Genomic DNA, 136,397 nt, shown 5'->3' with positions numbered 1-136,397 from the left:
TGTTTATTTAAATATATAACTTATACAGGAGGTGCTAATATTCTGGTGAATAGGTTTTAGAGCGTCCCAGGGGAATCTAAAGATAAAAATAAAAAAAGGAGGCAGGCATATGATCCTCCCATGAGGGTTGGCCAGCTGACCTGTGGCTCTTCTGTATTTATGACCTCCTGGGGAGTTGAGTGGTGGGTGGGTGGCTGGTGGCAGAATTGAATGGACCATAAGAGCCCATTCTACTAAGGTGACACATAGGCTTTCCTAACCTGGAAAGGATTTTCACTGATTCATTTAAATTGCTAGCAAGAACCAAGACAGAATTATGAAATTGAAAATTTCTTCCTTGGTCTTTACTATCTCCGTCCTACTTTTCCTTTTCCCTCTTATTCCAAATAAATCTCTAATGAGGGGAAGATATATTTTTGTACTGGGGGAACCTTCTGTCACCAGGCTACCTACATCTTCCACATAGCTATCCAAGTTACTGACAGTGTTACTCTGTTCAGTAAATTCCAGACTCCTGGTTGCCTTTAGACTTGAATATAAACTCTTCTCTATTGGGCATTAAAAGCTATTCACAACCTTGCCCCAACATACCTTTCCAACCTTATTACCCTATACTCCCCTTCATGCCTACTGTATCTTATACATGGCCATCTATGTCTGTCTCTGTGTCCCCCTTGGCTAGAACGCACTCCTTCCTTCTCTCTGCCTCTTAGAAATCCTAATTTCCTTTAAGAGTTAGTTCAGATGCCACCTTCCACATGAAAACTTTCTTGATGCTTTCTACCCCAGCTCCTGGTTTCTTAATAAAATCAATTGCTTTGTATATACCTGGATGTACGTGTTGTTTTCTCCAAAATAAATTGTAAGCTCTTTGAGAGCAAGGACTGTGAATTTTTGTTTTTGTAATCTAGGACCAGGGTTCTTAACCTGGAGTCTGTAAACTTGGTTTTTTTTGTGTGTGTTCTTATAATTGTATTTTAATATAATTTGTTTCTTTTCTAATGTATTTTGTGCATTTAAAAAATTGTGTCCGTGACACAAAAAGTTTAAGAATCCCTAGCCTAAAACATAATTGCTTAATAAATGGTTGTTGATTGAGTCCTCTTTTCTTCCAGTGTTGCAAGGAATTAAATATTGGAATTTGCATTGTTTAATATTTGCAGTCACCTCTACCCACTTTTGCCAGTATGCTTAGCATCTTTTATTGACTTAAATTTAAGATTCATAATTCATACTGGTAATTGGTTCCCACATTGAGGTGCATAGTATTTGCAGCATCATGGGTCTGTGGGCTTACTTGGGGAGCATCCTCAGTTCTGGGATCCCCAATTTGATCAGTCAGGAACCCAAAGAATCCTGGTAAGATTTCCCTAGAATGGGTTTCTTCCTGGGCCTATTCCATTCCAAGTTATTAACCTCATAGGCTGTAGAACCACCCTAGATCTGAAGAGCATATTGGTTTCCAAATTAAACTCAACAACTACAGTACCTATTGAGTATATAGGCTAAGCTCTGTAAGATGGGCTGTTATTGGCTGACAGTTTTAGAAATCTCATTATGCTAGCTTGGGCAGCTAGGTGACACAGTGGATAGAGTACCTGGCCTGGCATCAAGATTTCATCTTCCTGAGTTCAGATGTGGTCTTAGATACTTAGTTTTGTGACCCTGGGCAAGTCACTTAACCCCATTTGCTTCAGTTTTCTCATCTGTAAAATGAGCTGGAGAAACCACTCCCATATCTTTGCCAGGAAAACCCCAAATGGGGTCACGAAGAGTCGGACATGACTGCAAAATAACTGAACAACATATATTAAGTAAAACAGCTACTTTTATTGACAACATACTCTATTAAAGCTGTTGTTCATATGACCTGGCACCATTTATGAGCATTCCAGAGTTCTGTGACCCGCTGCAGCCATGCATGCAGAATTGTGCTGTACTAGTGTTTGTGAGAAGAGAATCATCTGTTGGGTTTCCTAGGATGTGGTTATTCCCAAGATGATCTTTAGGATTCCACTTGAAATTAACCATGTCCCTATAGACACAGGACAGTCAGGCTTGTGTTGGGTACTTTATGTGATTGTATTCTCCCTCCATAAGAAACCTAATGGTTCATTCAGTGCCCTGGTCTTATGCTTTTAACACTGGCAGCAAAGGTGAGCCCTGTAGTTTCTTTTCAAAATCTGTTGCTCAGAAATGCTCCCAGAACATCTCTGACTTCCCATTAATAATCTGTGATTGTATTCCACAAATTTATTGCAACTCCTTGAAACTATTTGCATTTCTTACTCGCCCAACTAATTTGGGGCAATGAATACCATGTCTATTTAAAACTCAACAAACATCACTAAATAGCCTATTCCCTTGCTAGGTGCTGGGGATATAGAGGGAAAATGGCCCCTGCCCTCGAGAAGGTCACATTCTGCTAGGAGATGGGACATGTAAATACATAAGTTTGAGATGACTTGAGGCATCAGCAGGTACTAATGAATAGCGAGACTGGGAAAGGATTCTGTCCCAGCGGCTCCCCAAGCTGAGTTTTGAAGAAAAGGATTTTAAGAGGTGGAGAAGAGCTAACGCATTCCAGACACGTGAGACAGCTTGGACAAAGGCACATAGGTAAGAAATGAAATTCTGCATTCATGAAATAAAATAGGGGCAACTAGGTGGCCCAGTGGCTATAGCACCACCCTGGAGTGAGGAAGACGAGTTCAAATGGGGCCTTAGACACTCACTACCTGTGTGACCCTGGGCAAGTCACTTAACCTTGATTGCCCCACCCAAAAAAAAAGAAACAAAGTAGGCTAGGTTGGCTGAAGTGAACAGTGCATGAGGCCAAGAAAGGAAGTCTAGTGGCAGCTAGGTGGTATTCTGGAGTCAGGAGGACCTGAGTTCAAATGAGGCCTCAGACATAACACTCACTAGCTGGGTGACTGGGCAAACACTTAACCCCAGTTGCCTTACCAAAAAAAAAAAAAAAAAAAGAAAGAAAGAAAGAAAGGCCGATATCAGATTGCAGAGGACTGTATTTTATCCTAGAGGTAATAGGGATCCATCGAAGACTCGCATAGGGGAGTGACGGATTGCTTTGGGAAGATTATTTTGGCAGCTGTGTAAATAATAGATGATGAGAAAGGAGAGGGCAAAAGCAGACTAATTAAGAGATTGCTGGAATACTCCAGTTAAGCCATGAGAACCCAAATTGGGTTGGTAGCTCAGTGAGTAGAAAGAAAGGGCTGAATGGGAGAGGTGTTTTTAACTTTCTCTGTAAAGTGAAATGTCCGTGTCTCTCTCTCCCCCCCCACCCTAACACACACACCTTAAACACTTAACCTTCTTCAGGTTTTAGGATTCCATACTTTCCTGCCAGCCTAAATAAAGAGATGCACCTTTATTAGGTATATTATAGCCTCAGCAAAGTGCCCAAGAAGTGCCCACTGCAACCCTCTTAATATGCCTCAAATCTTTATTTGTCAAAATGTCTGCATCATTAGTGACTTTGCTAACATTGCTTTACCAAGATGCTTAAGTCCTGGGCCCATTACCTCTTATTCCCAATGCAAATAACTTTAGTCTATCTTTCAGCTACCGCGTGCAATGTGATGGTATTTTCTTTGAATTCCCTTTAAATCATTCTAGGATTTGTCATCCAGCTTTGCTCAAATAGCTTCAGATAGGCCCATGATGAGCACATATGGGTAGGGAGAGAGGGGAAGGGAAGGAGAGGGGAGCAAGCATTTATTAAGCGCCTCCTCTATGCCAGGCATCATGCTAAGCACTTTACAAATATCTCTTCTGAGGGAATTTTTTTTTCTTGTCCTAGGCATAAGATCACAGGGGTAAGAACTAGTTCCTTTCTAGATCTATCATTCCCTCAGGTAGTTCTTTTACAGGAATAATAAAGGAAAAATGTTGCTAATTCTTAGAATTTAGCACTTTGCTAGCTGAAACAAGATAAATGGGAATCATGCTTGAAGTGGGATAGAAGGACTTTCTTATTTCTTTAGGAAAGCCTGACTTTGCCACTACATTTTTCACAATTCCCTAGCCTTACTTTGTGCTTGTAGATAAATTCTCCTACTTCCTCTTTTCTCATACTTAAAGCATTGAACAAGAAGGACATTCTTCCTCTTAGGGGGAACTTGATCTTGAAGGAAAGGTAGGCTATCAATAAATGGTAGGATAGGAGAAGACAGCTAAATGGGAGACAACAATCAGAGTGAAGGTGTGGAAGGTGGCTGGGACACACCAGGTTGTTGAGGCTAAGGAGGTGGAAGTGGTGGCCCACTTGCTTTACTGAAATATTCAGAGAACTAGGAGTTCAACCATGATCTGAGGCCCTCAAGTCACATTACTTTGAACTGTCAAAACATGTGCTTTCTAACTACAAATTTTAATTTTGGTTATTATTTCCTGGTGAGGACTACAGCAAATGACAGTGGATTCCTTGACTTCTATCCATAATTCATTTGAAACAAGTGGCATTTAGCTAAACTAATTCCTTCCTGGATGACAAATTATGTTTCTGTATAAGGACAAAAATGGTTTGTTAACATTCACAGGATTTTCCATTTACTAGCTGTGTGACCCTGGGCAAGTCACTTAACCCCAATTGCCTCACCAAAAAGCAAAACCAAACAAAAACAAACAAAAAAGAATCATAGGATTCAGGATGGGGAAGGAAGGAGGGAGGGAAAGAGTCTGGAAAATAAATTTATAAATAAACATAAGTAAAAGGCAGTTTGGGGGGGGAAAGAATGTCAGGATTTTTAGAGTAGAAAAGGACCTTTGAGATCTTCTAGCTTAATATCTTCATTTTACAGGTTAAGAAATAGGCAAAAAAAACCCCCAAACAAACAAACCCACAAACCCTACATATCAAGATTTTTCTTTAAAAGGACAAAATAATACATTTTCTCCCTGCTTCTATAAAAGGCTATGACAGCCTAATATTGTTGAGACATTTCAGTTGTGTCCAACTCTTTGTGACCCTATTTGGGGTTTTCTTGGCAAAGATAATGGAGTGGTTTACCATCTTCTCCAGCACATTTTGCAGATGAGGAAACTGAGGCAGACAGGGGTAAGGGACTTGCCCAGGTTCACACAGCTAGTATGTGTCTGAGGTCAGATTTGAACTCAGGAAGATAAGTCTTCCTGATTCCAAGCACAGTCCTTTATCCACTGTGATACCTAGCTACCCAACTGATAATGAGGTATCCTCTTTATTTAAGGAATTATGATGGGGGTGGGTGTGTGGAGAGGCATATAATAAGAAAGGAAATCAGGGGTCTCAGATATATCTCCAAGCTTATCCAACGTTAAAAATACCTTCCTCTGAATAAAGCTGGCTGAGATACCCTGCTGCTCAGATATCAGCATTCTAATTATATACTCGGCAGACGTGGCAGGTACGGAGATTGAATTTGCTTACATACAAGTAAAAGGGGAAATGGCAGGGGATTAAATGCCCCAGCTATACAAATCTTCCTTCTCTTCCCCACCTACTAGGAACTTCAGCCTTGCCAGGCCCAGGTAGAGCCAGATAACGTTTAGTTTAGCATTACCAGAATGGAGATTGTCAGTATCTCATTTGTGTTATCCATTCTGTGTTGAATACAAACCCTCCCCAAACTGGACCAAGATGGATCCCTGCCTCCCTCACCCGAGGTCACTCTTTTTGGTTTACCAGTATCAGCGACAGCTGTACAAGCCTGACAGACACCAGCAGATCATTGCTTGGGTTCAGATTACAAGGTGCTGGAAATGACTTACATGGGTAGAGATGTTTGCCAAAGGATACACAGGATCCAGTGGAAATCAGTAGCCCATCCCTATCCGTCCTGCAGTGGGCAGCCCCATTCAGCACAGCTGGCTAGCAGGTTTTGCTTAAAGCTCCATTAGCTAGAGATGTTGCATGCAGTATGTTGCCCTGATGCTGAACCAGCCCCCAGCCCTCAGCCCCCATCAAAAGAGATATTCTGCTCCTCCCTTCCCCCAAGGAGAGCTAAAGAGAAAAATACAGGCATTGTCCTCATCATAGTATCTCCTGGGATGGTCTTGTGCAAGACAAGAGGGTTCCTAAGAGGGAAGAAGAGAAAGTTAGAGGAGGGACAAGAAATTGGGAACTGCAAGAGGGGATGAGTGACAGCATGGTAAAACAGAAAGAACACTGGCTTTGTAGACTACAGGAAGGGTCTGCTGGAGCCACGGAACAATTGAGCCTGCAGACCACACTGAAGATTCTGGATTTAAGCATTCCAAGCCAATCCAAGGACAACTAATCTCCAATCCATAACAGCATTTTTTATATTATCTCCTATCTTACCCCAAACAATCCTGCCCTGGGTGTCCTTCCTTCAGTCTCACATATCAAGGCAAATATGCCAGCTAATAGGATATTGTCCCAATGTTTGCAGATTCCCTCCCCTACATCCTTAGAAATTGGTGCCTGTTTTCTCCACATTTCTGGAGGTAACCAGGAACCTTCTTAACTCTCATGGAACTGCGGGGGGACATCCAAGAGAACCAAGACATCAGACTACCCCTACTCACTTTTCCACCAACATTCCTGGTGATGGGGAGAAGGGGAAGGGGAAGGGGAAGGGGAAGGGGAAGGAAATAAGCATTTATATGGCCCTCACTATGTGACGGACACTGTGCTAAGCACTTTACAAATATTATCTCGTTTGATGGAGAAAGATTATTGCCCCACTCATGTGGGCGGGATGTTGATTCTAGAACTCTTCTAGTTTTAAGAAAATAGTGGAAATGTAATGTTGCAAAATGTTTTTGTTTTTGTTTTTTAAATTTGCAAAACCATAGACATAAAGTGCCACTGTGCTAGCAGGGGAGCTTCTGGATTGGCCTGTGGTCTTTTAACTTGGCATAAATATTTCATTAAATGAGTCCCTTCCCCCAAATTATCTCAAAAGCCATTCAGCATGAGACTCTATTTACTATGGTCAAGAATTGCTGGGTTTTTCCTTTTCCCTCTCATATAGTATTTACCTGCTCTAGTACATTTTCACTGGCTGGCACTCCATATAGTAGGTGTCTTAGGTACAAAAACATAGTTTCTGTTCTAAAAGTACTTGAATTTACTTGGGGAGACAACATGTGATCACAAAATCATCGATATAGAGTTAGAAGGGACCTCAAAGGCCTGGTCACTGTCATTTTACAGACAAAACTGAGAGTTGGAGAGATTTAAGTCATTTGCCCAAGGTCACAGATATAAATAAGCATCCAAGGCAGGATCTGAACTCAGGTATTCTGACTACAAAGCCAGGGATGTCTTTCCACTGAACCATCTTGCAGTTCTCAATCTCTCAATGTGATCCTATGAGTAAAAAAAAAAAAGATATTCCTTCACATTTCTTTAGGATGTTCATGTTTACAATGCACTCTGCAAAGTAGCACCTAAGCGCCAAATGTAAACCTAAGAGAACCTGAGAATGTTAATAAGTAAATCACAGATCAATAATAAACATTTATTAAACTCCTGTCATGTGACAGGCACTCTGCTAAATGCTGGGGATACAAAAAGAGGCAAAAGATAGTCCCTGCCAATAAGGAGCTTACAGTCTAATAGGGGAGAGAACATGCAAACAAATCTATGCAAAGCAAACTGTATACAGGATAAATAGGAAAAAATTGACCAAGGGAAGGCAATGGAATTAAGAGGGGTTGAGGAAGGCTAACTTAGGTCATCAGGTCCTAGAGAATGGGATTCTTTGCTCTCTGGTGCTTTTTACCTCATCTCATATGTTGTAAATATTCTGTCAATGGCAAGTAATATATTTTACTTACTTGACTTCACCATATTAATTCGTTAACAGATGTAAGCATTGTCCTGCTCTTTAATTTCCCCATCTGCTCTAAATTTATTCACAGATGGTTATGGGGGTGGGGGACTAGAGATTTCTGACTGGCTCATATCTGGATTTTTTTTAAAGAACTGTAATCCTCTGGAACGAAGAGAAGTTGGTTGCTGGAGGCCATTTTTAGGTGCGTTTTGAAGCAATGCATAACATGTATTATTGTTGCCATGTCCACCTACCTTAAAATGTTGATACAATCACGTATAGCAAAAAACCGCAAATTTGGTTCTTTGTTCTTGGGCATGGCATTATTAACTTCTGTTAGCCAATATGTTAAACCACCTATTTGAGATATAAAATTTATAGGTTCAAATCTGGAAGGATGACAGGGATCATCGGATCATAGCTGGAGGAGACTTCAGGGGTCACCACTTTTAGTTATTACCATTTTGTTACATGGTTTAGAAATCACTGAGTAACTCAGATGATGATGATGATAGCTAGTAATTCTGTTAAGCTTTAAGGCTTGTAAAATGTTTTACAAAATCTCATTTGGGGGCATCTAGGTGGCACAGTGGATAGACACTGGCCCGGAAGTCAGGAGGACCCAAGTTCAAATTTGGCCTCAGCTACTTACTAGCTGATTCACCTACTGGGCAAGTCACTTAACCTCAGGTGACTTGGGTGGATTCAAACCTAGGTCCCTCCAGACTCCGGATCCAGAACTCTCTTCATTGTATCACCTCGCTGCCTCTATGGTTATATAACATTTATGAAGCACTTTACAAAAATTATCTTTTTTTTCTCTTTGTTTTTGCTTTTTGGTGAGGCAATCATGATTAATGAATGCCCAGGGTCACACAGCCAGTAAGTCAAAAATTATCTTAATGGACTCACAACACTATACAGTAGGTGCTGTTATTACAGATGAGATAACTGGGAATCAGAGAAGTTATGAACTTGCTCATGGTCACACAGCTAGCAAGTATCTGAGATGGAATTCAAATCCAGTCTCTTGTGACTCCCAAGTTTAGTGTTCTATTGACTAATACACTTCCTGTCAATGCCTTGGTAATGAAAGTTATCAGATCATGGGAGCACAAGAAGTAAATACTAAGAGGTATAAAGTCTATGAAGAAGAAACAAAGGAGTATGGTTCCACTCAAAGTCCCGGAACAAACCTTCCAGGATGTGAACATCTCTAATTAGTGTTGTGACTACTCAGGCTCTAGTTTACTTATTGCTGTACATAGATTATGAAGTTGATTGCTGAGACCCCCCCCAAAAAAAAAAACTGTCTGAATTACATAAACTGGCTCTCTGACAAACCACTTCAGTATCTTTGCCAAGAAAACCCCCCAAAATGTCACAAAGTCAGATATAACTGAACCACAAGCTATTATGGAGGTAAGTAAGATTTTCTTTTTTTCATAAGGCTTTCAATGGATAATTGTGAATTGTGAATTTTAGAGAGGAAAGGATGGAAAGGTACCATCTGAGGGTAGCGAGAGAGGTATATTGGAAAGGGACTTTGGGACTGGCCTTGCTCATTAGTACCTGAATGACAGTAAGTCATCTGTAAAATGAAAGAGATGATCTAGGCCAGCGGTTCTCAAACTTTTTTCGGTCTCAGGATCCCTTTACACTCTTAAAAATAATTGAGGACCCCCCCAATAGGTTTCATTCATGTGGGTTATAGCTATCAATATTTATCATATTAGAAATGAAAATTGTCTCATTATTATTATGAAGATAGTTGACCTCTTGACCTCGTGGACACCATGAAAGAGTCTCTAGGAGTCCTCAGACCACTCTTTGAAAATCACTGATCCAGGTGATCTCTAAGGTCCCTTTCAGCTCTAAATTATTATATATTGTATATAATATACTGGGTATATTATATACAATATATATTAGCTCTTAATCCACACCTACTATTAGTAATCTAGTACAACCTCCTTTTACAGATGAAAAAAAAAAGAGGCACAAAAAAGTGGTTCACTGGTTAGAGCACTGGGCCTGGAGTTAAGAAGACCTGAGTTCAAATACAGTTCCAGACACTAGCTGGGTGACCCTGGGAAAGTCACTTAACCTCTGTCAACTGTAAAATTGGGATAATAATAGCACCTACCTCTTAGGGTTGTTGTGAGGACAAAATGAGATATTTGTAAAGTGGCACATAGTAGGTGTTTAATAAATGCTTATTTCCTTCTTTAATATATGCTTATTAACTGATGCTATAATCTTTCATTATTTTCATGCTTATCTACAAGGTAGACAGAATCATAATCATAGAATATAACTGATGGAAAGAACCAGGAATCACATATATGTCTCTATAGATGTCATAATCAAAGAATATCATTGATGGAAGGAACTTTAGGAACTATGAAGAAAGAAGGGGGAAGGTAGGGAAAGAGTCCAACTTCCTTCTTTAACAGACAAGGCAACTGAAGCCCAGAGAGAGAAAATCACTTGTCAGTGGCAACAAAATAAAGGCGTGGCAAAGTTGGGATTCAAACTTGGATTCTTTCGATTCAAATAATCCATTTACAAAAGCAATAAATAAAAACTTACACAAATCTGCATCAAACCTTCCCTCGTTGTCTTCATTATATAGGAATCAGGTAATCTTACTATCATATTCTTTGCAGATTCTCAAATTCTCTTTTCTTTTATCCTGTTTGTCTTTCAGAATTGGATTACTCTCTCTCTCCCCCCCCCAACTCCTAAATTTACCCTGCCCCTACTCCTTTCCCAGTCTTTCTTTATAGACCATGACCATGGCAGTAGTAAGCACTAATGACCTGTACAAACTGGTCCATGGGGCAAGTTCAAGCTCAGTGTTTTACCAAAGCCATGTCGAGTACAGGCTTAAAGGAAAACAAGGTCCTGTCTTATGTTTCTAGAGAACAGAGCCAAAAGGCCACAGTATTCATAAGATTATGGATCTAGAACTGGAAAAAATGATCTTAGAGACCATCTAGTCAAACCTCCTTGTTTTACAAATGAAGAATGTGAGGTGCAGAGAGATTATGTGACTCCCCCCAAAGTTCCACAGCCGGGATTCAGACTTAGGTTATCTGACTCCACGTCCGGTCCCCTTTCCACTGCACTATGCTGCCTTTTATTTTTTTATTTTCAAAACTTTTTTCCCCCAATTACATGTAAAAACAATTTTTGACCTTCATTTTTTATAATTTTGAGTTCCAAATTCTCTCCTATCTCTACCCCCTCATTGAGAAGGCAAGCAATTTGATAAAGGTTACATATGTGCCATTACGCAAAACATATTTCCATATTATTCATGTTGTGAAAGAAAATACTAACAAAAACCAAACAAGAAAAATAAAGTTTAAAAAAACCCCAGTATGCTTTGATCTGCATTCAGACTTCATCAGTTTATTCTCTGGAGGCAGACAGCATTTTTCATGATAGGTCCATCAGAATTGTCTTGGTATGATGCCTTTAAAAGGCTGACTTGTGCTATGAGGAACAAGTGTCCTTATTGGACTTGGTCCCTAGTTCTCTTAGAGGGCTAAGAGTTACTGAGCTATGTTGAGTAGCATTAAGAGATAAATTGGAAACATTTTAAGTGGAAAAAGAAACTAACTAGATGATCTTTTTTTAAGGTGTCCTCTGGTCTAACACCTTCATGTTACATGTGAGGAAACCGAAACCCAAAGGGTTAGCTAGCTTTTCAAGGTCACACAGGTGGTAAATGACAGTCTGGATTTGAACCGAGGGCCCAAGATGCCTACCTCATTACTCACTTCCTAGCACCACACTGATGTCCATAGAAAGAACATATGAATTACTATCATGCTGTTTATGATGAAGTGCTCCAATGTGTGGGACAGATTTTTTAAGCATTGTAGAAGTACAGCAAAGGGGGAGATCACTGAGTACTGGAGTAATTAGAGTTCCATAGAAACCTTGGAGAAGAGGTGTGTTACCTAGGATAATGCTACATTTGGAGGATGTACTGGTTGGCTTGGGTTCAAATCCTACTTCTAATACTTACTACTTATGACCATGGATAACTCACTTAGCCTTTCTGAATCTGTTTCCTCATCTCTAAAATGGAATTAATAGTAAGAAATACCTGCCTAGGGGAAGCTAAGTGGCACAATAGATAGATATGAGACCTGGAGTTAGGAAGACCCGAGTTCAAATCCAGCCTCAGACACTTATGTGTGACCTTAGGCAAGTCACTTAACCCTGTACACTTCAGTTTCCTCATCCGTAAAATGAGCTGGAGAAGGAAATGGCAAACCACTCCAGTATCTCTGCAAGAAAGCCCCAAATGAGGTCACAAAGAGTTGGACACGACTGAAATGACTGAACAGCAACAAATACCTGCCCGTCGTTGTGATGATCAAAAGAGATAAGATAGATCAGGGATTCTTAACTTTTCTGAGTGTATCATGGAAACCAGCAGCAGCTTGGAGTTTTCAATGCATAAAGTAAAACACTGTAGGATTATGAAGGAAATCAATTATATTGAAGTAGTTATCAAAATGCAAGAAAAAAAAAGTTCACAGACCCTCAGGTTAAGAACCCATGATTGTAAATAAAGTACTTCCCAAATTTTACAGCATTATATAAATGTGAGCTATTACTATGAGAAAGGTAATAATAATAACTCACTTTATGTTAAGGTTTGCAAAGTACATTCCTCACAATGACCCTCTGAGGGAGCAGGCTTTCAGCTCGACTTTGTGGGATGGTTAAGATTGGGAAACATGAAAGAAGAAGAGTTGGGAATTCCAGTATTAAGAGGATAAACCCGATGATAGTCTCCTACCTGAGGACCTACCTGACAGTCCTAAAAGAGTTAGTTAGGGTCTTCTCCTTCCACTGAAAACTTCAGTGCCAGTTTTTTCAAGGTGGCATTGAAGATTACTAAGTTTTGTAGGCTGAACTGACATTCAATGTCAAGACTTTAATAAAACATTTAAATTTTTTTAAAAAGAAAAGGAAAGGTCACATGATAAGCTCCCCTTCACCCCACCATCACCTGGGCACCACTGCTACCTGACTCCAACAGCAGGCTCTTTTCCAGACTGAGCATGGCCTTAATGGTCTGAAAGCAGGATTGGGAGTCAAGACCCACATTTTTAACTAAGGTCCCCTGTGGCAACTTTTGAATGGAGGGTTTTCATATGAACTTTTGAACTCCTTGGGCTCCACTGAGGTAAAAAGAAATTGCTAGTCATAACTGTGCCCATGATGTCTGCCACAATACACACCTGGAGATGAAAAATCTGGGACTTGTATCCAGCCAGGACATCTTCCTTGAGCAAGATTTGTATGATTTTCAAGCCAGATCCTAGTTAGCAAGAGAACCAGGCTCCAGAGAAGCCACAGCAACTAGCAGGCTCAGGAAGCAGTGACACAGTGGGTGGTTATGTGACATTCCTTTCCTTTGCATTTTAAAATGCATGTATTTGGGTGCCAAGTTAACTGGAGGAGGAAGAAGCTCAGTTTTACCAGGGAAATGGGGAAAGAGGGTCTTGAAGGCCTTAAGCACTGAGTGATTTTCTTCTACTGGGCTCTTCTCTTAGCCTGTGGATTCTCTTCTTTGTTGTTAGAAGAGATGACTATGCTGTGGTAGAATCAGGGTTCTGACTAATTTCACAAGGGCTCAGGAAGTCTGACAGGAATGAAGGAAGTGCTAGGACAGCAGGCTCTCTACCCCTGCCACAGTGAAAAGGCAGCAGCTGGATAAAGCTTGTCAGAAATGTCAGGCAAAGGAAAGTGAATGGGGAAAGGGAAAAGGGAAGGAGAGAAATTCCCAATCAACAGTGGGGGGAAAGAGAGGGAAAGGTGGAGAAATCAAGGGGTAAGTTTTTCTCATGGCAACTAAAAAAAATCATTTTGTGAGTGCAGTAGGGAGGGAAATCCAAAAGGAAAGCAGATACTTTTTGGGGAGCGGGGGTTTTTTTGTATTGTGTACTTTTTTTTTCTTCTCCAAAGTATTTAGAAAATACTATTCTTCAAACATTGCCTTCATATGAAGGAGTATAATATTGTGTGTCTATAAAATCCTGGTGTCATAGTTTTTCCAACTTCAAGCCAATTTAATTATTTAAAAGGCCATGCTTGATTGACCCAGAAACTTTCTAGATAGTAACTGTAATTTTTTTTGTCTAAGTACAGCCTTAAAGATCATCAGTCTTTTGAAAAAAAAAAACCAAACAGAATTTAGTGCTGTAAAGTTTTTTCTCTCTCAAAACTGAATGCTAAAAAAAAAAATCCCAACCACAAATATTCTTTAGGAAATATTTTTGTCACTGGGATGATGAAATAACACATGCCAGTCCTGGCTTTTTGTTTTGTTTTGTTTTTTAATAAAATCATGTTCTCTAGCAGCTGCAATGTTTTTTTTTATGCCTATGACAGTGAGATTATCAAAAAGCGTACTTGTTCAGTGGAAAGGTGTGTAGGTTAGGCTGCTTTGGGACTTGCTTCTAGAAAAGAGAAGGGCAAAATTATCCTCCCCATCTCTCATTTCTTTGTATTCTGAAGAAAATTTAGTTTATTGAAAATCATTTGTTAACCACTCCACTGGAATGCAGTTTTGCACTTTTTGTGAGATTATCCATGCTTCCTAAGTCACTCAGAGATTGTGGGTTTCTGAATTTTGGTATGAACTCCTCTCATCTTTCCGGGATGAAATCAAATAAGACACTCAGTTTACTTTCTTCCTACTTCATTGGCTTGCTGTGAGAAAAGCATTTTGTAAATTTTAAAGTGCTATTATAAATATGAGCTTTAATTTTCATGATTTCTTACATAAGTGTCTATAAATTAAATTCAACAATATTTCTTGTAGGTCTGCCATATGCAAGGCATTGTTGGGGAAGACAATGATCTACAAGCCTAGTCCTTTTCCTTAGGGAGGGACTGATCTAGAGGTCTCTTAAGAAACTGGGTCATATCCATTATTTACCCAGGATTTGAGTTTGTTTCATTCTCAGGTTTCCCAGGGGCATCCTCAAACCTGGTTCTACTGAACTGGTCGAAACCTGGGTTGAGGATCAAATGAGACAATATATGTAAAATATCTTGCAAACCTTTAAATGCTACCTATAAATGCTACCTATTATTATTATTATTATTTCAGGGCTGTGCCAACCTAAAATGGACCATTTGAGAATTATCTCTGCCTCAATCAGGACTTTGGGTCCCAAGGCCTAGGTCAGAACTGATCTAGTCTTCTCAGGAGTAGCTGGGGTACCATTTAAACTACTCATTTCTCTCTTATTTTGAATATTTAACCAGAAAGAAGAGAAGACTTCAGTACACTAAATGTGAAATTAATCAGCGGTTGAAACATTTGTGTTTTTAAGAATACTTATCCCAGTCTCTCTGGCATTATGTATGTACCTCACCCCAAGTTTGACAACAATCTTTTTAAAAAAGTTTTATTGCTGCCTTTTGTTTATAGCACAGTAATGTTCCTCTTATCCTGTTAAATCGTGATAGTCTTCCTTGAAACAAATAAACAGAAAGTAAGCAAAGAGAAGGAAATAGGACTGGATCATACAATGTATATTACATTTCACATCCTTACTGTAGATCCCACCTCCCTACTTGGTACTATCTTAGTATCTCTTTTTTATTTCATTACTCTTGATATTTTAACAAGTTACCAATATTGAATAAATGAGAGGCAGTATGGTGCAGTAGAGGGAACCTTGAACTGAGAGACTTGGGGATCTGGATTTTAGTCCTCATCCTGCTTTTGGTTGTATGACCTTTAATTAATATTAGTTAAACTTGTAAAAAGATATGAAATTAGATTATCACTAAGGTCAATTTATATCCAACTCTAAAACTCTATTATCCTGCAATTATTTAAGTCGGCCTCAGACACTAGTTGTGTAACTCTGGGCAAGTCATTTAATCTTTGCCTCAGTTTCCTCAAATGTAAAATGGGGATAATAATTGCACCTACCTCCCAGGGTTGTTTGGAAGATCAAATAAGATATATGTAAAAGCACTTAGCACAATGGCTGGCACATAGTAAGCACTACATGAATGCTTCCTTTCCTTTCCCCTTCCCTATTTATAAAATGCTTCATAGTGATTTTGCTATTCACCTTGGATTTTGAGGTAAACTGGTATTGTTATCCCTATTTTAGGGGAAGTAACCTCAAATAATAAGAGCAATTCACACTGGCATAGCTCTTCACAGTTTATCAGATGTTTTCCCATGTAGTCTCTCATTTTTATTACCATGGCAAACCTATGAGGCTGAAAGAGCAGGTATGGTGATTATCCCCATTTTACATGTGGGGAAACTAAGGCTCAGAAAAATTAAGTAACTTGGCCAAGGACTCACTGTTAATAAGTGGCTGAGACAAGGCTTAAATACAGGTGTTCTGCCTCCACCTCCATTGCACATACCACTCTACTCCAAAGCCTCTCTAAATCTCAGAATTTGAATGACGTTAAGAATTAGGAAGTCCAATATGAGAGAGTGAACCAACCTCATCTGGTGATCCCCTCTGCCCTAAATCACCTGCTATGCTAGTGGGGCTGATTTATTCCCTTCCTAATCCCCATCATTTTTCCTAGGGACCAGGGATCACACTATAGCTGTTCTAATTCTCCATTCTAGCCCTCATAGAAAAGGTATATTATTTAAACTACAATTTTAGAAAAGCCTCGGCTTCCCAAATTTGCATTAGCTTTATTCACTTTCTTTTTTCTTTTTTTAATTTTATTTTGGCTTTATTCACTTTCCATGATACACAGCTTCTTTTGAAGCACCATTCACATGGGCTCAGCATATTTAAAATATCTGTGGCCATAATATACATACTTTATAAGGGCAGAGACCAAATCTTATCTAAACTTTTTTCTATGCACACAGTAGGGGCCTAGTAAATGTTTCCATATCTATGTTATATACATATATAATACATACACTTGTACATATGGAGAGAGTAGTTGAGTTGAAATCTATTCTAACATTTAAAAAAGCCTCCACATCTCATGGACACCTAAAAAGAGGTAGTATTTATATAACCTGTTAAAGTTTGCAAAGCTCTTTACGTATGATCTCATTTCATCCTCACAACCCTGGGGAGTGGGTGCTATTATCACCCCCCCCATTTTGCAGATGAGGAAACTGATGCTCAGGGACACTACATTAAATATCTAAGAGAGGATCTGAATGGAAATCTTTATGTCAGATAGCTGAACTTTTGGAAAGTGTCTGGTTTAAACTTTTTTTTTGTGGGGTGACTGATGGGAAATGAACACTAGTTTCTATATGTTCTTTTTCAAAAAAAGACAGAAAAAGCTCAATAAAAAAATTTTTTAAGGGATCCTCTGAAGCTCAGTTGCTTATTTTGTAACATCTACCTCCTGCTTTGGTGGGGGGTTGTGGGTATTTGGTTATAAAGACAACTACTGCTTTATCAGTGATCAATTTGAAACGAGACACTTACTTGCTTTTACTTTCTCCCAGATTTTATTAACTCAAATAGATCTGTTATGACATTGATAAGGAAGTTCCCTCTAAAAATGCTGCTGGAACCCATCACTCATGCCCTACACATTTTGTGCTTGAACTGAAGGAACTCAGAAGTCAACCCAATTCAAATCCCCTCATTTAACAAAAGAAGAAATTGAGGCTGGTGATTTTTTTTTTTGACTAGGCAATGGGGTTAAGTGACTTGCCCACGGTCACACAGCTAGTAAGTGTTATGTGTCTGAGGTCGAATTTGAACTCAAGTCCTCCTGAATCCAGACCCGGTGCTCTACCCACTACACCACCTAGGCTGCCCCGAGGCCGCTGATTTTAAGCGTTACATACAGTAGTACCAAAAGTTACATTTGAACATATTTTTTTCAGCTGAATTCTACCCATAGTTCTGGGGGTCGGGAGGGACCCTTCTCATTTTTTCTTGATTCAAGTCTGTGCAAAGCCTGTACTAGGTACCAAGGAACATATAAGGATTCTCTTCTACTTATTTGTATAAATGGTAAATCTCTGATAAGCATATGCATCTTAAAGGTAAGGGACTATTAATTTTATTTTTGTATCTCCAACGCCGTACTTAGCACACAGTGGCATGTAATAATTGTGGAGGGGATGAGGGGTATACATATATGCATGATACACATACACATACATGCCTGGAAGCTTTTAGATGGGTATGGCAATAGATGTATGATACATATATCACACAGATGTGCATGCATGTAACACATATATGCGTACACAACCTTATATATAAGCTTCCAGTCATACATGTCTATATGTATTATGCATACTTGAAGCCAAGTAATATCTATTTTATATGTTATATTACATTAGCTATATGTCTGTGTGTCTCCAGATTACGGAGCCTCAAGGAGCTTCTAGTCACCACTTTGTTGTCATTTATTGAACTTTGCCTCCTCTTTTCATAGTGGGGGAGTGGGGAATCTTGGAATTCAGATAGTTCCGATTGGACATTTCTGAGTCTATGGATTTAGAAGTTTGGGTCGGGTTGGGAAAGGGGTAAAGGGCTATTTTCCTGACTGCCCCCCCCAAATCATTTCTCACAGTGCGTTGTTGCAAGAAGTGTCTTTGATGAGTTCTCTTTTCTCCACTGCAGAAAAAGCAAAAAAAAAAAAGTAGCCGGGAGACTGCTATGGAAACAATGCAGCCACTTCTCCGGGTGCAGGGCAGGGAGCGCGGGACTGCTCGTGTCCCCTCTTGGGTTGGGCAGCGCCAGCAACCTCAAAGCGAGTAGTCCCAGCTCTCGGCGCCTCCTCCGCTTCCATTCATTAAACTTGCCCTCCCTACTTCAGGCCTGAAGCCCTGGGCGGCGTTCGACTCCAAAGAACAATCTGACCAGCATGCGCCTGCGCGCTGCAGTGCGCTCAGAATCCCCGAGATAGAAGCGGGGGAGGAGAAACAGAGGAGGCTTGGTGGTGGGGGAGCGAAGAGAGGAGGGAGGCGGGGGTGGGGGTGGGGATGAGGGTTGGGGGAGCGGGTAGAGGAGAAAGGAGAAGGGAAAAAAAAGCCACACAGGCTCTGGTTAAAAAAAAAAATTACCCGGATGTGGTCTGCGTTTGCGCATGCCCAGTGCCCCCCTCGACAAGTTGGCAGCAACAACACGGCCCCGGTCGTCGTCGCCTTAACGGAGCGTCCCGGGTGGCGGAGTCCGCGCTCTCGCTCGCTGTCCTCCCGAGGCCCCGGCCGCCCTCCCCTCCGCTCGGCCGTCGCCCGGGGGCGGGAAGGGGTGGGCGCCGCAGCGGGTGAGCGGAGCCCGGTGCCGTCCTGGGAGAGGCCCCCCGCCGCGGGTCGGCCGCCCGGGAGCCCGAGCCGGCCGGACCCGTGAGGAGGGGGAGGGCGGCCCGGCCCCGAGGAGGGGCAGGGAGGCCGGGGGCCGCGGCGGCGGCGGCCCGGCCGGGAGGAAGCCCGCTGCGCACTCTGTGCCAGGCCGCGGCGGCGGCCCAGACTTCGCCCGAGCCCAGGGGCGGGAGAGGACCGCCGCCGCCGCCGCCTCCTCCTGCCAGCGGCGGCCGGAACCCAGGTAACAGCAGCGCCATGTCCTCTCCCTCCCCGCTCCCGGCCGGGCGCCCCCTCCCCGGGGATCCCTCTCGGGCACACGTGGGCCCCCCTTCCCCCGGCCACAGGTGGAGCCGGCCGGGCCTCCGCGGGCTCCCCCCGCCCGTCCGCCCGCCGGGGCTACACCCAGCGGCGTCCCGGACATCCCCGGACTGCCCTGGGCTGGGCCGGCCACTTGCCGCCCCTCCTTCGCCTGGGTTGTGCGGGGGTAGCTAACAGACGGTCGGCCCCATCCCTCCCTCCCTATCCCGGCCCTTCCGGGCACTTTTCCCCGGGCTCCTTTCTAACCTTCCCCGTCAGGGATTAGAGTCAGATGCTGGGTTGCGATGCGCCCCCTCCAACATCTTCCTCCCTGTGGCTCCTACAACTCTTTGTTGTTCGCTAGTTGTACTATTTGGCCGTGCAAAGCATGTTGGGTTGGAAAACGAGAAACCTAATTTCCCACTGGAAGTTGCGGAAGAGTTTTAAGTTTGTTTCACGTCCTGTTTTTTTTTCCCTCCCCTCTCCTCTTCCGCCCCTTCACAGTTGCCTTGTTCTAGTTTCTTCTTTTTTTACTTTTTGAACTCTTTTTGCCTTTGGAGTACTGTGAATGGGGCTGCTTTGGAGAAACATCTTTTGTGTACTTTGCAGAGCTGTGAGGAAAAAGCTGAAACGGATGACTCTTTTGATGGTTTTTATCAGTAGACACCCGTGATTCATTATACTTGAAGGCAGTACGTTTAGTGGTCTGTCTAGCGTGGGGTGGTGTCTTCCTGTACTGTCTAAGATTTTATTAAAGGTTTAGTCAGAAGATTTTGATCGTTTTGGGGGGTAGGGTGAACGTCAATAAATATGTTCTTTAACAATGAGCAAATTTACTGCTTCAACGTTTGAAAAAATAAAATTGCGTGTGATTCCTGATGCTTTTAGTTTTTGCAGCAAAGCTTAAGCAGAAACTCGCCTATTTAAGAAAAAAAGTGAGTAATTTTAAGTAGACAATTTAAAAGGGCATGTGAGTGAGCTTGAGGATAATGTAGTTAACAGGTTCTGACTTGTGCCTGTTAGCATCTTTGAGTCTCAGCATGATGATTCCTTTTTTTAAAGTCAGTTTTGTACTTTTTATGAGCCAGAAGTCGTTTTAAGATCTTAGATAATGCCTAGGCTTTTTAAAAGGAGAAAACATAAAAGAATCTACTTTTGTAGAGTGGTTGGTCTTGTTGCATTATTTAATTTACCCATCAAAGTATAATGCAAATTCTCTAACCATTAAGATTTTAGTTGTCTGCAGGAAATGTTAATCAGTGTATATATACTGATTTTTTTCCCCCTGCCTAAAATACTTAAGTTGAAATTTAGCATGAACATTCCCCCACCCCCAGTTATTCCGCTTGAAATGGAAGGACCTCATATGGATTAGTAAATCATTACATGTTGCTTACAACTTGTCAATTATACAGTATCATCCCTAATAGTTCTTCTTTGTAAAATAGTGAAAAATTTGTTTCTTACCTAACGTGGAAAAGTAGAGGCAATTCAAATGATTTTTAGCTTAATAAGAGAATTCTCCACTCCTGTGTTTTTGGGATATGCATTTTTACCTCCAAAGTTATTTCTTTCTAGATAAACTAGGAGGTCATTAACTAAGTCCTCCTGCAGCCTCACTCCAGCTTTCCCGCTAGGAAACTGCCTTTCTGATCATACCAGTATTAACGGTGATGTCATTAAACACCGTTCTAACTGGACATCTAGTTGCTGAGGCAGTTAACTCCATCTCGTACCTAATTGTTTAACAATTCGAAAATGAACATGTAAGTGTTGTTTGAAATTTTTGCTTCTTATTGAGTATACACATAGCATATCTCTTCATTATTCTAGATACTGCTCTTCAGTTTTTCTATTTAATGAGTTGTTGGCAGGATTCAGAAGCTATTGTCAACTGAATATTTTTATTGACCTTTTATTTATTTTTTTTAAATTTAAGAGGAGGGAATGTAGGTCCAAATTGTAAAAGAAAAAAAAAACAACCCAGTGTTGGTCGTGACTCTCAAAGCAACATAAACTTTAACCTGCCTGTATAGTAAACTTTATGATTTTCAGTTTAAAAAATAATTTTTTGTTATTCAGTGTTGTGCACATAGCAGACAATTAATACTTGTTAAATGTTTAAATAAAATACTAAGAGATGACAAAATCTAAATCTGTTTTGACAAAGTATTTTCCTCACAACCACCTGGGGGGGAGTAAAAACAGTCATTTGACAAAGATGAGTAACACTTTTCAAGTTACTTTAAATGACCAGTTTTGTCTGTAAAGCATTCAGAGTGAATGCTATCTTTTTTTTTTATCAGAAAAAGAAGCAGTTTACCAGCATGCATTGTGGGGTTCTTCATTTGTCAGATAAAATCAGCATTAAATTTAAGTAATTTGATAAATGTGAAACTTTTTTATACTCCCTTTATCATTTCTGAAGGAACTCTATGGTTTGGGTGATAGGAAATTTGTAAAGTGGCACTTGAGGTTCTGTCAGATTGATTGTTAGGGGCTATGATTTGGTATCTAAAATTCGAGTTTGTTTCCAGTATTAGTGTGGTGTAGAAGTATGTAAAACTATGAGAAAATAGATTGTTATAGCTGATAAAAAAAACTTTTAAGTCTTGAAACCTTGGTATTGCAAAGTGTTTTAGATTAAATGAATGGATGTTTGTGTATTTCGTAAGCACTTGTAGCTATCTTTAGCATAATTGTCCAAAGACCTTCATGTCTGTTTTAAGAATTATGTCAATGTTATAGTTGCAAAATACCTGAAGAAAATTTTCCATTATTTTAATTTTAAATGCATTTTTGCATTTACAGACCAAAAAACTTAAGGCCTGGTCTGTACTGTACTGTTAGAAAGCTTTCTAATTGATTTTAGTTTCCTTTGCTACTTTTATACCACCCAGCATAGTGTTGCAACACAAATATTCAACAAATGTTATCATTATTCCTTTTTAATCTCTTTTCAAGAGTCTTGTAAAAAAATATTGCAACTTTGGTGTGATTTGTGTTATTTTTCTTCCAACACTGTTTCTTTCTTGTAAAACATATTCAATCAATAAGCATTTATTAAGGTGCCAGGCATCATGCTGTGTGTAAAGGATTTAAAAAAAAAAAAAGAAACAATCCCAGTCTGATAATTGAGTTTAAGAAAACTGAGAGAGTGGGAAATTTGATGTTTTTACAATTACTATGATTTTTTAGAAAGATACGTAAGCAACACTGTGTTTAAAATTATGTGTAGATCATCCATTTTAGATATTAATAACCATGTGTAAAAGGTAGCATTTAGGTATTCAGTGCAAATTGTAGCTCCTCACTGAGGGTGAGATGTGTTTGAGAATTTTATTAAGTTTCTCTAGTAACTGGTGTCATTCAATAAATATCTTTAGTTTTAGTGTTTTTAGTTTTACCTGTGTGTGTGTATACACATACATGTGTGTATTTGTGTGTGTGTATATATATTATATTGTGTATATGTTTTATATATTGATATATCTATATAGCTACATATGTGTATCTGCACATCTATATCTGTATCTTCCAAATGTGTCTCAGTTATTATCAAGGAGGTGTAACAGACTTTCAGGCTTCTCTTGTAATTTACTACAGAAAAGTAAAACAAACAACCTATGTATATGTCCAGTTGTCATTCACTGGTTTTCTAGATGTGATCTGGGAGGCATATTGAGTTTTCATTTAGATCATCTTTCCCCCTCCCTCTCTTTTGAGTTCTGATTACTAATTGTTAATTTTCAGAACGCCTAAATATTAAATTTTTGGTTACTTTGGGAAGGTGAAAGAATGATAACTCCCATTTGCTATTATCTGTCTCATGACCTTAGGTCCTAAAACACTGTAAGTGTGAGTTCTGTAATAATGCTTCACCTTCTGTCCCCATACACAATTGCTTTGAAAATAAATCTGACTTTTATAGAGCTTTTTTTGTTTGTGTGTTTGTTGTAAGAAAAAGACAGCAGCTACTTGTTTTTTTCTGTGTGTGGTAGGACAGTTTGTGACAGCCTTAATAAAAAAAATTGAGATGTCTAAAATCATTTTTAGATTGAGGTTATGAACATTTTAAAAATATTAATATCTTTTACCTATTTCTGTGACCATGGTACTAATATGATTCTAGAACCTAGCTAGTGTGTATTATAGAAATTTAGTAGCTACCAATACTTTTATATGTCTGTATATCTATTGATCGATCGATTGACATCCAGCCCATTGTGATGTTATCTGTTTGGAGCATGTAAGGAAGTTGTAGTTAGTATAAAAATCTTCTGGGAATCAGGACAAACAAATTCTACAGGTATATCCTTTTCACAGATTTAATCAGAGTGGTTTAGGCACTAAGATTATAGTTGTTCTTTATAGAAGAATTCGACGGGAAAATGCGTTGAAATGATGTAACTAGTTATTTAAGCAGAATGAAATAAGTGATATAATTAAGCTATCCAGTGAAATCAGTTGTTTTTAGATATGTGGTATGTAATGTTTTGTGTCCAACTCGTATTAAGGGCCTAGTATATATAAAGGTCCTGTTAGGTCCTGAAGAAGATACAAAGTGTTAGCTATGGTATTAGTTCCAATGTTCATGAAGCTATATCTTCAAATTAGTGTCTGTTAGAATTCCAATAAGAGAAACACTCTTCATGTTAACTTCATTTCAAATTATAGTTTTGGTTTAAGTTTTAGAACTTTGTTTTCAATTTCATAACAACTAGCTCTCTGAACTTTTAGTTACTGGTTTGTTTGTTTGTTTTTAAGGGCAGCTACACCTAGCAGTGGACAAGCAATTAAGCAATTAAGTGATTTGTCCAAGGTCATGTGGTAGCAGTGAGGTGGTGCAGTGGAAAGAGCACTGGGCTGGAGTCAGGAAGACTCATCTTCCTGAGTTCAAATGTGGCCTCAGACACTTACTATTTGTGTGACCCTGGGCAAGTCACTTCACCCTGTTTGCCTCAGTTCCTCATCTGTAAAATGAGCTGGAGACGGAAATGGTAAACCACTGTACTATCTTTGCCAGGAAAACCCCAAATTGGGTTACGAAGAGTTGGACACAACTGAAAAATGACTGAACGGCAGTTTTCTTCCATGTTAAATCCTTAGATGTAATCCCATCTTTTCTCTCACTATCTTTGTGATTTTTGTTGGACAAGTTACCTTAACCTCTCTGGGCCCTAGTTTCTTCATTTATATAATAACAAAGGGATTGGATTAGCTGACTTCTGAAGCTCCTTTCCTGCTCTAACTCTTGATCTTATTACATCTGTTTCAAAAGATGAAACTTTTTTTTTAAACACTTTAATGTTTGCTTGAAAACACTGGTACTTTACAACATCTAGTGCTTCCTCTCCTTTAATCTCAGCTGTCTTGTAAAACATAAACTGAACAAAAGCTTTCCCTAAATGATGTTTAATGTTAGAAATCTAGCAACTTAACTCTCTGAAGTTTTGTGATGTACTTTCATTTTGGTCACAGTTTTAATATTGTAGGAGTGGGGGAGTGTTAAAGGCACAGGGACAGTATGAAGTATAATTTCTGCTAGGAAATGAAGAGAAAAATCTATAAAAAGGCACAAGAACTGAATCAGCTTTTGTATCTTCAAGGTCCATTGAAGTATCCTGTTATAAATACAGTACAGTAGTTTATTCATAATGTTGACCCTGACCAATTAAGAAAAGGGAAATGTATAAAGCATTGTAATGATTTCCATGAAAATGGTTAAAGTTGTATATTTAAAGCCATATGTATTTAGTTATACATGACAAAGCATTTGAGTATCTATTTCATATAATCACTAAGTGTACAAAAAAGGTCCTTAACCTTAATGGATTTCTAATTAGTTGGGGAGATGGGACATTTCCAAAAAAAAGTAAGAAATCAATCAATGGCACATAGCAGGTGCTTAATAAATGTTTGTTTTTTGAATAAATTCCGTATAGCTAATGTCCACAAGAAATAACAATCCATAAGTTTTGTTTCTGTTTACAATTCTTTTCCTAAGCTAATTCTTTTTCTTTACTTTTCTTTTTTTTTTTTTTGGCTAGGCCACAGGGTTAGGTGACTTGCCCAGGGTCACACAGCTAGCAAGTTGTGTGTCTGAGTTCGTATTTGAACTCAAGTCCTCCTGAATCCAGGGCCTGTGCTCTATCCACTGCGCCACCTCGCTGCCCCCCTAAGCTGATTCTTAAGGACATTTGAAACTAACTATATATTCTAGACTTCTTAAAATCAAAATATTGGAAATAGAACTCATCTATTCCCTCAAACTCTTCTTTCCTAAAACTTTGCTGTTGCTGTTAAGGGCACCACCTTGCCATTTCAGTCACCCAGTCTGCAACTTTGGTTTCCTCTTTAATTTTTCACTGATCCCACATATCTAATCTATTTTCAGAACTTGTCATTTTTTCTGCCTTCACAGTATCTCTCAAAAATGTGGCTTTCTTGTCACAGAGCTACTGGCCATCATCACCTCTAGCCTGGACTATTGCAATAGCCTTCCACTTGATTTCTCTGCCTCATGTCTCTCCCATCTCCTATCCTTATTCCACACATTTGCCAAAGTGATTTTCCTAAATTGTAGGTTTGACCATGTTTCCCTGTCCACACTTCCCCTTAATAAATTCCAGTAATTCTTTCTTCTGATCTCTAGGATTAAAGTCTTTCATTTGGCATTTAAAACTCTTCACAACCTAGCTTCTTAACTTTCTAACATTTTACTGTCCTGCATACTCTGTAATTCTGGCCTACTTGCTGATACTCAAGACACCATCTCCTGTCTCTGCCTTTGTTATACTGCCTGTACCCCATGCCTGAAATATTCTCTTACCTTACCTCCACCACTTAGAATCCTTGGCTTCCTTCAAGACTTAGCTTTAAGTGCCATCTTCTGCAGGAGTCCTTTCTTGGTACCCTCAGAGACTAGAATCTTCCCCTTTAAGTTATTTTTCATCTGTATGTATCTGAAAGTGCCTATTTATTTATAGGTTGTTTCTCCCATTTTCTAAGGTAAGCTCTTTGAGGGTAGAGACAATTTTTGCATTCTTTGTATATGTGGAGTTTAGCAACTGTTCCTGACACATAAATGTGTAATAAATGGCTGTTAATCAAAGCTACTTTACCTTTTAAAAAAAAGATGTATTTTGATTTGGCTTATCACTTCACAAGGGCCCCCTCATTCTCCCCACTATGGACTAGTAGAGTGCTAGACTTAGAGTAAGGAAGACTTGGATTCAGTCCTATTTCATACAGCATATTGGGCAAGTCACTTAATGTCTCCTCTGAGCCTCTGTTTCCTCATCTATAGAATGGGGACAATAATAGCATCTTCCTCTCAGAGTTGTTGTGAGGTTCAAATGAGTTAACATATAAAGCACTTTGCAAATCTTAAAGTGATACAAAAATGCTAACTGTTATTATTATTATTGTTTTTGTGTTGTTTGTCACAAGAACTATGTTATCAGGGAGATGATGACATGACTTGCAGTTGAATTTGATTTGAGTGAGGGAGAGATGGGCAGAGTTATCAGCCTCACTTTCTTCTCCAGAGCCATCTGGGTCCAGTGGCCAGATGGCGATTAGGATACAGTGGGGGACCTTGGCCTTTTTAAGCTAAGGTCTTTTCAAGTTCTCACTTTGAGTGAGGCAATACCCACTTAGTGGAAAGGCCTCTTTAAGAAGTGAGTCGAGGGATGGCCCCTTTAATTTAAAAAAAAAATCAGACTGGGAGGGGAAGACCTTCGGGGTTACTGACCAAAAGAGAAACACTTATGAGTGGGGAGGGCTCCAAAAATAACCATAAAGTGGTGCTTGGGCTTTAGTATCTGCTCAGACAGTTGTGAAAATCAAATGATACATTGTCTGTAAATCACTTTGCAAATTAAAAAAAATACTACATAAGTATAAGGTATAACTTAATAACACCTTTCCCTAAAGTATTTAAGCAAAAATATTGCCACTGGTAGTCATAATAGAAAGAAAAGAATTGTGTTTTAACCTACGGTTATCTGGAACCAACATTGTCTATTGTGTTTGACTTGAATTCTCTTGTGTTTAAGTATTATCTAAATTCATTGCTGTCAATCAGCAAACATTTATTAAGCATCTGCCCAGGTGTATTTTAGACTTCGGGAATAAAAAGATGAAAATGAAACATTTCCTGCTCTCTAAGAGTTTACTTTCTATTGGAGGAGACAAAATGTACACTTATAAATACATGCACAAATACAACGGAGTTCTTCCAGCACACTGTCTGGCACATAGTAGATTTATTGATTGATTGATAGAGACATTAGGCCCCTGGTAATGATTTAACATAGGATATAGCTCTTGAACTGAGATTTGCAGGAAGCTGGGTATCCTCAGAGATGGAGAAAAGGAGGGCATACATTCCAGGGATGGGGGATAGTTTGTGCAAAGATACAGAAATGGAAGACGAAGTGTCACATGCAAAAAAACATCAAGGAAGTCAGTTTATTTGGACCATAAAGTTCTTGTGAGGGAGAAAGAGTGATATATAGTAAGGTATGTTGTGACCAGATTATGAAGGGCTGTAAATGGAAAACAGAGGGATTTGTATTTGATGTTACAGGTAATAGTGAGCTATTGGGAAATTTTTCAGCAGGTTGTGCTTTAGGAAAATTACTTTTCGGTAGCATTGTGGAGGATGGATTGGAGAGGGGGAAGATGAGGATGGGAAACCAATTAGCAGACTTTTGGAATAGTAGTCCAAATAAGAAGTGACTTTGGGTCTGAAAAGACAGTGAATAATGATTGAGAGCTTCTCACTATGGTGGTACCCACAGCAGAAATGGGAAAGTTTAGAAGTGGCTTGGATTTTGAAGGTAAAGATAATGAATTCTGTTTGGGACATATTTATTAGTTTAAGAGGCCTATGGAACACCTAATTCCCAAATGTTCAATCAGTAGGCAGTTAATGCTTTGGCACTTGAATGCATGAGAAAGACTTAAGGTAGATATATAGATCTGGGAGTAATCTGCGTTGGCAATGTATTGAAATAATTGAATACTTGAGAAAAGTATAAAAAGAGAAGAGAAGAGAAGAGAGATGAAGGACAACTATTTGGGCATACACGCACAATTAAAGGGATACTGTAGTTGAAGTTCCCAGCAAAGGAAAGTAACAGCAAGCAGTCAGGTAGGAGAATCAAGCAAGAACAGTGTCACACAAATCTAGATAGTAGAGTGTAGCTAGGAGGAAGAAGAATGATGACCCTCAAAATCAAGAATGATGAAAATTTAAAAGAGGCCATTGTATTGGGCAAATAAAAGATCATTGGTTATTTGGAATTTATTAGTTTCATTTGAGTAATGAGGTTGGAAGCCAAATTGCAGTAGTTTTAGTAGAAGAGAGTCTGAGGAGAGGAAGTGGAGGCAACTAGTGAATATGACTTTTTCAAGAAGCTTGATTGTGATTAAACTCCCAGTAAGGACATTTCACTCTACCAATGAACATTTGCACTCAGCAATTTATAGAGTTAACCTGGAGTTAACCTTATTTGCCTAGGCCAGTCCTTGGCCTTTTTGGTTTTTTGACTGAGTCCATATTTTTTACAGAACAAATCCTTTTATTAAGGGGATTTGTTCTGTGAAGTTTGGATTCAGTTAAAGGGCCACACTTGAGAACCTAGAGGGCCACATGTGGCCTGGAGGCCCACAGGTTGCCCACCCCTTATAACAGCCATCATTGTTCAGAGGTGGGGCTTGAACTCATTTTTGCTGACATGTCTATTTCAACATTATGCTATAGGTAAAGTTAAAAGACACCTAAGCCATTTCTCAAGTGAAGTATAGCTTAGAAATTCTCTTCAGAGTATCAAAGGAATTGGCATAAGTGGTTGTATTATATACCCAAAGGTAAGATATATCTCTTGGGGCACTTCATTACATCGTGCAGTCCTTAAAATGATCATAATCAGACTACTGTTCAGATATTTAATTGTTGTTTTAACTGCCAACATTTGTTGGGGATAATGCAGAAGTATGTTAAGGTAGAATATTTATATGAAGAACTTCATTGGGTTCTCCAAATTAAGTCAACACGTATTTTGACATCAGCTTGAAAGTGGGTGTAGTGGAAGATGGCAAAAATTCTGTAAAATGATGTTTGTTTAAAATATAAGAAAGTGACTAAAGGCCTGTCAGTTACTGTGAAACTCTATACTTTTGTATTATGCTTTCTCCCAGAAGAGATGTGGAAGTAACTTAGAGTGTGGAGCATCTAATGACAAAAATCAGCTATCCCGAGAAGGCAAGAAGTAACAAGCTGTGATGTAGCCATCATTGTGGAACATACTGTTTATTTATGTATTTATTTTTGTATCTATTTTTTTTGCTAGGCAGTGGAGTTTAGTGACCTGCCCAGGGTCACACAGCTAGTAAGTGTCAAGTGTCCTAGGCTGGATTTGAACTCAGGTCCTCTTGACTAGGGCCAGTGGAACATATTATTTATGTACAGTCAAATCATGTAGCAAAGGTCAGAGTAATAATGCTGCACTAGAAAAAAAATAGAGGATGAAAAGAGAAGTCACTGAACTCCAGCACAGACCTGGTTAAATAAGCTTTTGAAAGTGAAAGATTGAAAATGAGTAAAATGGAATTGATTAACTCTTCTACATTTCTAAGAGAAATTTATGCAAAGGAATTATTGCGGTGAGGCCAAAAATTCTGGCCAAAAGTTATCCTTAACCAAAAAATGTTTAATATTCTTGCTTAGCAAATAGTTAAGGATGATGATTTAGAACAAAAACTCCTTTTCTTGTAATTTCTTTTAAGTTTTGTTGATGCTTTTTTTTACTTGAATCATTTCCATATGTTTCCCATCCCCTAAAGAAAAAGAGTTAAATCAAAATGGATATATAACCTAAATATAAAGGGAGATATAAGAAAATTAGAATACATTACTTATCAGACTTGTGGATTGAACAGTTTGTGAACAAGCAAGAGATAGAGAGCATTGTGAGGTGTAAAATGGAGAATTTCGATTACTTAAAAAGGTTTTTGGACAAATGAAATCAGTGTAGCGAGGATTAGAAGCAAAACAGAACATTGAGAGAAAAATTTTATAGATAGTTTCTCAGATGAAAGTTTCACGTCTTAAGTATGTAAAAAACTTTTTCAAATGTATTAGGAATATGAATCATTCCCTAATTGGTAAATGGTTAAAGGATATGAAGAGGAAGTTTTTTGATGAAGAAATCAGAATTGTAGTCTCATGAAAGAAAATGCTCTAAATCACAATTCATTAGAGAAATGCAAATTAAAATAACTTTGAGATGTCATTTTAGACTTAACAGCTTGGCTAAAATAATAGAGGGGAAAAGTGACATGTTGGAGGGGGTGTGGAAAAATTAAGACACTACACTGTTAGTGGAACTGTGAACTAATCCAACCATTTTGGAGAGCAATCTGGAATTATGCCCAAAGAGTTATAAAACTGTGTGTACCCTTTGACCCAACAATACCACTATTAGTCTGTTTGCCAAGGTGACTAGGGAAAAAGGGAAAGGATTTATTATATTCTAAAATATTTATAGTAGCTCTCCTTGTGGTGGCAAAGCCTGGAAATTGAGGGGATGACTGTCAGTTGGAGAACGACTAAACAAAATGTGGTGTAGGATTGTGATGGAATACTACTGTGCTATAGGAAATGATGAACTGGTTGGTTTTAGAAAAACATGAAAAGACTTGCACGAAATAATGAAGAGCGAAATGAACAGAACCAAGAGAATGTTGTACACGATAACAATATTGTTCTAAGAGCAACTTTGAATAAGTCATTTTGAGTGTTAAAAGTATTCAGATCAACTGCAAAGGACCTATGAAGGAAGATGCTATCCATATCCAGAGAAAGAACTGACAAATAGAATTATGTATCGTATGGTTTGCCCACACACACATTTGTGTCTAATGATAGCATTCTCTAGGGCAGGGTGGGGAGAGGGAGAAAAAGAAGTGCACAGCAGAGAATAAAAGAAAACTTAGAAGGAAGCACAGAAAAACAGGATAGCTTTGAAAATGTTGTGTAATATTTATTACGTATAGTTTTTCAAAAAAGTAAACTATAAAATGAAAATTCATGGTTTTATATTGAATCCTCTTTATTTTGCTGTGTACATGGAAATTTTTTGTCTTTTTGTATTTAAGTTCAAAATGAATAAAAATTTTTTAAAAAGAAGAGTTAGAGTCAATAGATAACATATCTGATGCAACTTTACACATCCAGAGTCTTCCCACCACTCCCATGAAAAAAGTGTGATACATATATTCTCTTCTCTATGGTAATAATTTTGTTGGTCTTTATTCCTCAAGTCTCTCCCCACTCCAGTCCATTTGCCTCTCAGCTGTCAAAGTGATCTTCCTATAGCACTGGTCTGGACCATATCATCTCCCTTTTCAGTAAATTCCAGTGGCTCCCACTCTCACCTCCAGAATCAAATATAAAATCTTTTGACACTCAAAGCTCTTCATAACTTGTCTCCCTCTGGTTTTCTTATTCAATACGGCCACATGTGTACCTCCTCCCCCAATGTATTCTTTGATCCAGTGACACCTTGAACAAGATACTCCATCTTCCAGCTCAGCATTTTCACCGGCTGTCCTTCATGCCTAGAATTCTCCTTTCTCATCTGTATTTCCTGGCTTCCTTCAAGTCTCAGCTAAAATCTCACCTTTTGTAAGAAGCCTTCCTTCCTCCTTAATGCTAATGCTTTCTCCCCTCTGTTGATTTATTTCCAGTTTATCCCATCTCTCTCTTATTTGTATGTAATTTGTTTGCATGTTATCCACCTGCTTAGACTGGTTATCACCCTTTTTTTCGTTAGATTGGTGGAGAACTTTGAGTGTGGAATGTTGCATATGTTAGCAGGTACACAATATCTGTTATACTTAACTTTTTTTCTTCAGGGGATGGGAAATACAAACCAAAAATAAACAAAACAAGAAGCTCCTTGAGCTGAAGATTGGTCTTTTTTCCTCTCTTTGTATCTCCAGTATTTACATGGTGCCTGGCACACAGTTTAATTTTTGGTTGATTCTTTTTCAGGGTCAGTGTTTGAGTTTATTTTTATTTATACAGCTTTTGGACAAACTTTTTCAAACTTATCTAAAACTTAGACTACATGACTACTAAATAATATAAATATTTTGTCTCATAGAATGGTAAAAAATGATTTTGTGTAGAGGAAGCTAGGTGGTGCAATTGATAGAGTGTTGTACCTAGAGCCAGGAAGACCTGAGATCAGATCCAGCTTCAGTTACTTAGTAGCTGTGTGGCCCTGGGCAAATCTGCCTCAGTTTTTTCATCTGTAAAATGGGTGTGATAACACCTCCCAGGATTGTTGTAAGGATAAAACAAGATGGTATTTGTAAAGTGTTTTGCAAACCTTAAAGCACTATATGAGTGCTTATTGTTAAAAACAATTGAGAAAATGAACAAGCATAGAACTTGGATAGCTAAGTTTGGTCATCCTGAGTGCCACAAAGCCGAAATGAGTATGGTAACATCTGTAAAAAACCAAACTGCCTGCATTTTTCAGTGACCTTTTCCATCAGTAACAATAGTAAAACCACAGTACTTCAGGTATAGAGGTGGTTATGTGACTGAAGTAGAAATAACTCATAAGAAGGTGAAGCTGGCAAGTGAATACTGTGGAGGTACCACAATTTAAAATGCATGTCATGAGGAAGATCTGAAAGGTTCAGGAAGGGGAAAATCATGACTATTTGTTTACCAAAAATTTTAAAAATGCTATCAAGAAGATATTAGCAACTAGCAGCCCATATTTTTGCTTCACACCTGTATGCCTGCTTTTTATTTCTATGAAATCTTAAGTGAGCCCTCCATCCATTGAAGCCATTGTCACTAAAGACAAGAGACAGAGACTGGGAAAGTTTTGCAGTTGATATTTCTCAGCAGATCATAATGTTTGTGGTGACATAACTGACAGATATAGTTTCCATTGTATTTCTTTATTGATCTTGAGAAAGCATTTGGCTCAGAGTAAAATGCTGCTTTAAAGACTTTGCTCTGACAAGGTGTCTCTTGTGCCAAAGTTGTATAATTCTCCATGATGGATATTTCTACAGATAGTACTTTGTTCCACTAAGTATTGACATTTGGACAAAATATTAAACAGTGTGAAAATGTGTTCACCAAATGTATTTGGTTAATGTCTTGGGAAGGTGTCTTATGCAAATTCCAAACAAAGGATGGTGATACTCTTCAATTGTTATTCTTCACAGATGACTTCTTAATAATTTCCTGGAGCCTTGGCATGTGGCTCTTCAGAAATTTGTAATAACGTAGAAGATTTGTGCTAGATATATGCCCCATTACATTAATCCATATATCTATCTCCATATGTTTGAGAGAAGTACTAGATATGAGTAATGATCTAGGCCCAGAATTATTTAAGAGGAGGTAAATGGCATCCTAAAGTCAAGGTGTGCCGATAAAAAGAACAGTCAAGTAGTAAGAATGAAGGAAAACAAATGGACAGTCCAAGTAATAACATTGTTACTTTTTAGATACCAAAAGACTAAGAGGAAAGCCTATAATTATTATCAGTGGTAACAAACAGAGGTTGGAGGGGCTGTGTTCTGTATTAGTATAAGCACTAAGCACAAAGGTCAAAATATATGTAAATGAATTTTTGAAGAATTTGAGATTTTTTTCCCTTTGAAATGGTTATTGTATTGATAGTAGTAAGTAGTACTTTGCACCACGGGTATGGTAATAATTTATTTTCTGGTGAAATTTCCTTTTTGATTTAAATCACGCAGAAATAATGTTATGATAAACTTGTGCCAAGTGGTTGATTATCTTTTTTTTTTTGTTTTTTAAAAGTAAATTTACATCATCATAGTTTTCCCAAGTATTCACCCTCTGGCCCTCCCAGGGAGCTATCCCCTGTGATAAATTGTATTTTTTATCAAGGAAGAAGCACAACTAGTCAATACATTGAAAAATTTTGAAAACGTGTGTGATGTGTAACGCCTGTGGATAGAAGGCAGGAGTGGGTGTGTCCTCTAATATCTCAGTTTGAATCCTACTGGATCTTTATAATTTTGTTACATTTATTTATAACTTTCTCATGGGTTCTTTTCATTTATGTTGTTATAGTTACTATAGATATTGTTTTCTTAGCTCTACTTATTTGATCAGTTCATATATGCCTTTCCATGCTTCTTTGTATTCATCACACACTTCATTTCTTATAGCATGATAATACTCCCATTACATTCAGGTACCTCAATTTGTTTTGCCATTTCCCAATTGATAGGCATCTACTTTGTTTCCAATTCTTAGATATTATAGCAAATGCTGCTATAAATATTTTGGAGCACATGGGATTTTTCTTTTTACCAGTAGCTTCCTTGGGGCATAAGTCGTCTCTAGTTCAAAGGGTATTAAATGATTGATTATTTGGAATATGTTTAAATCTTGCACTTCAAATTATTATTAACCTTATTTTAATGACTTTAAAATGATTGAATTTAATCTTTGTTCTTGAGTCATATTTTATTAAATTTTTTTATTATGAACTTAAGTTTACCCAACCCCTGCAAAAGACTAACTGAACAAGTTATACAGTTAATTAGTAGTAACAACTTGACGGTATTGTCTTTCTGATATTTAAACATATTATTTTAAAAACAGCAGGACATTAGAATTGCAGCCTAAGGGTCTTTCATCTGAATAAAACCCCCAATTTTGTAAGATATGAATTGGGAGTTGAACTTAGGCTGCACCGTTACAGTATATTTGGTTAAAAACAAATAAAATCAGCTTTACTAATCTCTCTTGTTCTCTCTCATATTTTTCCTAGGTCATCGTGCATACCACATGTCTGTAACTGTTCTACCTGTGGGTAGCATTGGGATTTGTTCCTTGCTGCCTGAACACTATCAAAATTGCTTTAGGAATTTTGGACTTATTTGATTCAAAAGAAAAAACGGTAACAAATGGACAATATGTCTATTACTAACACACCCACAAGTAATGATGCCTGTCTGAGCATTGTTCATAGTTTGATGTGCCATAGACAAGGTGGAGAAAGTGAAACATTTGCAAAAAGAGCAATTGAAAGTTTGGTAAAGAAGCTGAAGGAGAAGAAGGATGAATTGGATTCTTTAATAACAGCTATAACTACAAATGGCGCCCATCCCAGCAAATGTGTCACGATACAGAGGACATTGGATGGCAGGCTTCAGGTTAGTCTCATGCAGCAACCTAGTCTATAACCTTACTCTTGTCTTTTAGAATGATTGATTTTCTATTCCTGTTAATACTTTATTTTCTTAGTATAAGTTCTTTCTAAGACGTATTTGTTACTGTAGAATAAATTGTTTGATTCTCCTATTTCAAATACTGTTCCACTGAAAGACTAAAAATTACAGGAATATATGCAAAGAAGATACTTTAATACTATGAATTAAACCTAATTAAAATTTTTTTTTAATAAAAGCAACTTGTTTTTCTTTACTATGTATCTTAATATCTTAGAATGTTATTTTTTAAAAAAGATATGCATCTAGCATTTGCATTATATTGAAAGCTATAAAACTTTTCCCTCCTCTTTAACTTATAGACTAAAGAATTTAATATTGAGTTTATACCATGATCTTAGATGTTTTTGTAAACAGTTCATTTCATGAGATAATAATTAGATGTTTTTATGTCATGGTCTCTGGTTCCCATTCAGTGAATTGTTTACCATTCAGATTTTATAGGTAGACTCTCATAGCCAGTCTTTTAAGCCTAAAATTTCTCTGGGAGCATAATGGAACCTATTATCTTCTTGAATTTATATTTCAGTATTTTAGACAGTTTCAGAATTTACATTTATGATGCACATTTTAAAATTATTTTAAAACTTCCTAGGTGGCTGGTCGGAAAGGTTTCCCTCATGTTATATATGCTCGTCTCTGGAGGTGGCCTGATCTTCACAAAAATGAACTTAAACATGTGAAATACTGTCAGTATGCTTTTGACCTAAAATGTGATAGTGTCTGTGTGAATCCATATCATTATGAAAGAGTTGTATCACCTGGCATTGGTAGGTAGACTAATCATTTACTAATGGAATTATTTAGCAAAAGATTTAAGAGCGTAGTACTTTTTAATTAAGTTAATGATTATAAAGTTAACGCTATCTTAGTTGTGAATCAAAAAATAGTTCTTATGTAATGTTTAGTTACTTCAAATGAATCAATCAAAATTTTTAAAACTTTTTTTCAAAATAAAATTGTCTTATTGTATTTGTAGTTGAATGTGTATTTGGTACTCAGTTTTGGTATTGTAATACATGATTATGGGTTTTCATATTTGCTGTCTGGTTCCATGGTGTTAACATCTTTTTCCCTCCTTTTTTCCCTTCTACTGTCATCTCCCCTTCTCAAATTAAGATCTCTCAGGATTGACACTACAAAGTTCTGGTAGGTAATCTGTTTTTAGTAATTGTTTCTACTTTCTGTATTTTCCTCTAGTTTGGCATTAGTTTGATTAATAATATTAACAGGAACCTACTCTTTAAATTTATTTTGGATGCATCAGTTGTGAAAAAAAAAAAGAGTTGAATCATTTAAAATTATTTGTTTGTCATCTAAGTTTGAATTAGCCTTAATCATTTGCCAGTGTTGGGAACCTGTACAAAGATACTCTAAAGCAGTATGACAAAAATTACACATAGATATTATTAGGCAAAGGGAAGGTGGATTTTAGGATTGAAGTTTAATGAATTAAAAGGAAAGTCACAATACTACTTTTGGAAGAACTTTGCAGTAGTAGTTTTAAGGGGGAATAACCAGTTTTCCAATAAAAAACAACTAGAATATTGCATTCTTAGAAATAACTTAGAAATATCTATAGTATTGATGTCTTAGCTTCTGTTTTCCAAAATAGCAGGTAATATTTTCATCACCATATTTAATTTAAAATTTTAATTAAAATCAGACATTTTAGCAGTGCTTATTCTGCTTTAGAAAAAGCTAGTGTTAATCAAGAAAGTTAATCACAACATTACTTGGGTTATCTATAATTATTGTCTTAAGGGCTGTGATTTTTTTTAGTTTATTTAAAAAAAAAAGTAAGAGATAGCTATTATAGTCAGGGGTGTGCTAGAGCCATGTGGAACAGGTTCCAGAAAGAAGATTGTTAAATTTTCAGTATGAGCATTTGCATTTGTGAAATCCCCCAGCTATAAACCAGGGCTTGATTTATTGTTTTGTTGAGCGTCTAGACTTAAGAAAATGGTAATAAGGCTGATTAAACTTAAAAATGCATCCTGGGCACATTTTTCTTTTTTAGAGATCTTTACCAGCATACCCTACCTGTAGGTAGGACAATTGAAACATGAATGGGCCATTTTTTCCCTAGGGCTGTAGAATGAATCACTGAGTCATTGTTATGATTGGCAAGTGAGTTTTGCTTTAAGAACTGAAGTTTGGTTACTTTTGAGCTTGTTGCTAATGATGAATCAGTTAAATTTGCACAAATAAACTTCTCTATCCATGAGAATTATACTTCTCCCTCTAGAAGCACTCATGTCACTTAGTAAAATTCCCAGCACATTGTAAGTAATTGCTTTTTGATTCATTCATGTTGCAAATGTGTTTTGTTATTCTAGGAAAGATTGGGCAAGTATGGGTAATTCAGAACTGTATAGGGTCCTGATGGTGGCTCAGTGTTATCTCTTGTGAAAAGGGAGGAATCTGGAGTTGGAATCAGAAGTGGTTTAAAGACCTTCCTGCCATTTACTAGCTGTGTTTTGCTTTTCTGAGTCTCCACTTTCTCATTATTAAATGATGAAATAATGTATACTAACTTATCTCATAGGATTGTTGTGACAGGGGAAAAAGTACTTTAAAATTCTTAATGTACTGTGTAAGTGAATGATTGTCATTTTGTGGGGAGAGCTGTACCTTTGATTTCTCTGGTGCAGAGAACTCTGGATGTGGAAACTTCCTTTACCTTTGTTGGTTAAGTAACTTGACCATCTTCACATAGCTAGTATGTGTTGAAGGCGAAACTTGAAGCCAGGTCTTGCTAATACCAAAGTTCACTTATATCGGTCTGCCTCTCTAAGCATTTTATCTTTGTATTTTCTGAAAAAACTCCTTCCGTCTCCTCAAAGGGATATCTAACTTTTTTATTCACCAGGAGCCAACCATCTACCACGTCACCCATTGTAGATGCAATGCAGGACTTTAATACCTTTGAGGTTATATGCCTTAGATTTTTCAGATCTACTCCCTACCCACCACTGTGGTGTTTATGATGATAGTGAGTGGAAGGACTTAGACATCACTCGCCAATTTGCTTTTTTCATTTGTGGAGCAGGAAGCTTTTAGGTATCTCACTAGTTATTCATGGTAGTATGCCATGTACTTTGCCTCCCTCTAGTGTTGGTCCTCTAAGTGTTGCCTTCTGTGTCTCCTTTCCTCATAGAACACACAAATCTTTCAGACCTGAACAAAGATATTTCCATTCCATTTAGCTTCTCCACTGAGATTTCATTGGATGACTTGCTTCAGCAGAACTATCTAGCTGAATCACTAGTGCCTATATATAGTTTTAATATACCTAAGTGATATTTATAATTATCAAAGGGGAAATCTGGTGAAGACATGACAGATCTGAGATACTGTGCTACTTTAGTTTTGTTAAACCAAGAAAAGTTCATTCTTTGCTCCTCTTAGAAAATTGTGACAGTGCAACTATGGGTATACCTTGTTTTCTACAGTAGTAATGCATCCAGACCTGCCACCCCTCACAGTATCCTTTGATCTCCTGTATGATCTTTTCCCTGATACAGATTCCCATTCTTTCTTTGGTTTTTAGTGTGGAGAAAATTCTTGATACAGAAAAGTAGGGCAAATTTACATCTTAAAAGAAAATTTTTAAAAATCTGAATTTGTGTGGGAACTGTAATCTAAAGATTCAAAAACCAAGTAGTTTGTTTAGCTCCATTTTTAAAAAAAGAACATCCAGAGAGCTATTTTTCATTGAATTGTTCATAATACCATAAGTTTATCATGTTTCTATCTAGCTTTTAGGAAGAAGTATTGGTTTGACCTCTCTATTACATAGGGGCTATATGATTCCCAGAGGGTGTGCTGGTAAATATTTAATAACTGGTTTTTCAAAGTACCACATTTAAGTTTAGTCTACATTATTAACATATTCTCTATCACTTTTTAGTGTAGACAATCAACAGAACAATAAATCAAGCCCTGATTTATGGCATTTCCCAGATGTAAGTGCTCACCTTGACAATTTAACATTTGGCTCAATGGCTGACCTGGCTCTAGCACACCCCAGCAGTAGTGATATCTGAAATTCTTTAGGTTTAGAGAAAAAAAAAGGTACTCATCTGTAACTTTATTTGACATATGAAATATCAGGTGTTAACCTTACCTGTCTTCTCCACTAAATAATAAAGCAAAGTGCTGTAATTGTACATTTCTCTTCCTAAATGTGGCTTGAAAAATTGGAGTCTTCAGTTAGAAGAAAAAATGTTTTCCCATACTTTGTCTTGTGTCATTATAACAATTAAACATATTATTCTTATGGTGGTAGTTGCAAGTCAATTAATTAGTTAAATTCTAATTTTCTTTTGTTGCTCAGGAATCTAAAAGTTGCTTTAATGGTGTTTATCTTTGTAGTGCTAGATCACAGCTTACAGTGCCATACCTTTGAGACAATAAGAAGCTTCAGGGTATCCCACAGATCAGGCAAATAGTCTATACATTGGTGTTAACTGATGCCTTCCCATGTTCAAAGAAATAAATAATAATTAAATAAGTAATCTCCCCTGAGTTTAAGGTGGTTCTTAATTGTGATTAGGGTTTTCACCACAGGAATTTAATAGTTTTTTTTTAATGCTTACTACGCTATTTTATTTTGATAGGATTTTACATTTGTTTAACTTTTAATACAGCTCCATCAAGTATGTTGGTGAAGGACGAGTATGTTCATGACTTTGAGGGACAGCCATCATTGTCCACTGAAGGACATTCAATTCAAACCATACAGCATCCACCAAGTAACCGTGCATCTTCAGAGACATACACCAACCCAGCCATGTTAGCTCCGTCTGAGTCTAACACTACCAGCACCACTAACTTTCCCAACATTCCTGTGGCTTCCACAAGTGAGTGATATACAAAATGAGGAATCAGCAAATAAAGATCACCTAAACTAGACCACTTTTATGTAATTAGATTTTCCACATGAAGTCCAAGAAATTAAAGTGAAAGAATTGTCATGGTATCCTTAATAAGTGCTTGGCCACATAACAAGTATTCATTAGTCTATGAATTGATCTTGGAAAGTAAGTTAAAATTTGTAATATAGCCAAAGATATTTATAAATATTAGTAGGATTATATTTGAGGTTTGAATATTGAATTATAGCTTTGTGTTAATGACCCTATTAATATAATATGTAATGTTGTAGGCAAGATATTAAGAAGTCTCAGGATTTTAAACATTTGTTCTTTTACAGAACATTTTTTTACTGTTCAAAGTTGTTAACTGTTTTGGTGTTATTTATGATGATAGAAATAGTAACATTGAACTAATCTAGTGATCTAATTTGCTTTTTATTATTATTTGGGAAAAATCATGATTACTCAGTAATATGTATTAGCAGGGATCTCAGCTCTCCCTAAAAAACACACTTGAAGAAAACCTAGATAATTTTGACAGATTTTTGAAATGTAGATAGCTCCTCTATAGGTTATATTCTAGTGAAATTGAATGTAAAATGAAATTCTTTCTATATATAATTATGTATTTATACTGATTCTGTCTTAGTGGGAAATGATAAATGACGATAGAATTTATAGGACCAACTTATTACTAAGGGCATGCCCACAGCAATTTAAGTTATGTTTATATTATCACTGCTCTGCAGTTAGCATCACTACTTTTTGTTTGCCAGCAGTGGTTTGCTGTTAGTCAGGTAGAGAGTCAAGAAAAGAGTACGTCATCTAAACAGAGTATGTGTCCCTTTGTTAGAGGCTATCATCTGGTCAGGAGTGTGATTCTCTCATTGCTCATAGCAGCAGTTTACCCATTCAGGATAAAAAGTTAAAAAAAATTGATCTTTGTAATTAATAAGGTGCTAAAATGCTATGCTTGTGAGTTTTCAAGTAACACTGAATTTGCTCCCTTCTTTAGCAAGTCTACTAATTCATTTATATGGTGGAGTTGCTATATATTGAAGGAATAATAGCACTAAAGTTTTTAAAAGCAGTATATATTATGTAGCATCCCTTATTCTGCCTCCACTTGCAATCTGCTCTAATTCAGAAAATCTGCAAATTGAATTAGTTATTGTTGGTCAACTAGCATTTATTAAACCCCTACTATGTGTCAGGCACTGTACTAAAAACTGGGGATACAAGAAAGGCAAAAATGCAGTCCTTGCTTTTCACGAGGTCATTGAAATTTGTCTTACTCTTATAGTTATTAGAACATAAAAAACTCAGATGTGGAGCAGTTTGGCCCTAGTTGAGGACTAAAAAAAAAATGCAGAATTTGAGAAATAGTTACTTTTGCTGACTTAAACTTTTTTTTAATAGTTTTTTTCCCTGAAACCACTTGCTTCATAATTGAGTTGTTGAATTATATTAAGAGAAAAATTATAGGAATTATAGCAAATAAGGGATGAAGAAAGTGCTCATGTGGATCTTAAAACAAAAGGTATTTTGACAGAACTTGTAATGTAAATAAATTAGGTGATAGGGAAAAAATTATCTCTTTCATATACCCAAAAATAATGTTGTAAAATTAAAGCATCCAGACAATAAGCAGTAGAGAAAGTTTTGCTAATTATTTGAACATAAACTTTTTAAGCATTTCAGTTTCTACTAAATATCAAGTGAACTTCAGTTAATGTCATTATTGTTATATACTCTTTCTTTCCAATGGGAATAGCTGAAGAATTGAGCTTTGGAAGGGAACAAAGTAGCTTCTTTTGCCTAGTTGGATATAAAAACTTCACACTGATTTTTATTTTTTGTTCAGATTGTTAAAATGTGATATTATTTTATTTTATAGGAAGAATATTTTCCTCTTTTTACCTTTTGAATTTAATCTTTTGGTATTGAGGGAATGTGGTTTGTGGCATGGGGAGGGAGAATGTTCTGTGTTTTGACCTTTCATTCGCTCCATCTGCACAGAACATCGATTTAGTTGAGTAGAAAACACTAGAGGGTAAGGAAATTATAAAAATTAAAGTGCTATTGAACTATGAATAGTAGGGTTTTTTTTCTTGATTCAAGTTTTGAGCCCTTTTAAGTATTTTTTTAGTGCCCCCTCAAAAAAAGTTACTAGTGTTATGTGTATACTATGTGTGTTTCAAGGACGGTACTTTTTTAAACCTTTTAATAAACTAGATAGTAAATTTCAATGTAAAAAGCAGACACTTAGGTTAACATTTTATTTTACTGAGGAGGACATTCTTGTTGGGGAGGACATTCCTCTTCTTCCTTTTAGAGAAACCAATTACTACTGGTACATTCTTTTGGTGGCAGGGAAAGGTAAAATCTTGGTAGGAGTTCTTCTTCAGCATTATAACTTCCATCATCTAGATTAAAATATTTAGGGTGAGGTTCTTTAGGGTAGAAAAATACCTGTACTGGAAATGACTTACTTTCATGAAATGGACACAGAAGAGTACAATTATCTTTTTAGTACTAGACTGCTTTAAGCCCAGAAACACACTAAAATTCCTGGAAAAGAATGAAATGAAAAGAGGTGGTTCTTTTTTTCCCTTTTAAATGCACATATCAGCCATTAAAATAGTCTGGTGTTGTCAGACTTAGTTGTGTAGTTAAATAGCAACTGCTGTTAGCAGTCCCTTGGTAGGAGAATAAGCCGTGATTCATATTCTTGATCTTTTTTTTCTCTGTATGTTTCCTTATCTCCCATTAGAAATAGTTCTTCTCTTTATCTCTCTCCAAAACCTTGCTACAGCCTCTTGGCAGCTCTAAGGCCATCAACTCCAACAGCTTAGCTTCTTCCCTATAGCTCAACTTCTTCTCTTCCCACTTGCCCCTAGATTCCATTCTGCAGCTTTAGTGCTAGCCCCAAACTATGCCATTACCATTAATCTAGTACCAGCAGATTATTTAATCCTCCTAATATTCTTTCATAGTTTACCCAACCACTCTGAAACAGAAAGCAAAATCAGAATTTTAGAAGAGTTAATTTGTCAGTTTTTAAAGTGAAAATTGGCAACTTAGTACATAGTTTTCTTGGTCCTGGGACTTTGGAGTTCTATTCAGAAGAGTCCTGAGGAAACTGGAACAGATGGCCAGGTGTGGATCAAGGAGCAAGCTGGCGAGCTTCTAGAGGGGTTATCAGAATGGATCAGGTATGGTGGATATCAGAGGGACTGGGAGGATTTTTATGGCATTTGGACTATAGTAATAGCTTTTTTTTAAAGCATTCTGAATAAATAGGCCACCATAAGTTATTCCAGATGTTATGTAATGTAAAACTACCTTTTTTATCCTACTTCAGACACAAGGAATTGTTTTACTTATGGATTATTTCAGATTTTTGTTCTTTTATTAAAAAGCCAAAACAACGGTTGATTTCTAGGGGTTTTCTCTGCCTGTTTTTATAGTGGTGATTATTAGTAGAACTTTTTTGTATCCTGAAAGAACAGATGAATTATAGTGTTAGAAATCTTTTATCCGATATAGAAAATCAGTGATACAAATCATATTTTATCTTGTAAACATAAAAACTGTTGTTTCTCCAGGTCAGCCTACCAGTATATTGACAGGCAGCCATAGTGAGGGACTTTTGCAGATAGCTTCAGGACCTCAGCCAGGACAGCAGCAGAATGGATTTACTGCCCAGCCAGCTACTTACCATCATAGTACGTACATGGTTGTTACTGTTCTTTAAAACTCTCAGATTCTTGAGAAAATAGGTAGCATCTAAATTAATCCCTTTGGATCTTAATTTTTAGACAGTACTACCACCTGGACTGGAAGTAGAACTACAGCATATACGCCTAATATACCTCACCACCAAAATGGTCATCTTCAGCATCATCCGCCTATGCCACCCCATCCTGGACATTACTGTAAGCTGCTTTGGGGATTTTGTTTGTTTGTTTTGATACAGGATGTTTTATTAACCTTTACTTCTCAATCATGGGATTTTTAAAAAAAATGACTAAAACACCTATAATTTTGTTTTGCTAAACAACTACCTTTTGACATTTCTTTGTAAGCATTGCTTATTTTTAATAGTTCTGAATTCATGTCCTGTATCAACACTTATATGTTATTAACACTATTAATTTCCACTCATTTTAGTGTTTTGTTAATGGTCTTTGTCTTTTTCACATTATTTATGTATATATGTACATATATATGCTATGTATTACCAACTAGATGGTAAGATCCTGGAGTGCAAGGGGCTAAGCCTCTGCTAATCATCAGCACAGAATGAGCATTTCAGATAAGGACTGCCAAGATATATTCTTGGTGCCTAGCATAGATTTGATTGAGAAGCACATTTCTAGCAAAGCCCTCAACCAAATAATCAGTGAGAACTGGAGGAGTGATTAGGATTAATTTAACAAGAACGTGAATATTTAAAAGCTTTGGCAGTTGATCTTTTATCAGTCAGTAAACTTACATTTAGAACTGACTTACGTTATTATTATATTTTTTTACATTCCTATTAAACATATTTTCATTAGTGAAGTTGTAAGTAAAAATTAAAACCAATAGGAGGAACCATTAGAAAGAGGAAACAAAACTCAACAGAAGAGAAAAAAAAGTGATAGTGATTCAACTTCATAGTTCTTTCTTTGGATGTGGATAGCATTTTCCATCATGAGGCCTCTGGGGATGTCTTAGATCCTTGTATTACTGAGAAGGGTTAAGTTTATCAATATTCTGACTTACATCATTTAGATCATTCTTTGTGATAGTCATTAGAAAAAATATAAAGGAATGAAATTCAAATCTCTTAAAATATTTACTCAATAATAAAACAAATTCATTTCTTGGAAATATGTCATTAGCTTAGGTGATGCACTAAATATCTTTAGAAGGTCTATGAGTTGTACACAAGAAAGGATTATTCAAAGTTTTAGACTATAGGGGAAATTAATAGTGTTGGAATTTTGTTATTGTTTCTCTAGGGCCAGTTCACAATGAGATTGCATTCCAACCTCCCATTTCTAATCATCCTGGTAAGTATATTTCTAAATATATTTAGTTATCTTTATGACTTTAAACAGGCCTCAAATATATTACATGATTGAGAGGCTCACAGGTAAATAAGAAATTTTACCCATCTACCTTCTGTAAATGGATATTTTTTTTACTTTATGGTAAAGGAATAGTTTCTTAGCTGACATAAATTGTTACTATATGCAAGGTCACTTGACCTTGGTACATTTCAGACTGCCTTTTTTTTTTTTTTTTAGGTGAGGCAGTTGGGTTTAAGTGGCTTGTCCAGGGTCACACTGCTAGTGTCAGGTGTCTGGTCTGATGCTGGATTTGAACTCACATTTTCCTGATGTCAGGGTCGGTGCTCTATCCCCTCTGCCACCTACCTGCCCTTAGAATGCCTTTTTTAAATTCAAAAGAATAGAGAGGAGTGGTTTCTGCAACATAACTGTAATGAGTAAATGTGTGTGACATGGACACAAAGGTCACAGTAGTGGAAGAGCATCTTTCAGAGTAGAATGGAGAGACTGACTATAGTTTAAGAACAACGAAAGATTTTGAAGTGGTTACTGAAAAGCAAAAGAATCTGACACATTTTACTTTCTTAGGCTATGTGAGGTAGTAGTTGTGCTTGAACATTCAAGAAACTTAACTAACTGGAATTTATCTTGTTTTAAGTTTTATTGATCAAGTTTTAGTTAAAGTTTTCTTTCACCACTGTTATTTCTCAGTATTATCTTCCCATCCCAGAGACCTTCCCTTATAACAAAGGGAGTTAAGCAAAACCAACCCATTCAGCAACAGAATCTGACAGCATATGCAAAGTTGGGCATCTATATATAGTTCCCCACTTTTACTGAGGAGATATTCTATCGTCTGTCATCTGGATCAGTATTTCAGTATTGCTAACTAGAACTTATTACTAAATAAAATAAAAATGTTTCCTTTTGAAGAGGTGTAGATGCAAGAAAATATTTTGAGTGGTGCAAATCCTGAACAGGAATTTGTTGTACAACTTCCCTAACTCAGCCTCTGTGTCAAGCTCTCCATTTTAGCTAGACCCATAGCATCCAACTTCTCTGGATATCTTAAGTTCATCTGAGTGATCTAAGCTAAGATAAAGCATCTGATTTTTGTGAAGATTTGCTTTTTCTCTCAAGCAGCTGAATTGGTGGTGGTCCCACAGGATCAATTTGACTTGCCATAAAGTTACTGTCCTTTCCATAAATGGATTTTGAATAGGCTCCCAGATTTTTTTAATTTGTTTTGTTTTGGACTGAACTTGTCATTTCATTTGCATAGGGAACTCCTATTTAGGAAACTCTTTACAAATACAGATAGACACCTGCTTTGTAATATTGGGATTTAGAGAGTGGCCTGGGGGTACAGAGAGGTCAGGTGATTTTCCACCACCTGATTTTTTGTTATAGCTTTCTTTTATTGTCAACCTCATCTCATTGAAACTAGTACTGGGAATACTGTGGAATTAGGAGATGTGGTATCTCTTCTAGGATCTGCTGCTAATTTGCTTTATGATCAGTTTACCCAGAACTTCACTTTTTCCATCAGTAATATTAAAGAAGTTGAACTAGATGATCTTTTAAGATCCCTTTCAACTCTGAAGGGGTCTATTCAAATAAAATCTGTTCTTTTGGGTTAGGATTACTGGCTAAAGAGTGGTACCAGACTTCTATATGTATGTATATATGTATGTGTGTGTATATGAATATGTGTAGATATACGTAGATACCTGGTATATATCTGTCTTTCTGTCTGTCTATACTCTGCAGCCATTGTAGTCTACCAGATTATTTCCTCATGTCCTGGTTCCTTCTGTACTGCATATAAACATTCCCAGATCTCACTTATCTTTAAGAAAACTTTGCTTAACACTTCCATGCCTCAAGCTGTCATCTTATATCACTACTCCCTTTCAAACCAGATTTCTTTAAAAACAAAACATTATGCCACCTTTACTAGTTAGCTTCACTTCTTTATTTCTCTCTCATTTTTCAACTGTATACTGTGGTTGGGGCCACTCAGAAGTGTTGCAGGCTGCATTCTATTTTTAAAATTAAATTAAAATTTTTTTGAGTTGCTTTTTAGTTTCCCAAATGACTCCCTCCCACTCTCCCCACTGATGGCTCCACTAGAGAAGGCCACCATTTCTTTCCCTCTCTCTCTTTCTCTTGCTCTCATGTATGTATGTATGTATGTAAAATTGTACTATGTGTACTTCTGTTTATCAGTTCTTTCTCTGGAGGTTTATAGCATCTTCCTTCATAAGTTGATTTCGGTATTTATAATACTCAGAATAACTTAGTTCACAGTTATCCTTTGAACAATATTGCTGTTACTTTATACAGCATTCTCTTGGTTCTGTTCGTTTCACTCTTCATTATTTCATGCAAGTCTATGTTTTTCTAAAATCAACCTGCTCATCGTTTCTTATAGCACAGTAGTATTTTATCCAATCATGTACCACAACTTGTTTAGCCATTCCCCAATTGATAGGAATCCCCTTAATTTCTGGTTCTTGCCACCACATTCAGGATGTGTTTTAGACCATGTGTTCGACACCTCTGATTTAGAACATTTTCTTCATATGGCTATTGATAGTGTGAATTTCTTCCTCTGAAAAATCACATATTTGTCTCCTTTGACCCTTTATCAGTTGGGTAATGGCTCTTTTTCTGCTAAAGCTAAGTTCTCTATGTATTTTTAGAAATGACGCCTTTCAGGGAAAGTTATTGCCAAACTCCCCTCCCTTTCCCCCCCAATTTCCTGCTTCTCTTCTAGTTTTAGCTGTAGTGGTTTTGTTTGTGCAAGAACTTCTTAATTTTATGTAATTAAGATTCTTATTTTTATCTCCTGTGAACCTCTGTATCTCTTGTTTGGGTGTGAACTTTTCGCCTAACCATAGATCTGATGGTTAATTTCTCCTATGTACCTTTAAATGAGTTTATGATGTCAGCCTTTATGTCTAAATTATGTACTCATTTGGAACTTACTTTTTTGTGCGGTATGAGATGTTGTTATATATTTAGTTACTGTCAGACTGCTTTCTAGTTTTCCCAACAGTTTTTGTTGAATAGTGAATTTTTGCCCAATAGCTGATATCTTTGGGTTTTTCAAACACAAAGCTACTGTGTGTATTTGCTTCTGTATATCATATACCTAATCTGTTCTACTGATCAAACCACTCTATTTCTTACCCAGATTATTTTGATGGTTATGGCTTTGTAATATAGTTTGCAAGCTGGTACTGATAGGCTCCCTTCCTTCCCCTCTTTTTTTTTCTTTAATTTACTTGATATATTCTTTTTATTATGTCATCTCATTAGAAAGATAATGGAGGTAGTTACACTGGACTTGGAATCAAAAAGACCTGAGTTTAAATATGGCCTCAGACCTTTGCCAGCTGTGTGATTCTCAGGAAGTCACTGGACTTCTATTTGTCTCAGTTTCCTCAACTGTAAAATGGAGATAATAATAGCAACTACCTCACAGTGCTAATGATCAAATAAAGGTAACACTAATGCTTAGTACAGTTTCTGAATATTTAAATGACTTGTCCTCTCCCCCCATTCTTGCTCAATTGTTCCTTTAGATGAATTTTATCATTTTTTTCCTAGTTCTATAAAGTAGTCCTTTGATAGTTTGTTTGGTATGGGTCTGAATAAGTAAACTAATAGATAGTACTGTTTTTTTTTATTGTCTTGGCCTGCCCAGGAGCAATTTATATTTCTCCAGTTATTTAGATCTGTTTTTATTTGTGTAAAGAGTGTTTTGTAATTGTGTTCATATTGTTTCTGTGTATGTTTTGACATATTGACTCCCAAGTATTTTCTACTGTGTGTGTAATTTAAATGTAATTTCTCTTGGATTTGTGTGGGTTTGTTTTATAATCTGCAACTTAGCTGAAGTTGTTAATTATTTAATTTAGTTTTGTAGTTGACTAGCTAGGCATCTCTAAGTAAACCATTTTATCAACTGCAAGAAGCAATAATTGTGTTGCCTCATTGGCTATGCATATTCTTCCAGTTTCTTTTTTTAGTCTTATTGCTATAGCTAGCATTTCTAGCACAATATTTGGGTAGTAGTGGTGATATACCTTTGCTTTACTTTTTTTTTTTGGGTTGGGCAATGGGGTTAAGTGACTTGCCCAGGGTCACACAGCTAGTAAGTGTTATTGTGTGTCTGAGGCTGGATTTGAACTCAGGTCCTCCTGAATCCAGGGCTGGCGCTCTATCCACTGCACCACCTAGCTGCCCCATCCTTTGCTTTACTTCTAATCGTACTGGAAAGGCAGAGCTCTAGCATATCCTCATTACGGATAATTCTGGCTTTTGGTTTTAGCTAGACATTACTTGTCATTTTAAGGATTTTAAGGAAAGCTCTATTTCTATCCTTTTCTAGTGTTGTTAACAGTAATTTTATTTTATTTTGTCACAACTTTTTTTGCATCTATTGATAAAATCATATAATTTTTTTTTTACTTTTTGGTTAATTAGTTTTGCCAGTAATTCTTAGTATAAATCTAGCTTGGACATAATATATATAATCTTTGTGATAGACTACATTCCTTTCCTTGCTAATATTTAATTAAAATTTTTGCATACATTTACATTAGGGAAATTGGTCTACTGTTTTTCTTTCTCTGTTTTGACTCTCCCTGATTTAGGTGTCAAGACCATATTTATGTCATAGAAAGAATTTAGTAGTACCCTTTCTTTTCCTGTTTTGTTTTGTTTTTTTCCCCAAAACAGTTTATGGAGTGTTGGAATTAATTGGTCTTTAAATGTTTAATAGAATTCTCTTTTAAATCCATATTGTCCTAGTCTTTTTTTCTTTGGAGTTTCATTTGTGGCTGTTTTGTTTTTCTAAAAGGGCTATTTAAGTATTCTATTTCCTGTTCTGTTAATTTGGACAATTTATATTTTCATATTGGAATTAATTGTTAAATAGTTAGTAGAATCTGCTTGTAAGAACCTGGTTCTGGTAGTTTCTTGGTGAAGAATCTTATTTATGGCTTTTTTACTTCTTCTAAGATAGGTTTATTTAAGTACTTTATTTCCTGTCTTTTTAATCCACAATTTATAGTTTTGTGATTATTAATCTATTTCATTAGATTATCAGTTTTAAACAGCTCCTAGTTTTATTTATTGATTCAATATTTTTTGCTTTCAATTTTGTTAATGTCTCTTGATTTTCAGGATTTCTATTTTAGTGTTGTTTAATTGGGAAGCTTTAATTTATGAGTTTTCTAGTGTTTTTTAGTTGCGTGCCCAATTTGTTGATCTGCTCTTTTTCTTTTATTGGTGAAAGTGTTTAAAGTAATGTTGTGGCTGTATCCCCAGAATTTTGGTATGTTGTCTCACTGTTTTTATCATCTTTATTAAAATTATTGTTTGTTTCTAGTATTTGTTTTTTGACTTCATTTGTCAGAGTTAAGTTATTTAGTTTCCAATTAATTTTTAATCTTTGTTTCAAAGACCTTATATTGAATATAATTTTATTGTTTTATGGTTGGTAAAGGTTGCATTTAATATTTCTACTTTTTTGCATTTGTTTGTGTGGGGCTTTTATGTGCTATTACATGATCAGTTTTTGTGAAGATAACCATACACAACCGAGAAATAGGTATACTTCTTCCTAGTCCCGCTCAATATTCTCTAGAGTTCTATCATATCCAGCTTTTCCAAAATTCTGTTGAGGTTCTTCAGTTTTATTTTTGTTTTTAGTTTGTTTATTTTGGGGTTAGATTTTTCCAGATCTGTGAGGAGACCAAACATCACTGCAGGTTTTACTGTCTCTTTCTTCCTGTAAATTATTTGACTTTTCCTTTAAGAATTTAGATGCTATGCCATTCCATGCGTGTGTTTTATGTTGATATTATTTCATTGTTTTTGGTACTTTGCAGTTAAATGTAATATCTCTGTGTCTCTTTTAATTAATATTGTTGTTGCTTTGTCTAGGATCATGATTGCTAACCCTGCCCTTTTTACTTTAGTTGAAGTATAATAGATTGTGCTCCAGTCCCTTTTCATTTCTGTGTATCTTTCTGCTTCAAGTATGGTTCCTGTAAATAGCATATTGTTGAATTCTAGTTTCTGATCCATTCTACTATCCTCTTCCATTTTCAGAGTGAGTTCATCCCATTCACGTTTACAATTGTTACTGTTAATTGTGTATTTTTGTCTGTCCTGTTTTCTGCTAGAGAGATAAGACAGATAGGTGGTACTGTGGATACAGTGCTGGGCCTAGAGTCAGAGAGACCTGAGTTCAAGCTCACTTACTAGCTGTCTGACTGGGGCAAATTACTTAATATTTGTCTGCCTCAGTTTCTTCATCTATAAAATGGGGATAATAATAACACTTAACTCTGAGGAGGAACAAATGAGATATTTGTAAAGTGCTTAGCATGTAGTAGATGCTTAATGAATGTATATTTCCTTCTTTCCTCTTATATTTTTCCTTCTCTTTGTTTCCCCACCCCCTCTTTAAATGTTTGTTTTTCACCTGAGTAATCCTTCTCTTGATCTGTCTTCCCTCTTATTCCTTCCATATCCTCCCTTCTCGTAACTCCTTATCTTACTGTTTCCCTGATGGATGAAATTTATTACTGAACTCTAATGAATATGTATGTATATGTATTCTTAACTCCTTTGACTGATCCATATGAAAGATTCACATGTTACCCACTGCTCCTCACCCTGCTTTATTGTTGTATAGACTTCTACTTGCATACTCCATTTCTGTAATTTTCCTCATTGTCTCTTTCCCACCACTTCCCAATGTATACCTCTTCCATCTTTTTCATTATTCTTTTAAGCTGATCAAAGCATAACAAATCAATTCTAGGTCCTGTGTCTAATTAGACTCCATCTTTGATATACCACCCCATGACGACAGAATTCTGAGAGGATATATGTTTCATTATCTTTATTATCCTTAAACATTATGTAATTTCCCTGTTAAACTTATTAACAACAGCAACAAAGTTTCCTTGTTTAACTCTTTAAAGATTTATTTTCAAAGAAATTTTTCTGAAATCATGGTTGCCACATATATAAAGAAAGCATATCTTATGTCTTCTCTCCACCAGAACAAATGTGAGGAAAGGAAATGAACTCAGTACTAATAATCTATAGTTTAAACCATATGATTTCAGTCCTCTTCCTCCTCTTTTTATCATTGAATCTTGACTTTGCTTTTTCTTTTTGTAATACCCTCTTCATTCTGTGCTGCCTGTAACGTGCCTATGTCCCCCACATCCTTAAAAAACCCTCATTTGATCTTTCCATCCTTGCTGTTGTCTCATATCTCTTTTGTCCTTTGTAGCTAAATGTCTCAAAAAGACCATCTATAGTCAGTGCCTCCTTTCTCTCCTGTCACTCTCCTCTCAGCTCTTAAATCTGTCTTCTGACCTTCTTTCACTGAAACTTCTCTCTCCAAAGGTGCCAATAATCTCTTTGTTGCCAAATCTAATGGCCTTTTCTCAGTCCTCATTCTCCATGACCTCACTGTAGCCTTTGACACTGCTGATCACTCTCTCTTCCTTGATACTCTCTTCTCTCTAGGTTTTTGGAGCACCGGTCTTTCTTGTTTAGCCTCCTTCGTATCTGGCTGCTCTCTCTGTCTCCTTTGGTGGATCCACTTTCAGATCGAACCCTCTAACCACAGGTGTCCCTCAGTGTTCTGTCCTGCATCCTCTTCTTTTCTTCCTCTGTGCTGCTTCACTTGGTGATCTCATCAGTTTCAATGGATTTAATTACTGTCTTTATGCTGATGATTCTCAAATCTACCTTTCATATCCCAAACTCTCTGCTGACCTCTAATCTTGCATCTCTAACTACCTTTCAAACATCTCAAAAGTGGATGTCCAGTGGACATCTTAAACTAAACATGTCCAAAACAGAAATTGTTCTTTCCCCAAAGCCTCTACCCATCCACCCACCCACTTCCTTTCCACCTTACTGTAGAAGTCAACACTATCATTCCAGTCTCTCAGGCTCACAATTTGGAAGTCATCCATGACTGTTCACTATCTCTCACATATTCTCCCCTTCACTGAATATCCAGTCTGTTTGCAAGGTCTGTCAGTTTCACCTTTGTAACCTTTGAATTGAATTGAATTGAATTGGTGTTATCACCTAAACTGCAAAGCCCCCTTCTCTCCTCTGACATTGTCACCACTCTAGTGCAGGTCCTCATCACCTCATGCACGATTATTGCAATAGCCTGCTGGTGGGTCTGCCTGCCTCTTCTCCCTCTCATCTCAATCCATTACACATTCAGCCACCAAAATGATTTTCCTAAACTGTGGATGTGACCATGTCATACACCCTGCTTTATAAGCTCCAGTGGCGCCCTTTGGCCTCCAGGATCAAATGCAAAATCCTCTGTTCAGCATTCAAATCCCTTCATAACCTAGCCCCTACATCCTTCCTGGTGTTTTTTCACCTTATTTCCATCCACGTATTCTTTGATTCAGTGACACTGGCTTCACACTGTTCCATGACTTTGAACTTCTGGAGTTTGACTGTGGCTTTTCTTAAATTTGGAGTTTCCTTCAAGTGGATTGGCTTTGTAGTTCTTTCATGGTGTCCAAGTTTTTGTTTTGTCACAGTTCTCAGGGAACTCAATGATTTTAAAATTCTTTCCTAGTCTTTTTCAGGACAGTTTTTGATAACTTATTCTAATTTTTTCAGTCTTTGACTTTGCTGTAATATTTTCTGTTATTGAATTTTTTAGTTTTTTCTCCATTCTATTTTACAGGCTGTCCACTACTTAGGTGAAATTTTCTATCTTTTGTAAGCTATTTGTTCTCCCAGGTTTTTTTTTGAGAGCTCTAAATTTCCTTCTTTATTAGTTGCATACTTATTTTCTTCTGAACTTTTAGTTTTGTAGTCTATTAATCCGTAGGTTTACTTCTATTTGCATATATCTTCGCCTTCTGTGCCCTGGGAAAGATTTCATACTTTGTCTATGTCCCATTTCCCCCACCCCAATACCCATCTTCTGTTATCTTTGCATTTGCTGGAGTTATTGTTACTCAGCAAAGGACCAGGGAATGGGACTGCCAGCAGTGAGCTCTTTTTTAGGACTAGAGTGAGACAACTAACAGTCTTGCTCAGCAATAGCTTTTTGCCTGTCTTTTCTAGCAGTCTTAACTTTTTGGGACACTAATGTGGTGAATTGGGCTTCTGGGATTCTAATATCAGTGCTCTGCCCCCCTCCTCAGTTGTCTCTCCCTCCTTCCACTTTATGATCTAGCAAACCCTAGCCTTCTTGTTGTTCCTTGCACATGATATTCTGGTCTCTCTACTTATCACAGGCTGACCCCTATCCCTGGAACACTTTCCCTTTTCACCTCTGTCTTCTTCCTCTCTCTCTAACCTTTTTTCAGGATTCAGCTCAAATATCATCTGGGCAAATTGCCCTAGAATGTATTCCCTTCCCTTCTTCTTATTGAAGGCCTTAGCTTCCTTCAAGGCTTATCTCAGGTACCGCTTCTTACTTTTCCTTACTTCTCCTCATTGTCCTTCAGTTATTAGAACTCTCTTGAAATTATTTTGTATTACTTTATATACTTCATATTTATTAAAAAATTTTTTCAGGTTGTATTTTCCTTGTAGAATGTAAACTCTGAGGGTAGGTACTGTTTTGTTTTTGCTCTTGTATTCTCAGTGTTTTCCACATGGTAGATATTTGAATTGAATTGAATTGAATTGGTGTTATCACCTAAACTGCAAATCCTGGCAAACTGTAAAGGTCTGTAAAACCAGTAGATTACTAAGACCTGCTTATTTCAAACAATGTTCAATACTATAATATTCTAGTCCATTCTCTTGAAGTTTGTTATAATGAGATTTAATGTATAGGCATCACATTTTTCTGAGAAAGGGCTACTACATTTTGGCAAAAGAATGAAATTTATTCCTTCCTGTAAAAAAACATCATATTGGGGGGGAATCTACTGCAGAAATGACGTAGAAGTTCATCTGAGGCTTTAGGGGTTAGTTTTAAGCTCAGTATAAGTCAATAGGCATGATATTATCATCAAAAAAAGCTAACTGTTACAGGCTAGTAGAAGATGATATTCAAGAATAGGGAGAATGGTAGTTCTTATGTCTTCTTCCCTAGTTAGACTACATCTGGAATATGATGAGTTATAGGCTTCACATTTTAAGGAGAATCTTTTCAAACTTGAGTGCCTCCTGAGGAGGATGATTAGGATGCAGAAGGGACAAAAACTATTTTATGTGAAGATCAGTTGAACAACTTAAACAGGAGTAGTATTAGAGTGAAAGTCTTTATCTTGGATAAGAGAAAGCTTAATACTTAGGTAATAGAAGGCCTGAGCCTAAAGGGACCTAGTTCACTGTAGTTCAGCCCCCATAAAAAAAGGAAACATAGAGAAACTGAGTCACTTTCCTAGATCACGTAGCCAACAAGCAACATTGTTAGGATCCAAATCCAGGTTGTCTGATTACAGATCCCATTGCTCAGGTAGCTATAGGAGTATAGTATATAACATAGTATCTGTTAGTTAGAAGAATTAGTCTTATTGTCTTTGAGCCCAAAGAGCATACCTAAACAAATGTTAAAGAGAAATAGATTTCAGGTCACTATAAAGAAGGATTTTCTAACAGTTACGATGAAATGGACTGCTCATTGAGATTGCTCCAAAATTGTTCAAGTAGTTCAAGAGACTGCTGGTCTTGACCAACAATTGGGGAGGAATTTGACTAGATTTCCCATAAGACCTTTTCCTCTTATCAGTTATCCCAATGTCTTCGAGCAGTTGACTGAGGTTAACCAGCAGAACCCAATAAAGGCATGACCACATTAGCCATAACTTTTCATTTAACCGTAAAGTAGCCTTCAGGGTCTCCCAACACTATTGCTGATTGCCAAACTATTTTTTAAAATGCCTGTTTTTCATATAATAGTCTTGAATGGAGGCAAGGAAGAAGGATAGGTCATCTGTAGTTTTAGTAATTTGCTTTTAGTAGTTTAATTCAGTCTTAATGTGGAGGATGATTGTAATATTCCGTGTGAATATTAAATGAGAGATAGAAAAAGCCATCTTGGAACAAGAATTTTGAATTTCTACCCTGTGATTTCTACACCCTAATGACAGGTCCAAATTTTGGAATGTGTTAACAGGATTTTACTGAGCCAGTCTCTAACCTGAGAATGACAAAACAGCAGGATAGAGACAAAGTGCCAGTAATCAAGTATCTGTTAAATTAGTTTCATTATGAGGAACAGATTTGCAAATTGGGAATTCTCCTGATCAGAATTCCACTTCACTGAAGTGAAGACAGAGATTATATACATAAATCACAAGTGGAAAGGTGGATTACAGACAATCCTTCCCAGGGCCAGAGTGGTTTCCCACGACAAACTCTCAAATGGAGGACAATACAACAATTCTGGAGTCCTGTAGGAGCAATATTGCTCAAGTCCTTGGGGGTCGTTACTTGGTGGGTCACAGGACCAGAGTTCTGTGACAGGACAGGTTGTGCCATCTTTGATTTACTTCGATTCAGGTATGCAGGCAGAAAGATGCCAGTGGTTGTGAGCCTTGTCAAAGTTTGAATGATCAGTTCATGCTGCATTGTGAGCCCTCTCACCAGAGAGGTGATTCTGAAAAGTCTAATCTATCAGTATATTCATTACACATACCATATCAGTTATTATAAAAATCAGCATTCCCTCCACAAATGCTTAGGCTTAGTTTATTCTAAGACATATTTTCAGGGCCTCCTGAAAAAGAGTTGAAAAACACTTTCATGTAATCATTGGCATCATTATGGAAAAATTATTTCTTTAGCTCCCTTTCATTTTAGGTATGTTAGCTATTAGTTCATTTAATACCTAGAGATAGGGACTTGAGTCTTCTCCATTTTTCATAACTTATTAGAACAACAGATATGTTGCCCCGTACACATGTATACTCAGTAGTTTTATAAAACCATGCTTGTCTGAAAACTTTAAAAAAACCTTTTTTTTTGTTGTTGGTTTGTTTATAATCTCAAGAGCTAAAAATGCCTGCTTTTTTGTGTACTGCTAATATTCATTCCTTAAATGGATTTTGTAGTGGTCCAGAAGCTCTCTGGAAGAGTTTTAACTATACTTACTTCATGGATGTGGAAGTCATTCCAATATCTCTTTGTTCATGCTCACAATTTTTTTTCTTCCATTTGCTTTCTCCCACAGCTCCTGAATATTGGTGTTCAATTGCTTACTTTGAAATGGACGTTCAGGTAGGAGAGACATTTAAAGTTCCTTCAAGCTGCCCAATTGTTACTGTCGATGGATATGTGGACCCATCCGGAGGAGACAGATTTTGCTTGGGTCAGCTCTCCAACGTTCACAGAACTGAAGCCATTGAGAGAGCAAGGTAACAGCAAAAATGAATGTAAACATATTGGCAGAATAAAATTTGTTCTTGGTTTTTTTTTTTTTTTGGATGAGGCAGTTGGAGTTAAGTGACTTGCCCAGGGTCATACAGCTAGTAACTGTTAAGTGTTGGAGGCCGTATTTGAACTCGGGTCCTCCTGACTCCAGGGCTGGTGCTCTATCCACTCTTGTTTTTTCTAAGGCATACATTTCTGTGTAGATTATATGGGCTGTTATGAGTGAGGTAGATATCAGGGACATAACTTTTAAAAAATGTTTCTGTAATTTTAGTTCTGTCATTAAATGGCTAAGTAATTTGGAATTCTTTAGTTTGATTTATTAGGTTAAGTGATGGGATATATGAAAAATTTGAGAGACATTATTTCTGGGTATTTAATCATTGTATTAATTATGGCTAGTGAATAATTAATAAAAAGGTGATCATTTGGCCTTCTCTCTAAGCCAAAGACCCCTCCTGGAAGGCCTCTTGACACTTATATGTACCCTTCTATGTACCCTTGGAAGAGTGGGTGTTCCTGAGAGGGGCAATCAACTCTGATTGGTTAACAATGAGAGAATGAATATTATTCTTATTATTCTTATTATTATTCTTAAGGCAATTGGGGTTAAGTGACTTGCCCAGGATCACACAGCTAGTAAGTGTCAGGTGTTTGGTCTGAGGTCAGATTTGAACTCAGGTCCTCCTGACTTCAGGGCCAGTGTTCTATCTACTGCGCCACCTAGCTACCCTGAGAAGTGGACTTATTCTAGTAAGGGGTGGGGGAAATGGCTTTGATTATGTTGCTCTTACTCCTAGACCACCCCCTAGCCTTTGGCAATCTAGACAAAGAATCTGAGTACCACCATGACCACCCCCAGCCTGAGTAGAACACAATGGGCTGGAATTCACCTAGATTGGATTCTTTTTGTAGGTTTTTTTCTATTTTAATGGGGTAACAATTCCACCTAGGTAAGATGGCCTAGGTGGGGTACATTTTTGGGCAGGGTCAGTAATGTCCTTCAAAGGCTAGCTATATTAAGCTACAGGGGTTTATTTCTGAATGAGGAAATAAAAAGAAAAAAATCTTGATCTCAATTAAGCATTGGTTGTTAATATGAGAGAGATAATTTCTCAAGAATAAGATAAAAGAAGCATTAATTAAAATGTGTTAAAAACAGATTTTGGTAAAATATGAAAATACATTAAAATTTAATTTTCTTTTCCCTCTTTTAAGGTTGCACATAGGCAAGGGTGTGCAATTGGAATGTAAAGGTGAAGGTGATGTTTGGGTTAGGTGCCTCAGTGATCATGCAGTGTTTGTGCAGAGTTACTACTTAGACAGAGAAGCTGGGCGAGCACCAGGAGATGCTGTTCATAAGATTTATCCAAGTGCATATATAAAGGTTGGTGTTTTAAATTTGTGGAATTTTTTGCTTTCTAAAACTGATTATTACTGCATTTATAAGAATTTGGGGTAGATAGAAAAAGAAATGGTTTTTGTATTTAATTGTAATAAATGTGGAATTATTAGAAAGTTGTGCTTAATATTCTGAGAACTTATTCTTAGTGGATTTTGCAGACACAACCATGAACTAATTATTTAGTGATTGGTGTTTTTTTCAGTTAGCAGACCCTAGGTAGCAGACCCTTTTAACAGAGAATCTATTATAAAAGTTTTACTTTAGGGTAACGTGAAACCTCTTGTTTATCACAAAAGTATTTTAATGCAGTGGAACTTCACAAATTCAAGTTATACTCATTTGGAATTTGCAAAAAGGAAAACATACAGTCCTCACTGAACAAAAAAAATGTTAAAAATTTTTTCCTCTGCAGATTTTTATTATCTTATGAGTAATGGGAATCCAGTCTAAAATTAGTAGCTTTTCAAACTGAGGGCTCAAAAATTTAAGAAATCCTTCAACATGTCTTTAGCATCTGGGTCCAGCTCTTCTTGTATGTTAAAAGAATATATTTGATGCACTACTATGTAATTTAGGCCTATTGTGACTTACCTTATTTTCACTGATTTTTGCAAATTAGAACCTAATTGACATTTATAATATGCATTCCACATGAAAGAATGGTAATTTAATAATTTGTATTTTGGGGGGGAGGTGCTAGCCAGTGGCGTTAAGTGACTTGTCTAGGGTCACACAGCTAGTGAGTGTCAACTGTCTAAGGCCGCATTTGAACTCAGGTCCTCCTGACGCCAGGGCCGGTGCCGTATTCACAGCCACCGAGCTGCCCCATAATTTGTATTTTTTAACAAATTATCTTGTACCTCTCCTGCTTGTGACCATTTTTATGAATTTAGTGAGGTTTTAATGCATGTTGAGTAACAGTGACTGAGAAGGACTTCCCTTTAGTTCCTGGGAAGTTACTTGGGGTACCATATTAATTCAGTCAAACATATCTTGTACAAAAATGGTAGTCCTTATAAGCCATATTCTCAGGGGTCTCATTATAAGCTATCATTCCATTAAAATTTATGGGTTTATTTAATGATGGACCATTTCTGAAGTAATTAGATCTTATATGTTAAGGTTTAATTGGTATAAACTGCTATTGAGTTGCCATAGAAGAAATTTTGTTTAATGTTTTAGCAAAGGTATCATACTTGAATACCCAGAGTGTGGCAGTTTGTCTAAAGACAAACATATCTGATGAGAACTGTAACCGACCATTTTACAGTGACCTCAAGCTTTTCTTTTTAGCAGTGAACACATTTTATGAAGCATTTCATTGTAAATGCATAACGTAAAAAAGAGCACTATTCCTTCTGGTTTATTAGACTTTTTTGAAACTGGCAAAAAAATTCCCGTACTTCACCAAGTTTGTATTCAGTATATTCTTCAGCTTTTATTAGCTAAAATAAAAAAGTAACTTGGATGTACACAAAATCTAAGCAGTGGCATTTTATCTGTTAACAGTCTTTGGGCAGTAGCACCTGAGGTATATGTATGGAGAGTGGCATCTATATTGCCAGATAATTTAAATAAATCCTCATTTGTTTCACAGAGAGGCAATGTAGTGTAATGGATAGTGAGGTAGCCTTGAAGCCAGGAAGATCTGAGTTCAAGTGCTACCTCTTATACATACTGACTTGACCATGATCAGATCACCTAATGTCGTGGTGTTCTAGGTAACTCCAAGACTATAAATTGCAAAGGTGCATTGATTGACATACTTACTGGGAAGTTCTCAATGAAATCACAGGCATATTCTTGATCTCTGTCCTTTGATTTGTTTTAAGTTATTGGTACCAATGTTGTCGTTTAACCTTTTAGACCACATAATTCAGCAAGTATTATGAATAATCCCTTCAATAGTGAATGAAGACTGCATATTACACTACAAATAACTGTGCAGTATGACTTAGAATCTACCAGCAGGAAGTCATAATTTGCTTCCCACCCTCAAATTCCTTCCTTTTCATAACTAATTCTCTGGATACTTGAGCACATGGGGGCTTGCTTGTTTAGGAGGCAGTGAGGTGAAAAGAACACCAGTGAAATTAGAGTTGGGAAACAGGCACTAGAACCAGTGGTCTGGTTTTAAACATCCTTCCCAAATGAAGTATTCTTTCTTTCCTATCCTAGAGTACTTTGGATTCCTCATTTCCTGGCATCGCACCTTACCTTGTATTATACCTGTATATGTATATGTCTTATCTATATCAGCAGAATGTAACTTCCTTAAGGGTAGGGGTTGTCGTCTTTTTAATATTGAATCTGTGATGTCTGTCCCAGTGCTTTGTGCATAGTCGGCAGTAAAGAAATGTTTGAATCCAGTTGGATCGTATGTTCGTATTTCCAGCAATGCTTCACACTTCCTAATGTCATTATTTTATTTTAAATTCATTTTTTAATTGAAGGTTTGGATTTTTTTGCTTAATGTTCACATTCTGATTTATGAAAGCATTGTCAAACATTTACCACTAGACTGCTTTTGTAAGTAAATACTTAAATTCAAACCCTGGGGAGAAAAACAACCAATATTAGTCGGCGATATTTATGAAGCACTTACTTGTGATAGAGATGATTACTTTTATCCACATTTCAGAGCTGGCTGGAAACATTTCTGAATAAAGGAAGTTCAAATGAAGTTGCCTATTAACTCAAAACTACTCAGAAGTATTTTTGGCTCCAAGCTAACATCTGTTTAACATTAGTTATTTCTAAATTGTCCTAAATTATAAGTAAAAATTCTGAATAAGGGTATGTGGCATTTTAATGATGTCTTTGATGATATATTCTAATATTTGCAGATGGAAATTATGATATAATGGATGAATCAAAATTTGACAGCAGAGAACAACTAACTTTTTCCCCAGCATTGTAGCTGGGAAGAATTGTCAGGCTTTTGGATTTGATGTCTTTAAACTTCAGAAATAACTCTTGTAGGAGAAAAACACTGCCGAGATTCTTGCATTTGATTATCAACACTGCAGTCACCAAGTTTTATCATTATAATTACTTTGTATGCTATTGATGTCATAGTAGAATTAGTCTAAAACAACAGCACCTGGAATTGTTTACAACAGCCTGTGAAACCAAGTGTGGTTAGCAGTGTGGTAAAGTCATCTGTGTTATTTTTATTTTCTCTACCAGGGGTTTTGGATCAGCATATTTTAGTTGTTGAAATTTAGTAAGTTTTACTGCCCCTCATTTTCACTAAAATCACGTTTTAATTGGGGAGAAAACAAGAAACTAGTAGTTATTAAGGCCATTGATAGGTACACAAGTAGAAGGTATCTGTTAACATCTTGGATACTTCATTCTAGCCCTGTAGAGGTTCTGTAATCTAATTCTGGTGCAAATTCTTGTGTTGATAAAATTATAATGTACTTGCCTTCGACCTCATTATGAAGTAGACATAAATGGAATTAGAGTGAACATTATATAGTAAACTGATATGTGAATACATAATAGAAGTTTGTAGTTTTTATTTCACTGGTGTTTATCAGCAAAGGCTTTGTAGAAAAAGGTATGTCTTGAACAGAGATGTAAACAATGGGGAGGACTGTGATTTTGCACATTTGGGAAGATGAAAATTATTTTGTGTATATATGAATAACTTAAGCTGTTAGTTCAAATGGGAAAGGGTGCTTTATCTAATTTACTTTGGTTCATACCTAATAATGTATCAATGATAAAGTGATGATACTGTAGCTAAGGTTAATCACCTAGGTACTTACCCATCATGGATATGGAAATAAGGAGTTTCTGTGTACATTTAACACTTTGGTTCATAAACTGATATAAGCCTGGAAAAAATAGTAAATTATTTTTCTTTTGTTTTCAAGGTTAATTTATGCCTGTCTAACACTTCTCTTAATTATGAGCTAGCATATCAAAATGATATTATATGTATGTGTTGGGGTAAGGAGAGGGAAGGTTAGCTGGCTAAGTTGGGAATTTTTAATGAGCATTATTTGGTAGTTTATTAGTAAGTGGTAAAGTAGTGGGATTAAAGGTTTAGTACATAGTGGAACAATGACTTTTTTTGGGGGTGGTGGGGTTGGTGAGGCAGTTGGGGTTAAGTGACTTGCCCAAGGTCACACAGCTAGTAAGTGTCAAGTGTCTGGGATCAGATTTGAACTCAGATCCTCCTGACTCCAAGGCTGGAGTTTTATCCACTGTGCCACCTAGCTGCCCCCTGGATCAATGACTTTTACCTTGTCCCATGACTCCTAGCCTAACCCTAGCCATATACCTAGTAAGTGCATGCTACTTATTGTAAAGATGCCTAGTCAGGACAGTTCTGATGGCTCACCATAAATCCGTCTTCATTATTGTAGGAGAAGAGAAAAACCACCAAAATTTCTTCCTTTTTTTAACTTAAAAATCAAATGTTATTTTTTGCCCCAGTTAGTTATAAGTCAGTTTCCCCCTGCCCCCTTACCTATCCTTACCCACCATTAGAACATTTGTAAAAAATATGCATAGTTGAGCAAAGCAAATTCCCACAGTGGCCATATCCAAAATATGTCTTAGTCTACATGTTGAATCCATCATCTCTTTCAAGAGGTATGTGGCATGCTTTATTATCACTCCTCTGGAATCATGGTTGATCAGTATTTTGATCAGAATTCTTAGGCTTTCAGGGGTGTTTGTTTTTATATGTTATATTATTGTTATTGTATGAATTACTCTCCTAGTTCTGCTCACTTCATTCTTCATAATTTCATACAAGTCTCCCTAGGTTTCACTGAAACCATCCCTTTCATGATTTCTTAACAGCAAAATATTCTATTACCTTCATATACCATAGTGTGTTCATTCTGCGTTTGGTGGGTACCCTCCCCCCTTAATTTCTAGGTCTTCATGTACTAAAAAAGAGTTGCTTTATTTTTATACAGTGTCTTTTTCTTCTTTTTAATATGTCTTTGGGTTAAATGCCTAGTGGTAGTAGTAGTAGTAGTAGTGGTAGTAGTAGTAGTAGTAGTAGTAGTAGTAGTAGTAGTAGTAGTAGTATCATCATTAGGTCAAAGAGTTAAGCACAGCTTAGTAACTTACTTTGAATAGTTCCAAATTTCTTTCCAGAATGGTTGTATCAAATTCACAGCTTAGCAGCAGTGCATCAGCATGCCTGTTTTCCATAACCCCTGCAACATTTCTCATTTTCCTTTTTTTTTTAAAATTGACTTTGCTGTTCTGATGATGAGGTGGGGTCTGAGAATTTCTTTAATTTGCATTTCTTGAATTATTAATGATTTGGGATACTTTTTTATATAGCTATTGATAGCTTAGATTTCTTCCCTTGAAAACTGCCTGTGCCTATCTTTTGACTTTATTAGGGAATGGCTCTTAAAGATTTGAATTGGTTCCTTATATATCTTGGAAATGAGACACTTAGCAGATAAAGTTGCCACAAAAACAATTTTCCTTCTAATTTTAGCTGAATTTGGTTTTGTTTGTGTAATAATTTAAAAATTGTATGTAATCCAAACCATCCAGTTTTATCTTCTGTGATCCTTTCTATCTCCTGTTTGGTCATAAGCTATTCCTCTGTCCATAGATCTCAGATAATTTCTTCCTTGTACCTCTAAATTGGTTTTGATATATGACCTTATGTATTTAGGTCAAGTATTCATTTGGTGCTTACCTTGGTGTATGGTGATAGGTTTTAGTTTAAACCTAACTTCTACTAGACTTCTGTCTAGTTTTTTCCAGCAGTTTTGGTCAGATAATGAATCCTTATCCTGGTAGTTGGGGTCTGAATTTATCTGACTTGTTTGCTTCATTATGTTCTGTACCTGATCTGTTCCATTGATGAAACTTTCTATTTTTTTAAGCAGTTCCAAATCATTTTGGTGATTATTTCTTTGTAATATAGTTTGAAATCTGAAAAGCTGAAACTTTTTCCTATTATTTCCCTTAAGATTCTTGACCTTTTGTTCCTTCGGATGAATTTCATTATTATTTTTTCTAGTTCTGTAAAGTAGTCCTATGGTTTGGCATGGCACCAAATAAGTAAATTAATTTAGGTAATAACTTTGGTGTTTTATTATATTTGCATGGTTTATTAACTGATTAAATGAGAGAATATTTGTAAAGCACTTACAGTAGTTCCTGGCATATAGTAGGTGCTGTGTAAATCAGGCCTGCACAACATATGTCCTGCCAAAGGATTTCGGGTAGCCCTCGAAAAATGTAGAGGATGTAAAAGAAGGTAAAGATGTAACAAGTGCTTTGTCCATGCCCCGATTAACCTGCCTTCCATTCATCACTGTTGTGCCTGTCATGTAACTTGGAGGGTGAATTGCCACTGTGCACTCTCTGCTGTTTGTCCTGTGACCCGCAGCAGCCAACCATCATCAAATCAGTCTGTCTCTAGTCTGAGAGGAGCGAGAGTCTTTTTGCTATGTTTTTCAATCATTACTGGAGTTGAACACGGACAAAGTGAGTGCAGCCACTTGCCAATGCAACTGATGCTTGTTATGCGATGAGCAGCAGCAACACATGGGCTTCTTCCCCTCCCTTGCTGCGTGGTTGCTCTCCAAGTTACGTGAGTGTTTAGTGCTCTCTCCAAGGTCAGACACTCAGTTTAGTATTTCTTTGTATGTGAGCAGTTGCTGTGGAGATTTTTTGGTTCTAACATTGTAGTTTTTGAGGTGACTTTCTAAAATGGGTGATAAAAAGAAATGAAAGATTGAATCAGAACATAGAATGTTTAATCTGAAGTGGACAAATAGATACTTGTTTATTTACATGAGAGACAAAATATTGTACCTTGTTTGCTACAAAGTAAAGCCCCTCTGAAGGAATACAATCTTCATTGCCATTTCAAATTGAAATACCCTGACTTAAGCAAATTGGACACCAATGAAAAACAAATTAAAGCGTCCAGATTATTGAAAAATCTCTGTGGGAACGATGGTTTTCAAGAAAGTAAACTCAGAAAATGAGGTGGATACTGAGATTAGTTTTCAGATTTCTAAAGAAATCAATTTCAAACATGATTCTAGAGTATGATAAACTGATTGCTGACAAGAAATGTAATACGTCCCATTAACTAAATGTAAACAGTTAAGAAAACCTGAAAAAAATGTATTAAAATTTGTACCACTTAGCAAAGTAATTTTTTTTTAACATTAATGTGATTTCATGATAAAAATCTTAAGTAGTAAGTGTAATTAATTGATATTAATTGAAATTTCTCTTTTTAAAATATGGTTTCTTTGCAAAATAGTTTAGTCATTAATTATACCTTTACTTGGAAAGTGAGCCACTAAAAACCTATGTGTAGCCTGAAGAAATTTAGCTTATTTTAATTTTGGCCCCTACATAGTGCCAAGTTTTGCAGGTCTGATGTAAATGCTTGTTCTCTTCACCCTTCCCTGGTTTATTAAAAGCAATTAATATCTCTAATTATTCTGCTCTGTCTTTATTTTTGTGAATGGTGCTTGGTAGTTCTACTCATATAGTTCCTATGTGTATCTTGGTAGGTAGGTTTTCAAGTGTTTTATACATTCTCCTGAATGTATGTTCACTTCATTCCTGTTTGGGCTCTGATCCTGACTTTTTTCCCCCCCAACAGCCTTCTTATTCTGAAGATCCTTAGTGCTTTCCTCTGATTGCTCTGTTCCTCCCAGCCAGATATATTTATTTCTTAATTCCTCTTTGGGCTTTGCTCCTGACTTTCCGAACCTTCCCTCTCCTGCCTTTTATTTTCTTTTTATGTTTTGTCTTTTTGCATTAGAATGTAAGCTCCATGATGTCAGGGACTGACTTTTTGCTCATATTTGTATTCCTGGCACATAGTAAGTGCTTAATAAGTGCTTGTTGACATGACTAATTGAACTCTTCCTTTTTGACTGCTTGCAGTATTTTTTCTTTGACCTAGAAGCTCTGGATTTTAGCTCTAATGTTCCTGGGAGTTTTCATTTGGGGATTTTTTTTTCCAAAAGGTTATCAGTAGATTTTTTTAAATTTAAATTTTTCATAATTTTACCAAGCATTTATTTTTTTTCCCCCTGTCAGGGAGGGGGGAAAAACCACGATCCTCATATCAAATATGCAGAATCAAGTGAAAACAAAGTTCATTATTACCCATTTCCAAAAATGTGTCTTATTCTGCATGTTTTCTCCACCTCCCTTTTGTCAACATGTAGGTGACATTCTTTGTCATTAGTACTTGAGAATTATGTTGATTATTGTTTTGATTGTTGGATTCTTTTATTTCACTTTGTCCTCTTGTTGTACTAGGTCCTGGTAGTTTTGTCCATAATTTCTTGAAATGCAGTGTCCAAGGATTTTTGTATGTTTATTTGTTTTTGGTCATGGCTTTCGTGTAACTCAGTGGTCTTAATAATCTCTCTCCTTGATCTGTTTTCTAGGCCATTTTTGATGAAGTATCTTATATTTCCTTCTTTTTTCAAACTTTCGACTTTTATATTTCCTATTGAATCTTATTTTTTATTTTTTGCGAGGCAGTTGGCGTTAAGTGACTTGTCCAGAGTCACACAGCTAGTAAGTGTCATGTGTCTGAAGCCGAATTTGAACTCAGGTACTCCTGACTCCAGGACTGGTGCTCTATTCACTGTGCCACCTAGCTGCCCCCTATTGAATCTTTATATTCTGTTTGGTCTGTTCTAAATTTCAAGGCATCTGTTACTTGGGTAAGATTTTGTACCTCTCGATTGAATGAATGAATAAAGCATTTATCAAGCATTTAGTATGTGCAAAGTACTGTGCTAAGCAGTGGGAATACAAGTAGAAAAATTAAGATAGTGCCTGTTCTTTTTTTTTTTATTTTATTAATTTATTTTGATTTATCAATAAACACTTCCATATGCTTTTGAGTTTAAAATTTTTCTCCCCCTTCCTCCCCACCAACCTCCCCAAGACAGCTCAAAATCTGATATAGGCTATACATTTACATTCCTATTAAACATATTTTCACATTAGTGGTGTTGTAAGTAAAAATTAAAACTAATAGGAGGAACCATCAGAAAGAGGAAACAAAACTCAACAGAAGAGAAAAAAAATAGCATTTCAACTTTCATAGTTCTTTCTTTGGATGTGGACAGCATTTTCCATCCCGAGGCCTCTGGGGATGTCTTAGATCCTTGTAATGCTGAGAAGGGTTAAGTTTATCAATATTAGTCATCTCACAGCATGGCTGTTCTTGTCTACAATGTTCTATTGGTTTTGTTCATTTCACTCAGCATCAGACCATACAAGTCTTTCCAGGTTTTTCTAAAGTCAGCCTGTTCATCGTTTCTTATAGCACAATAGTGTTCCATTACATTCATATACCACAATTTGCTCAGCCATTCCCCAATTGATGGGCATCACCTCAATTTCCAATTCTTTGCCACCACAAAAAGAGCTGCTATGAATATTTTTGTACATGTGGGTCCTTTTCCTGTTTGTATGATCTCTCTGGGATATAGCCCTAGAACTGCTATTGCTGGGTCAAAGGGTATATGCACATTTTTATAGCCCGTTGGGTATAGTTCCAAATTGTTCTCCAAAATGGTTGTATCATTTCACAACTCCACCAACAATGCATTAGTGTTCCAATTTTCCCACATCTTCTCCAACATTTATCATTTTCCTGTTTTGTCATGTTGGCCAGTCTGATAGGTGTGATGTGGTACCTCAGAGTTGTTTTGATTTGCATTTTTCTGTAATCAATAATGATTTAGAGCATTTTTTCATATGACCACAGGTGGCTTTAATTTCTTCATCTGAGAACTGTTTGTTCATATCCTTTGACCATTTATCAGTTGGGGAATGGCTTGTATTCTTATAAATTTGACTTAATTCTCAATTATCAGAGAGACTGATTGTAAAAATTCTTTCCCAATTTTCTACCTTCCTTCTAATCTTAGTTGCATTGGCTTTGTTTGTGCAAAAACTTTTCAGTTTAATGTAATCAAAATTATCCATTTTGCTTTTTGTAATGCTCTCTATCTCTTGTTTGGTCATGAATTCTTCTGTTCTCCATAGATCTGATAGGTAAACTATTCTTTGCTCTCCCAATTTGCTTACAGTATCAGCCTTTATATCTAAATATTCAATATCGTACTGGAAACGTTAGCCTTAGCAATAAGAGAAGAAAAAGAAATTGAAGGTATTAGAATAGGCAAAGAAGAAGCAAAACTATCACTCTTTGCAGATGATATGATAGTATACTTAGAGAAACCTAGAGAATCAAGTAAAAAACTACTTGAAATAATAGACAACTTTAGCAAAGTTGTAGGCTATAAAATAAACCCACATAAATCATTGGCATTTCTATATATTACCAACAAAGCCTAACAGCAAGAGATAGAAAGAGAAATTCCATTTAAACTTATTGTAGACGTTATAAAATATTTAGGAGTCAACCTATTGAAACAAACCCGGGAACTATATGAACACAAATATAAAACACTTTTCACAGAAATAAAGTCAGATCTAAATAATTGGAAAAACATCAGTTGCTCATGGGTAGGCCAAGCTAATATAATAAAAATGACAATTCTGCCTAAGCTAATTTACTTATTCAGTGCCATACCAATCAAAACTACCAAAAAATTATTTTATAGAGTTAGAAAAAATAATAACAAGATTCATTTGGAAGAACAAAAGGTCCAGAATATCAAGGGAACTAATGAAAAGAAATGCAGGGGAAGGTGGCCTAGCAGGTCTTCAATTGTATTATAAAGCAGCAGTCATCAAAACTGCTTGGTACTGGCTAAGAAATAGGGAGGTGGATCAGTGGAATAGGTTAAATATGCAAGACACAGTAGTCAATGACTATAGCAATCTATTATTTGATAAGCCCCAAAACCCACTTTTTGAAAAAAACTGCTCAGAAAACTGGAAAAGAATATGGCAGAAACTAGGTATAGACCAAAATCTCACGCCATATACCAAAATAAAGTCAAAATGGGTTCATGATTTTTTTGTTTCTTTTTTCAAAGCAGTTGGCCGTCAAGTGACTTGGCCAGGGTCACACAGCTAGTAAATGTCAAGTGTTTGATCTGAGGCCCGATTTGAACTCGGGTGCTCTTGACTTCAGGGCTGGTGCTCTATCCACTGCGCCACCTGGCTGCCCCTAAGATAGTGCCTGTTCTTAAGGGGCTCACGTGCTAGTGGGAGGGACAACACATGGGTGGTTTCAGCTACAAGTCAGATGGAAAGATCTCACAGTCCTTAGGGTACAGTAGCAAAGTAGGTGGCAGTTAATCATCTTTAATGTCATTTCCACTGATAAAATCATATTAATTACTGATGTTGAACTATTTGGCAGTGGCAAGAATTTTGCTTTCTGACTGTAATAGCTGTTACTATAGCCCCTGGTGGAATAGTTGCAAGGCTGCATCTCCACAGGGGTTGCTTCCTGGGATGATGACAAGAGGGCACTGAAACCTTGCTTTTCTCAGAGCTCTTGGGTTTAGGTTCCTGGGTTGTCTTCATTAGAGTCTGAGGGAAAATGGTGGTCAAAGTGATGGTGGTGGTTTGACTTGCCAGACACATGCTGCTTCTTGAACTAAGCTGTTAATTCTCCTTCTGAGTCTTTACTACATAGTTTTAATTTCTTTTCTAATATTTCTTCTATCATATTTATTTCATTTATATCTTTTTTTTTTAAACTTGATTCATTTCTTCTAGGATTTTGAATTTGTCTTTTGGCCAACCTGGGATTTTTTGTTTGTGTTTTTTTTTTCTGCTTTGCACATAGGCATTTTGGAGTTGTTCTCCTCTTCTGAGTTTGTGCCTTAGATGTCCCTAGAACTATGTAATAGCTCATTATTTTGGGGATTTTTTTAGTGTACTCCACTACCTCCCAGATTGGGACTTTGTGTTCGGGTGAGTAACATCTGGAGGAAATGTCATGACCGTAGATGGTCCTTGTTTGTATTGCTTGGAGTCTTGTTGCTGTGTCCTCTTTGTATTGATGTCTGTCTTTTTTAAAGATCACAGAGGTAGATTGAGTCAGGGAGCTGTAAACTTTCGGCAGTCCCCAAGTAGTCTGATCTAGGGCACTGTCTGATCCCTGCCCATCTGGATGTTATAGGCTCCCAGTCTCTGTTTGGTTTTAGGCAGAGTAACTGCAGACTTGCTTTTGGGTACAGCTTCAGTGGACAGTGACTGGCCATAGCCCTGGTCATCTAGTTAGAAGCCTTTCCAGGTTCAGAGAGATAGAACTGTAGGTCCAGCCTTTGTGTGTGTGGTCCCCAGGAGCTTAGAGGTCAGAGGTCTAGCACTTCTGGCTTCTCCCTGCTCTGGACCCCAGGAGGTGGAATCTGTGATGCTGCTCTACAGTTCCTCCTCTGGTCACCTACCTTTATGATCTTAGGCTGGAAAAATTTTCCAGTATGGTTTCTCCTTCAGTTTCCTGATCACATCTTACTTGGGCTGGTGCTTGTCTTTGTGGGAATAGTTGTGGGGAAAGCTGGGCTAGACTGCTGCTTCTTACTCTGCCGTTTTTACTGGTCTTCCTGAGCATATTGTCTAATGCTGCCAAGAGGAATGAAGAACAGAAGGGGAGAGACATTTTCCCTCTATTCTTCTTAGTATAAGCACACCCAGGAGGAAACAGATAAAGCAGTGAGAGCTAACTCAAAAGGTGGAAACATAGACACACACACACACACACACACACACACACACACACACACACACACACACACACATATAATGGCTACCACCTTTCCTATGTAAATTTTTACCAGTTTTTCAAGATAAAAGACTAAATATAGCCTCTACATATTATGTTCCAAACAATTAGGGCTACAAATTTAAAGTGTATATAGTAAGGATGTACTAGGTTTGGTCTATAATACTTTTTCTTGCTATTTTCAATAATGCAAAATTTATACTTTTTTTTAAAAAGGTATTTGATTTGCGCCAGTGCCATCGTCAGATGCAACAGCAAGCTGCCACTGCACAAGCTGCAGCAGCTGCTCAGGCCGCAGCAGTAGCAGGAAATATCCCTGGACCAGGATCAGTAGGTGGAATAGCCCCTGCTATCAGTAAGTATCCTTTTGATTTGCCCTTTAAAAAAAAAAAGGCTAATGCTTAGTATTCTGTCCTCATAAACTCAGCCTGTAAATTACTTTAAGTCATGAGTGCCTTTCTTATTGGGATTATATTACTTAAGGAAAGTAACATGAATTTGTTTACAAATCTTTTATACAGTAATTGAATTTTTCCTTAATTTCTAGAGGAGAGTGGGGTCACAGTGGTAAAGGTTACTGTGCTATCATGTTGACCTTTTTTTACTCCCTTCTTCCTACCAAACCAGGCCAGAGGCTCTATTAGGGTGGGCTGCAGTTTTTTACTTTAGTAGGAAAGCGGAACCTGATTTCAGAATCAGGTACCTCTCAGGGTTTTTTTCATTGTTAAATTATTCTAAGCATGGAGATAAAACTGAGTGAGGGTGGTATTTGATAACGTGTAGAACTTTTTTTTAATTTTAGGGTAAAATTGAACTGTGTGCCAGGTTTCACACTGATGGGGAATTTTTTACTGCAGAGTTAAACTGCTGACTATAGACTTTTATGATGGAAACACGTGGCACCATCTTCCACGTCTGAAGGCATAACTAGTGATTCATTCAACCCCTGTTCTTAACCTCTTCAGTGTGGTAAGCAAATCACACTGGCTAAGAAAACTGCAGTGGCCCTGCAGGTTTCTCTACAGTACATGCAAATTCTTCCCATTAGTTTCATTGTTATATTGATGGGTTCAGATTGATTATATATGTTCTGACTTGAAAATGAGATATAGAATAATCTCCATTGTAGCTTTAGTTTAAAATTCAGTGTTAGCTAGCATTTAATTTTTAATGACGACAGCTTGGCTTTTTTAATTCTTCAGGCATCAAAACCATCAATGTAATTGTTGATGACATAAAATATTTTCACCAGAGATCTCAAAAGTGTTACCGACATCCTCATTCTCATCCCAACACCCCCATTAAATAACATAGTAACACTTTCTCTACTTTGTTTACTGGGAAATTGAGGTACAGAAGTTATCTCAGGTCAAAGAAATCCTAGTGGAACCAGAAATAGAAACAATCTCTTTACTCCCCATATTTTATTTCAAACTAGGCTATGTTATGATAGATGTAGACACTAAGGTTCTTGTAACCAACCCATTATCTATGTACTACTATGGCCTAAATGTGAGTTGTCTCTTATACCTTTACCTCCACTTCTAAAGACAAAGTTAGGTGGAGTGTTTCTAGATTGTGGTCATTTGATATTTTATATTGGTAGACACACTTGTGAGCAGCAAGCCACCTCAGCCCAAAGTGTTTTCAGACCTTTTTGTCAAGTCAAGGTCTCCCGTTGTTTCTTGGCACTTTGGCAAAGAGATTGTATGCTGAGGAGATACTGAAGAAAAACTGGTTGTTTTACCTACCTTGGAATGTGGGGAGGAGGGGGGATGTCAACCTGTCTGTCTGACATACTCCCTTCTCTCCTGTTAGGTCTGTCAGCGGCTGCTGGGATTGGCGTGGATGACCTGCGCCGCTTATGCATACTCAGGATGAGTTTTGTAAAAGGCTGGGGCCCTGACTACCCAAGGCAAAGCATCAAAGAAACACCTTGCTGGATTGAGATTCATTTACATCGTGCCCTCCAACTCCTAGATGAAGTACTCCATACCATGCCTATTGCAGACCCACAGCCATTAGACTGAGGTCTCTGTGCCGTGGCCATGTGTCAGGATAGTGAACTGTAAAATACAATCCTGTTTATAACCTGAAGATATATTTTACTTTTGTTCTGCTTAATCTTTTCATAAAAGGTTGGAAAATGTGTTTGCTGCCTTGCTCCTAGCAGACAGAAACTGGAGAGTTTAAAAATTTCCCCCTATTTAGAGACTTGTTCAGGTATGAGGCATGACTCAGAGCTTGAAATAGGGGAAAACAATCCAGATGAAGTCCTCACTAGCTATATATGAAGGAATCATTCCAGTGCTGGAAAATGTAACCCTTAGCACATAGTAGAGCCTTTTGTGTGCAAAACCTATATACATAATCTATAGATGTTATTCTACAGAATAAATTCAACATTGCTAATGTTTAAATGCAGAGAAAGTTCTCAAAGGTAATTCACCTCTATCTCATTCTGTATGTGAGTGGTTACTGTTAAGCATATATCTTAATCAAAAATACTGTGCCATGTGGGTGAGTTAATATTATTAAGAGCAACTTGACTCTGCATTTAAGGATATTTGGTCACAAAAATTTCAATGTAAGCTCTCCCCAGAATAATTTCTTTGAAACTTGAACAAGTGAAGACAAAATTTTAATTCATATTGTAGCTTGCAGCTTCAATTTTACATTTGCCAAGGCTAACATAATATGTATGTACATATTTGAAAATTCCTTATCACTAGACAGAAACTTCTTTTAAATGACATTTTGCTCTCTGTCTGATAACTGTGATTAACAAAAGGTATTTCTCTGCCCGTTGAAGAATAGTAGCTATATTCTTCCTAAATTTCTGGGCATTGGGTCTGGTTACTAAAAAAGCCTGGGATAGGAAATTGCTTTCCTTCATTAATTCATAGGGAAAACTTTTGTATTTTTAAAACACTAAAAGGAGTATTATCACTCCACTTAAATGTCACACTGTTCTGCAAAGCTGATGATGCTTAAACTAAATAATGAATAACTAGTATTTTGGAAACTGCTAAAATCTGTGTTAAAATACTGTGCAGAATAATGGAAACATTACAGTTGTTCATAATGGGTAGTTTAACTATTTTTGTACTTGATTTGATGTGTGATTTTTCGTATACAGTTTAAATCATGTATGTTAATGACATTGTTTGAAATTCAGTTTTTGTATCTTGGGGCAAGACTGCAAACTCGTTTTTTATACCTTTTGGTTATTCTAAGCCCTATGCCATCAATGACCATATCAGTTGGCAATGACTTTGTATAGAGAATTTAAGTAGAAAAAGTTGCAATTGTATTGACTGTACAACAGACACAATATGTATGCTTTTTATCTAGCTAGTAGTATAAATAAAACTCTCAAAATCTCAGTATACAAAATTGGAATCTAGGTTTGCTTTTAAAAAATTTTTTTTGCACTCGAGTCCATTAACTCAATGGTAAATCATTTTTCTACTAAATGACAGGCAAAAAATACAGTAGTAAGCAAGCAACCGTGGTTGTTAATACTTTATACAAGACTTCTAATTATGTCTAATGTGTAGAAGTTCAAGATCTTCTGTGAACTTTTGCAGTAGCAGAAATTGGCCTGGTTGTCTACAAGATAAATAATGTGAAATAAAATATAGTATCACTCCCAGATTTCATTAGGTCCATTTGTTTTACTCTTTTGTTTAAGCAGCCCATGTAAACTTAACAAACAAAAGCAGGCTATAAACAGATTGTTTCAGATTGACTTACAAATCTCAGAGAGGTGCAGAGCGCTTGTGTCTTTAGAAACCTTGTGAAATGGCAACACCTCTTACTTTAGGCTTATCTCTCTTCTTGTATCTCCTTATTAACAAACAACTTACTGGTAAGCTTGTGGGTGTTAACATAAACCTGTGAGCTACACATCTTAAAAATGAAATACAACAGACATTATATAATACGATATAATAAGCACCTACTCTGTGCAAGGTATTTTTAAAAACCCGTGCAGCATAGAAATTCTGTTTCTAAGAGTGCTTTCAAATCCTTTTATGAACGGAGATGCTACTTTTAGGTTCTACTTTATGCCTAAGAAGAATTTAGTGCCTATTAATAATCTCAAATTAAAGACTCTAGGTCCAATCTTATGGTAGTTTTAAGAATTAGGAATATAGAAAAGTGATTTTTCAAATAGTTTTGGGAAGTAGATAGTCTTGCCTAAGGCCTTTTCTGTGTGGCCATTATAGCCACTGCCTTAATTTCTACTTCTTGGGCTTTCATAATTATTTTGTGGGGATGAGGTTGGAGGGAGAAGGTAGAGCAAGTCTTCCAGACTTGTAATTTCCTTGTTGTGGGGTACTTATCATTGCTACTTATTAGAACCTCTCAATGTCTTATTGATAAAATATAGGCTTCTTAAAAGCAGGGACTTTTTGTCTTTTGTCATGATCCCCAGTGCTTAACATACCCCTGGCACATAGTAGGTACTTAATAAGTGCTTGCTGAGCGCAACCTAGTTTCACCCTTCCTGGCGGCCAAAGTTAACTTCTCCGTAGACCCACTGTATATTTGCTAACTTTAGATGGTGGATTTGTTCCTAGTTTGTTTTTTTTTCTTTCCTTAAATACTGAAGGGAGTTTGGAGAATAATGAACTTACTGAATTGCAGCAAATTATAATGGAAGAAATAAAAGGAAACATCAATTTCAGCTCTTTTTGTGATTAAAGAACTTTTTTGGGTGGTCTAAAATATACTAGGTAATACTCAGGGCTGAGAAAACCAATGTTTTTCTTTTTTCTTCTCCTTTTGCTCTACCCTAAGGTTTTGAACTTGCTACAGATACTGTGTCTATAATCTCTTAAACTGTAGTTTGAAAGATTACAGTGAGTAGGCGATGAGACTTTTTTCCTGGCTTTATATTATTCTATGACAGCTATAGGGTATGTCTGTTTTTCCAAGATGGTATCGATAAGAAAACTATAGCCACAGCTTGTGTCACTTAGAACAGTGTCCTCTGATATCAAGATTTGTTGCTGGTGTGTTCGTAATTCAGTACTTGAAGATGAGTTTTCATCAGTGTATGTTCCCTGCCCTTATGTGGTTTGTAACCCCTCTATATCTTAGTGGTGAATTTTTGTTGCTGAAAAAATTCATGACCTGATTAGAAAACCAAATGGTGGTAAGACCCCCAATTTCACTTAGGCTGCTGCTTTTCCATTGAGACATTTGGTCCACAGCAGTATATCTGTCCTGCCAGAGCTTATGCTTCATTGATATAACCCTAAAGAATCCAGGGTTAATTCCATACCATGATGAGGTGTCAGAGGAGGATTTAGTGGAAGATTCTGTGGAGTTCTACAAGCATGACATTCAAAATGTTTTTTAAACATTTAGAAGGGTCTTTCTGAAATATATTGAACATTTCCTGACTTCCTAAATGGGAGGTGTGCAACATAATTTAACCTCAGCAATGTTCAGGTTTCTTTCTCATTCTTTTTTTTGGGGGAGGGGGCGGGGAAGCTTTTTTTTTTTTTGGCTAGGCAATGGGATTAAGTGACTTGCCCAGGGTCACACAGCCAGCGAGTGTTAGGTGTCTGAGGTCAGATTTGAACTCAGGTCCTCCTGGCTCCAGGGCTGGTGCTCTATCCACTGTGCCACCTAGCTGCACTTTCTCGTTCTTCCTCTACTGTTTGGTTATTTCAGTGGCATTCAGATGTAATTAGCCTTACTATTTCTTTACCCATCACTCAAGAAGCATTCATTAAGTGCCTACTCTATGCCATGCTAGGTGCTAGGAATACAAAGAAAGGCAAAAGATGGTCCTTCGAGGAACTCACTGTCTAATAGAAACAGTATGAAGCTTTGTGGCGTCTCTCTTTAATACTTCACTTCAACTGCATGCCTAACCCAGTGCAGTGTGTGGGCATATGTATGTGTAAGAAGTAACAGCCAAGAAGAGGTTTCCACTACATCTTTACATTTTTGTACTGTCATTGTTCCATTGCCTTGAGGAAAAGAGCAGTCCTGAATCTTTTTTGAAGGTCCTGTATACTCTCTTTTGTTGCTTTCCCCTATGATGCTTTCCCCTAAAAATGCACGGTGACAAGTATTTTTAACAAATTAAATTACATTTTAGTATGTTTTGACATTTTTTATGTCAGTGACATCCATCCAGGTTTTCTGACCGAGATGGCTGTGTACTAGGACCTGAAGGAGCCTAGATCCTCCTCTACCACCTCCCAACAGACTCAAAATGCACCAGAGGAAACAAAGAAAGGAAGCTAAAGAGAAACAATTATAATCTTCATTGCAGACTGAACAAAAAAACCTGGAGAGGATCTGAACAAGAGAAGCCAGGATAGACAGCAGGCGTACAACATAAGCAGTCCAGTCCCACCATTGGAGAGAGGGCTAGACCGGACCCAGAGCAGCCCTGCCCAAACAATAGCAGGAGCCAGGACCATTCCTGAATCCAAGAAGCCCATGCCTGAGTCACATCAGGAGAGGGGGCTGTCAGCACCTAGGAAGGAAAGCACTTGAGGGTTTTTATTTGTTTTAAGGAACCCTGCTATCAATGTAATTGGTAGCATCTGTTTGGAGCTTATCAGGATCACAGAAAGGGATAGAGCCAACTCTGGATATAGGACTGTAAAAGGGAGATATAGAGAAAAGGCTGAGGCTGTAACCTAAGCCAGCCTATTAGGAAACTGTGTCAAAACTCAATAATTCTTTTAGAGGTCAGGGCCTAGTCTTAGTACCCTCATTTAGGAAGGCCAGGCAAAACCATCCAAGGATTTAGGAAAGAGTACGGTCAGACTTAAACATATTCCCAATCAAGAAACAAGTCTGGAGATAAGAGTAAATAGAAAATGCTGAATGCAGTATAGATTGAGAAAGTCCAAGAGATGAAGCCAGAAGAAGAAACTTAACTCCATAAATCCAAGTAGGGTGTCAAAGCAAAGAATGACCTGGACGTGTGGACTACAAGACTATCTGGGAGAATGGTCCAAGAGATTATTTTAAATGTAATGTTAAATAAAAGCTAAGAAAGATGGAATGGGAAGGAGACTAGATTAGGACAGTTCTAAACCACAAAATGGACTTCCTAAAAATTAGAATGGGCCAAACTAAAGAATGATTTCATGAGTTAAGAAATATTAAAGCAAAATCAATAGATTGAAAAGGTAGAATATGTAATCTGCTACTAAAAAAAAACACTTAGAAAACATATCTAAGAATCATGTTTACCTGAAAAGCATAACAAAAGAAATTCTGCATACCATATTTCAGGTAATTATAAATGAAAACTGCCCAGATCCATTAGAACTAGATGGCAAAGTGAACATGTGAAGAATCCCCTCATCCTAAAAGAAATCCTAAAATGAAAATCCCCAGGAACATCTTAGCCAAAGTCAGGAGCTTCCAGGTTGAAGAAAAAAAATATTCCAAAGATGGAGAAAAAAAAGTTAAGGCACCAAGAAACCAGGTAATATGTAAGTCTTGGCAGCTACTGATTGAAAGGAGATGATCTCGGAATAACATTCCAAAAGATAAAATATAAAGGCTTACAACCAAGAATAACTTACCTAGAAAAACTGAGTATATTCCTACAGGGGAAAAAATGGAAGACTTTCAAGCATTTCCAAAGAAAAGATCAGAGCTGAGTAGAATCTTTGAAATGCAACCACAGGATTCAGAAGAAAACAAGAAAAGTAAATGCATCTGGGCATTTAGGATGAATACCGCACAATGATGAAGTGCTTACATTTTAAAATGGAAAGAATAAATGGCTTCTTAGAACCCTGATGTATTTAGGGGTCATAGAGGGAGTTAAGTAAGATAGAGGATGTAGTGCTGCTGCTGGTGGTGCTTTTGCTGTGTTTGAGAGGCAGCTTGATGTAGTAGATGTTGAACTAGCCTTAGAGTCAGGAAGACCTGAGTTCAAGACCTTCTTCTGACATACTGGCTCTGTGACCCTGGGAAAGTCACTTAATCTTTCTGTGTCTCCATTTCCTCATCTAAAATAACCGTGTTGGCCTGTAAGACCTATTTAAACTCTTAAGTCTATGATTCTAAGATGAGAAAGAAAAGGGAAATATATTAGTAAAAAAGAAAGAGGAAGGAGAGGGACTTTATTTTCACATAATAAAAGGGAGTGCCTGAATTTGAGAACATACAAACCCGGAAGGGTTGAGGGAAAACTGCATCCTATGAACCTAACTTTCATCTGAACCAAAGAAGGGTTGAGCACACACATCATCTGGTGTTGAAATAACAGTCACTTCAATAGGGAAATAGGCAGAGACAGAGATGGGGGAGATAGAGGTTTAAAAGTGAGGGCTTAGTTATAAGCCAACAAAGGCTAATGTTAGAGAGGTGAACAGGAAGGGGGAATTAAAAGGAAAGAAATACAAAATCTCTGATTGGGAGCCAGGCAAGGGGAAAAGAAGAGGAGCAGTAGAGCAGAAACATACTGTGTTGGTTTTAGATCAAGTGTTCTGCAAACTTATCTTTCACTACCTTCTTTGTAAAGAGAGGGAAAAGTTCAAGATGATAGGAAGGAGGGGAATACACAGTTAACACTGATAAGTATGAACATGAATTGGATGAACCCACTCAAAGTGGAAGAGGATATGGATGAACTTAACCTGTAAAACTGAAGAGAGTAGCAGAATCCAACAAATATTATTTATATGAAATATACTTGAAACAGTGATTCACACGATTAAAGTCAGTCTGGAACATAATTTCTTATGCTTCAGGTAAATAAAAAATCAGAGGTGTATAAGGCAATGAACTGGGTAGTATAGTGGATAGAGCACTGGGCCTGGTGTCAGGAAGACCTGAGTTCCAATCCAGCCTCTTAACACTTATTTAGCTGTGTGAACCCTGGGCGCAAGGCATTTAACATCTCTCTGCCTTAGTTTTCCCAACCGCAAAATGGGGATAGTAATAGCATCTGCCTCACAGAGTTGTCGTGAGGGTCAAGTGAGATACTTGTAAAGAGCATGACACTGCTTGCTTGGACAAGAGGAGCTTGAGAATTTGGGTAAGCTTAGGTCACATATAGACGCCTAGATTCTGGGTCCTGATATCTGCTCCGTAGTATGGAACCTGGAGGGGTGAGTAGTACTTACTGAAAGAAACCTGATAAGGGTAAGATGGATTCCGAGTTTGGTCCAGAAGGCTTACGTGGTGGTTAGACCCTGGATCATTAGGAAAACAATAAAGGCCTGTACCCCATATGTCAAAAACCACCCCTGTCATTCTGGCCTTTTGAGTAATGAGTAAATGAAGTCTCTCAGTTGTACTTTTGTTGATGTCTGTGTTTCTGTCTAGGTAGGATTTTTTTTTTGCTGAGATATGCAGTAGAATCTTTCCTGAGTATCTCATAATTGAGTCTCTTTTACTCATGCTCTCATTATTTCCATAATAGATGGATGTTGAAGGTCTAGTCAGCATGCCTGGCTGAGGGGAGAAGCCTCCAAATCGCAGTCAGCTTCCTGCTCTATTAAGTAGCATATCCCTTTTGTGAAGAACACTGGCAATCACATCAGGAGATTGGAGTTAAAAAAAAACAACCCCCAAAACAACTTCCCAATCCTGTTTTTAAGTCTGTAACGTTAGGGAAAGAGCAGGACTACCCCCTGGTTTGAGGATAGGTGTGCGGCTGGAGACAGTGTATTACAGTTTTGTCAAGAGCACTAGATTTGGAGTCTGAGAAATTGGGTTCAAATCTTGGCTCTGCTCTTTACCACCTAGGTTCACTTAATCTCTGTGGGCCTCAGTTTCCTTGTTTGTAAAATGAAGGAATTGGACCAGTTCTCTCACGAGCCCTTTCAACTCATTATCCTGTGATTGTAGAAAAGGTGGGTGGGTGTGGTAAAAGGAATACTCGATTAGGGTGCCAGAAAGCTTGGAGCAGAAAACCTCCTTCCCTGGCAGAGGTGGAGGACTATGGGGGTGAATCAGTAAATTTGATACTAGTCTCAGTTAATGTGTTCGGTGAGTTTTGCTGAACTGCTTTTTTTTCTTCCCCTTTTCAATCTTTTTTAAAAAAGCAAGGGCCATTGGAGATGCTAGAGTAGTCCAGTCCAGCCCCCTCATTTTACAAATAAGGAACCCTGAGGTCCAGCAGGTTTAGTCAATCAATTAATAAACATTAATTAAGCACCTACTGTGTAACTGCTAGGTGCTGGGCATACAAAGAAAGATAAAAGACAGTTCCTACCCTTGCTCACCCACTAAGGAAGGAGACAATATACAAATAACTGTGTACAAATGAGCTATATACAGGATAAATTGGAAGCAATCAACAAAGGGAAGGCATTAGAATTAAGAGGGATTGGGAAAGGCTTCCTGTAGAAAGTGGGATTTCAGGTTAAGTGACTTACCTAAGGTCACACAAGCAGTAAGTAGCAGAAGCAGGATTCAAATCTGGGTCATCTGACTATTCTGACCCAGTTTTCTCCTCAGAGAATCCCAAGTCTGAGTCTCTTTCCCATTATACCATGTGCCTTGAACACACAAATACCTTGTCTTAGTGATATTACTCACTATTTTCTCCCTATGGAGTTTTTTTTTTTACGCCTAATAGGGAGGCATATGCCGTGCCTATCTCCCCACTCTTGCTATTGCCTTCAAATTGTCTATATTGTCTCTTGGATGAGATGGGAGTGGGGGAGGGGGAGAGGATGAAGAAGCAAAAGGATGTAAAGCTATCTCTCGATCCCCTCCCCATAGCCCTTAGCCCAAGGCCCATAGCCTTGCCCATGGGAACTCCAGCTCCTATGGGGTGGCAAGGTGTTCTGGGATTTTGGAAGCTAGGAGGAGCAGTATCACTCTTTCTCCCCATACGTGCTCCACCTGGCTCAGTCTAGAGGCATTTTTGGATACTTTCCAATTCATGAAGCTCACTAATAAGTAAAACTAGGCTTCCATTTGGCCATCATTAAGTCAGGGCTTATCTGTAAGCTCCTTGGGAAAGCTATTTCATTTTCATATCCCCAGTGTCCAGGATGGAGCCTCAAACACAGCAGGTGCTTAATAAGTGTCTGTTGCTTGATTGTTTTTGGAACAGTCTATTCCATCTTCATCCAGTTTCACTATACCATTCCCTGGCTGAAGAACCGAACTGACTCCTTATTGCCTAGCAAATCAAATGCAGATGGCTCTGCAAGGTTCTCAGAATCCTCTGTGATCTGGCCCTCAGCTCTAACACTTATTAGCTATGTGACCTTGGGTCAATCATTTAACCTTTCTGAGCCTCAGATTCAGTAAGGTGAGGCTTGTGAGGAATCAGGATTTAGAGGGGAAAGGGACCTCAGGCATCTAGTACAACCATCTCATTTTGCACAGGAAGAAAATGAGGCAAAATTTCCTGCTTTAAGGAGCTTACATTTCACTGGGGAGTGCAATCGGCTATTAAAATTAATTTTCTTTTTTTATTGTTATTAACTTGATAATAGCAATAAATATGAACATATCCTTACACGAAGAAAAAGCAGAAAAGGGGCCTTCTATATGACGCCAAAAATCTGTTAAGCATAACTTGTTTTTTAAGTCTATATTAATTTCATCATATAATTCCAGCTCTCTCCTGCTTGTGTCCCCTTCTGAACTTCCTTATTTTCTCCTCGGTGTATTTTCATAATGTTCCACTGACACTGAAATATTATTAATGCTATCCTTCTCTAAGCCCAGCTCAGTTCTTTTGTCTTCAGTGAATTGTCCCCTGCTGTTTCAGGCCACAAGGATCTCTCTCTCTCTCTCTCTTCTCTCTCTCTCTCTCTCTCTCTCTCTCTCTGTCTCTCTCTCTGTCTCTCTCTCTCTCTCTCTTCCTACACCTACATTCTGTACCCCCTAGTTTATTTTTTTATGCTGGTAAGTTTTTAATAACCAGTTTCCCAAAGGGGGGAAAATGTATGTGACACAGTTTTACATTTAGTCTGCATTATTAACATTTTCTCCATCACTTTCCTAACTCTAGACAATCAACAAAAGAATAACTCAATCCCTTATTTGTAGTATTTGTCAATATTTGAGGTATAGGGGCAGCTAGATGGCGCAGTGGATAGAGCACTGGCCCTGGATTCAGGAGGACTTGAGTTCAAATCCGACCTCAGACACATAATGCAGACTAGCTTGTGTGACCCTGGGCAAGTCACTTAACCCCATTGCCTAGCCAAAAGAAAAAAAAATATCTGAGGTATAAATTGTCATAGTTAAAATTTAACAGTCGGCTTTAGCAAGCCAGATAAAGCTGACTCTAGCACACCCCTGCAGTAAGATTCCAGCTGCAATAAATTGGTACAATGATATAATTGAATATACATAACGATCCAAAATACATAATGATTTTTGGATTGATACTTTACACAATTAAGTTGTAGTGATCAGATCTTAAAAGTGATAACATGAATTTTTTTTGGAGGGGGAACAAAACAGCCATACCCCCTAGTTTAGCTCTTAATATTTCACTTTCAAGATTTGAACAGTACAATTTCATGTAAGACTTATCTCCTCAATTAGAGTGTGAAGTTCTAGAAAGCAGAGACCACCTCTCTCCCATAGCATCCAATGCAGTGCTAGGCACACGGTGAGGATGCAATAAATACTCGTTGAATGAGAAAACTTTAGCTCCTTAAGTTGTCCCGATGGTCACTCCTTGCTCCCTAGGTTATCATTGCTAGGTTGACTGAAAAACCCCTCCTGGAATGCCAGGACATGACAATGCCCTCTTTATTCTGGAGTGCTGGGATGTTGAGATGCTCTCTGATCCTTTTGAAGTGAAAAAGGTTCCTCTAGGACTGCTCCCTTCACCTGGAAAAGAGAAGCACAAACACAGAGGCTAAGGCGTGAGGCCCATAGCCTCGGAGGGGAGAAGGCCCTGTAGCCTCTCTCCCTATAGCCTTGATATTTTGTTGGTTTTGTTTTACACTGGATGCCAGGAGGGAAGGAGTCACCAAATGAGAACAAGAGGAAGTAGCTGAAATTGATAGGCCTTTTTAAATGCCTCTGCAACCAGCCAAAGAACCCCCAACTTTACCATGGAGTTAGCTGACCAGAGCCAGTTACAGAATGTGCAAGAATGACCCATCATCTCTAAAAGTGCTTTTCTTCCACATCATCTTGACTCTGGTGAAATCAAGCTCCTGAGCCTCTTCTGCAAGGAGAGACACCACCGGAGGCAGTCTGTGGCTATGCCGGGCCTCCATTACAGCATATTTCACGTACGGGACTTCCTTCCTCGCCTCTCAGTGAGCCGCTTAATATCCTCCCCACCCTGTGCTGATTCCATGCCAGGCTAATTGCCATGATTGGACACGCCCGAAGAGAGTGTTTTTTCCACTCAATTATTGTCCCTGAATATCCCCCAGGTCACAACCTTGCCTGTTCAGTGGATAAGTCAGGCCTTCCCCCAGAAGCTGACAACACTTTAATACAATTCCACATCAGCTTTGATCCTGAATCAAAGGACAGATGTGCCTGTGAGGCTATTAACTGTTCACCCAGCCTCTCAATTATTGGGCAGAGTCATTAAGACAGGGAAGGGACATTTATAGTACCTCTGAGACTTGCTAACTTGAGAGGATTTGGGAGGGTGACTTGTTTTCCTTCCTCCTTACAGATGGCTCCCTTTGCCCTAAATTGTCTTTAAGGAGTTTTTTTTTTCAATTGGCAAGCATTTTTTTCCTCTTCCACTCCTCCTTCCCAGCCTAATTGGGGGAAAAAAAATAAAACCACCCTTGGAATGAGTATGCATTGTCAAGCAAAACAAATTCCCATATTAACCTTGTCCAAAAATGTGTCTTGTTTTGCACATTTGGCCTAAACTGTCTTTGCAACAAAGCTCCCAGAGACCTCACTTTTCGACACTATTCCAACACTCTGGTTCTATAGATAGTCTGGTCACTTAAAATTTTTTCGTGTTCATGTGTATGTTTTGTTTGTTCAATTAGAATGTAATTACTTGAGGCTTAGGACTGGGTCCTATGAAATTCAATTTTGAAAATAAAAGTTTTTGAGCCACTAACATGGCCCCACACTAAGCCCTGAAACCATGAAGACTAAAAGGAAATTGTCCCTGCCCTCATGGAGTCAAGTCAACAAGCATTTATTTATTTACTTATTTATTAAGCACTTATTAAGTGCCAGGCCCTATGCTAAGCACTGGGAAAAGATAGTTACTGCCCACAAGGAGCTTATAGTCTAATTTGGGAAGACAACAAACAATAAGAAACTGAAAAAGTGTGGGGCAAAAAAGGGCTCCATGCTGGAGAAAGTCTGCAGGGTCAGGAGTATAGTCTGGAAAGGAAGGCAGACATAAAGAGGATGCCCAGGCTAGCCATGTCTTCATTCCTCTCCAGCTCTATTCCTACCCTCCAGGCTTTCTCTACCGTGCCCCAACATGGGTACCTATACCTCAGTCCTCTCAGCTTTTCAGTTTCTTTATGTGTTATCTCCCCCCATTAGAATGCAAGCTGCTTGAAGGCAAAGACTGTTAGTGCTTATCAAAGGACCTGGTGCAGTAAGCCTTAAATCTTTGTTGACTTGATTTTGACTTCACTAAAGAGGAAAAGGGGGCAAAGTGAGATAGCTACATCCTTGAGGTAGAAACCCAAGAGAACTCCACTGAACTCTTTAAATGATACATGGAACCTTGCAAAGGCTTCAGTTTTCACTGAGAAGATTTCCGTTTAGTGGTCCTCCCTTGCAGCCTGTTGGAAGTCCTCTTCATAACAAAAGAGAGGCAAATTCTTACCCAGGGACATAGATACATGTAAGTTAATGATGGGAAGATGGTAACTATATCCACAAACCTTCTGGGTCTTAAGAATATATGGATGCGCATCTAGGAAGTCAGGCAGCAGAGCCAAGGGGAAAACAGGCAGGGGGCTTTTCCTCTCCCTTCTTCTTGTTTTCCTTGGGTTCCAGCAGAATCCACGTGGGCTAGACTCAGCTTCGGGTAGCCCCTTTGCCCGGTGAGAGGCAGTAATGCTTGGGATGGCCAGAGTGCTTAGTGGTGTCTGTCTCCATGTGTTTCTCAAGCTGTGGGTGGTCCCTTTGCTTCTGGGACAGGATATTTGGGTCTGAGTCCTGAGGACAGGCTGAAATGATGGTGACTCCCCAGTCTAGAAAGATAATGGCTAGAAGATTACTGGAATAGTATGAAAGTCTATAAAATCACAAAATGGAGAGGTCTTTTGTGGGGGTGGGGAGGGTGGGAGGGAGAAGATGGGGGGCAGGAGGGTGATCACAATTCATACTCACCAGAAGGGGTGCTTCCTTTAAGTTTGAGATTGGCAAATCTAGGACAAATAAATGGGGCTACTTTACAGAGTAAGGAGCAAACTTATGGAATCCATTTCCCCATTAAATTGAAAGTATTTACAAGTTTAAAAAATGATTTTAGGTATGGTAATTATAATTCGTTACTAGGGAAACTACAGAGTTTGGAGAGTAAGCTTTATCTTTAGGTACGTTTCAAGAATGATGGCCACAAGTCTTTTGGAGGGTGGATGCAGTTATGATCTGTTATTCTTTTGGAAGCCAGGATGGTCTCCCTTACCCCTGTTCCCATTTCAGGCTTCTCTCTGATTGGCAAGCAAATTTTAATGAGATGTCTCTGGTGAAATGAGGCATAGTGTCATCAGTAATGATGATTCTCTGAGGCTCCCGCCCTCTGGTGGCTCTGGAATTCTTAGGTGTTTGAGGCAGGATATTCCTGGACAAAGAGGGGATGGGGAAGGTTATGGATCTGGAGGCATGGAGGAAGGATAAGAAGGAAATGAGGGAAGAAAGGGAAGGAGGGAAAAAAGAAAGGAGAGAAGGTTGTACTTAGACAAAGATGAGGAGGTTGGAAAAAGAAATGTGGGGATAAGGATGGGCATCAGTCTGAATGGAAGGGCCCTTCCTGCCCCACCCAGTAGAGATACTAAAGTGAGGAGCTGGTGGCCCCTATGTCCTGAGCAGATCTACTAGGTGTCCTCACAGCTTTATAGAGATCCAACTGTGAAAGAATTTGTTCTTCAGGGATTTGGGGGTCTTGAATATGCTGTCCCCCATTACACACCAAAGAATATATGCAGAATCATAGGAATCACAAAATTTTAGACCTTGAAGTCCTTGAGAGATTACCTAATACAACTCCAATATTTAACAAACAAGAAAACAGGATCTAGAGAGCAGTGAAATAATTTGCCAGTGTCAAACAAATGACAATTCTCTTATTCACATAGTCAGTCTTCTTGGCTCCCTAGCCAGTACTCTTTCCACTACAACATAATTATGACTGTCCAGGGAACCATGAGATTTTATTTTATTTTTATTTTAATAAATAGTATTTTATTTTTTCTAATTACAGGTAAAGATAGTTTTCAAAAACTTTTGGTTTTAATAAGATTTTGAATTCCAAATTTTTCTTCCTCCTTTCCTCCCATCCTCAAGAGAGCAAGCAGTCTGATATAGGTTATACATGTGCAATCATGTTAAACGTATTTCCACATTAGTCATGTTGTGAAAGAAGAATCAGAACAAAAGGGAAAAACCACACACACAAAAAAAGGTGAAAATAGTGAGCTTCAACCTACATTCAGACTCTATGGTTATTTCTCTGGATGTGGATAACATTTTCCATCATGAGTCTTTTTGGAATTGTGTTAGATCCTTATATTGCTGAGAAGAGCTAAGTCTATCATAGTTGATCATCGCACAATCTGGCTGTTACTGTGTGTGATTGACTCCTGGTTCTGCTCACTTCACTCAGCATCAGACCCATACACCAAGTCTTTCCAGGTTTTTCTGAAGTCCACCTGCTCATTATTTCTTAGAGCACAATAGTATTCCATTACATTCATATACCACAACTTGTTCAGCCGTTCCCCAATTGACGGGCATCCTCTCAATTTCCAATTCTTTGCCACCACAAAAAGAGCTGCTGTAACTATTTTTGTCCATGTGGGTCCTTCTCCCCCTTTTATGATCTCTTTGGGATACAGATCTAGTAGTAGTATTGCTGGATCAATGGGCATGCACAGTTTGAGCACCATGAGATTGTAAACATGAGGGTACATCTGCAACAGAGTTTTGTCTAAGACAAAATAATTGAGAGCATTTGCCTAACTATACCTCTAGTGCCATGAGGCCTGGGAACCTCAGGTTGGTGCTGCTCTGTGACCTGGCCCCTTTCACTTACTTGACCTTTATTGGGGCTGCTTCACCTAAAACAGGCCCCATTAGCTCAGAGGTTCTTAACCTATTTTGTATTATGGACCCCTTAGGCAGTTTGATAAAACTTATGGATCCCTTCTCAGAATAATGTTTTTAAATGCATCAAATAAAATCCACTGGCTGATAAAGGAAACCAATTCTGCTGAAATACATCCATCAACAACCAATCAACCAATCAGCCACAACTGCGTGGCCCCGTTCAGAACCCCTGCAAACAGCTAGATCTATTTCTGGATGATTCACCCCATGATGAGGAAATTTCGTTTTCCAAAGATGACCTATGCAAGCTACCTGACCTATTTTGACTTGTATCTATATGATATTTACACCAAGACCATGCCTCATTTTGCACAATCATAGGGATTATAGATTTAGAGTTGAAAGAGACCTTCAAAGTAATTTAGAGGGACAGCTAGGTGGTACAGTGGATACAGCACTGGTCCTGGAGTCAGGAGGATCTGAGTTCAAAACCTGGCTTCAGACACCCATTAGTTGGGAGACCCTAGGCAAGTCACTTAACCCCGATTTCCCCTCCTCCCCCCAAAAAAGAAGTAATTTAGAGTCTAACTTTGTTTTACAGATAAGGAAACTGAGGCTCAGGGATGATCAGCAATTTGCCCCTGGTCACACAGGTCCTGAGTGACGGAGCAGGTCTTCTGATTCCAAATCCAGTGCTCTGTCCTCTACACCATGCTGCCCCCCTGGGTGCTGAGATTCTTGAGGCTTCACTTCTGAAAGTGGAGTGAACGTGCTTTCTGGTGTGTCTGGAAGGCCCTGGCTGTATTTGTGGAACTCTAGTCTAATGTGGCAGCAGAAACCTCTGGCACATGGCAACAGTGAACCCAAGGACTCATTCGTGAGTACCAAGCTTGGAGACATATAGATGTTTTGCTGAACTTCCTTGTAGCCTGCAATTTTCAGGGTTCTTTGCATAGCTTATTCTATCAATTAATTAACCAAAAAACAGTGCAGAATGAGCTACTTTGGGACAGAGGGAATGTTGGTGTGATACATATTTCACCTTCTATTCAGAAAGTTACCTTTTGAGGATGAGCAGCCCCTTCCTCATTAACCTATATTGAATTAGTGATAGTGTTTTTCCAAAGTGCTTCATACAGACACTTAATGCCTTGATTTTAGAATGTGATTAAATGCATAAAGTGGCACATGAAAGATACATTTGAACTAATAAGGGGAATAACTCACTTCTTCACGTCTGGTGAGAAATGCTCAAGATAAGTTTTTACTGAAACTACAATTAATGAAATAAATGGGTACACAGCTTCAGGATCAGCATATCGTCAGCACCCCTGTTCCCTGGCTATGCAGTCTACAGGCAGGGTCAGTGACTAAGGCTACTCCCTGGATGAGCCTACAGAAGCTCGAGGTGCCATTGAAAGAGAGAGGAGAAAGATTCTGAGTAAGAAGTCCTTCACTTAAGTCCTGCCTGCAGTATTCACTGCCTACCTTAGGCAGGTCACAAGAAATAATAGAATGAGAGGGCCAGAAGAGGCCTCAATGGGCCAACTTCTCTCCCTTCCTCCTTTATTGATCAGGCACACAATTTGTCATAGGTTATACATATGTAGGCAGGGGCCACTTGCTTTTTAGACTACAATCTTTTCCCAACAAATTCAATCTCTCCAATTTAACCTTTCCTGTATAACAAAAACAACTAAGCCCAAACCAGCCAACAAGTTAATCTTATCAGACAGCTCATGAAATATTCTGTACCTCTATCTGCCCAATTCTCTAACAAGAGGAGGGATGTTCTCTAGGATCAAGATTGGCCATTACAATTTCTCTGGCTTTGGTTGTCTTTTAGTATTGTTTTCCTTTACATTTTTGTAGAAATTGTGTATATTTTCTCCTAGTCCTGCTTACTTCACTCTGCATCAGTTCATGTAATTCTTCCCCATCATTTCTTACTGCAGATTCATTCATACATGGTTCATATACCTCATATACCCATACCCCATTCATATACTCCCTTTTTAGCTATTCACCACTGAAGGGACACCTATTAAAACTTACTTGTTTTGCTTCTGAAAAGTGCTATCAATTAATCAGTCAATAACATTACAGTGCCTACTATCTGTGGAATACCTGCTAGGTGCTGGAAATATCATGCTATAAATGTTATATACATGGGACCCTTCCTTCTGTCTTTTAACTACTCTGGGCATGGCTTAGCAGTAGGACTGCTGGGTCTGAGTGTTCAATGACTTTTCTCACATAATTTCAAGTTGTTTCCAGGAGACTTGTGCTCATTCTCAACTTAATCTGCTCATCAGTGTGCCTGTCTTCCTGCATCTGTTGCTTATTTCCGATTGTAAGCTCGCTGAAGGGCAGGTTCTGGGTAAGGCAGGATGAGGCCCTGATGAATCTGAGAGAGCCAGAATAAAAAAATCATGAGGAAGACGATCTAATCAATTGTAGACTCCTTAGCCCTTTGCAATTTGGTATCTCTCTAGCTTTCCTACCTTATTTTTTTTTAACTCATTTCCCTTCAGAGACTCTCTGCTTCAGTCAGACTGGACCACCCACTCATCTTTAATAGCATTTAAAAATTTCTCCCTTCCCCTCCTTATTCTAAATGCCTGGGATGCCCTCACCTGATGCCTCTTCCCCTCCAGAAATCTATTTGTCCTTCAAGATCCAGCTAAAATGTGACTTCTTTCATCAAAAACTCCAGTTGTCCCCAGCTGGAAGTAATCAATCAATCAATCAAAAAGCATTTATTAAGCACTTACTATTTGCCAGGCTGGCAGCTAGATGGGCCTGGAGTCAGGAAGATGTGAGTTCAAATCCAGCCTCAAACATTTACTAGCTTGTATGACCTTGGGCAAGTCACTTAACCTTTGTGTGCCTTAATCCACTGGAGAAGAAAGTTGCATACCACTCCAGTATCTTTGCCAAGAAAATCCCATGGAAAGTATGGTCCACAGGGTCATGAAGAGTCATACACAACTGAACGACAACAGTTTGACAGGTACTATGCTCGCACTGGGGACACACACACACAAAAGGGTAAAAACAGCCTCTGCCCTTAAGGAGTTCTCATTCTAATGAAGGAAACAACATGTTAATAATTAGGTATATACAAGGAGTGGCGAACATGAACAGTTCAGCGAAACTTGTTAATAATAATCATAATAATGATAATGAGGAGGAGGAGGCTAACTAGCATTTTGTCACACTATGTGCCAGCTACTGGCTATTATCTCATTTATTATCTCATTTGATTATTATTATTATTATTATCCCCATTTTACAGTTGAGGAAACTGAGGCAAACAGAGGTTATGTGACTTGCCCAAGGTCACACAGCTAGTAAGTGTGAAGCCAATGGGGCGAAGAAACAAAATCCTGAAAAAACACGAGGGTTGTTAACGGATGGTTAGCACAGGAGCACTACCATTAGAGGGCGCATTCCTCCCTTCTGTTAACGATTGATGAAATGGTTTTTCAGGGAATGTACTCCACGGGGAGGTGCATTTGGTTGTCTACTAGGAACTGTCTGTGGTGTGGAAACTAAGCATATCGATCAATTTAAAATAAAAAGAAGGCGTGGAAGCATCTGTTCAACAAATCACTGAGCAGGGGAAGAGGGAAAAGTCAAAGGACCACAAAGGGGGCCACTGGAAAAATAGCTCTAATCAGCTGAATTTATAGCATTAGACACACAGGCTGGCATGAGCGACCCAGTATCAAGTATCTGGACACCATGGGCTCCAGGAAGTCTTTTTTTTTTTTTCCGGCACCAGACACTGACAGCTGCTCAGGAGGGGTAGCGAGTTTGTATCTGCCGGCCGTACTAATGAGGGTGTTTGGGAGACAGGCGGGAATAACCAGTGGGACCTTATCCAAGGACCAGGTGCACCCAGTCTAGTTGTGTTCTGTCAGAGGGAGAGCCCTTCGGAGGACTTCTAAGAAGGGGAATAACCGCTAATGGCTGGGCGTAGGATATGCGGGAAAGGAACCTTGGGATTGTTAGAAGACAGAGCCTTTGGGGAGCACACATATCAGAGCCTGCCCTTTCAAAGGCCGCCCGCACTTGTAAGCTATCTCGTACATACTTCAGCAAGAGGCTGATCTCATGCATTTTGTGTAATCTCCTACGGGCTTCAATTTCAGAGGGTAGTGCTTTTTGATCCCGTGGCTCAGATTCTAGGGGTGGGCCTCTATTTGGGGACTGCAGCCTGCTCTGCTTTGGCTACATGCGCTGCATGGCCTCTGGAAGCAAAGACGACCCACTTCAGGAGCCTAGGGGGTCTAACTTCCCCTTCTTTTGCTGTTCTTGCCTATGTCCTGAGCCTGCCAGTGGCATGGAGGGCCTTGGCCCTACTAGTGCTGTACTTGGGAGAGCCTCTGCGGCTCAGAACTGGGGAGTAGGCCAGCAATCTCATACCTTTCACTAACCTAGGAGGGAAGAAGGCTGGAGTCAGAGAAATTTAAGGTGGAATAATAATAATAGGCACTGAATAGAAAGAGCATGGAATTTGGAGCCAGCAGATCTGCGTTCAGAATCTGATTCTGCCAAGTTAATACCTGAGTAATCCTGGCCAAGTCATTTAACTTGTCCAGCTTCTGTTTCCTCATCTGTAAAATGAGGGGGTTGGGTTATATGACCTTGAAAGTCCCTCAGGTCTCTAAATGTATGAACCTATGATTTTCCCCAGGGGAATAGTTGTAAAAAATTAGTTGTGAGCATCTGAGAATATTGGTTTTAAAACTGATGCTTTTGCTGCAGGGGATGCTGGACCTCTGGCGGTCAGGCAACCACACAAGCTCACCCACTGCGTGCCAGGCCTTATGCTAAGCAATGGGAATGCCAAGAAAGGCAAAAAACCAATTCCTGCCCTCAGGGAACTCACATTCTAATGAGAGAGGAAAATCACTGGCAGCAGAGAGGAGGACGGACTGCAGGCATGCAGAGAGATGGCAAGTCAGGGAGATTGGCTAGTGCAATAGTCCAGATGAGAGGCGCTGAGGGCCTTGACAGGGGATGGTGGAGAGGAGGGGACATAGATGAGAGATGTGAAAAAAGAAATGAGACTTGGCAACAAATTGGATATGTGAGGTGAGTGAGAACGTGGACTTGAGGATGACAGTGAGGAAACTGCCGTTGTCCTAAGGACAATGGAAAGGCCTAGCATGGGTGTAAGGGCTTTGTGGTTTGTTATTTCAAGACACTTATCTGAAAAATGACACCAACCAGCATGACCAGAAAAGGAGATGGTCTGATTACCTGAAAAGAGTGGGAGACAATAGATCAGAAGGCCCTGGGGCTATGCTGGTACCCAGAAAATATTAAGAGAATCAATCAATCAGCAAATATTTATTAAACACTTATGGACAGGCACTGAGGGTGCCTGAGGGTACAAAGGCTAGAAAACATTAAACAATTCTTATGCATTGGAGTTTATATTCTATTGAAGGAGGCAACAACCACACATATAAATGTACATACAAATAAATTTAAAATAGTTAAATGAAAGGTAGTTTGAGAGTGAGGGCACTAGCAGTTGAATAGAAGTTTAGGGAAGGCTTCATGTAGAAGGAAGTGAATGAAGGAAGAGAGGGATTCCAAAGGTCAGAGTCGAGGAGGGAGTACATTCCAGGCATAGGACGCGGAAGCATAGAAGTTTGGAGAGAGGAGATGAAGTATTGTGTTAGGATTAGGGAAGACCAGTCTGGCCAGACTACAGAATATGAGAAGGAAATTAATATATAATGAATCTGGAAGGTTGCGACTGGATTGTGAAGGGCTTTAAAAGTCAAAAAGACTCATACAGGAGAAGATATGAAAGAGTAACCGTAAGAGCATAGATTCATCCAAGCAGGGGAGATTGAACAGCTGAGAAAGGAAGGAAATGTTTCCTTAAAGGCTGGGAGTTCTAATTCTTCTCTCACTTGCCCTGGAGTCTCTGGTAAGAAATCTAGTAACCTGATCCCTATGTCTCAAAATAACCAAATAGCCAAATGACATAAGATAGCTTTGGAGACAGGGGTTGGTCACCAGAAATGACCAACAAAATAATTATAAAGTACAATTTAGGAGGAAGAATCCTGTGGAGTGTTCCAAAGATGTGCACTTGTACTTATGTTACCTGACAATTTTATCAATGGCTTGGATAAAGATATAGATGACATGACTATCAAAAGGTATAGACCACACAAAGCTGAGAGGCTTTACTAACATGCTAGTTGAATGAAAAAGATAATGAGGGTGACAGGAATGGTGGGAGAGGATGGCACTGGGTTGAGTGGGGTGTGGGGAGAGACAGTAGATTACCTGAAAAAGAGCTGGTAATTTTAGTGGACTGCAAGGTCAGTCTGAGCCAGCAATATGGTATGGAAACCATGGAAATTAAAGTAATCTTAGCTCATCAGTCGAGGCAGTGTCTAGGATAAGGGAGAGGACCCTCCCACTGCACTCTGCCCTGGTCAGATCACATCCAGAGTGCTTGTCTTCCATTTAGAGAAGATACTGATGAGCTGGTGAGAGTCCAGAGAAGCATGACTAGGGTAGCAAGGGATCTTTGAGATAATGCAAAGGAGGCTCAGTTTAGGAGCTGGGGATATTTAGCTTGAAGAGGGACATGACAGATGCCTTCAAGTATTGGAATGGTTGTCTTGTGAAAGAAAAATTAGGCTGGTTCTACTTGGCCCCTGAAGGCAGAATTTAGGAGCTGTGGGGAGAAATTCCAAAAAGACAAATTTAGGAAAAAGCTTATTAAAATTTTTTAAAGTTTATTAAAAATTAAGGAAAAGTTTCGTCACAAGCACAGTACCTAAAAGTGGAATGGACTTCCCCATTCCTTGTCACTATCAATCAAACAATATGTACTTAATAAGCTCCCACTATGTACCTGATACTGTACTAGGGGCTCACAGGAGAAAGAAAAGAAAATGAAACAATCCCTGCTCTCAGGTAGCTTACATGCCATTGGTGTCATCAAGGAAAGGCAAATGGAGGACTACTTTTTCTGAAATTATCACATTTTTCCCCATTAACAAGAATGTTTTTTATCCTTCCTATTTTCTACCTCTCTCCCTTTCCAAAACTAAAAAGAAAAAGAAAGGAAAACCCTTGAAAAAAAATAGGTATAATCAAGCAAAACAAATTCCAACATTGGCCATATCCAAAAATGTATTGGGTCTATTTCCTTATCAGGAGGTGGGTAGCGCTCTTCATCGCTGATCCTCCGAAATCATGGTTGATCATTGTATCGACTGAAATTTTTAAGTCTTTCAAAATTCTTCATTTTTTACAATGTTGTTATAGTATAAATTGTTCTCTCGGTTCTGTCCACTTCACTCTTCATCATATCATACAAGCCTCCTTGGGTTTTCCGGAAACTTCTCCTTTCATTATTTCTTACAGAACAACAGTATTCCATTACATTCATATACTATAATTTGTTCAGCCATTAATTCCCCAACTCATGGCCATTCCTTTTGGTTTCTAGTAATTTGCCACTAAAGAAAGAGCTACTACAAATATTTTTATGCATGTGAGTCCTTTCTTTCACTCTTCAATCTCTTTGGAGCACAGACCTAGTGGGAATATCACTGGGTTTGCCACTGTTGTAAAGAGGGTTCTTGTCAGATATGGGTTGGACTAGGGAAGGTCCTCTCCATTTCTGAGACAATGTGATCCTGTGATCTGCTGCAAAATGTGATGCAAATTGTATAAAGAAAGACTTTTGGGAGATGTGGGTTCTAATGCTACCTTTGCCATTAACCTGTAGCCTTGGACAAAGGACTTGACTTCACCAGGACTCAATTTCCTTATATGAAAAATGGAGAAAATAACATCTTCCCTACATACCTGACATGCCTGAATAGCTCGGGGTGTCTAGTGATTACATCATAGGATTGCTGTGAAGATAAAAAGGGACCATGAATGTGAAAACTTTGAAAAGCATGAAGGGCTACTTAAGTATAATGGGCTATTATTGAAATAATTATTTAATTAGATTCCACGATAACCCAATAATCCTCTTGTATTCAATATTATGCTAGGTACTGAAGCAGAGTGTATGGGTTGTTCAGGGAGAACTAGCACCGTTGGTGTGTGATGGCTTGCTGAAACCTTTTCAGGGCTGCTCGTTCACCTTTGGGGTCCACCTTCACCCAACTCTCACCTGTGGCTCCAAGTAGCACAAGCCACATCCACACCCTATTTCAGGCAGATGGGCTAAAACAAGTTGAGGGTAACCAGCAGACTTCAAACCTGTTAGACAGGAGGATGTCTTCCCCAAGCACATGAAGACTTCCCCAGGTGGAATGGGCAGATGAGAACAATATATGTCGTTTTTTGTTTTTGTTTTTTGGCTAGGCAGTGGGGTTAAGTGACTTGCCCAGGGTCACACAGCTAGTAAGTGTTATGTGTCTGAGGATGGATTTGAACTCAGGTCCTCCTGAATCCAGGGCCGGTGCTCTATATCCACTGTGCCACCTAGCTGCCCCGAGAACAAGATATTTCAACAGCTGTGAAAGCAGCTGAAGCGGGTGCTGTGGAGCGCTTAGAGCTTGGTCAAATATTGATACAGGCCAAGGTCATCCACTGCATCCTGGGCCATCGCCAGTCATCCTGACTTTTGTCCTACCACTGGATTTCGATGACTCTGGAAGAGAGAGGGAAGCTGCCAACTTTGCAAAACCCCACCTCACTTAAATGCAATTCACAAGCAAGTCATCACTCTGGTGATGTCATTGATCCTTTTTGAAAACAAAGGATGAAACAACAGGTACTGAAGGAGTCACAGTTTCTGCCCTCAAGGGGTTTATAATTTAATAGAAAAGATGTTACAAGTTAGCATATGGTAAGTGTATAGTAGAGACAGAAACAAAGAGTTCAGAGGAGAGAAGAGAGGCAGCCAAGGAAAGGTTATGATCATTATCACACGGACACATCACTTAACTACAAGGGATATCCTGTAACCTCGACTTTCTACAATGTGACCTGGACCCAAGAAAGACTCAAAAAGGGCCTTTGAGAAGCCAAATTAGGTGTTCTAAACCTCAGATCACATATTTTACCTTGGGAGAGACCTTCAGGTCCTCATTCAGAGCCTATTTACTCTTACTTCTGTTTAAAGGCAAATTATCTGTCTACACCTTCAGTTCTGGAAGTATGATCACAGTAATGTTTCTGAAAGAAGCCTGTCAATCTACTCCCCAATACCTCTACTTACCTTCCTTAGATCTTTCTGGACCAAAGTGTCCCTCTCTGGCTATCATCCCCACTGTGTTTTGCCTCTCCACCCCACCCCACATTCCTCAGAATGTAAACTCCTAAAAACCAATCACATTTTTTTTTTATGTAGCGAAGGATGTCCCCTCCTTGTGGCATAGGGTGTCGTTGTGTGGCTTGAAGGGAGGCAGAATAGGTATTTCTAGCTTCTTCTGTGCTCCCTCTCCATCTCCCTTTTTTCAGAGGGGGACTTTATTTTCTGTCAGAAAGGGAAGTAGAAGTTTGGGTCCAGAAGCTTGGCCTCCCTGTTCTCCTTAGAAGGGGGGTACCAGGCTAGAATTATGTTGGTCTATCCTTTCAATATTATTAGTCTAGGGGTTGTGGTTTTTAGGTTCCAGCTAACTTCCAATCACCCTTTCATTAACCAGGGGGAGAAGCACACCTAGGTTCATATACAAGGCTTGATTCCCTTCCCAACAGACACCCCAACTGCATAATGAACACATAAAGCAAGTTAAAAAAAATTATCCAAGTTGGTAAGAAAACAGAAATCAGAGAAAGTATTCATGAGAATATGTATATATGTGTATATATATATATATACATATCTATCTATCTATCTATAGCTCTCTCTCTCTCTCTCTCTCTCTCTCTCTTTCTCTCTCTCTCTCTCTCTCTCTCTCTCTCTCTCTCTCTCTCTCTCTCTCTCTCTCTCTCTCTCTCTCTCTCTCCATCTCAGACAATACAGAGTGGAGGAGCTCTCCCATTGAGATCAAGGTAACTCAGTTTAACCACGAGAGAGAGTTTCGGATTTCATCCCACAGTAAGTTCCCTGGGACAGAGCAAGCTAGGGACAGAGATAGGATGGAGACTGCCAGCTCCTCTTATGTGGGCTTCTTCCCAGGGTTTCTTCCTTCAGCAGTCTGAAGTGGGGTTGGCATCTTCTGACTTCTCTATTGAAACTGGAAGCCCCAAATACCTACAGTGACTGTAGAACTTCCTCTCCCTCCCCCAAAAAAACAAACTGAAGAGACCTGCAAAGGACTGAAGAGTTCTCTCTCTCACTTTCACCAACTCTAACTGACTCCTTTTGCAGGCACAGGACATTGATCTCTACTAATGAGGAAAGAGTCCCCAGTCAATGGGCTTTGGAACTTGGGTTGTATTCCTTAAGAACAACAGAACTGATTGGGGGAGCGGGGAAGGAGGAGAGGACTAATAATAGAGCAGTCCCATTCAAAATAACTACAAAAATGCATGAAATACCTGGCAGTCAGCTTACCAAAATACCGTTAATACTTATACAGACTCAATTACAAAATGGTCCTTAAAAAAATGAACAACTTAAATATCTGGAGGATATTCAATGTTTACGGCTGGGCTGTACCAATATAAAAAATGACAATACTACCAAAATTAATTTACATGTTAATGTTATAATAATAAAACTACCCAAGGGATACTTTACAGAGCTTGATAAAATAATAACTAAATTCATTTGAAGGAACAACAGATCTAGAATATCAAGGGAAATGACAAAAAAAAAGGTAGGAATTAAGAGGAAATAGCACTTCCAGACATCAAATTACATTATAAAGAAGCACTCATATAAACTATTTGCTAATGGTTAAAAAACAGAAAAGTTGATCAAAGGAACAGAGCAGTCAAGGGAAAATCAGAAATAATGGAACGCAATAACCCAATGTTAGATAGCCTGAGAATATAAACTACTTAGGGAAAAAAACAGTCCTTCTTTATTGATAAGATTTTCTAGAAAAATTGGAAAGGAGGATAATAAAAATGAGGCTCACACCAACAGATTATACCATATGCCACAATAATTTCAAATTGTACATGTGATCTGAATATTAAAGATCATACCATAAAGTAATTAGAAGAAAAGTAGATCACATGCTTTTCACAACTATGGGTAGGAGATGTATTCTTAGCCAAACAAGGATAGGGGCAATTACAAAAGATTAAATAGATGATTTTAATCACATGAAATTGAAAAGCTTTTGCACGAACAAAATTAATACATCTAGGATAAGAAGGGAAGTAGTCAAAGGGGAAAAAAAATCTGTATCAAATCTTATGTAAGGATTTGATACACAAGATATTAAGAAAATTAACAGAAATACATAAGGCCAAAAGTGATCCCCCCCAAAAGAAGTGGTCAGAATCAACCAATCAATAAACATTTATTAAGTGCCTGCTAAATGTTAGGCACTGTGTTAAGTGATGAGAATACAAAAGTAAGCAAAAATAGAGCAACATCTTATTCTGTATACCAAGATAAGGTCAAAATGGGTATCTGAGTTAGACATAAAAGGTGAAGCTATAAGCAAATTAGGAAAGCAAGGAATAGTTTACCTATCAGGTTTATGAAGAAGGGAAGAATTTATGACCAAATAAGAGATAGAGAACATTATAAAGTGCAAAATGGATAATTTTGATTACGTTAAATTAAAAAGTTTTTGCATAAACAAAGCCAATGCAACTAAGATAAGAAGGGAAGTAGAAAGCTGGGAAACAATTTTTACAGTCAGTGTCTCTGATAAAGGCTTCATTTCTAAAATATGTAGAGAAATGAATCAAATCTATAAGAATACAAGTCATTCCCCAATTGATAAATGGTCAAAGAATATGAATAGGCAGTTTTCAGATGAAGAATTAAAGCTATCTATAGTCATATAAAAAATGCTCTAAATCACTATTGATTAGAGAAATGCAAATTAAAACAACTCTGAGGTACCACATCATACCTATCAGGTTGGCTAACATGATAAAATAGGAAAATGGTAGATGTTGGAGAAGATGTGAGAAAATTGAAACATTAATGCATTGTTTGTGGAGTTGTGAATGGATCCAACCATTCTGGAAGGCAATTTGGAACTATGCCCAAAGGGCTATGGAACTGTGCATACCATTTGATACCACTACTAGGTCTGCATCCTAAAGAGATCATAAAAAAGGGAAAAGGACCCACATGTACAAAAATATTCATAGCAGCTCTTTTTGTGGTGGCAAAGAATTGGAAATTGAGGGGATGCCCATCAGTTGGGGAATGACTGAACAAGTTGTGGTATATGAATGTAATGAGATACTACTGTTCCATAAGAAATGGTGAGCTTGCAGATTTCAGAAAAATCTGGAAAGACTTACATGAACTGATGCTGAGTGAAGTGAGCAGAACCAGGAGTACATTGTACACAGTAACAGCAACACTGTGCAATGACTGACTTTGTTGGATTTAGCTCTTCTGAGCAAAGGAAGGATCTAAGACAATTTCATGATGGAAAATATTATCCACATCCAGAGAAAGAACTATGGAATCTGAATGCAGATTGAAGCATACAATTTTTTCTCTCTTTTTTTTTCTTTCTTGTGCTTTTCCCCTTTTGTTCTGATTCTTTTTTCGCAACATGACTAATATGGAAATATGTTTAATATGATTGTACGTGTATAGCCTATATCAGATTGCATGCCTTCTTGGGGAGGGTGGGGAAGTGTAGAACTCAAAATCCTATAAAAGTGAGTGTTGAAAACTAAAAATAAATAAATATTTTTTTAAAAGAAAAAAAAGGAAGCAAAAGACAGTCCCTGTCCTCAAGGAGCTCCCAATCTAATGGGGAAGACAATATTCAAACAATTATATACAAAGCAAGCTATCTATAGGAAAATAGGAAATAATTAATAGAAGAAAGGCAGTAGAATTGAGAGGTTGGAAAAGGCTTCTGTAGAAGATGGGATTTTAGTTGGAACCTAAAGGAATCCAGGGAAACCAATAGGCAGAGATAAAGAGAGAGAATGTTCCAGGAATGGAGGACAGCCAGAGAAAATGAATGGAGTGAAGATGGAGCATCTTGTACATGGAACAGCCAGGAGGACAGTGTCTCTGGATTAGGGGGCAAGGTGTAAGAACACTGAAAAGGTAGGAGGGGGTAAGTTATGAAGGACTTTAAATGCCAAACAGAGAGGATTTTGTGTTTGCTCCTGGAGGCAATAGGGAGCCACTGGAGTTTATTGAGTAGGGGGTGACATGGTCAAATCTGCACTTTAGGAAAATCACTTTAGTGGCTGAATAAAGGGTGGATTGAAGTAGGGAGAGACTTGAGGCAGGCTGACCCACCAGCAGGCTATTGGAATAATCATTGCATGAGGTGAAAAGACCCTTCACTAGAGTAAGTAGATGTCAGAGGAAAGAAGGGGCCATATTGGAAAGATGTTGCAAAGGTGAACTCTACAGGCCTCGACAACAGCTTGGATAGAGTTGGGGTAGGGTAAGAGATAGTGAGGAGTCCAGGATGACTCCAGTGTTGTAAGCCTGAGGCACTGGAAGGACATGTTGCCCTAGTAATGGGAGTAAGGGGAGGAAGGTTTAGGGGGAAAGATAATGACTCAAAAGTTATGAACAAACAGCTCTCAAAAGAATAATAATAATTAGTTCTCACATGAAAGAATCACTAATATTGAGAGAAATGCAAATCAAAACAACTCTGAGATTTCATCCCAAACCCAGGAAGTTTGCAAAGATAACAAAGGGAGAGAGAGAGAGAGAGAGAGAGAGAGAGAGAGAGAGAGAGGGAGAGGGAGAGAGAGAGAGAATAGTCAATTTTTGTGCTGTTTTGGCAAGATAGGCATTCTAATGAACTATTGATAGAGCTATGAATTGGTACAACTATTCTGGAAAGTAATTTGGAATTGTGTAAAATGAAGCTACAAAATGTTCATACCCTTTGATCTAGAGTTTTCTTTTCTAGGCGTATACCTCAGGAGGCAGTCATTGATAAAAAGCAAGATTGTATATATACCAGAAAACTTATGGCAGCATTTTTTTGTAGTAGTGAAGAACTGAAAACAATATATGTGGTCATTGATAGGACTAAGAAACAATGAAAGTGATGGATATCTAGAAGAATGAAAAGATGTAAATGAACTGATACAAAGTGAAATAAAGATGACAACAATTTAAATAGAATAACTACCACAAGACAATCAGAAGTGAAGTCTGTGAAATTATAAAGAGTAAGCTTGGTCCCAAAGAAGAGATAAGAGAAGCTACCTCTTGGTCCCCTTGCCTCTACCTGGTCCTTTGTAGATGTCTGGGTCCATGGGTGTGGAATATTGCATGTCAGATTCTTTCAATGTTTGCTTATTTTTTTTCTCTTTAAAATAAATTAGTTGTATTAAAGGATGGATCTCTGGGAAGGAGGTAAGGGGACAGAGACAGTTAAATCTAGGCAATGTAGAAACAAAAGATTTCAGCAAAAATTTTATTTTAAAAAAAAGAATGTAAACCTCTTGAAGGCAGGGGCTTCTTTGCTTTTGTATTTATATCCCCAGCTCCAGCAGTAGTGGGGTACATGGTAATCACTTAAAAAATGCTTTTTCATTCATTCAGTAGACTCTAAGGACAGCCCTGTATTTCAGCCAACTGCAATAATAGGTGTTCATAATGATGACTCTGAGTCATATCCTATTTGAGAAAGTGGGGAGAGGCCAGTCATGGCCTGTAGTCCCTGTAATCCCTGCTCCTTAGGGAGTGTGAGGTTGGCAGAATCCTTTCAGCGTGGAAGATCTCAGCTAGAAATGTTGAAGAAATTGTTGGAATGGGTAGTGGGAGACAGAGCCATTTCATCAGAGTGATCACCTTGGCCCTGTGTTTTCTGAGACTCCCCTCAACTTGTAGTAAGTGGCCAGTGGCTCAGGGAGGCAGGCAGTTGGTGGGGGAGAAGGGAGTTAACTCCATTAATAGGTAAGAGAAAAAAAAAATTTCTTGTGCATATAATAATCCCCCAACTATTACCAAGAAAATGGTAGAGCCTGTCCTCCCTCTCCTCTTCAACACACACACACACACACACACACACACACACACACACACACACACACACAGAGGAACCCCCCCCCCCCACATCCCCTCCCCACACACCCTTTAGGGACTGATTTTATCTTCCAAAACTGAAAGACCCTTGATGTTCCTTTTAACTTGATTTTACCTGGATAGAAATGTTGGGGGTAGAAGTATAGCGTGAGCCCCCAATCCTTTCTTGCATTGACTCTGTGGGAGCTAATGATGAGAAATCTGGCCTCTTTCGCAGTGTGAAAGCCTTGGGCTTCCCAGCTTGATGGGCATCCATTTTGTACCCAGACACTGTCCTGACTCTAACTGTTTGAAAGCTGATGTTGGATTGCAGTTTAATGAGCCTTTCTGACTTGGACCCATGGCTGTTTTCCAGTCTTGAGCACCATTCCAGGCCTTTTAGCACCTCCTGGGTACTCCTCTACTGCTTTTTGCCAAGGCACCAAGCCAAGGCCAGCCTTGCTGGGGACCTGGCCTCCTCTCCTGTATCACTTCCCTGGCACTCCCTCCTTGCAAAGCACTATTCACAGTGCCCAAGCATAGGGACAGATGGAAAGCTGCATCTGTGCTCCATTCTGCCCAGTGTCCTGTTTCTGGCTATGACACCATGAAGTGATTCTGTCCTTACAACCAACCCACTAACAGACTCCAAAGTAAGAATCCCTGACACCATTGAAGAAGAAGATCATAGGATCATAGTTTTAGAGCTGGAAGAGACCTCAGAATTCATCACGTCCAACTCCGTCATTTAACAGATGAGGAAACTGAGACCCACAGTGGTAAAGTGACTTGTTTAGGGTCACACAGGTAGTAAGTGGCAGAATCCAGGTCCCTTGACTCTGAATCCATTTTTTCCCCTCTGTAGCATGCTGCCTCTCAATAATAAGAGTTTACAATAATAATATCATAATATTATGTATGCCTTAAGGTTTGCAAAGCACTTGACATCTCTTATCTCATTTGAGCTTCCCAGCAACCCTCTAGTTGTTATTATTTCCATTTTACAGATGAGGAGACTGAAGGCAGGGGACATTAAATAATTTGTCCAGGTTCACACAGCTAGTGTCTGAGGCAGGATTCAAACTCATGTCTTTCTGATTCTAAGTCCAGTCCTCTGTCCACTGTGGCCCAGAAGTGGGGAACCCATGGCCTCTTCTTAATAAAAGGATTTGTTCTGAGAAGTTTGGATTCAGTCAAAGGACCTCACTTGAGGACCTAGAGGGCCACATGTAGCCTCAGGCCTCAGGTTCCCCACCCCTGCTAAGCCATTACCCAAGATGGTTGTTGGTCCCTTCCAACTCTGAAATTCTGTGATTCTGTGAATCCCAATGTGACTCCAGCCTGAATTTGAGGAGTAATTTTATGATAAGGTACAAACTTGGGAAGGACAGAAGGGAGACATAGGGGAATCCTGGTGTATTCTTAAGCTGTGGTGGGTGGAGAGTGAACTGGAAGTAGTCTGATGTTATGGGGTTTGGGCCACAGAGCAGGAGCTGTCCATGTTCCATCTACACTCAGTATAGTCAGGTTCTGGAGACTGATTGGAATCTAAAAGACCCACTGCATGCAGGAGATGGCAGCCCAGGGCTGGAACTGAGGCAGCTCTAGTCCTGAGGGCCACTGAAGATCCATAAAAGCTACTCCCCAGATCAGGCTGAAAGAGTACAGGGAACAGATGACAATTCCCTTATGTTGTTTGCCCTCTTCCTTGAATTACAGTTGACCTCTATGTAAGTTGTCTCCAGAAAGCTTCTTCTTCCTTCACCACCTTGGGAGGTGTAGGAGGTTGCACTCATTAGTGAATAACACAAAGAAAGATTCTGTGCCTTGACTGTCTCATTATTTACACTGCTATAGAACCTTAATTAATTGCTTTTGCTATTTCCTGGACAGTAAATACAGAGTATTGTATTGATTGGGACTTGGACAATCATTTGCAAAATTGATGACTCAAGATATTACACGTGAATTCTGGGAAAAAGAGCAAGAACCAGAGTTTTCAAGGGCACAGTCTTACAAATTGTAGGGGCTTATCCAGGATGATTGTGAATTGAGATCACTTATGAAGTAGTGGAAATTTTTTTTCGGGGGGGAGTGTAAGTAGTTGGGTTTAAGTGACCTGTCCAGGGTCACACAGCTAGTAAATGTGTGAGGTTGGATTCGAACTCAGGTCCTCCTGACTCCAGAGCGGGTGCTTTATCTGCTTCACCACCTACCTACCCCTCAATGCTATCTCTTTCAAATCATCTTCCTGATTTGCATAGTTCCTAGTGTTCTTCTCCTTCAGTGACCATGTAAATATTCTGAACCTGTTCTGTATTTGCTTTTCTCTAAGTATGTTGTATCTCCTCCAGAGCTAGGATTGTCTATCCTCTGTGTTTGTATTCCGTGGTCCTGGCCAGGGCCTAGTGCATGGTCCATGCTCACTAAATGCTTGCTAATACTAATGATGGCTATGAAGGGTCCCCACCTTTGTGGGCTCCATTGGCCTTTTTTTCCTTTCTTTTTTTCTCTGATTCTTCAAGTCTTTGCTGTCTTTTGGCAGCCATTCTCTCTCTCTGCCTCAACTCCCCCCTCACACTCTCACTCAGTACAAACTCTTGCCTGGTCGGATAAGCTGATGAACCTGGAAAAATGAACTGATGCTGAGCGAGGTGAGTAGAACCAGGAGAACATAGTACATAGTAACAGCAACATTGTGTGGTGATCAATTGTGATAGACTTAGCTATTCTCGGCAATGCAGTGATCTAAGACAATTCCAAAAGACTCATGATAGAAAATGCTATCCACATCCAGAAAAAGACTACAGAGTCCAAGTGCAGATTGGAGCATACTATTTTCTCTCTTTTTTTTGTTTTTGTTTTCTCTTTCTCGTGGTTTTCCCCTTTTGTTCTGATTGTTCTTTCACAACATGACTAATGTGGGAATATGTTTAATGTGATTGTGCATGTATAGCCTATATCAGATTGCAGGCCATCTTGGGGAGGGGGAAAATTGGAACTCATAATCTTATAAAAGTGAACGCTGAAAACTAAAGATTAATTAATTAATTAAAAAAAAGATAAGCTGATGAATGTTAACATTGTACACTGAAAAACTGTGTGACTGTGCTCAATGCAATGCTGGATCATGACTTAAAGGGGCTGATGGGGAAGTATGATCTCCAGAAGCAGAGAAGTTTAGACTAGAAATGTGGGGTAAGATAGACATATTCAGACATGTTCAATGTGTCAGTCTGCTTTCTCTGATGTATATTTATTTGTTACAAGTTCTCGTTCAGTCTCTTCTGTTGTGTCTGACTTTGTGACCCCATTTGTAGTTTTCTTGGCAAAGATACTGGAGTGGTTTGCCATTTCCTTCTCCAGCTTATTTTACTGATGAGGAAACTGAGGCAAACAGGGTTAAGTGACTTGCCCAGGGTGACACAACTAGTGTCTTAGACCATATTTGAACTCAGGAAGATGAGTCCTGATTCCAAGCCCAATTCACCACCTAGCTTGTTATAAGGGAGGTTTCTAATGGATGAGGTGGTGAGGCAGTGAGGAAGGAGGAAATAATAAATGCTTAGAATAGTGCCTGGCATATAGTAGGTGCTTAATGTATTTTAGTTGACTAATGATTTTTAAATGGTCAAGGAAACATTTCTTTTAAAAAGTTGACATTTATGATGTGTGTCAAAATTTGATTGTGTGTCAAAATTTGATTGTGTATTTTTGATGTCAATGTAGACATCTTTAATTCAGTATGTCTAAAATGAAGTTCATTCTCTTTCCCCCAAACCCTCCCTGCCTCCTACTCCCTATTACCATTTATTCCCTATTACCATAGAGGGCAAAACCATCCTCTCAATCCCTCAGGTTCACAGCCTAGGAGTCATCCTGGATTGCTTGTAATCACTCACCTCGCAGATCCAACATTCTCTCTCTCTCTCTCTCTCTCTCTCTCTCTCTCCTCTCTCTCTCTCTATCTCTTTTGGCAGTTGGGGTTAAGTGACAGCTAGTAAGTGTCAAGTGTTTGGTCTGAATCCAGATTTGAACTCAGGTCTTTCTGACTTCAGGGCTGATGCTCTATCCACTGTGCCACCTAACTGCCCCCAGATCCAGTATCTCTTGAATATGCCCCCCTTCTCTCCACTGACATTGCCACCCAGCTGGTGCAGACTCTCATCATCTCATGCCTGGATTATTGCAATACCCTGCTGGTTGGTCAGCCTCTCTCCAGTCTCTCCCTACTCCAATCTATCCTACATTCAGCCACTAAAGTGATTTTTCTAAAATGCAGATCTGACCATGTCACCCCCTACTCAGTAAATTCCACTGGCTCCCTATTGCGTCCAGGAGCAAACACAAAATCCTGTTTGGTATTTAAAACCCTCATAACCTATCCCCTCCTACCTTTCCAGTCTTCTGACATCTTACCCACTGACATGAACTCTTCAATCTAGTGACACTGGTCTCCCTATTATTCCACGAACAAGACACTCAGTCTCTCGGCTCTGGGCGTTGTCTCTGGCTGCTCCTCATGCTTGGAATGTTCTCTCTCTTCTGCTGTGATTACTGACCTCCCTGGCTTCATTTAAGTCCCAATTAAAATCCTACCTTCTATAGGAAGCCTTCTGCAACCCCTCTTAATCCTAGTGCCTTCCCCCACTAATTATTTACCATTTATCCTGTAGATAGCTTGCTTTGGAAATAATTGTTTGATTGTTGGCTCTCCATTAAATTGTGAGTTCCTTGAGGGCAGAGAGTGTCTTTTACCTCTTTTTGTATCCTCAATACTTAGCACAATGCCTGGCACATAGTAGGTGCTTCTTGAATATTTATTGATTGATAGACTGAAATATCATGGTACATTGAAATAACATAACTACACTGAAGTAATTATGGGATGAAGTTCCATGACACTGAAGTATACAAACTGTTATAAATACATTGTATGCCACTAGTTTCCCATTTGTGTGAATAATAAATCCCTTGAAGTAATTGTCATTATTTGAATTCGCCCTGCATATTTCTATTGGGCTGGGACCTATTACCACATTTTACATAATTATAACTTTGAACACTTCAGGAGATTCCTGATTTGTACTAACTGGGGCATGGCTCTACTTAGGTATATAGAATGCTGAGTAGTTATCATATTTAGTCAGTTCACAGTCATGAACTATAAAGAACTGCTGTTTTGGGGGATCCTAGCGACTGTTAGGATGATAATGACATGGAAAAGACTTTATCCCAAACTCAGGACAATTTGGTGGGGGAAGGAGAAGGGATAATAGGTGCTGGCTAAGTTGTGCAGAAAGTAAGACGAAGTACTGACATCACTGTGTAAGTTGCTTAAGATTGTGGAACATCCCACAATCTCTAAACTCTCAAGGGGGTTATTTGGAAACTATGAAAACACTTATTGATGAGCAAGAACTGATGAATGAGCCTTCAAAGGAAGAGAAGGAGACACAAAGAAAGCTGGATCTGGAAACCTACTGACCACTCCCTTCTCAGTCCTTCCAAAGGTTTCAGAGGACAGGCCGCCCTGTTCAGTGAGACTGCACTTGTGGTCGGACTATCCTGTGTGAACTCCCACACACACATCTTCTCTCTGTCATCTGTAAATAAAATGGCTCCAGGAAGTTTCAGCTAATTATGGCTCTGCCTTTAAAATAAGTGTTGGGTTGTGTTTGCAAGGTTTAATACAGCAGTGGGAAACCCTGACCCTAGTCCTGGCTCTGGATAAATTAATAAACATCCTTGGGCAAATTATTTCAACTCTGCTCCTCAGTTTCCTTATCTCTTAAATAAAAAGGTTGAGCTAGGTGGTAGCTAAGTTCCTCCTAAGCTCTCTCTCCCTTCTCACACACATATTCAGAGGCTGATCAAATTCTTGCTTGTTCCAGCAGGCTGAGGTGAGAGGTTATCAAATTCAACCTCCTCATTTTACAGATAAAGAAACTGAGGATCTCAAGGAAAAGGAAATCACTGGACTGAAGCCACACAGTCAGTTACTAGGGAACCTGAACCCAAAGCCATGTCTTCTGACTCCCAATCTATTGCCACTTCTACCACACTATGTCATCGTCCCCAAACAGGCTATGAGGGTGACTCCTAAATGTTCTGCAGCTCTAGCCTTATGCATAAACAGAATAAGCCTTTGTCAGAGGTATATGGTAGCTAGGTAGCACAATGGACAGAATGCTAGTCCTGGAGTCTTCCTGACTCCTCTTCCTGAGTTCAAATTAGGCTTCAGACATTAGCTGTGTGACCCTGGGCAAGTCACTTAATCCTGTTTGCCTCAGTTTCCTAATCTGGAAAATGAGCTGGAGAAGGAAATGGCAAACCACCTCAATATCTCTGCCAAGAAAACCAGATGGGGCCACAAAGAGTTGGACACAACTGAACAACAACAGGGATGTATGTAATTTGGGTTGTTATTACCTTCTTCTTTCTCAAAAAAAAAAAAATTTCCCCTACTGAAGTTGCTTCTACCAAAGCTGCTTCTTTCTTTTGGGTTAAGCATTAACCTATCTGATGAGATTGTAATAAAGGTAACCTTTGCTTTCCACCTTGAGAAGTCTCTGAGTTTAATTTGGGTTAGGGTCACTGTCCCACACATCACTATTTAGGGATTCTCTTTTGAACGGAAAATACTCTTAGGAGGAAAATGGAAAACTTGTAGGTTGTCTAACATTTAACAAAAGGAATTTACTTAGCAAAACTATTCTGCTTCTAAGGCAGTGGGGAACACATTAGGCTATTAATACAGAGTGGAGAGAGTGATGCCCTTGGAGTCAGAAAGCCTGGAGTTCCAAATCTACCAGATACTTAGAAAAGTGAGACCAGCATCAAATCACTTAACACTCAATTTCCCTCATTTGCAAAATAGAGATAATATTACCCATGGCCCTTAGCTCACAGGATTGTCTGAGGCTCAGATTAGATAATGGGCTCTAGGAATGTCAGTTATTAGACAGAAAGTTACAGGGACAGAAAGAGTAATAGACCAAAATCAGCAGGCACCTCAGCTCAAATTTCATTTCTGACGATAGCATGTGACCTTGGGCACCAAAACACTGGTCCAGGATTACTTACAGTATATATCAGTGGGAGGAGTGGAATCCAGGTCTTCCTGGCTTAGGAGCTTACACTATATTCATTATACCATACAGCCTTTTCACCACTTATTACATGGAGATAATAATACTTGTACTATCTATTTCATAGGACTCTTAGAAGGAAAGCTTTTTTTTAAGCCTTGAAATGTACCCAGTAATTATTGTCCTCTTGTTTCTTACAAGTTGTTTCCCTGGAGCCACTGTAAACTCCTTGAGGGCAGAGATTGCCTTCTTAGTCAATTATTCAATAAGCATTAATTAAGACTAACTTGTGCCAAGCACAATGCTAACCCCAGGGAATACAAAAAAAGGAAAATGCCTGGGCCCTGCCTTCGAGGAGCTCACCTTCTAATAGAGGAGACAAGTGCAAATAGCTAGGTACATAAAAGTTATTTCAGCTGGGTCTGCAAGCTTCAAGCCTCTCCCACTCCATCCATTCTTCAGTCATTAAAGTAATTTTCCCAAAACATGGGTCTGACTACATCACACACAGCCCTTCTCTCCCCACTTAATAAACTCCAGCGGCTCCCTATAGCTTCCAGGAGCAAACATGAAATGCTATGTTTGGCATTCAAAGCCCTTCATTACCTAGCCCAGAGGTGGGGAACCTTCCAGCCACACTCTTGTGGCCTTCTGGGTCCTCGGGTGTAGCCTTTTGCCTGAGTCCCAGTTTTACAGGACAAATCCTTTTATTAAAGGGATTTGTTCTGTGAAATTTGGATTCAGTCAAAGGGCTGCACTTGAGGACCTAGAGGCCACATGTGACCTCAAGGCCTCAGGTTCCCCTCCCCTGAGTCCTAGCCCCTTCAGACCTTTTCTAGTTTTCTTACACCTTACCCTCTGACATGTAATCTTTGATCCAGTAACACTGGCCTCCTGGCAGTTCCAAGAGATTCTCCATTTCTTGGCTCTGGGCATTTTCTCTGGCTGTTACTCATGCCTGGAATGTTCTCCCTGCGCTACGTATACTGACCTCCCCAGCTTTCTTTAAGTCCCAACTAAAATCCCACCTTTTACAAAAAGCCTTCGCTAATCTCTTAATTTGAGGGCTTCCTCTCTTTGAGTTATTTCCTATTTAGCCTGTACATAGCTTGCTTTATAGATATTTGTTTGTATGCTGTCTCCTTGACAACATCCTTGCACGGAGCTCCTTGAGGGCTGCCTCTTTTTGTATATGGGGATTCAGGGAACCTGGCTCCACTGCTGGTAGTTAGGTCCCTCCCACTGCTCCTTCCCAGGGCAGGAATACACAGAAAGCCCTAAGCCACACTGCCATGGAAAGGTAGACTTCATAGAAAGTGTCTGAAGGCTGCACTCAGCCTTCTGGGAGAAATCCCAGCTGTTGCTTCTAACCTTGGGCTGGCCATCACGTTCCCCTGCCCTCTGGTCTCTGGTTTCAATTTGACTCCTTGGCTGTGCCTCTGCCTGCTTCTATCTCCCCGCCTCTATTTCTGAATGCAGATGTCTCTGCTGGCCTCCACAAGGAGCAGTTTGGGCAGACAATCTTTTCCTATCTTCCTTCCCAACCTTCCCCGACCTCCAAACCCCCAGCCAAAGCTTCTGCCCCAGCAAGAATCAGAAGACTTGAGTTTAAATCCTGACGCTGCAATTTATTATCAGTATTGACTCTTGAAATTAATTGAATTCACAATGTTTCAGTATCCTCATCTGCAAAATAGAGACAATAATCCCTGTACAACCTACTTCACAGGTCTGTTGTGAGGCTCAGATTAAATAATGCAGGTAAGTTAGCCATTATTATTATACCCACCTACTGCCCAGACCATAAATGCCCTCTGCCTATTTGGGCAAATCCCAGAGCTTCCTCTCAAGGAGCATAGGGGTACTTATGTTGTATATATTTGTTTGCATGTTGTCTCCCCCATTAAATTGTAAGCCCCTTGAGGGCAGAAACTGTCTTTTGCCTCTTTTTTATCCTTAGCATAGTACCTATGATGTGATTTGGGGTGCTAAGAACCCCCAAATGTTGGGGTACAGGACAAAGTCTGCCTAGAAAGAATTCAAGCACTCAAGCCTTCTTTCAGTCAAAGTCAATAGAGTGGGCTAGATTCAGAGTGAATCTGAAGCTTGATGGGGTGAGATTTGTGAGAAAGCATTAGAAGTTAGGCTTCCACAGCAGAACAAGGGAATTCTGAGGAATTCCAAGATCTTGAGGATAGTCCCTCAACCAATCAGAAAGTGCCCCAGACATTCTGCAAAACAACTAGTTCCTTAGGAAAGAGCCCTGGAGATTAAACCAGTTGCAACTTGTCAGGGTCAAGGACAAGCAAAGGCTTTTCTCCACTGTGCTTGCTTAATCAACATATTGAATATTAAGTGACACACCCAGAGGGTGGAGATAGCTGCCATTTTTGAACATGGGACATATGAACTAGGAGTGATTAACATGACAATAAGGAACATGGGATGGGCAGTTCAGGAAGAGTGTAACTCCGATGAGCTGGACCAATCCTAGCTCTGGTGGGAGGAGCAGGATCATACTAACAGGATAAAAGCTGGTTGTCACTTCTGTATGGTGTGCTTCTCCCACCAGTGAGTGCTCCCAATTCTTGCAAGAACCATAATAAACGATTCTTCTTTCACTCTGGACTTAGTTTTGTTCTTAAGAGCGAGACTCTACTAGGCATTGCAACTGGGAAAGCAATGGGCTGTGGCAGCTCACCTGGACTAACTTCCCAACCTACTGAGGGGGTCCGAGGGGCTCTGTTTCTAACAGATTGATATTTATATACAAAAAAGGAACTGTGAAAAGATCTGGATGGGATTAAAGAGTGGTAAATAGCCTGGAGTGGGCCAGGTGTAGACAGTGGAAGGAGTTACTGTGGTCCGGGCCGGGTCAAAGAGCCACACTGAAAAGACTATTAAGTATCTAGGTGGGAGAGATGCCAGGGACCCGGATGTGTGGGAAAATTCAGGGATTGGGTTGCTGAAATGTATGGGAAAATTCAGGGTCCAGGTCATCATGTCATCACCTGGCCCATAACAAACAGGCAATTGGGGGAAATGAGGTGGGGCAGTAGATAGAACACTAGCCCTGAAGGAAGGAGGACCTGAGTTCAAATCTGGCCTCAGACACTTACTAGCTGTGTGACCCTGGGCAAGTCACTTAACCTGATTGCCTCTCTAAGAAAATAAAATAAATAAATAAAAATGTCGATCGATTGCTTTTAAAGTCAAAGGATCTAGGTTTAAATCCTGCTGTTCCATTTATTATTACCTGTGTGACCTTGAATAAGTTGGTATAAGATCCAGAATTCCCTTGGCTGGGGAACCTTGTACCTCCCTGTAAGTAAGGTGAATTTTAGTGTGTGTAAAGTGGATTTTTTGTTATTCTTTCTTAGGGTTTTCTTCCCATAGTCATAACAATCTCTACATCCCATAACAATCTCTACAATCATGATTCAAAACAGTTTCTATTTCACTTATGCAATAGATGTAGGGATGAAGTGATGTAAAATTGTGAGGTTATTGCTGGCAATGTGCCTTCTTTGTTGCCCTATAAAGCAAATGGGCACTGGTCAGTGACTGGGGACCCCCAAAGATGTGAATGTGCAGGCTGAATGCTGTATGTGCCTTGATCAGTCCCATCAAGGCTTGGCAGGAGGAATCTGTGTTTGCCTCAACTGGCCCCCATTGAGGCTTGAAGGGATTTAGGGGGAGTGCATAAGTTGTGCTGGTATCGATTGACCCCATCAAGATGAGGGGTAGTTGCCCCCCCTTCATGCCGGCATCTGCCAGAAGGGTTGTTACGGAATGCTGTATCCTGTAGGAATTGGTGCTCCCATTATCAGCAAACTCCCTATGAGAAGATTAGACTAGAATAAAGTAAGCTTGTTTATTTTTCTTTCCTTTTGTGTGTGTGTGTGTGTGTGTGTGTGTGGCAATTGGGGTTAAGTGACTTGCCCAGGGTCACACAGCTACTAAGTGTCAAGTGTCTGAGGCCAGATTTGAACTCAGGTCCTCCTGATACTAAGGCCAGACCTCTATCCACTGCACCACTTAGCTGCCCCTAAAGTAAGCTTATTTAACCCCTTATGATGACTCCATTCCTGTCTTCCCGTCTGACCAGATCAAAAGTTAACCTGCTAGTGAGAGAGGTGCTAGAAGCCCTCTTGTGTCTCCTACCTAAGAAATGGCATAGTTGGTGTGTTTGCTTATTCAACACTCCCCCATAACTGTAGAGGGTTCTTTTTAATACCAAAGGAAGAGGCCAAGGAGCTCAAGATTGATTATAGGTAGTAGTTTAACCAATCATTAGGAATACTTACAAACAGGGGCAATCTTCAGTTTGGGGCGGCAGCCAGACAGTTTTGTGGATCCCTGCTGAAGAACCCCAAAATCCCCATGGTAATTATAGAAAACAGACAAAGGCAGGAGGAGCTAGAGGGTGCATCGCTATTGACTGGTGGATATTTTTGGTTTTCTGCTTAGTAATGAGCTTGGAAGTTAAGCCAAAGTTATGCTCAAACGTAAGTTTGTGTATTGATCATGTTCCGGTCACAATATTCTTGTTTTGGCTTTCTTAGGTCATAGTATCTTAAGTTTTGACACAGTGTCAAAGTTATGAGTTAGTATCTAAGTTAAGATTTGTAAACAGGTCACCATGTTCTGGCTTCCAACTTTCACAGAGTTTAAATTTTTATGGCTTTTCACTTGTTACTGTTTTTTTAGGGCTTTTTCCCAATTGGAACCTCACAGTTGGTTATTTCTCTGGGACCTCAGTTTCCTTATCTGTAAAATAAAAGGACTGGACTACAATACTTCTGAGTTTTCCTTCCAGTTCTAGATCATAGATTTAGAGATAGAAAGGTCCATCTAGTCTCAACCTTTCATTTTGCAGAAGACATGACATGCAGTCATTGTTTGAATGCCTTCCATGACAGAAAATGAACTCAAAGTATACCAGTCCATATTTGGATAGCTCTAATGCATAAAAAGCATTTCCTTATATTGAGCTAAAATTTCTTGGCCTAGTTCAGGATATCAAGGATACTGGTGAGAGGCTCAACTGAACATTGTTTGTGGTTCCTTTACAACTCTTTTAAGAGATCTAGAGCTGCCTGGGGTCTTGGAGTCAGCTAGTCTAACCTACTCTGCATCCCAGAGAGGTTCAAATAACTTGCCAAAGGTCACACAGGTAGTAAGTAGCAAAGGCAGGATTTGAATTCAGTTCCTCTAACTCCTAAGCCAGGACTCTTCACCCTGTACCATGCTGCCTCTCAAAGCATCTATAATGGATCCATCACCTCCTTGGGTCTCAGTTTCCTCATCTGTAAAATAAGGGGGTTGGACTAGCTCTCCTCTGACATCCCTTCCAGCCTTAGATCTTGGAAGGAATCTCACAGGACACTCAGTTCAGCCTCTCCCCAGGGGCAGGAGTCCTTTCTACAACATTCTTGACAAGAGTCACCCAACTCGTCCATGAACTCTTCCAGGTAAAGATACCATGCTTCCATGTAGAGGCATCTTAGGCAAGTCTGTCCCAGCCCCAGCAGTGTTTGCTCTGTTCTATTTCTGCCCTCTAGAGCCAGACTGTTGCTTCAGAAGACTGAACCAGGCCAGGGATTTTTTAGCTCAATATAAAGTAAAGCTTTCTATCAATTTTTGTTGTTGTTCAGTCATTTTTCAGTTGTGTCCAACTCTTCATGACCCCAGTTGGGGTTTTCTTGGCAAAGATGCTGGAGTGGTTTGCCATTTCCATCAATTAGAGCTGTCCACAGATGGATTGGGACGCCTTGGGAAGCAGTGTGTGAATTCCCTGTCTTAGAAAGTGCTCACATAGACTGAATGACGAGTGTCATTCTAGAGGGTAATCTTATAAAGGGTGAGACATCAGAGTCATCTTTGATTTCCCATTCCTTCATAACTTAGTATCAATCAGTTGCTAAGTCTTGCTTATTTTACCTCTGTAATCTTCCATCCATTCCCTCATTTACCCAGGTTCAATCTCCCTCATCACCTCTCACCTGGGCTATTATATTAGCCTCCTAACTGGTATCCCTGCTTCCAGTCTCACCTCCTCCAATCCATCCTTCACATAGTGGCCAAAATAATTTCCTAATGTCATTCACTTGACAAAAAGCTTTTATTAGTTCCTCAAAGCCTGCAAGGTAAAAATACAAATCTGCCTCTGCTTCATTCCATTTAAACCTACTCTTGGTCTTCACTGTAACCTTCAGTCCTTCCATTCCTTTTTTTTTTTTAACAGTATTAAAATTCCCATAGTCTTCAACATTCATTTTTGTAAAATTTTGAGTTCCAAAGTTTTTTCCTGTCTCCCTTCCCCAAGATGGCAAACAATCTAATATAAGCTATACATGCACAATCATATTTTTTAAATTTCCATATTAGTCATATTGTGAAACCATGAGAAAGAAAAAACAAAACAAAAACAAAAGAAAATGAAACAACAACAACAACAACAAAAAAGAGATAACAGCACGCTTTGATCTGCATTTAGACCATAGTTCTTTCTCTGGACGTGGATAGCATTTTCCATCATAAGTCTTTTGGAATTGTCTTGGATCATTGTATTGCTGAGAAAAGCTAAATCTGTCATAGTTAATCATTGCACAATTTTGCTGTTGCTGTGTACAATGTTCTCCTGGTCCTGCTCACTTCACTCAGCATCAGTTCACATAAGTCTTTCCTGGATTTTCTGAAGTCAGCCTGCTGATCATTTCTTATAGCACAATAGTATTCTATTACATTCATATACCACAACTTGTTCAGCTATTCCCCAATTGATGGACATCCTCTCAATGTCCAGTTCTTTGCTTTAGATCTACTTTTCTCTATCTACAACCATGATTCTAGAGTTTAGCTTTTCATTGTCTTTTACTCTTTATCCCCTTACCTCCTTGTCCTGCCAATTTCTGCCTTGCCAAAACTCAGCTCTGGGTTGCTCTCTCTCTTTCTCTCTCTTTCTCTCTCTCTCTCTCTCTCTCTCTCTCTCTCTCTCTCTCTCTCTCTCTCTCTCTCTCTCTCTCTCTCTCTCTCTCTCTCTTCCCCCACACCTCCCCCATTATCTGCCTTCTTAAATTAAAATTCCTAGTTACTGAGCTCTGGTTGGTTGTAGGGAGTCATACCACCATGCCAACTATATCCACTTAATATTCACATTCTTTTATCTCAATTGGTTCCTCACTGCTATGTGGTAAAAGTGTTTATTCTTCCTCGATTGACTCTCTACCCCATTCACCTGAGTGGTTCTTTCTCTGCTGCACAGAAACATTCTCAGGTTTACCCTATCCTCAAACTTACTTGATACTACCATACTCTCAAGCTATAGTCCTATATTTCTTTTCCGTTTTACTGCCAAATCCCTAGAACCATCTGCTTGGTACTTTCACTTTCTCACCTCCCACTCACTTCTCAACCCCTTGTAATCTCGCTTCTGACTTAAACTGTTCTTTACAGGTTAGCAAAGACCTCCTCCTTGGGCCTGAGTTTCATTACCTAGAAAATGTGGAGGTCAAATTAGATGGCCTCAGAGGTCTCTTTTAGTTCTAGTTTTAAGTTCACATGATCTATGATCTCTTCACTGTTAATTCTGATGGTCTTTTCTTAGTCCTCACCTTACTTGACTTTTCTTCAACTTTTGATACTGCTGACTACCTCCTCCTTCTAAACACTCTTCTCCCTTAATTACTACTCATAACCAGCAATATTGGTACTTTTGCTTGGTTCTCCTTTACCTTCTGACTGCTCCATCTAGTCTCCTTTGCTGGATAATTAATGGTCCACCTTTTGTCTCCTTATCCTAGGTGTTCTCTAAGGATTTTCATCAGCATGACACAGATGACTCCAAAATCTATATACCCCATGCCAGTGGCTCTCCTCAGCACTAGCTCCATGTTTTCCACTGCTTAGACATCTTGTAGTCATCTCAAACTCAAAAATGTCCCAAAGAGAACTCAATATCAATAAATGTGTCCCTTCTCTGGGCTTCTCGGGTGAAGGTGCCACAATCTTTCATTTCGATCAGGTACATAATTTAGGAGTCATCTTTGACTCTTCCTTTTCCCTTACCCCTTATATTCAATCAATTGCCAAGGCATCTATTCTGCCTCCGTATTTCCCAAATCTGTCATCTTGAAGAGGGATACTCTTCATTACCCCTCGCCCCCATTTCCAATCCATTCCCAAGTCTTGTCATTTCTACTTCACAAAATCTCTTGATGTGCCCCTTTCTTTCTATTCATAGACACCACCCTAGTTCAGGCCTTTATCACCTCTCAGTGGGGCTACTGCAATAGCCTCCTAACTGTTCTCCCTGCCTCAAGTCTCTTCCTACCCCAATCCATCTTCTCAGTTGCTAAGGTGATTTTTCAAATATGTAAATCTGACCATGGTAGGTGGTACAGTGGATAGAGTGCTGGTCCTGGAATCAGGAAGATCTGAATGCAAATCCAGCCTCAGATACTTCCTAGCTGTGCGACCCTGGGCAAGTCACTTAACCTTGTTAGTCTCAGTTTCCTCATCACAAAGCTGGAGAAGGAAATGGAGTCGTGGAGAGTCAGATATGACTGAAATGACTGAACAACAACAACAAAGTCTGATTATATCACCCTCTGTTCAGTGAGCTCAAGTGGCTTCTTATTTTCTCCAGGACCAAACATACTCTCGTCTGTGTGTCACTTAAAACTCTTCATAATCTTTCCAGTCTTCTTATGCTTTCTTCCCTCCCACACACTCTACAATATAACCACAATGGTCCACTTGCTGTTCCTTGAATGTGACACTGTATTCCCCATCTCTTTGCGTTGGCCAGAAATGCTCTGTCCCTTCCCCTTTGCCTCTTCACTTTCTTTCATTCTTCAAGACTCAGCTTAAGTCCCACCTTCTTCAAGAGTCCTATCCTACACCTCACCCCAACTAATTGTGCCTTCCCTCTCAGATTAGCTTCAATGTGCTATCTTCTATGCACCCAGTTATTTACATATTGATTTTCCCATTTGAAGATTAGCACTTTGAGGGATAGATAGATGGATAAAATGACCAAAAAAGGAAGGCAGTATGATATAGGGGAAACAGCACTGAATTTGTAGTTAAAAGACCCAGTTTTGATTCCAGCTCTATCACTAATTACCGAGATAATCTCTAGGATCCCTTCTTATTATAGGATTCTATTATGTTCCTTAAAAGTAGCTAATAATAATAAGATTAAATGAGAGATATAGGCAATGAGTTCTAGTAGAATTTCAAGGAAGGAGAGGTCACTTTTTGCAGAGGTGATCAAGAAATAGTCAGGAACTTTTGAGTTTTAGTTTAATCTCTGATACTAATTAACTGGGATTTTGACCAAGGCACTGAAATTAACCACCTTGGATCTCAGTTTCCTAGTCAGTTGCTTGGCTGAGAACTTGCTTATTGGAAGAAGGGCATTACTTTGCTGATTGGCTAGAGAAAGGCTGGAGCAGCTGAGGGAAGCTCATTGGAAGAACATTGAATCCTGATGTTTTGTGAAGAATTATTCAGTCTTATTTATTGCTCTCTAGTTCCATTTACTGTCTGAGAGGGGAAACTTCTCAGAGTTGCTGTGCACACTTCTAAGGTGTCTGGTTTGAGAGAGAGAAACAAAGGGAAAAAAGATAGACTTAGCATCTATTTTACTGTGAGCTGTGCTTTGTTGTAAGAAGAGATTGGAGCTGACTGGACAAAGAAAAATCCCCTGCTTTTTGCAGATGTGAGGAGGTAGGCAGTTCTCATTTAAGGTTACTTCTTGCTGTTGAAAGAGTAAAACACTTTTTCTCAGTGTCCTGCTAAGTGTGGCTATGAACAAAAAGAGCTTGCCATTGCTTTTCAGTTCAAAAGTAGAAGAGGATAAAAAGAAAATAAAATTTAATTAAAAAAAAAAAGAGTAGAAGAGAAGCTGCTTAGCCCAGTGGTATACTGATGAGAGCTGGAAGGGAGCAGCTAGCAGAGAAGGGGCTTTGGGTGGTGAAGATTGTTCCCGAAGGGATCAAGGACATCAAAGCTGATAGTCTAGTGTTGTGAGGGACCCTAGGCACATGAGTTTCCTTACTCAGGTGCCTCCCTGCTAGGTTTCTCCATGTGTATACCCACTCTCCCCTAGGAACATTGTATTCATTGGCAAGGCAGTATGTGGCATATAGGTGATTATTCCTATTCTTGCCTTGAATAACTGTGATGTTGTATTATTCCTGATTTGGCCTTCTAATGAATGTTATGATTATTTTTGCTTTTGCCTTATTAAGTAAATGTTTTAGGTTTAACAATTAATGTTGTTGCAGTGGCTGGTTATTTGTAAGTAAGAAACACACCAGTGGAGGCTAGGGAGTTAGAGAGGAGGGTCCTAAACATATATCATCCTTATACCTAGGTCATACATAGGACCATGAAAGAGACAGAGTAGTTAGTTGTAGCTGTATGGTGCACCCTGCTCTGGGGACTGTAAGGCTATCAATGTGAGTTCATGATGGGGTAAATCAGATCAGACAGCAAGAGTAGAAGTCCCAGTCATGCCCAGTCATACCAGGCCCATATAAAATAAGGCATTTGGACTCAGTAGCTTCTAAGTTCTTTCTCTAGTTCTAAATCAGTGGTCTTGATTTCTAGCTCTTCATCCTGAAGCCTCATTCTGGGCCCTGGAATTCATACTTAGGATTATCCTTCCTCCCAACCCCTAGCCTCTTCTTTAGGTTATTCCTCCCAGAACCTCCATTTAAGGAGGGCTCCCAAGCCAAGCATGTCTCATTTCTCTCCAGGTTGACACCTCAGAACTGTCTTACCATGCCCCCAGATCTGTTTCTTTATTCCCTCACCTTTTTCAGCTTCCTTTTTTGTGTTGTCTTCCCCATTAGAAGGTAAGCTCCTTGAGGGCAGGGACTGTCTTTCTGCTCATGTTTGTATTTCCAGCACTTAGCATAGTATCTGATATCTAGTAAACAATAAATGCTAGGTTCCCCCCCCCTTTTTTAAATTTGTTACTTTTATTTTAAAATTCATTTTTTAAAAATTTAAGTTCCAAATTTTCTCCTTTCCTTACTCCTCATTCATTGAGAAGGCAAGCAATATGATATCAATTATACAAGTAAGGCATAATTCTGTAATTAGCCATGTTGCAAAAAATTTTTAAAAAGCAAGAAAAACAAAGAGAGTGGAAAAAGTATGCTTCAATCTGTACTCAGAGTTCATCAGTTCTCTCTAGAGGTGGATAGCATTTTTCATCATTGGTCATTTGGAATTATCTTGGATCATTGTATTGATCAGAATAGATAAGTCTCTAAAAAAAAGAATAGAAAAGACTTTCATAGTTGATCATATAATAGACAATAATAAATGCCTGTTGACTGGCTGAGCTATAAGCCAACACTACAAGCAGCAGTAGATGTTAGGGCAATGTATGTATGTCCTACTTTTATTTGTATTAATATCAAAGAAGCAGCATGGCGCAGTGGCTAGAGAGCTAGCTTTGATTCCAGGAAGACCTAGGTTCAAGCCTTGTTGTGTAACTCTGGGAAAGTCACTTAACTCCTTCAATAGGAGCTCGGGTGGTCAGTTTCCCTCTCTTCTCCTCCAGATATGTTGACATTGTGAGAGGGAAAATCAATTGCTTGGCATTTCCATAGATGGGCCTCAGGCAACCAACCCACCAAGCTACCCATTGAGACAGAGAATTGTGTCTTCTTTGGATACAGACTCTAATGCTCAGACTGACCACCTCCAGAGTGCATGCTGCCAGATCAAACCCTAGAAATGAAAAGTGTGGCTTTTGCCTTTTTAAGGTTATCAGAGCTTTTCTCCTAGTGAAACCTTGAGGGCTTTCCTGTATGAAACCACTATCTACCCCTCACCCCCCAACCTCCCCACCATTCCCACCACACACACATACATAGCACCTTGGGCCCAGGGCTATTCAGCTCCACATTTTTGAAAAACTGGTCTGCCTAAAGATATGGAAATTTCAGAGAATACCTATTGCTCAGTAGGAGGCTTCTGCATCAAAAGTTATGCATATTATCCAGGAAACTATAATTAGAAAAGGAGCTGGGATGATCTTCTAGGATATGGAAGTGCCATGCCAGTACTTTAAAATGTAAAAAGATCAAAAAGAAGGCTTCCAGCATATTAAGGAGATCATCTTGGGAGGACTTATGGGAGAGAATGGACAAGAATCTCTCATCGGTACATTTTGTTCTTTGTTGGTTCACATACCCTTCTTATCCACTTTCACCTTATCCTTCTTAATGGGCTTTCCTTAGTACTCTATACATTGTATCATATTGAGAAGAGGTAATCCTGATTCTCCCTCCCTAATCCCAGGAGGCACTCTGTGTGAGCAGGGGAGGTTTATCTCATTTCATCCCTTCATCACCTCTTCTCTGAACAATTGTTAATACCTTCCTAATTAGGCTTCCAACTGCCAGTATTTCCTTTCTCTCTAACCCCACGTTCACTCAGCCAAAGTAATCTTCCCAAGAGTATAACTCCTTGTCATTGCCCTGTTCAGGAACCTTCAATGGCTCCCTATTGCTTATAGGATAAACACCCCAGTCTGGCATATAAAGACCTCCATAATCGGTTCCAACATAGCTTTCTATTCCATTTCAGCCAAACTGGCTTACTTGCTATTCCCCAAACTTGACCTTCTAGATCCCACCTACATATATTTGCATAGATTGTCCCCCAAGACTGGAATATACTCTCTCCTTATGTCCATTTCATAGAATCCCCAGATTCATTCAGCCTTTCTGGATTCCCCTAGTGCTCCTTTCTTTCTCACATTATTGTATACATAATTACCTATTTACATTTTGGATTCTTCTCTACTCCCTATCCCTCCAATGTAAGCTCCTTGAAGCAAGGACTGTTTTTCATTTTTTTTTTTTGGTATTACCAGCACCTACCACATAGTGCCTTGAACAATGCCTTATGCATAATAGATCTATCATAAATGTTTGGTTTTTTAAGTTTGGATTAGATAACCCATTTACTTCTCTGAACCTCAGTTTCTTCATCTGTAAAGTAGGGTTTATGATAATGATATTTATATAATGATACTCCCTTTGTCTCAGAGTTTTGCTAAAGAAAGTGCTTAAAATTTTTTAAGCTATAGAAATATATGTTGTCATTATCATTCTGCAATAGGGATGTTTTTTGCCTTCCAGCTGCAGCCCTGGCAGGACAGTAATCTTGCCATTCTCTTCTGCTGTCCCTTTCTTGCCCCATCTCAGAAGGTACAATATTCACTTGGTTCACCCCAAGTCCTTCACTGGCTCATTAAAAATTGCTTTCCTAACATTTGGGCCTTGCCTGACTACCCCCCTAGCAGAGCTAGTTCTTAGTAAATATTTCTGAAGTCAGCAAAGTTTCTATTTAAAGCTCAAAGCCTCCTCTTTCTATGAATTTCTTAATCCTTCTTCAGATCCCTTTTCTCCTCAGATATTCAGTGTCCTCTCCTTCTTTCCTCTTGCAGAGCTTACCCACAGGAGAGGGTCTAACTCTTTCACAAGGAGGGGTTTGTGTGGATAAACAACTGATCAGATTTAAAGCGAATTATTAAAATTATTTGGTACTGGTTAAAAAATTAAAAAATAGATCGATGGAACAGCTTAGATAAGCAAGAATCAGATAATAGAACTCAATAAACCAGTATTTGATAAACCTGAGAGCATAAATTCCTTGGGAGAAAAACTCTATTGACAAGAAGTGCTGGGAAAACAAAAAGCAATTTGGCAAAAAAAGTGAATTTAGACCAATACCTTATACCACATATTTAAGCTCCGAAAGGATATATGATTTAAATATAAAAGGTCACATTAAAGGAAAACATGTACAAGTATCTTTTTGAATTCCATGCCCATCCATGTTGTGTGCCTCTTGTACATGTCTCCTCAAAATTTCACCATAGGGTGTCGGTCTACCCAATGTGCTGGAAGACATCCCTACTTTTTTCTGATATTCTTGGGGTTCCAATGGAGCCCTGTCATCCTTCTCTCTCACCATGTGCCCAGCCCTTTCTCATTGTGGCATATAAGTGGCCCTTAGTTCTTAAAGGCAATAGCAGTGAAGTGTGAGCTCTGGAATGGCCCTGAGGATAGACTAAATCTGTTTTCTAAGAAGAAGATAAGCTAATATACCTAGAGAGGTACATCTCCATTAGGCTAGCTCCCTGGTGACAAAACTTTTTTTGGCCATCATGATCCATGACAGAGGAAGTTATGGGAAAAAAAATGGATAATTCCAATTACATGAATTTGAAAAGTTTCTTTATAAACAAAATCAATACAGGTAGGATAAGAATGGGAAACTCAAATTTTGGGGGAAAATCATTGCATCAAATATCTAAAGGTTTTGATAACTAAGATATTTATGGAATTAATATATAATAAATGTACATTTTCCTAAAAGACTATTTTACAGAGAACTCACATGAAGCAAGCGTTCACATGGAGGTTGAGAAGAATCAATACAAGAACACTCTCGAAGTCTCTCTGAAGAACTATGGAATTGATTGCATGACATGGGAGACACTGGTAAAGGACCATCCAGAATGCCATGCCCACATCAAAGAAGGCGCTATGCTCTTTGAGCAAAGCAGAATTGTAGTAGCTCAAAAGAAATGTGAGATATGCAAATTTGGAGACATCTCCACTTCAAATTTTCATGTGGTCTACTTGTGCCCAACCTAAGGTAGAGCCTTCCAAGCTTATATTGGTCTGATCAGCCACAGTCGGGCACACTATATATACTTTGACTCCGATATGGTGATGTCACTTTGGTCCTTTTTGAGAACTAAAGACAACAACCAACCAACCAGCCATTTATGGAATTAATAAGAACACTTAAGACCAGTATCCATTCCCCAATGAGCAGGTGGTCAAAATATATAAACAAATAGTTGTTAAAAGAATAGTAGTCCTAAGAATTGCATTAAAGATTTTCCCTACATCTCTAATAATAAGATGCTTTAGATTAAAACAATTTTAAGGCTTCATCTCTTACCTAACAATTTGGCAAAGTTAATAAAAGATGAAAATAATAACTTTTGAAAGAGCAACAGGAAGACAGGTCTATTATATATACTAATACAGTACTAGGGCAATATATACTAATAAACAATTGGTAGATCTTTGAATTGGTCTAATCATTCTAAGCAACTTGGAATTCTTTTTTTTTCAGCCAAAGACAAGGTTTATTAGAACATCCATCCATTAGAACATTCATATTGGGCAGACTCTTAAGGAATCTGAACATTTGTGAGCTATTGGCTAGGTTCTTAAGGAATCTGAGCAGTGGCTAGATTGTAAGAATCTGAGCACCTTAATAGAGACAAGATGGACCTTATATAGAGGAAGACTGTGGGAGGGATCTAGGAGTGGCCAAGTAATTTGGAGTGACAGGAAGAGGGTCTAAGGAGGATCTGGATGGGAGTGGCCAGAATGCTGGGGTGACTGTGAGGAAACAGAACATCAGGGATCTGGACCACATAGCCAAGGAAGATTGGAGTCTAGATAGGATTAAGGGTGGGAAGTGGTCAGGGTCAACTGGGAGGTAACAGAACAGAATTGAGAGATTGGGTTTAGCCACAATGAAAGGCCAATTGCTAGGATTATAGCCTCAGGTGACTACCAGAGATTTGGCCAGGTGGGAAAGTACAGGGTTTTTCCTTTTTGGGGTCCAGATCACAAAGGGATGGTCTTTTCCTTTTAGGGGTTCAGATACCATCCCCATCATTCCCCCCCAAACAAATGGGACCCAAGTTCTTTTGGGGTTAGGGACTACGGTCTTGGCTTTTGAAATTGCTTCCTGCTGGCAAGGGGCATAGAGCTGTCCCTGCCTTGAGGGAGTCCTGATGAGGAGGTTGACTGGAACCTAGCACAGACTGCATCCAGGGGACAATGGGGGGACACTGACTGGTACCCACTGTTTGCCACCAATTGTAGGTGAATGGCCTGTAGTCTGGAAGACTCGAATCTGACAGAAAAGACTGCAGGGCCCAGATATAGGGAGAAGTACAAGAGCCCCATTAAAATCATTTACATTTAAGTTTAAGTAACACTTTTGCAGGTAGAAGTTTTCCACCCCAGGGTTCAATAGTTATACAAATGAATTTTCTAGAGGCTGACTTTCACTTCAATTATCACTGAAATTCTCCTCCCCAAACCAAACTGAAGATATTTCTGACTTAATTTCAGTTGTTTGGGGGTATTGAATGACTACACATTCAGGTCAAAACAGCAAGATCTCACACACTTGCATTGATCTTTTACTGACCACTTGCTCTGATGATAGAAATTTGCTATAAAAGAATAAAGCAGGAACCAAAAATATGACAGGATAAAACATCAGACAACTCAAAATAAAATCCCATGAGCTTCTACCTCAAATAGCAAGTTTCACTAATCACAGTTTAGGAAAAACTTTTCCAGGATTTACATCTCAAATTTAAATTTGTCCTGGTGTAAAAAGCCAATTGTTAGAGATTATTTTTATATACTTGCAAATTTTTCAGCAAGACAGAACACAAACAAGGCTTTTGGGAAGTTTACACATTAAAACAATAACCAACAATAGCCAAGTTATTTTAGCGGTAACCAAATTATGAAAAGTTGCTTGACATAACTGATAGAAAAAGTTCACCAATTTGAAACTTGAAACAAACCCATTACCAATCAGGTGACTTCAGTTTTGTTAAATGCATTTCCAAATTACTTTACACAGAGAATCAACATCTCATCATTAACAGTTAAAACTACAACTTTAAAAGAGTGTGCTTACCCAAGTTTGGAGGCTGAACAGGATGTGCTGAACCTGGATGATGCTTCTAGACAAAGGTTGCCCCAGGGCCCAAGGCCATTGCCAGTGGGGCCCATGCTGTAGAGGGCAAATTCAGAGGTGGGGATGAGGGTGAAACTCTCTTCTCCTATGACAGGGATTAACAGATACTCTATTGACTCAAGGGAAGCCAATGGGAGAAGGGAGTGACCAGGGTTGTAAGGTGTTTCAAAACTCCTTAATGATTCATCACAAAACTTCCAGAATCTGCTAAGATGTTTTTAGTTGTTCTAAGTTTTCCCTGTAACCTCCATTCAGGGGTTTAGAAGGAAGGGAGTAAGTAAGCCTCAGGGAACCAAAAAGCACCTGCTGTTTTCCCAATTCCCTAGAACCAAGAGAATTGACAGAATTGGGCATAGCTTCCAGATAGGGTGTCCATCCTTGTCCTCTATGATGTGGAAGGTATACCCAGGTCCGTGGCTTCAAACCAAACCATAGACCAAGAGCCTGAGAGTGTCAGGCTGAGTGCAAGACAACCTCATAACTGTCTGCCTGAAAAACAGCTCCAAGCCTTGTCCTTGGAGAGCAAACCCAACTGCAGGGCAAGAAGGGGTGGGGCAGGGGGAGGCTTACATAGCTCCCGGTCTTGGCTGGAGAAGAGCTTGGGGTTAGGCAGCTTTCCGGTACTGGCCACCAAAATGTTGAGGTTTAGGGGGTTGGGGTGCTGGGACCCCAAGATCACAACACACAGATTCTGCTCAAAAGAATTCAACCCAAGCCTTCTTTTAGTCAAAGACAAGGTTTATTAGAACATCGTCATATTGGGCAGACTCTTAAGGATTCTGAACATTAGTAAGCTATTGGCTAGGGTCTTAAGGAATTTGAGCAGTGGCTAGATTTTAAGAACCTGAGCCAACTCGGAATTATTCTTAAAAAATGACTAAAATGTCTCTGCCTTGGGACTCAGAGATCCTATTGCTAGATATGTATACAAAAGAGGCCAAAGATAGAGAGAAGGGTCCCATACATACCAAAATATTCACAGTGGCACTTTTTGTGGTAGCAAAGAACTGTGAACAAAGTAAGTATCTATTGACTGGGGAATGACTAAATATATTGTGGTACCTTCACGTAATGTAATAAATATCACTGAGCCATAAGAAATGAAAAATATAGAGAGAAACATGGGAAAACATTTATGACATGACATGGAGTTCAGTGATCAGAACTAGGAAAATAGTGTAAACAATGACCAAAACGGTATAAATGGGGAAAAACCCAAGAAAGTAAAAATGAATGGCTAAACAGACTGTGGAACATTAATGTAATAAGTTATAATTGTAAGAAATGTTGAATAGGAACAATTCAGAGAGTAATGGGAAGATGTACAAACTGATTCAAAACTAAGTAAGCAGAACCAGCAAAATAATACACTCAAAGAATACTGGGAAATCATAATGGCCAAACTGGGCCCTTGAAAAAAGGTTTTGGTCTTTTTTTAATTTTTTTTTTTATTTTTAGGCAATTGGGGTTAAATGACTTGCCCAGACTCACATAGCTAGGAAAAAAGTTGAGAAAATGTACCTTCCTCATTTCATTGTAGAGGAGGCAAATTAACAGGTGTGGAATCTTGCATATACTTACTGTCAGACACAGTTAATGTGTTGATTGACTTCATTGAACTTTTTTTTTCTTTTTAAATTCTTATTACAAGAGAAAAATCTTTGGGTTGGGGGGAAGGCAGTGTGTACCCCAAAGACCTAATGTTTTGCATGGAATTCCTTACCACTGTCACCATAATGGAATACTTCCCTCCCTACCTTGAAGGCTTGGGAAGCCTCCTACCTTTTTTTTTTTTTTTAAGGCAATTGGGGTTAAGTACCTTGCCCAGGGTCACACAGCTAGTAAGTGTCAAGTGTATGGTCTGAGGCCGGATTTGAACTCAGGTCCTCCTGACTTCAGGGCTGGTGCTCTATCCACTGCACCACCTAGCTGCCCCCAGCCTCCTACCTTTTCTAACCAGTCAGTCAATAAACAGTAAGTGCCTACTATATGCCAGACACTGTACTAAGCACTGGGGTTACAAAGAGAGACAAAAGACATTCCCTGACCTCGAGATGCTTACAAGCTAATGAGGGAAGACAACACATAAAAGGAAGCTGAAAAGCAAGGGTGGCAGCTAAGTAGGGGAAGGTACCAGGTGCTGAGGCATGATGGAGAATTCCAGGGGAAGACAGTTGGGTGGGAAAAGAAGAGATGGCCTAGGCATGCTCCTTCAGTGTGTCTTCTAGGAGGAGCTTTCTCTCTCCATCCTCCACGTAGAAGGAGAAAGGAACCCTAAGGGCAGGGAGTATTGATGAGGGGGGAGTTCTAGGGCTGAACTAATCTTGAAGGATGGAGAGGTTCCTGGGGCATGATGAAAGCACCCAGAGAAGTGTAACTGCATAGGAAATGAAGGAGGAGGGGAGAACAAACTATTTTAAAACTTTGCTTTCTTGAAGGCTCCAGGGTGATGACTCTATAAGAACCAAGGCTGGAAGTTTTATTAGATAATCACAGCATGCTGAATCTGATGAGGAGAGAGCCTTGTTTGTTATGACAAATGTAGAGCTGTATTAGTTCATTAAAGGGGCCCAGCCATTTACCCTCAGCTGGTTTTCATCTGTGCTTTTCCAAACTCTTTTATCAGTTCAGCAAAATAGCTGTGCATATAAGATTAAAAAAATTATTTTTAAACCAGTCTCCAAGGGTAAAACAATTGGAGTTGTCCATGCATTGCTACTATTTTACAAAGAATCTCAAAATGTCAGAATGGGAAGGAACCTCAGGGATCATTTAGTTCTTTCACTTTACATATGAATAAGGCCCAGAGTGAGGAAAGTACCAAAAGTCACACATCTAGTTAATCCCCAAAACAAGACTAGATGTTTAAAAATCATAGACTAGAACAAGAATGAGCAGTAGTTTTTCTAGTGAGTGCTACTGACCCAGAGAAAAACTAATTGAAGAACAGATGACCATACAAATAAAAACAATTTAGAGTCTGATTTACTTTTTTTAAAGGTATTGATACCTTTTGCATTTATATTAATACCATTTCCTTGTACATGTGCAAATCATTCCTCTCCCTAGCTCCCACATTGAATCCTGCCTTGTAACAAAGAAAAAATTATGCAAAACCCAACCCATGAAGCAACTACTTTGATGGTAGATGTACCAATGTAGTCCCCTACCTCTCTAATGAGAGGATGAAAATATATTTCATTAACTATTCTCCTAGACCAAGGCTAGAAATGATAATCAATCAGCTTTTGGTGACTTTCAGTATAATTTTCAGTTTACATTATTGTAGTCATTACATATATTGTGGTTCTGATCACTTCACTCTTCATAGGTTCATACACTCATCAGTCAGTGAAGAAGCGCTTATTAAGTGGCAGGAACTCTGCTAACTGCTGGGGATTCAAAGAAAAGCAAAATCAATCCTTGTCTTTAAGGAGCTTTCATTCTAATGAGGGAAACAGCAATGTAAATGATTGGGCATATAAAAGAAAGAGAATGAGAGTAGAGGGGAAGCTGGGAGGAGAGGGAAAGGCCTCCTGAAAATGGGATTTGAGCCGAGTCCTGAAGGACTTGCAGGAACATTTAGAGGTGGAGGTGAAGTGGCAGAATATTCCAGGCATTGGGGAGAATCAGTGAGAAAGCTTGGAGATGGGACCACTTTGGCTGGTTCATGGTTTGTGCAGAGGGCTATAAAGTGTGAGAAGACTAGAAAGGTAGGAAGACACCAGAGTATGAAGAGCTTTAAATGCCAGAGTTTATATCTGATCCTGGAGGTAATTGCTTTTGTTCAGTTGTTTCTCAGTTGTGTCCAACTCTTTGTGACTCCATTTGGGTATTCTTGGCAAAGATACTTGAGTGGTTTGCCATTTCCTTCTCCAGCTTCTTTTACAGAGGACGAACTGAGGCAAACAGGGTTGAGTGACTTGCCCAGGGTCACACTACTACTACTAAGTGTCTGGAGGCAAGGGGTGTGTGTGTGTGTGTGTGTGTGTGTGTGTGTGTGTGTGTGTGTGTGTGACATAGACCTGTGCTTTAGAAAAGTCACTTTGGCATTGAAGTAGAAGATGGCTTGGAAAGGGAGGACTTGTTAGAAGGCTACTCAAGTAGTTCAGGTAAGAGCCTGAACTAGGGTGTAAGCTGTGTGAATGAGAGAAGGAAACACAGAGGAAGGATTTTGTAAAGGCAAAAAAACGACAAGATTTAGGAGCAGGTTGCATATGTAGAGATGGTGAGAATGAGGAGCAGAAGATAACACCAAGCTTGTGAGCCTGGGTGATTTGAAGATGGTGGCATCCTTAACACTAATAAGAAGCTGGGAAGAAAGAATGGTTTGGAAAGAAAGATAATGAGTTATGTTGAGGTTGATGTCCAACTAGGGGACATGCTGTTCAAGATGTCAGAGAGGCAGTAGCACAGGAGAAAAGATAAGGCTACATATAAAAGATAGATTTGAGAATCATTACAGTGGAGATGATACTTGAATCTATGGGCACTGATCACTCAGCGAGATATTATATAGCAGGAAGAAGAGAGGGTCCAGGGAGAGGCCTTGGGATACACCCAAATTAGTGGGTATGACAAGGATGAAGAGCTGGCAAAGGAACCTGAGGAGTGGTTGAACAGATAGCAGAAGAACCAGGGGAGAGGCTAATGTTACAAAAGCCTAGAGAGGAGAGAGAGTCTTAAGGAGGAGAAAATGATCAAAGTGCGAAATGCTGCAGAGAATTCAAAAAAGAAAGAAGACTGAAAAAACTAACCATTAGTCTTAGCAATTCATTAATTTTTTTCTTACGATGCAAAAATTTTCTTTCTTTTTTCTTTTTTTAATTAATTTATTTTGATTTATCAACAATCACTTCCTTAAGCTTTTGAGTTTTAAATTTTTCTCCTCCTCCCTCCCTGCCTCGCTCCTGATGCAATAATATTCCATTACATACATAGAGGCAAACAAACTTACTTAGATTCCTGGGAAAATTCTAGAATGGATCATTAAAGAGATGGTTGGCAAATATCTAGGAAGGTGTGATTACAGAGAACTATCATGGCTTCACCAAAAACAAATCATACCAGATAAATATCATTTCATTTCTTGACAGGATAGTTAAACCAGTGGATAAATGGGGATTCTGCAGATATCTAGGAAGGTGTGATTACAGAGAACTATCATGGCTTCACCAAAAACAAATCATACCAGATAAATATCATTTCATTTCTTGACAGGATAGTTAAACCAGTGGATAAATGGGGATTCTGCAGATATCTAGGAAGGTGTGATTACAGAGAACTATCATGGCTTCACCAAAAACAAATCATACCAGATAAATATCATTTCATTTCTTGACAGGATAGTTAAACCAGTGGATAAATGGGGATTCTGCGGACAAAATTTATCTAGATTTTAGCAAAGTTTTTTTTTTTTATAAATAGCTCATATCATTCTTGTGGAAAAGACATAAAGATATGAATTAGATGATGGCATAATTAGATGGATTCATAATTGTTTGGATGGCTGGATTCAAAGAGTAGATGTCGTTAATAGCTCAACATTAATTGAAGTGGAATGCCCAATGGATGTGCATGACTCTATGTTGTTTTACCTTTTGATTGATGACTTAGGAAGCATATGCTTATCAGCTTCATAGACGACATGAGGCTAGGGAGGATAGCTAGCATAGTGTATGACAGTCACATTCTAAAAGGATCTTGGGAGTCTAGAGCACTGGGTTTAATCTAATAAGATGATTTTGTAAAGAGAAAAATATGAAGCTAGGTTGAGGCAGTCAGGTAGTACAGTAGATAGAACACTGGGCCTGGGATCAGGAAGACCTAAGTTTGAATCTGGCCTTAAATACTTGCTAGCTCTGTGACCCTGGGAAAGCCCTTTAATCTTTGCCTCATTTTCCTCATCTGTAAAATGGGGAGAAAAATAGCAGCTACCTGCTAGGGTTGATGTGAGGATCAAATGAAATAATAATTGTAAAGTACTTAGTACAGTGGCTGGCACATAGTTGGTCCTATATAAATATTAACTATCATCATTATTATTATAAAAAAATAACTTAGACATATGCTCATCAGCTTTATACATAGTATAAACATGGCACATAGTAGGTACAATATAAATATTAACTATTATTTTTACTAAAGTCTTATATTTGCTGATGAAAAAGCAATTTCACAAGTATGGGGGAGATGCGGTTAAGGTAGCAGTTGTTCTGAAAAAAGATCTTGGGGTTTTAGTGGAATGTCAGGTCAATGTGAGTCAGCAGTGCAAAAATCTAATGCAACCTTGAGCTGCATTAAGGAGGTTTAGCTTTCAGGAACAGGAAAATAATAGTCCCACTAAACTCTGCTTCATCAGTATTATAGTATTGTTTCAGTTCTGGGCTCCATAATTTGAAAAAGTGTAGTGAGCTTCTGGTGGAGCTTTTCCCACCAGATGCAGATTAACAACTCCTCTGTAATTTGTTTTAGAGAGTTGTCTGGTATATTAAGAGATTATGATGTGCCCATGGTCAAACAGTTCCTGTGTCATAGGTAGGTTTTTTTTTTTTGGCTAGGCAGTGGGGTTAAGTGACTTGCCCAGGGTCACACAGCTAGTAAGTGTTATGTGTCTGAGGCCAGATTTGAACTCAGGTCCTCCTGAATCCAGGGCCGGTGCTCTATCCACTGCGCCAGCTAGCTGCCCCCATAGATAGGTTTTGAACCTGAATCCAGAACCTCCCCTCTATCTATTACATCACACACTTTCCTTCTCCATGATCTGGGCTGTCCAAATGTGGAATGGGATGCCTTAGGACAGGGGTAGGGAACCTGCAGCCTTGAGGCCACATATGGCCCTCTAAGTCCTCAAGTGCGGCCCTTTGACTGAATCCAAACTTCACAGAACAAATCCCCTCAATAAAAAGATTTTTTTCTCTAAACCTTGGACTCAGTCAAAGGGCCTCACACAAAGACCTAGAAGGCAACAAGTGGCCTTGAGGCCACAGGTTCCCCACCCCTGCCTTCAGATGTGCTGGGTTCCCCTTACCAGAGGTATTTATGTAAAGACTTGCCTGTCAAGGATATTATAGAACAATAGAATATTATGGAAGGTGATGAAGTAGATAGGGTGCTGGGCCTCAAGTCAGGAAGACTCATATTCCTGAGTTTAAATCACCCTGGGCAAATCACTTAACCCTGTTTGCCTCAGTTTCCTCATTTGTAAAATGAGCTGGAGAAGGAAATGGCAAACCCCTCCAGTATCTTTGCCAAGAAAAAGTGGGGTCACAGAGAATCAGAGATGACTGAAAGCGACTAAACAACAACAATATATAACAAAAATAATAACAAAAAAATAAAAAATAACAAAAAATATAAAAAAAATAACAAAAAATATATAACAAAAATAATAACAAAAACAATAACAAAAAATCATAGAAGGACTTTTTCATCAAATATAAGGATAGATTAGATGACTCTGTGGTCCTTTCCTTAGATTCTGTGATGTCTAAGGTCATGTTTGGCTGGAAAGTCTAAGACCTCAAGAGGATGGAGTATAAGAAATTCAGGTTGGACTGAAGAAGGAATTTCCTGCCACTGAAGGTTGATAAAGTAAGCGACTAGAGGAGGCCAGGCATATCTTGATGGGGACTGGGCTTATGATTTCATTGGCACAGGGAATTCCCAGGGGAGGAAACTCCCTCTACCAATGAAAATCTGCAACTTTTATAACATACAGTCTTAGAGAGTGTTAACATTACTAAGTTTGTTCTTAGAAAGACAAACAAAATTAGTTTGAATATGAGTGTTTATTTCTCTCAAAGCTTGTAAAACATGCATATAGAGAGACACTTGGGAGCTCATTGTGAGACAATGAACCCAAAGACGGACAGACAAAGAGAATTTTTATATATTCAGAGCAATTCCCTCTCAACTCTTCCTCCCTTTCTGGCTCAGGATGCCTATGTCAGCCAAAATTATGGTCTCCAAATGTTTAACCATGATATGAG

General features: G+C 38.7%; 3 protein-coding genes across 5 annotated transcripts in view; 2 read left to right on the top strand and 1 right to left on the bottom strand.

Annotated features, from left to right (window-relative positions):
• Positions 1–1,098, top strand: part of ELAC1 (elaC ribonuclease Z 1) — a 22,341-nt gene extending 21,243 nt beyond the window's left edge. Inside the window, exon 4 of the mRNA XM_020972303.2 lies at positions 1–1,098. This exon is cut by the window's left edge and continues 1,693 nt beyond it. The gene's annotated coding sequence lies outside the window, so the exon portion shown is untranslated.
• Positions 1,099–17,854: 16,756 nt separating this feature from the next.
• Positions 17,855–19,379, bottom strand: LOC110198132 (uncharacterized). Its single transcript, XM_020972300.2, has 2 exons — positions 18,883–19,379; positions 17,855–18,433 (listed from the first exon to the last, which is right to left on the bottom strand). The coding sequence occupies exons 1-2, from the start codon at positions 19,377–19,379 to the stop codon at positions 18,223–18,225; spliced, it is 708 nt and encodes a 235-aa protein (XP_020827959.1). The 3' UTR covers positions 17,855–18,222.
• SMAD4 (SMAD family member 4) lies at positions 19,263–76,876 on the top strand. 3 transcript variants are annotated; one of them, XR_013486163.1, is made up of 13 exons: positions 19,263–19,363; positions 35,271–35,655; positions 36,326–36,500; positions 36,850–36,879; positions 40,383–40,595; positions 44,219–44,338; positions 44,432–44,548; positions 45,620–45,670; positions 57,882–58,065; positions 59,300–59,468; positions 72,400–72,538; positions 73,041–73,152; positions 74,002–74,088. XR_013486163.1 is itself a non-coding variant. In XM_020972302.2 (12 exons), exons 2-12 carry the CDS (start codon positions 35,407–35,409, stop codon positions 74,211–74,213), a joined length of 1,659 nt encoding a protein of 552 aa, XP_020827961.1. In that variant the 5' UTR covers positions 19,264–19,363; positions 35,271–35,406; the 3' UTR covers positions 74,214–76,876. The 3 variants fall into 3 exon arrangements, 2 of the variants coding, with proteins under 2 accessions (XP_020827961.1, XP_078009386.1); XM_020972302.2 differs by lacking the exon at positions 73,041–73,152 and having other exon boundaries at positions 19,264–19,363; positions 74,002–76,876; XM_078153260.1 differs by lacking the exons at positions 73,041–73,152; positions 74,002–74,088 and adding an exon at positions 72,986–73,009 and having other exon boundaries at positions 19,264–19,363.
• The last annotated feature ends 59,521 nt before the right edge of the window (positions 76,877–136,397 follow it).

Source organism: Phascolarctos cinereus, unplaced genomic scaffold (genome assembly GCF_003287225.1).
Source record: "Phascolarctos cinereus isolate Bilbo 61053 unplaced genomic scaffold, phaCin_HiC Scaffold_4;HRSCAF=312, whole genome shotgun sequence".
Classification (NCBI taxonomy): domain Eukaryota; kingdom Metazoa; phylum Chordata; class Mammalia; order Diprotodontia; family Phascolarctidae; genus Phascolarctos; species Phascolarctos cinereus.
This window is presented reverse-complemented; position numbering and strand designations above follow the sequence as displayed.

What these genes read in the sequence shown, in the direction of transcription:
- LOC110198132 (XM_020972300.2), bottom strand. Translation starts at nt 19,379, where the DNA reads ATGGCGCTGCTGTTACCTGGGTTCCGGCCGCCGCTGGCAGGAGGAGGC. An exon ending in CAAACGCAGACCACATCCGG is followed by an intron (nt 18,434 to 18,882) that starts GTAATTTTTTTT and finishes CTTTTTCTGCAG; the next exon opens with TGGAGAAAAGAGAACTCATC.
- SMAD4 (XM_020972302.2), top strand. Translation starts at nt 35,407, where the DNA reads ATGGACAATATGTCTATTACTAACACACCCACAAGTAATGATGCCTGT. An exon ending in GCCAGCTACTTACCATCATA is followed by an intron (nt 44,339 to 44,431) that starts GTACGTACATGG and finishes CTTAATTTTTAG; the next exon opens with ACAGTACTACCACCTGGACT. An exon ending in TCCCATTTCTAATCATCCTG is followed by an intron (nt 45,671 to 57,881) that starts GTAAGTATATTT and finishes TTTCTCCCACAG; the next exon opens with CTCCTGAATATTGGTGTTCA.